We start from the raw sequence: 144,179 nt of genomic DNA on the forward strand, positions 1-144,179 counted from the left end.
GTGGAATTCTCAACAACGCCTCGATCAAAAGTTGGCAAATCAAATTAATGATTTAAGACAGTCTGTTATTTGGCTTGGAGACTGGGCAGTAAGTCTCGAGCATCACATGCAAATGCAGTTCAATTGGAATACTTCAGATTTCTGCATCACCCGGTATTCCTATAACAGTCATTCATGGGAAATGGTCAAAGGACACCTTCTGGGTAGGAAAGATAATTTATCATTGGACATAACTTTCATGCACATCCATGTAAAGAGACCACCAGACAGGCTTTGTGTGGGCAATAAAGGTTTTAATCACCTAGGTGCAGGCGGGCTGAGTCCGAAAAGAGAGTCAGCGAAGGGAGATGGGGTGGGGCCGTTTTATAGGACTTCGGTAGCTAAATGACAAAGTGAGGTTGTTCTCTGGCGGGCAGGCGTGGGGGTCACAAGGTACTCAGTGGGAGAGCTTTTGAACCAGGATGAGCCAGAAGGAATTTCACAAGGCAATGTTATCAGTTAAGGCAGGAACAGGCCATTTTCACTTCCTTTGTTGTGGAATGTCATCAGTTAAGGCAGGAACCGGCCATCTGGATGTGTATGTGCAGGTCACAGGGGATATGATTGCTTAGCTTGGGCTCAGAGGCCTGATATTCATGTCTTCTTATATTAATAAGAAAAAATAAAATGAAATAGTGGTAAGGTGTTGGGACGGTGAAAATTTTTTTGGGGTGGTATGGAGAGATAATGGGCGATGTTTCTCAGAGCTGCTTCAAGTGGGATTAGGAGCAGTGTGGGAACCTAGAGTGGGAGAGATTAATCTCAAGGAGGATTTTGTGGTAAGGGGTGATGTTGTGGGGTTGTTAGAAGAAACATTTGTCATTTAGAATTATTGGTGATGGCCTGGATACAGTTTTGTATGAATTGAAAAACTAAACGGAATAAGAGAAGGAGAAAAACGGGTATTAAGGGACTAAGAATTGGGAGGACCTAGGACATCTAATTAGAGAATGCCTAAGGAGGTTCATCATATCCTTGCCAGTAAAGATTATTTATTTACTTTAAGAGTTAAGAGTGGCAGTTTGGGGATAGCACCAGGAGATATCAGCTGTGCTGGCTTGGAGAAAGAGTGTAAACTGGCAGTGTAAACAAGAGCAGGACATGTATGAGTAGTTGAGAATGGTGAATAGGAGTATGACTAGACAGAAGATAGCAAGGATGACAAGTTTTTTGGGGCACAGTCCAAGTTGGTCTGGTGTCTGGAATGAGACTGGGGCCTAATAAAAAGGAGCTCAAATGGGCTGTACCTTGTAGCATTCCGAGGTCAGGCCTGAATTCTGAGAAGCGAAAGTGATAAAAGTATTGTCCAGTCCTTTTTAAGTTGGTGGCTGAGCTTGGTGAGGTGTGTTTTTAAAAGACTTCTAGTCCATTCTACTTTTCCTGATGATGGAGGACCTTAAGGGATATAAAGGTTTCACTGAATACTAAGAGCCAGAAAAAGTGCTTGGCTGATTTGACTAATAAAGGCTGGTCTCTTATCAGACTGTATAGAGGTGAGAAGGCTAAACTGAGGAATTATGTCTGACAGAAGGGAAGAAATGACTGTGGTGGCCTTCTCAGACCCTGTAGGAAAGGCTTGTACCTATCCAGTGAAAGTGTCTACCTAGACTAATTGGTATTTTAGTTATCTGACTTGGGGTATGTTGAGTAAAACTAATTTGCCAGTCCTGGGAGGGGGCAAATCCTCGAACTTGATATGTAGGGAAGGCAGCAGGCCTGAATAATCCCTGAGGAGTAGTAGAATAGCAGATGGAAGACTGAGAATTTATTTCCTTGAGGATAGATTTCCATGATGGAAAGAAAATGAGAGGTTCTAAAAGGCAGGCTAGTGGCTTGTACTATAGAATAGCCTGCCTTTGCTGGTGTGTGGCAATTAGGCCTGGTGGAACTGCCATCAATAAATCAAGCGTCATCAGGGTGAGGAACAGGAAAGAAGGAAATGTGGGAAATGGGGTGAATGTCAGGGGAATCAGAGAGATACAATCATGGGGGTCAGGTGGGGTATCAGGAATAATGTGGGAGGCTGGATTAAAGTCCGGGCCAGGAACAGTGGTAACGTGGGACTTAACAAAGAGTGAGTACAGCTAAAGGAGCTGAGGAGCAGAAAGTATATGTATCAGGTATGAGGAAGAAAATAGATTATGGAGTTATGAGAAATGTAGAGTGAGTTGAGCATAGTTTGTGATTTTTAGGGCCTCTAGAAGTATTAGAGCAGCAGCAGCTGCTGCACGCAGACATGAGGGCTAGGCTAAAACAGTAAGGTCAAGTTGTTTGGACAGAAAGGCTACAGAGTGCTGTCCTGTCTCTTGTGTAAGAATTCTGACAGCATGAACCATGCCTAGGAAAGACAGGAGTTGTTGTTTTGTAAGGGATTGAGGTTTGGGAGATTACTCACACACGATCAGCCGGGAAAGCACGTGTATTTTTATGAGAATTATGCCGAGATAGGTTGAAATTTTGGCTTGACTGAAGTAATGGGGTTTACCTGTGAAGACTTGTAGCAGTATATCCTAGGTAATTTGCTGGGCCTAATGGGTGTCAGGGTCAGTCTAAGTGAAAACGAAAAGTGTCTGGGATGAAGGGTGCAAAGGAATAGGAAAGAAAGCATGTTTGAGATCTAGAACAGAATAATGGGTTGTAGAGGGAGGTACTGAGGATAGAAGGGCATGTGGGTTTGGCACCATGGGGTGGATAGGCAAAACAATTTGGTTGAAAAGGCGCAGATCCTGAACTAATCTGAAAGACTTGTCTGCTTTTTGGACAGGTAAAATTGGGGAATTGTAAGGAGAGTTTATAGGTTTTAGAAGCCCATGCTGTAGCAGGCCAGTGGTAACAGGCTTTAACCCTTTTAAAGCGTGCTGTGGGATGGGATGTTGGCATTGAGTGGGGTAAGGGTGATTAGGTTTTAATGGGATGGTAACGGGTGCATGATCAGTCACTAAGGAGGGAGTAGAGGTGTCTTATACTTGGGTTAAGTTGGGGAGATACAAGGGGAGGATTTGAAGGAGGCTTTGAACTGGGGGAAAAGGTGGCAATGAGGTGTGGCTGTAGCCTAGGAATAGTCAGGAAGCAGATAATTTAGTTAAAATATCTTGGCCTAATAAGGGAACTGGGCATGTGGGGATAACTGAAAAGGAGTGCATAAAGAGTATTGTCTAAGTTGGCATCAGAGTTGGGGAGTTTTAAGAGGTTTAGAAGCCTGGCTGTTAGTATCCACAACAGTTATAGAGGCAAGGGAAACAGGTCCTTGAAAAGAAGGTAATGTGGAGTGGGTAGCCTCCGTATTGATTAAGAAGGGGGCAGACTTACCCTCTACTGTGAGAGTTTCCTAGAGCATCTGTGATGGTCCTGTAGGCTTCCGAGGCAATCAGGCAGTGTCAGTCTTCAGCTGCTAAGCTGAGAAGACCTGAGTAGGAGTCAGTCAGAGAGCCTTGTCCCACAGTTCCAGGGGCTCTGGGGGTGGTTGCCAAGTTAGTAGAACAGTTCGATTTCCAGTGGGGTCTCACACAGAAGGGACGCAGCTTACAAGGAATCCTGGACTTCAGGCATTCCTTGGTTGGGTGGTCAGATTTCTGGCACTTGTAGCAAGCTCCTGGTGGAGGAGGTTCTGGAAGAACGCCTGGCCACTGCGATTCAGGCGTTTGGAAGTTCTTGTGTGCTGGAGATGTGGCTGGGGTTTGTCACACAGTGGAGGCAAGAAATTGCAACTTTTTTCTATTATTGTACACCTTGAAGGTGAGGTTAATTAAGTCCTGTTGTGGGGTTTGAGGGCTAGAATTTAATTTTTGGAGTTTTATTTGATGTCGGGAGCAGATTGTGTAATAAAACGTATATTGAGAATAAGACAGGATTTTGACCTTTCAGGGTCTAGGGCTGTAAAGCATCTCAGGTTTGCTGCCAAATGAGCCATGAACTGGGCTGGGTTTTTATATTTGAAAATGAGCCTAAACACTATCTGATTTGGAAGAGGTCAGATAAAGAAAAAGGAGCGCTGACTTTGACTATGCCTTAGCTCCAGCCACATTTTTAAGAGGAAATTGCTGGGCAGGTGGGGGAGGGCTACTCATGGAATGAAACTGTAAACTGGACCAGGTATGAGGAGGGGAGGTGATAAAAAGATTATAGGGTGAAGGAGCAGAGTTTGAGGAATAATTAGGACCTAGCTCAGCCTGGTGAGGAGCAGAAAGATCAGATTAGTGTGTAGAAAAGGAAGATTAGAAAGAATCAGCAATGCTTGGGGTTGGGACTGAGGGGACAGGCGGGAGGGAAAGAAGGAAGATTTGGGACAAGTTGTACTGGGCATAGAGTCTAGTGAGGGAAAGATTTGTAAAAGAATGCCTGGATGCCAGACACCTCAGACCGTTTGCCCATTTTACAACAAGAATTATTTAGATCTTACAGGATGGAAAAATTCTAAGTGCCGTTTTCTGGCTATTTGGAACAACTCTAGAGTTAGTATTGGGGTCAAGCAGCATTGCAGAAGAAAATAAGATGCTTAGATTTTAGGTCAGGTGAGAGTTGAAGAGGTTTTAAGTTCTTAAGAACACAGGCTAAGGGAGAAGAAGGAGGAATGGTGGGTGGAATGTTGCCAGTGAAGGAGGCCAGCCGAGAGAAAAGAGAGAGCAGAGACATGGAGGGAAGGGGTTAGGGGGTTCTTACCATCCAGAAAAATGGGAAAGGGGTTGGGGCACAGAGATACGAGGTCAGGGTGCAGAAATAAGGGATTGGGGTGCAGAGATATAAGAGGTTGGAGCACGAAAATAACAGATCAGGGCACAGAGATATGAGGTTGGGTCATGGAAATAAGGGATCAGGTACAGAGATATAAGGGGTTGGGGCATTTGCCCCTCCTGCAGAAAAGTGGGACTTGCCCCTAAGGATGAAGGAGAAGGGGTCGGGGTTTTCTTGCCCCCCAGAAAGGTGGAGAAGTGGTAGAGACATGGAGAGAAAGGGTTGGGCTACTTGCCCCTCCCCCAGAAAAGTGGGACTGCCGCTAAGGGTGAAGCACAAAAGCAGGTATCCTTTCATGGTCTGACACCTCTGAAACCTGGGTGAATAATCAGAGAGGCATCCTTGCAAAGATTAAACACCAAGGGAAGGCTGCCTTCCCTAGTCCGTGACCGGCGCCGGAGTTTTGGGTCCACGGATAAAACATGTCTCATCTCTACCAGAAAATGAAAGGAATTGAAATTAAGAGAAAGGAGAGACTGAAGTGTGGCACTGAGATTGAAAGGAGATAGAGGTCGAGGGATACTGAGGGAGGTTGGAGAAGAGAGTAAAAAGAGGCCACTTACCAGATTTGAAATTGGTGAGATGTTTCTTGGGCTGGTCAGTCTGAGGACCTGAGGTCTTAGGTGGTTCTTTCTCATGGAGCAAAGAGCAGGAAGACAGGGGATTGATCTCCCAAGAGAGGTCCCCTGATCTGAGTCACAGCACCAAATTTCATGTGCATCCATATGAAGAGACCACCAATCAGGCTTTGTGTGAGCAATAAAGTTTTAATCACCTGGGTGCAGGTGGGCTGAGTCCGAAAAGAGAGTCAGTGAAAGGAGATGGGGTGGGGCCGTTTTATAGGATTTGGGTAGGTAAAAGTAAAAGGGGGGTTGTTCTCTGGTGGGCAGAAGTGGGGGGTCACAAAGTACTCAGTGGGGGAGATTTTCAGCCAGAATGAGCCAGGAGAAGGAATTTCACAAGACAATGTCATCAGTTAGGGCAGGAACAGGCCATTTTCACTTCTTTTGTGGTGGAATATCATCAGTTAAGGCAGGAACCAGCCAGCTGGATGTGTATGTGCAGGTCACGGGGGCTATGATGGCTTAGCTTGGGCTCAGATGCCTGACAATAACTAAATTAAAAAAAACCAAATTTTTGAAGCCTCTCAAGCTCAGTTATTCATTGTGCCTGGAGCTGAGGTGTTAGATCAGGTGGCAGAAAATATTTATGGATTAAACCCCATGACTTGGATTAATCCATAAATCCACAAATCTATTGGGGGCTGCACTGTAGCAAATTTTAGAATTATGTTTCTGTGTTTAATCTGCTTGTTTTTAGTGTGTCAGACGAGTCAAAGAATCCTGTGTCAAAATGAAGAGAATGAACAAGACTTCATTGCCATGACACATTTGTATAAAAAGAAAGGGAGAGATGCTGTGGGAAGTCAGGGACCCCAAATGGAGGGACTTGCTGAAGCCATGGCAGAAGAACACAGATTGTGAAGATTTCATGGACATTTATTAGTTCCCCAAATTAATGCTTTTGTAATTTCTTACGCCTGTCTTTACTGCAGTCTCTAAACCTAAATTGTAAAGATTTCATGGACACTTATCAATTCCCTAGTCAATACCCTTGTGAGTTCCTTGCCTGTCTTTAATCTCTTAATCCTGTCAGCTGAGGAGGATGTATATCACCTCAGGACCCTGCAATAATTGCATTAACTGCACAAATTGTACAGCATGTGTTTTTGAGCAATATGAAATTTGGGCACCTTGAAAACAAGAACAGGATAACAGCAATTTTCGGTGAGCCTGGTGGAACAGAGCCATAGTTCTCTTCTTTCAAAGGCAAATAGGAGAAGTATCGCTGAATTCTTTTCCTCAGCAAGGAATATCCCTGAGAAAGAGAATGTGAACCTGGGGGTGGGTCTCTGAACTGACCCCCAGGCATGGCCATATCTTATGGTCGAGACTGCAGGGTGAGATAGACCCCAGTCTCCCACAGCACTCCCAGGCTTATTAGGAAGAGGAAATTACCACCTAATACATTTTGTTCAGACCGGTTGATCTCCAAACCCTGTCTCCTGATAAGATGTTATCAATGACAATGGTGCCCAAAACTTCATTAGCAATTTTAATTTTGCCCCAGTTCTGTGGTCCTGTGATCTCACCCTGCCTCCAATTGCCTTGTGATATTCTTCTATTACCTTGTAAAGTAGTTGATGTCTGTGACCCACACCTATTCGCACACTCCCTCAACTTTTGATACTCCCTAATAAAAACTTACTGGTTTTTGCGGCTTGTGGGACATCCTGGAACCTACGGACATGTGATGTCTCCCCTGGAAGCCCTGATTTAAATTTTTTTTTTTGTACTCTGTCCCTTTATTTCTCAAGCTGGCTGATGCTTAAGGAAAATAGAAAAGAACCTACATGAATATCAGGGCAGATTCCTCGATATGAAGTGATCTTGAATCTCTGATATACAGGGCTGATGTTGACACATTATTCTCAAGAAAACAGTGGTTTAGGGCATGGCCTCAAGCTCTATCTAGGTTGAAATTTTGTCTGGCATGTTGGCTCACATTTGTAATCCCAGCACTTTGGGAGGCCAATGAAGGAGGATTGCTTGAGCTCAGAATTTTGAGACCAGTCTGAGCAACATAGCAAGACACCATCTCTACAAAAAATTTAAAAATTAGCTGGGCATAGCTGCATGTACGTGTAGTCCCAGCTACTGAGGAGGCTGAGGTAGAAGGATCAAATGATCCCAGGAGGTTGAGGTTGTGATGAGCTGTGATCATGCTACAGCCCTGCAGCTTGGGTAACAGAGCAAGACCATGCCTCAAAAAAAAAAAAAAAAAAAAAAAAAAAAACTTTACCAGCTCTATGATCTAGCACAATTTATTTGAGTTTTGCAGGCCTCATCCAAAGACAACAATTGGACTTACCTTATTGGTTATGAGAAGTAAATAAAAAATAAGACATGAAAAGTGCTTAAAACTGTTCCTGGCATTTAGTAAGAGCTTTGTGAGCATTAACTATAGTTAGTATCATCAGCATCTTTATTGCCACTGCTTACTTGGTGTTTAGTATGTTCCAGACATGTTTAAGCACATATAGTACGTGCATTATTAGCTCATTGAACTTCACTTTGTTTGTTTGTTTTTGAAGGGGGGTTGTTGTTTTTTGAGATGGAATCGCATTCTGTCATTCAGACAGGTGTGCAGTGGTATGATGTCAGCTCACTGCAACCCAGGTTCAAGCAATTTTCCTAGTTCAGCCTCCCAAGTAGCAGGGACTACATGTGTGTGCCACCACACCAGGCTAATTTGTATATTTTTAGTAGTGACAGGGTTTCACCATGTTGAACAGGCTGGTGTTTAACTCCTGACCTCAAGTGATCAGCCCACCTCGACCTCCCAAAGTGCTGGGATTACAGGCTTGAGCCATTGTGCCTGGCTGAACTACACTTTGAAGTCAGCGGTTAACTCTTTGCTTCAGTCGAGGAAACTAAAAATGGGAGAGTTTAGTAACCTGCACAAAGTTAACCTGCAAGTATTGGAGTCAAAATGTAGAATCAAGGGTTTTTTGTTTATTTTTTGCTTTGGAGACAGGACCTTGCCATGTTTCCCAGGCTGGAACGCAGTGGTGCAATCACAGCTCCCTTTAGCTTCAACCTTCTGGGCTCAAGCGATCCTTCTACCTCAGGCTCCTGAGTAGCTAGGACAAGAAGCATGTATAGCCACACCTGGCTATTTTTTTTTATTATTTTTTATAGAGACAGGGTTTCACTATGTTGTCCTGGCTGGTATAGAACTCTTGGATTCAAGTGATCTGCTGCCCTCTTTGGCCTCCCAAAAAGTTCTGGGATTACAGGCATGTGCCACCGTGTCTGACCTGGAATCAAGTTTTCCTAATTATGGAGTTATGTTGTTATTGCCCTCTGCTACTGTCTATAGCAACAGCCATATTAATTCCCACTTGCTGAGTAGGGTGCTGAGCACTTTACATGTCTTATTTCATTTAATGTTCACAATAATCCTATGAGGTAGATTCTCTTGTTAGTCCCATTTTACAGTGAGGTAACCAAGGTTCAGAGAAGCTAAGCAGCCTCCACAAATTTATAGAGTAAAGAAAGCTAGCATTTAAATCCAGGCCTGCGGGACCATAAAATCTGTTCTACTGAGTTTGGCTGGCAAACAGGTAAGCAGGATGCTCCTAGGAGGATGATAACAGTGATTGGTGATCCATGGCATCTGGGATCCACTGAAACTCGAGGCTACAGTTTGCCTAATCAGCCCTATTTTCTGAGCTATCGTTAAAGACAATTTTCATTTTCTCTGATGTTTCATTTCCTTGCAGCTTCTGAAAGCTGCTGATTTGCTCAGATTAAGACCAGCTTCTGTGCATTTCACATCTCAGATTGTTGTGTACGTGCTCAAGTGTATGGAGGAACCATAAACAGCCCAGAAGGGGGCCCTGGCATACTATGTAAAGTTTTTGCCACATTGCTGTGGGAGGAATCTGTCTTTCTTGAGCGAACACTTGAGGTTATGTGACTGCAAGATTCCACATGTGCATTTCAACATCAGGTCATGACTGGCAACTTGTTTTGTGATGAATAGCACTATAAGTAGAATATATTCTATAGACAAGAGATTCTTAGCCATGGTTGCATGGCAGGGCTTCAGAGGCTCTGGGAAAATTCTGTATGTGTCTGTGCATTTTCCTGGAGAAAGAGCTCCTAATTTTTATAATATTCTCAAAGGATTTCGTGACTCAAAAAAATCATTAAAAAGCCATTATTCCCTGGACGGGTGCAGTGGCTCATGCCTGTAATCCCAGCACTTTGCAAGGCCGAGTAGGTCCATTGACTTGAGACCAGACTGGCCAAAATAGTGAAACCCCATCTCTACTAAAAATACAGTTGCTGGATGTGGTGGCACCTGCATGTAATCCCAGCTACTCGCGGGCATGAGGCAGGAGAATAGCTGGAACCCGGGAGGTGGAGTTTGCAGTGAGCAAAGGTCAGGGCTCCCATCTGCTTTTGCAGAATCAGAAAATGTGATCACTGCAAGGGTTGAGGGGAGGTCACAGGGGACTGAAAGGGGAGGGCCAAAGGCCGGAGGGACAATAGCTCCCCCTGGAATGTCTCCAAATTTGGTGGAGATGACTCAGGAAACAAGTTGACTCTGAAAATGTCACAGGATTCAGTGTTATTGCTTCTTTGAAAGGTGGGTGGTTTGTGGTTTTTCCTCAACACTCATTCGTATACTTCTAGGAAGTGCCATTTAGTTTCATACAATTTACATATACCTGGTTTCACTGCATCTGGAGAGATTCAGGACAGTTCTTGTTAACGAGGAGTCACAGGGTGGAACTATAATGCACTCTCCATTGTGAACCCTAATAACTTGAAACAGGTCTCAGTGAATTTATAAAGTATATTTGACCAAGTTTGAGGACACATGCCCATGACACAGATTCAGGAGGTTCTGAGGACATGTGCTGAATGTCATCAGAACAGTTTGGTTTTATACATTCTAGGAACACAATAGACATCAATCAATGTGTGCAAGATGAACATTGGTTCGGTCTGCAAAGGCAGAACAACTTGAAGCAAAAGCGGGAATTCTCAAAGTGAGGAGGGGACTTCCAGGTCATAGGTAGTTGAGAAACAAATGGTTTCAATGACAAAAATACTTATGATTGACTGCAGAACTGGAGGCAAAATCTTCATATTTGTATTAGTTCTCCTTGTTCATACTACAATTTTTGGAGGGATTTCAAAAGCCTCAGATGCACATTGCATATGTGGAAGATTTGTATCAGAGCTGAGCAAACTCAAGTTAAGAAACCTCAATCTTTTAAAAGTAGGTTATATGCAAACCTGTCCAACATTTGCTTCACAGAGAAAAACTGTCTTTTTTATATTGGTTGAGTAATTTATCTGCCATTCAACTGAAAAGAAAAATTACTACCCTTTTCCCAGGCTATTTCTGTACAAAAATATTTGAAAAATAACCTGGAAAAGGAGAGATATGTGACATAAAAAATAACAAAACAACAAATGCTAAAAGACTTTTGGAGACTTATTTCTCAGCAGCGTGCATTCTTTCCATTAAATATTACACTAAGCAATCTTCTGATGTAAAAGATCCAATGAAGATTTTCGACTTGAAGACTAACTTTGGTGGTTTTGTGCTGTGAGATTGTTAAAGACTGTAAGAGACAGGAATAAATACAATTACCAAGGACTATAGGGACATTAGAGAAATGCAAGTTGTTGGATTTTTTTTTCCTTTTTTTTTTTTTGAGATGGAATTTCTCTGTCTTGTAGGCTGGAGTACAATGGCGTGATCTCAGCTCACTGCAACTTCTGCCTCCCAGGTTCAATTGATTCTCCTGCATCATAGCTGGGACTACAGGCTCCTGCCACCCTGCCCAGCTAATTTTTAGTAAAGACAGAGTTTTACCATATTGGCGAGCCTGGTCTCAAACTCCTGATATCAGGTGATCCACCCACATTGGCCTCCCAAAATGCTGGGATTACTGGCATAAACCACTGCACCAAGTACCAGAAATAAAAGATCTATGTGTGAACTGATGTAATTCTGGCTGGGTGAATGACAGGTGAGAGGAAATGAAAATAAAACACAATTGAACATATTTAGAACACAGTGAAATTAGTTGGCTTATTGGAAATACTTAAATGACTACCAATGTAAATAGCATATTTATTCTGAATGAATTGCTAATCTAGATTTGAGAGATAAAATCATCATTTTTGCAACAGAGAAACATAAACTGCATTTCCATATACCAACAATAAATTTGAGAGTAAATTGAGAAAACAATTATTTGCAACAACATTGAAATGATATAATGCTTAGCAATACATTTAATAAGGAAGTACAAAACTTGTACAATGAAAACTGCAAGATAAGAATATTTATGAAATAAACTAAAAAATACTTAAATAAGTGGCAAAGAATTCCATGTTCATGGACTGGAAGCCTTAATAAAGTTAAAATGACAATATTAGCCAAAGTAGTGTTACAGAGGTACTGTAATCCCAATTTTTTATTTTTCCCAACTTTTCTTCTGCCAAAACCAAATAGCCCATTCTAAAATTCATATGAAATTTGAAGGTGCTCTGAATATCCAAAATAATCTTGAAGAAAAGAACAAAGCTAGGTGGCTCACATTTTAAACCCGAACATAAAAAGCTGCTATAATTAAGTTTGATACTGGCATAAAAGCAATGATAGAGAGAAAATTAATAAAATAGAAAACTCCAAAAAAAAATACCTTGCATAAATTGTTGATTGTCTTTTGACAAGGGTGCCTAAACCATTATGTAAAGGAAATGACAGTTTGTTCAACAAGTGGTGCTGGTAAAACATGTCCAAATTTAAACCAGTAAGTTTAAATCTTCATCATATTTCATGTAAAAAATTAAATAAAAATCGATTCAAGACATAAAAATGACTGTTAAAACTTTAGTGGTTTCTGATGGCTGTTTTTATTTATGTGGGGTCAGTACTACTATGAACAACTTTATACACACAATGTACAAAACTTAGAAGAGATAAATGCATTCCTAGACACACACACCCTCCCAAGACTAAGCTAGGAAGACATTGATTTTCTAAATAGACCAATAACTTGTTCTGAAATTGAATCAGTAATACATAGCTTGTAAATCAAAAAGAGACCTCAACCTTATGAATTTACAGCCAAATTCTACCAAATGTACAAAGAACAGCTGGTACAATTCCTACAGAAACTATCCTCAAAAAGTGAGGAGAATTTCCCCCCAACTCATTCTATGAGAGCAGCATTATCTTGACATGAAAACCTGGCAGAGACACAACAAGTGTAAAAAAATTTAGGCCAATGTTCTTGATGAACATCAACACAAAAGTTCTTACAAAATATTTGTAAACTGAATCCAGCAGCACATCAAAAAGATAGTTATCATGGTCAAGTAAGCTGCCTCCTTAAGATGCAAGTTTGGCTCAGCATATGCAAATCAGTCAATGTAATTCATCACATAGACAGAATTAAAAAGAAAACATGATTATCTCAATAGATGCAGAAAATAATAGGAGCCATCTATATCAAACCCACAGCCAACATTCTGCTGAATGATCAAAAGCTGGGAACATTCCCTTTGAAAACCAGTACAAGGCAAGAATGCCCTCTCTCACCATTTCTATTCAACATGGTATTGGATGTCCTGACCAGAGCAATCAGGCAACAGAAAAAAAATAAAGAGCATCCAAATAGGAAAAGAGAAAGTCAAACTATCTCTGTTGGTAGATAACAGGATTCTATATCTAGAAAACCCTGTAGTTACAACTCTAAAACTTCTTTAGTCAATGAACAACTTCAGCAAAGTTTCAAGATACAAAATCAATGTGCAAAAATCCCTAGCATTTCTCTCCACCAAAGATAGCAACACTGACAACCAAATCAGATAGGCCATCTCATTCACAATTGCCACAAAAATCATAAAATATCAAGTAATACAACTAACCAGGGAGGTGAAAGAGCTGTACAATGAGAATTGCAAAACACTGCTTACAGAAATCAGAGAAGACACAAACAAATGGAAAGACATCCCATGCTCATGGATAGGAAGATCCAATATATCTAAAATGGCTATACTGGACAAAGTAATTTACAGATTTGATGCTATTCCTTTCAATTACCAATGAAATTATTTACAGAACTAGATAAAACTATTTTAAAGTTCATATAAAACCAAAATGCTGGGAGTGGTGGCTCATGCCTGTAATCCCAACACTTTGGGAGGCCAAGGCAGGTGGATCCTGAGGTCAGATTAAGACCATCCTGGCTAACATGGTGAAACACCGTCTCTACTAAAAATACAAAATGTTACCAGGTATAGTGGCAGGCACCTGTAGTTCCAGTGACTTGGGAGGCTGAGGCAGGAGAATGGTGTGAACCCAGGAGGTGGAGCTTGCAGTGAACTGAGATCCTGAAACTCCATTCCAGCCTTGGTGACAGAGTAAGACTCTGTGGAAAAAAAAAAAAAAAGCACAAATAGATGAGGCAATTTTAAGCAAAAAGAGCAAAGCTGGAGGTATCACATTACCTGACTTCAAACTATTCTACAAGGCCACAGTAACCAAAACAGCATGATACTGACACAAATACAGGCACATAGAGAAATGGAGCAGAATAGAGAACCCAGAAATAAGGCTGCACATCTGTGACCATATGATAATCGACAAAGCTGACAAAAACAAGCAATAAGAAAAAGATTTCTTATTCAATAAATTGTGCTTGGATAACTGCTTAGCCAAATGTGGAAAACTGAAACCAGATCGCATCTTTACACCATATACAATAAATAAATAAATAAATAAATAAATAAATAAATAAATAAATAAATTCAATATTGATTGAAGACTTAAATATAAAACCAAAAAGTATAAAACCCTAGAGGACAATCCAGACAATACAATCCTGGACATAGGAACATGCAAAGATTTCATGACAAAAACATCAAAAGCAATAGTAAGAAAAGCAAACATTGACAAGTAAGATCTAATTAAACTAAAGAGCTTTTGCATAGCAGAAAATAAAACTATCAGTGGAGTAAACAGAGAATCTAGTGAGTGGAAGAAAACATTTGCAAATTATGCATCTGAAAAAGATCTACTATCCCAGCATCTGTAAGGAACTTAAATTTACAATAAAAGAAACCTCATTAAAAATGCACAAACGACATGAATAGACACTTGTCAAAAGAAGACATACATAGCGCCAACAATTGTGTGAAAAAAATCTCAGCATCACTGATCATTAGAGAAATGAAAATTTAAATCACAATGAGACGGCCAGGTTCGGTGGCTCAAGCCTGTAATCCCAGCATTTTGGAAGACTGAGGCAGGCAGATGATGATGTCAAGAGATCGAGACCATCTTGGCCAACATGGTGAATCCCTGTTTCTACTAAAAATACACAAATTAGTTGGGTGTGGTGGCATGCACCTGTTGTCACAGCTGTTCAGAAGGCTGAGGCAAAAGAATCGCTTGAACCTAGGAAATGGAGATGGCAGTGAGCTGAGATCATGCCACTGCACTACAGCCTGGTCACAGAGTGAGACGCCATGTCAAAAAAGAGAGAAAAAAAAGAAGACAGAATGAAACCACAATGAGATGTCATCTCACACTAGTCAGAATGGCTATAGTTAAAGAGTCAAACAATAAATGTGGGTGAGATTGTAGAGAAAAGGGAACTTATACACTGTTGGTGCAAGTGTAAATTAGTTCAACCATTATGGAAAGCAGTTTGGCAATTCCTCAAAGAGCTAACAGCAGAACTACCATTCAATAGTTCTGCTTGCAATTCCACTACTGCGTGTAATCCCAGAGAAATAGAAATTATTCTAACATAAAAACACATACATGCAAATGTTCATTGCAGCCCTATTCACAATAGCAAAGACATGGAATCAATCTAAATACTATCAGTAACAGATTAGATTAAGACAAGGTGCCACATACACATTATGGAATACTATGCAGCCATAAAATAAACAGATTATGTCTTTTGTGGCAACATGTATGTAGCTGGGGAGTATTATCCTTAGCAAACTAACACAGGAACAGAAAACCAAATACCGCATGTTCACTTAGGAACTAAATAAGAATTTAGGAACTCAAAGAGGAAAACAACAGACATTGGGGTCCATTTGAAATTAGAGGGTGGGAGGAGGGACAGAAGCAGAAAAGATAGCTATCAGGTACTGTTCTTAAAATCTGGTTGATGAAATCATATGTACAGTGAACCCCTGTGACATATGTTTACTATGTAACAAACCTTCACATGTACCCCCAAATCTACTGTAAAAGTTTTAAAAAGTTAAACTTTAAAAACTCTTAGGAAAAAGCATATAGAAAAATCTTATAACATTAAATTTGCTGATTGTTTCTTGACTGTTATGCCAAAAGCACAGGCTACAAAATGAAAAACAGATAAATTGGACTTGACTAAAATGTGAATCTTTTTTTCATATGAAAAACACACTGTTGTTCATGTTTTTTGATACCAAAAAAAAAAAAAAAAAAAACTCACTTCTACTAAAATTTGGGACAAAAAGCCTGAACAACAGAGTGAAAAGACAACCAGCAAATGGGAGAAAAGATTTGCAAATCATGTATCTGACTAGGTACATAAGGTGTAATATAATAAGCAGAATATATAAAGAACTTCTCAGACTGAAAAACAAAACAACAGTATTTATAAAAAGGAAGAGGACTTGAATCTATATTGGGTCAATAAGCCTACAGAAAAATGCTCAGCATCATCAGTCACGAGGGACATGCACATCAAAACCACAATAAAGTACCATGTTACATCTATTAGGGTGGCTATATAAAAACCAAAACAACAAAAATGAAAAAGACAGGTACTGGTTAGGATGTGGGTGAAGTGGAACCCTGGTGAATGGCTGGTGAGAATGGTTTATCAAGTGTGAACAATGGTTTATCAACTGTGATCAATAATTTGGCAGTATATCAGAAAGTTCTACATAGAATTACTGTATGTTTCAGCAACAGGTGGAACACTTCCATATGTTTCAACTTCAGGTGTATACAAAATAAATAAATGCAAGGACTTAATCTGCAACCTCTGCCTCTGGGGCTTAAGTGATTCTCGTCCCTCGGTTTCCCGAATAGCTGGGACTACAAGGATGTACCACCATGTCCAGCTAATTTTTCAATTTTTAGTAGAGACAAGGTTTTGCCATGTTGCCCAGGCTGGTCTTGAACTCCTGAGCTTAAGTGATGTGCCCATCTCAGCCTCCCAAACTTTCGGGATTACAGGTGTGAGCCACCATGCCTGGCTTCTGTTATTCAATTTAAGAACGCATGCACAGGTGTGTTCGGGTTTTTACATTACATTCACTTATGCACCGATACTTTCACACCTATATTTATAGCAGCATCATTTACAGTACAAAATGTAAAAACAAACCCAGATATCTTCTAACAGATAAACAGATGAAGAAAATGTGGTATAGATACACAATGGAATATTATTTAGCCTAAACATGAATGCAATGCTGCTGGGCATGGTGGCTCATGCTTATAATCTCAGGACTTTGGGAGGCAAAGATGAGAGGATGTCTTGAGCCTGGGAATTTGGGAACAGCCTGAGCAACATAGAAAAATTCCATCTCTACAAATAGTACAAAAATTTGTTGGCCTTGGTGGTGTGTACCTACATTCCCAGCCACAGGGGAGGTCCATGTGAGTCAGAAGGATCACTTGAGGCCAGGGAGGTTGAGGCAGCAGTGAGTCATGATTTCATTGCTGTGCACTCCAGTCTGGGTGAAAAAAGAGACTCCATCTCAAAAAAAAAAAAAAAAATGCAATGCTCATATATGCTACAACATGGATGAAACTTGAAAACATTACACTATGTAAAACAAGCCAAATACAAAAGGATAAATATTTAATGTCAAATTTTGTGTGTAGGGGAATGTCATATGAGGCTGGCCCATTCTGAGGAGGAGCAGATTGTTGGGATGTTAGAATACTGATGGCTCATGTTTACAAACCAGGTCATGGTTGACAAAGCAGGAAGGCAAATGCTGCTGTGGTGCCCATCCACCTGAATTGATTGTTCTAAGCTCTGGAGCTCTTATCTGGTGCCTTCCAAGGCTGAAGGTCTGTGCAGACATAATTCTATGCCTCATCTGGGGAGCAGAAAGTTGCATGGGGTATAAGAAGCAGCAGTGATGGCCAGAAATAGCTCTTAGTCTTCCAATTCTGGCTGCCAGTTACTGTTTTTGCAGAGCTCCACACAGGAGATTGACAAAAAGGTTTTAATCGGATCACACTCTGTTTCCTCTGGGGCAGTGCAGAAGCTTGCTGTTGCCAACAAGGGCCAGCATTGAAATGAGGTGAGTAGAAGAACAGAGGGTTCTCTAAACCCACCCAGAGATGGCTGAGAAAGGCCCCATGCACAGACACCGCCATGACAACCCAAAAGGGCTCTGTCCCATATATTAACACAGACACATATTGACATAGAGGTAGATATTTGTTCTATTGCTTCTATTTCTCTGTATAAGTCTAATACAAACTGTAACTAGCAAAAGACTGCATAAATTATCAATATCATACTAACAAGAAAAGTCAAGAATCAGATGGCTTCACTGATGAATTGTTTTAAACATTAAAAGATGTATATCCAATTTTTCTCACTCTAACAATTGCAATTAGTCAATGCAATATACCAAGTCAGTAGAACGATTTGTGGAAAAAAAAAAAAATGATCATCTCAACTGATGGAGAAAAAATTAGAAATAATCCAAAACATTTTTATAAGAGCACCTAGTAAACTAGATACAGACTAAAACCTCCTCAACATAAAAAAGGTACCTATATGTGAGGAAAAGCAAGAGAGATCAGATTGTTATTATGTCTGTGTGGAAATAAGTAGACATAAGAGACTCCATTTTGTTCTGTACTAAGAAAAATTCTTCTGCCTTGAGATGCTGTTAATCTGTGACCTTACCCCCAACCCCCGTGCTCTCTGAAACATGTGCTGTCTCAAACTCAGGGTTAAGTGGATTAAGGGTTGTGCAAGATGTGCTTTGTTAAACAAACGCTTGAAGGCAGCATGCTCCTTAAGAGTCATCACCACTCCCTAATCTCAAGTGCCCAGGGACACAAAAACTGCGGAAGGCCACAGGGACTTCTGCCTAGGAAAGCCAGGTATTGTCCAAGGTTTCTCCCCATGTGACAGTCTGAAATATAGCCTCATGGGAAGGGAAAGAACTGACCGTCCCCCAGCCTGACACTCGTAAAGGGTCTGTGCTGAGGAGGATTAGTATAAGAGGAAAGCATGCCTCTTGCAGTTGAGACAAGAGGAAGGCATCTGTCTCCTTCCCGTCCCTGGGCAATGGAATGTCTCGGTATAAAACCCAATTGTACACTCCATCTACTGAGTTAAGGAAAAACTGCCTTAGGGCTAGAGGTAAGACATGTGGGCAGCAATACTGCTTAGCAAAGCATTGAGTTGTTTATGTGTATGCATATCTAAAGCACAGCACTTGATTCTTTACCTTGTCTATGATGCAAAGACCTTTGTTCACGTGCTTGTCTGCTGACCCTCTCCCCACTATTATCTTGTGACCATGACACATCCCCCTCTCTGAAAAACACGGACAAATAATCCATAAATACTAAGAGAACTCAGAAGCCAAGGGAATCCTCCATATGCTGAACGTTGGTACCCTGGATCCCCTTATTTCTTTCTCTATACTTTGTCTCTGTGTCTTTTTCTTTTCCAAGTCTCTCCTTCCACCTAACGAGAAACACCCATAGGTGTGGAGGGGCGACCCACCCATTCACCTATAAAAACTCAAAACTACCGTTACATGCAATGGGGAAAGACTAAAAACTTCCTCCTTAAGATCACGAACAGGACAAGGATAGTTGCGTTCATCACTTCTGATCAAAATTGCAATACAAATCAGGTCAGAATAATTGAGCGATACAAGAAAAGAAACATTCCAATTGGAAAAGAAATAGGCTTATTTCTACATATAGATGTTATAATTATATATATATAATTAAAATCCTAAGTAATAATAAAACTGTTAACACTCATAATCATATTCTGGAACATTGTAGAAGAAGAGGTCAATATATACAAATTAATGGAATAGAATTAAGGGTCAGGAAATATATCCATACACACACACACACAGACACACACACACACACACACATATATATATAGATATACATATATATTTTTGTTGTTGTTGTTTTTTTTTTTTTTTTGAGATGGAGTCTCGCTCTGTCTCCCACGCTGGAGTGCTGTGGTGCGATCTCGGCTTATTGCAAACTCTGCATCCTGGGTTCACATCATTCTTCTGCCTCAGTCTCCCTAGTAGCTGTGGCTACAGGTGCCTGACACCATGCCTGGCTAATTTTTTGTGTTTTTAGTGGAGACGGGGTTTCACCATGTTAGCCAGGATGGGCTCGATCTCCTGACCTTGTTATACGCCTGCCTCAGCCCTCCAAAGTGCCGAGGTTACAGGCGTGAGCCACCGTGACAGGCCCCATACATGTAATTTTTTTAACATGGACTTAGCAAAACTGCAGGAACTATTGGAAGCCATTTAGTTCATGTATTTTAGCCCTGTGGTTTTTTTTGTTTGTTTGTGTTTTTTTCAGATGGAGTTTTGCTTTTGTCCGGGCTGGAGTGCAATGGCGAAATATCGGCTAACCGCAACCTCTACCTTCTGGGCTCAAGTGATTCTCTCGCCTCAGCCTCCCGGGTAGCTGGGATTACAGACATGCACCACCATGCACGGTTAATTTTCTATTTTTAGTAGAGACAGTATTTCACAATGTTGGTCAGGCTGGTCTGAACTCCCGACCTCAGGTGGTCTGGAAGCCTCTGCCTCCCAAAGTGCTGGGATTACAGGTATGAGCCACCGTGCCCAGCCAACTCTAACCAATTCTTCAACTTGACTTGCTTTCTTATGTACCTTATAAAAGCCTTTCCTGCATGCTCCTTCTGTGGACTACAAATCATGTCTGGGTGCTTTCCATTTCACTAATCACTGTTTGCTCAAATAAACTGGTTAACGTTTTAACATGGACTCCCTTTATTTTTATTTATTATTATTATTTTGAGACGGAGTCTTGCTCTGTTGCCCAGGCTGGAGTGCAGTAGCTTGATCTCGGCTCACTGCAAGCTTCGCCTCCCGGGTTCACGTCATTCTCATGACTCAGCTTCCGGAGTAGCTGGGACTACAGGCTCACGCCCGGGTAACTGTCTTCTATTTTTACTAGAGAAGGGGTTTCACCGTGTTACCCAGCATGGTCTAGATCTCCTGACCTCGTGATCCGCCGGCCTCATTCCCCCAAAGTGCTGGGATTACAGGCTTGACCCACCACGCCCTGCTGGACTCCCTTTAATTTTTAACAAGAGAATGGGGACCCCTGGGGCCGTAGCTTCTACCACGCACACTCCGAGTCGCGTTTCTGCCCTGATGACCCACTGGCATCCCTGAACAATCTGGAAAGTACTCGGGGCTGTGGGCGCACAGCAGAACGCCGCACAGGGAGAGGATAGGACTGCACGAGGTGGGACACGAGGTGGGACGCGGGGATCCCCGCTGCTGGCCCAGCCACCATCTTGCGGCCTCAGGGGACTGAACGCCAAGCTGCACAGGAGACTCGGAGATGACCATGGAGAGGCGGGTCCTGCCGGTTTCACAGACTGCTCTGTTCTCTCGGGATGCCGAACCCCGTACTCACCATTTCCCAGCTTGCAGGATGTCCTGGTGTCTTAGCTATGTATCGGCAAGTACCTGCAGATTACAGGGCTATTAACAGAAGCTGTGAGGAAGTCTCCTGGAGCTCCCAACATGGAAAAGGCGGAAGAGGAGAGACCGTTCCCAAGTTCCGGCGCAAGGGAGAGAAAAAGTTCCCGCCAAACTCTGGAAGCCACGCCCTCCGTTCCTCTACAACTGCGTGCCTGATTGGGCGGTTCCCAGGCCACTGCCACTGATTGGATAAAGTTCCAGGGCCCACCCACTCCCGCCCCTACCCCCACTCTTTCCCCTACCCCTACTCCCCCTCAGCCTTAGTGCCTTTTTTTTTTTTAAATTAAGTTCCGGGATACATGTGCAAAACGTGCAGGTTTATTCCATAAGTTTACATGTGCCATGGTGGTTTGCTGCACCTATCTCAAACTCCCTACCTCAGGCGATCCACCCACCTCCGCCTCCCAAATTGCTGGGATTGCAGGCATAAGCCACCATGCCCCTCTGCTGCACCTATCAATCCGCCATCTATGTTTTAAGCCCCACATGTTTTAGCTGTTTCTCCTAATGCTGTCCCTCTTCTTGACCATTCTCAGACAGGCCCCAGTGTGTGATGTTTCCCTCCTTGTGTCCATGTGTTTTCATTGTTCAGCTTCCACTTATGAATGAGAACATGTACTATTGGATTTCCTGTTCCTGTGTTAGTTTGCTAAGGATGATGATTTCCAGTTTCATCCATGACCCAGCAAAGGACATGAACTCATCTTTTTATGGCCACATAATATTCTATGGTGTACATGTGCCTAATTGTCTTTCTCCAGTCTATCATTGATGGGCATTTGGGTTGGTTCCAAGTCTTTGCTAGTTGTAAACAATTCTGCAGTAAACACACTTGTGCATCTGTCTTTATAGTAGAACGATTTATAATGCTTTGGGTATATACCCAGTAATGGGATTGCTGGGTCAAACGATATTTCTGTTTTTAGATCCTTGAGGAATTGTCGCAATGTCTTCCACAATGGTTGAACTAATTTATACTCCCATCAACAGTGTAAAAGTTTGTCTATTTCTCCACAGCCTCACCAGCATCTGTTGGTTCCTGACGTTTTAATAATTGCCATTCTAACTGGCATGAGATGGTATCTCATTGTGGTTTTGATTTGAATTTCTCTAAGGACCAGTGAAAATAACGTTTATGTTTTTGGTCACATAAATGTCTTTCTTATTATATTTATTTATTGAGATGAAGTCTTGCTCTGTTACCCAGGCTGCAGGGCAGGGGCAGGATCTCAGCTCACTGGAATGTACGCTTCCCAGCTTCAAGTGATTCCCCTGCCTCATCCTCCTGAGAAACTGGGATTACAGGGGCCCACCCAAATGCCCAGCTAATTTTTTGTATTTCTAGTAGAGACAAGGTTTCTCCACGTTGGCCAGGCTGGTCTCATGATCCTCCTGCTTCAGCCTCCCGGAGTGCTGGGACTGCATGTCAGAGACACCTCGCCCAGCCAAACGTCTTGCTTTGAGAAGAGTCTGTTAATATCCCTTGCCCACTTTCTCATGGTGTTGTTTGTTTGTTTTTTTCTTGTGAATTTGTTTATGTTCTTTCTAGATTCTGGATATTAGACCATTGTCAGATTGACAGATTGCAAAAAGTTTCTCCCATTCTGTAGGCTGCCTGTTCACTCTGATGACAGCTTCTTTTGCAGTGCAGAAGCTCTTTAGTTTAATTAGATCGAATATGTCAATTTTTCTTTGTTGCAATTGCTTTCAGTGTTTTAGTCATGAAGTCATTGTCCATGCCTATGTCCTCAATGGTATTACCTAGGTTTTCTTCTAGGGTTTTTATGGTTTGGGTTTTTACATTTAAGACTTTAATCCAGGCAGGTACAGTGGTTCATGCCTGTAACCTGAGCTCTTTAGGAGGCTGAGGCAAGCTAATCACAAGGTCAGGAGTTCGAGACCAGCCTGGCCAACATGTGAAACTCCGTTTCTACTAAAAATACAAAAAATTACCTGGATGTAGTGGTGGGTGCCTGTAATCTGAGCTAATTAGGAGGCTGAGGCAGGAGAATTGCTAGAAAGGTGTTTGCCTTTCTATTTGAAAACGGAGGTTGCAGTGAGCCCAGATCAATCCACTGTACTCCAGCCTGGACAACAAAGTGAGACTTCATCTCAGAAAGAAAAAACCACAAAACAAAACAAACTTTAATCCATTTTGAGTTAATGTTTGTATACGATGTAAGGAAGGGGTCCAGTTTCTGTTTTCTGCATATGGCTAGCCAGTTTTTTCAGCAACATTTGTTAAATAGGGATTTTTTTTCCCCTTTGCTTGTTTTGGTCAGGATTAATAAAGATCAGATGGTGGTAGATGTGTGGTGTTATTTCTGAGGTGTGTGTTCTGTTCCATTGGTCTGTATATTTATTTTGTATTGGCACCAAGTTGTTTTGGCTGCTATAGCTTTGTAATGTAGTTTGAAATTGAGTAGCATGATGACTCAAGCTTTGTTATTTTTCCTTAGGATAATCTTGGGTGAACAGGCAAACAGGCTCAAATATTTGGAGTCATATGCCCAGAGTATCACAGCTAATAAAGAAGTGAGCTGAGACTTGAAATGCACTTGTTCTTTCCCTTTCCTGAGTCTGTTGTATAATGCATCTTAACAGCTATTTAAAGGTAGGAAGTAGAACATTTGAACACCGTTTTCACAACTTTTATGCATTTTGATAATGCAGGAAAGACTCTCATGCCATCCCTGAGCCCCTCTCTCACCACACTACACCCCACTGCTGACCACATCGTGAGGTGGCCATTAGGAATCAGGCGGGAAGCAAGGGCTGGGAATAAATAAGCATGAATTATATTGCCCAAATTTGCTCATCTAAGAAAGTCTCCTCAACCATTCTGTGTGAGAAGGTTATTCCAGGGTAGTTGTGCCCTGACTGTGCTGCATCTCAGTCTGACTTCTGCTTTTGAAAATCACTGTATTAGTCTTATTAACGGGGGTAATTCTCTTTCTATTTGAAAACGACCAACTATCCTCTGCAGGTGCCCTGATTTGATTTGCTAGTTTAGATTCTGAAAGTAGTGGTGGGAAAATACTTGGGTCACATTTAGAAAACCTCGTTCTTAGTTGAAGGACATACGGAAATTTCTTGGCTGGGCGCAGTGGCTCATGCCTGTAATACCAGCACTTTGGGAGGCCGAGGTGGGTGGATCATGAGGTCAGGAGATCGAGACCACCCTGGCTAACACAGTGAAACCCCGTCTCTACTAAAAAGTATAAAGAATTAGCCTGGCATGCTGGTGGGCGCCTGTAGTCCCAGCTACGGGGGGAGGCTGAGGCAGGAGAATGGTGTGAACCTGGGGGGCGGAGCTTGCAGTGAGCGGAGATCGCGCCACTGCACTCCTGCCTGGGCGACAGAGCGAGACTCCATTTAAAAAAAAAAAAAATTTTCTTAATAATATCTAACCATTTTCTCAGTAACCATTATATTTAACTGTGATAGCTTGGAGGGCAGGGATGGACACAGATGACACAATCTTCAAAGTTTAATTTGGTTTTAAGTATTTTTTTGTTTCACTTTGCTTTGTTTTTGGATACAAGGTCTTGCTCTGGTGCCCAAGCTGGAGAGCAGTGGTGCAATCATAACTCATAATTTGGTTGTAACGGTTCTTTAAAAAACATATTTTTGGCTAAGTTTGGTAGCTCACACCTGCAATCTAAACACTGGGAGGTCAAGGTGGAATGATTGCTTGATCCCAGAAGTTCAAGACCAGTCTGGGCAACATAAGTAGGCTCAGTCTCTAGAAAAAGGTTTACAAATTGTCTGGGTGTAGCGTTGCTTGCCTATAGTCCTAGCTACTTGAGAGGCTGAGGTGGAAGCATCACTTGAGCCAAAGAGTTTGAGGCTGCAGTGTCCCATGATTCAGCCACTGCACTGCAGCCTGGGTGACAGTGAGACCTGTATATGTATGTATGTGTGTGTATATATATATATACACACATATATGTATATATATATACACACATATATGTATATATATATATACACACATATATGTATATATATATATACACACATATATGTATATATATATACACACATATATGTATATATATATATACACACATATATGTATATATATATATACACACATATATGTATATATATATATAAATGTATGTTAAAAAATTCAAGCACGGGAGCTAAGTGAAAGCCTATGGTGTGGGATGTGGAGAAAGGCGAGTATGGCTTCAGCAACTCAGTGAGACTTGGTTTTCCATCTTGAAGAATTGCCCATCCACACTGAAACCATAGCCTAACACAACCCAGTTCTCATACTACACCTGCTGGGATACCACTATGTACCCTTTTAAAAAAAATTAAATCTTCCACCTATGAGAAGGAGAGGAGAAAAGGAGGGTTTCACATTCAAAGCCTTCTTTTTTTCTTTTTTTTTTTTTTTTTATGAAACAACAGCCACTTGTCATTTGGGTTGTCAAAAGGTGACTGACAGCACTAATACACTTAAGGAATGAACCTAAGAAAATAGGCCTCTCAGGTGAGGAGGAGGCACAATGGTAACTAAACCCAATCCATTTTCATCTTTGCATGGTGAAGGCATCTCAAAAAGTGGTGTTAGCTGTGTGAACAGTGTTCACTGGACAAGGACAGGGGAAATGCATTTCTAAGACATAGAGCACTCTCTAAACCCTTCAAAAGACATTCAGCTATACATGCGGTTGATGACCTGCCTGCTCTGCAGAGGGATTGCTGGGCAGCAGCCACCAGCTGTAAAAGCTGTAAGCTCTTCCTCTCATAGGGACAGGCCACCCCCACAACCACCCTCCGCCCCAAGCACCATAGACTCCGGTCGTCAGGTGCACCTGGCGGACTGCCTTCCTCTCATCTCATTAGCTCTCCAAGAGTGTCCAGATAACTCTGAAACCTACCCTAGGATGGCGAGTTGTACATTCCCCTCCATTCTCCCAGCACAATGTGACTTCCGAAGAGTGCTGCTCAATCCTCTTATGTCAACTCATGTGTCAAGGGCCGGTGTCCAGGCAGTTAGATGTCCAGTGACCTAACAGTCTCAGCATGCCCAGGGACAAGCCCCAGAGCCTGGCACCCTCCCCCACTTAGACTTCACACTGGCCTTTTCTCTTCTGTCACCAATGTCTGGTGATGTTCACCAGAGCTACACCCATGAGCCTGGTAAGTGACAGGTGGGAATACTCCAACTGAGTGCCTGTTACTCCACCCTCTTATCTCCCACACAAATGACATTATAAGCATAATTTTAGATTTGATCTAATTTATACATACTCTTCTTTTCATAACATTTCTGACAACAGCCCTCAGATCCAAATGAATCTGGGTCACAGAACACATGGGCGAGGCTGGTGTAGCAGGTTTCATTTACTTTATTCCAATGTGAAATGAAAATGTGATGGTTTAAAGACAAGAAAAAGTTATTGATCAAGTGTGGGGTTGCTGCACTTGCTAGTTCATGCTCACTTCCTTTGAAACAAGGTATCTGGGCAGACCATACACATAAGTAGCATTTGCAAAACCCCAGACAGAAGCCCCAGTCAGACACAGCTCCCTCAGGCTCAGAGGATGGCAACCTCCTCCATGTTGAGCTCTGCCAGCAGGAAAGGTAAGGAGCACAGACAGGGGGTGACAGGGAACAGCTCAGGGCCTTAGGGATCCCCAAACTTGCCAGAGCTGGTCTTTGTAGACAGGGCTGTGTGACAAGGATCTGGTAGGGAGCTGGGCTCCACAGAGAGGTGACAACCACTCCTGTATCTAAATTTCCACCGGGATCCATGACCCAGCCCTGCTTTCCACCAGGCCTTTCACCCACCCACCCCCAGTGTGTGTTAGCTAGCTCAGGTCAAAATGGGAGAATAATACATTCAGACTGTAGGTTCCAGGCGCTCCCATCTGGCATGCAGGGAGTAGGGAGGAAAGTCGGGCCTGTGGTGGGGCCTCTTGATATGTCTGAGGGCAGGCAGGCCAGGATTGGGCACGTGGATGTCTACATGACCACCACTGCTGTCTCCCTCCCCATCACTCAGAGCTAAAACCAGGCCAGGCCTATCATGATTAAAAAAACCACTGCAACTCTCATCCTGTCGCAAAACTAATGTGCACCCAGTGCCAGCCCTACACAGATCTCTGGCTTCCTATTCCAGGGCACAGAAAAGCCTCTTATCTTTTCTATTTAAAATCCAGATTTTAAGCAAGATTGAGCCTGGGGATAGTGGCAGCAAAAGCAGCAGCCAGATGTATACACTCTAGGTGTATACACTCATGGCTTGGGCATGTTCCACAGTTGCTGAAGGATGAGGCCTGGGAGGCACCTGTTTCCCAGCTGCTAACTGATGTCCACACACTCCATTCATGTGTCTTCATTTAGGCCTCTGCATCAAATATTCATTGAGCCATTGCAAACACATCTTTTGGGAGGCATTGCTAATTGCAGCACCAGCCCCCACTTGTTGTAGAGGCAGTCAGGAGGTATCTGGCCAGCTCCTAATCCCCCAGGACAAAGGTGCTGTCCTCTTGCCAACACTCACGTCCAGCAGCACCATCTCAGGATGTTTTTTTCAGATGAAAGCAGTGTGAGGTAGCAGGCGTGGCATGACAGGCTCAGGACCATGGGCAGCTGACTGCTGGAGAAGCAGCACAGGGCAGATGCATCTGTGGGTGGTGCCATAACAAGCTAAGGCAGCCACAGCCCCTGCCCCCCACAGCCCTATCCCAGATGGCATTCAAACACTCCCAGATGGTATTGGGGTACCCGATGCCCATCACTCACCTGCTAATTAGCACTGCCTTCTGTTGGTTACTCAGGAGAGGGGGTGGGGGGTGTAGATCCAGGGTAGGCACTGCCTCACAGCCAGAGTCCTCCTGACTGCAAACCAGTAAGCAAGCCCAGGAGGCTCTGCTCTAGACACTTGGCCTCATCACCTGTGGCTTGACTTTCTGTGTATACTTTCAGTGCACTTTCTGTGTGCACAAATGTAGCAAAAAGAGGTCAACAGCACCTGTTGTCACATGAAAGTCTATGCCCACTTAAGACCTTCTAAAATATTGTTGTCTTAAGCCCTCTTTCTTCTAATAAAATTTTTACAAATACAAGCCTTAAACTACTATAAATGAAATATTAGGGTATTTTAAACCCATAAATAAACAGACAAACATGAAAACAGTCACTGTTTGGTTGCAGAGCACACCCTCAGGAAGCAATGGCCAGATGAGCAGACAGTCCCCAGATCCCCCACCCCATGATGTTCCATCCCACTTTAAAGAGCTTCTGCATTGGCCAGTCTCCACTGCTTTCTGGTGAGATGTCCAAGGTGAAGTGAGTATTGAAGGCTGTACAGCTGATAGAGCTGACTGCCTTGCACACACTGAAAATCACTCTCTGGCTCCAAGGGTCAGCTGTGGTGACACCTCTTGATGGGAGGTAGTGCCAAGCCACAATCAGTGTGCCTGGGATGCCCTGATCTATACACTCCAGCTCTTTGCTGGGATGTCTGCCTGCTTCTCTCAGGGGCTGGGTCATGAACCACCTCTGGCAAGGACCAGCTGGCTGGACAGGCTGGGTACTCTCCCCCAGCATCCTCAGCAGCCCTGCCTATGCTGTCACCTGTGCTGATGATCTCCAAGGTAAGAATAGAGGAAATTTTTTAAGGCAACACTTTCCCCCTAATTTCTCTATCTTAATAAAAGCACTGATAACTTTTAAGTCCTACCAAGCTGAACCTGTAAGACAAATGATCTCCTGCCTTAGAAGGGCCAAGGTTGGGCAATGTGTGCCCAGGTGAGAGCCCATAGGTTGTTACCGAAGGGGGAGAGCTGGATGGCCCTGGCCTCTTAGCCTAGTGAAAAGTAGGACCTTCTCCTTCCAGATAATCAAAGTCTCAAAGGCCAGAAAAAGATGCTTGGGTAGTCTGTCAAGAAGCAGAAGGCTAGAAGGCCTTGCAGGGAACCCCAGACAGCCTTCAGGGTGACTGAGAGGGCTGGGCTCCTTCCTGCTTTCCTTGCTTTCACTCTGTCATCAAGAAAACCTGCCTGCAGATTGTAAGTGGGCCTGAGGCTGCCAGTCAGTCACTACGGGCTGTAGGCACTTTGACTGTGGTTCTTTCCTGAAGAAGCCACTTGCGCCAGTTCTTGCAGAGCAGTTCCCTCATTGTATTCAGCCCCTTGTTTCAGTCCTGGGACCATAGAGGGACCAGGGAGGGAGGCAAGGTCTCAGCCTGTGCCCCACAATGTGCTCTGAGAAGTCTCCTTTTTCTTTCGTTCTTCTTCTTTTTTTTTTTTTTTTTTTTTTTCCAGATGGAGGAGAAATCTCTTTTGTTACCTCCCTATGGACAGCCTCAAACTTCCAAATGAACAGACCCAGCATGGAGCCTTCAGGAAAGTGCACAAAATTCTGTCTAGTACCCAGAAGGAAGGGGGTTCCCACTGAGGGCAGGACCAATCTGCATGACCCTGTTCAGGAATGTTCTCCTCATAGTACAGCCTCAAGGTGTAGGCATTCTCTGTATGCATACAGTCCATGGCATCCTCTGCCAGGGGAGCCATCCAGCTGCACACCTGGAATGCAGCAGTGACCTGGGTGAGTGTGTGGTGCTGGACCTCATGACAAGTAGGGGAGAGGGAGATACAGAGACCACTGAGCACAGAACCCTGCCATAGGTTTCTTCTCTGAGACTTCCATCTGCTCTAGGATCTTCTTGCCCTGAGAAACTGCCCTGAGGTCAGATAGAAGCAAATGGCCACCACTCCCAGGGATGCCCCCTGTCACACTGTCAGCTCCCTAGAGGGGACTCAAGCAGTGGGGGCAGATTGTTTGGGCGGAAGCTCTGGAGATTTGGCCGGCTGGTTCATTCCATAAGCTCCTGTAATATGACACAAGTCAGGGGGAGATGCAACAGTGACATTACATTTTATTGTATTGTATTGTATTGTATTGTATTGTATTGTATTGTATTGTATTGTATTGTATTGTATTGTGTTTGTATTGTATTATTTTATTTTATTTTACTACTTTTTGAGAAGAAGTCTCATTCTGTCACCTGGACTAGAGTGAATCAACATGATCTCAGCTCACTGCAATCTTCCCCTCCCGGGTTCAAGGAATTCTCCTGCCTCAGCCTCCAAGCAGCTGGGACTACAGCCATGCATCACCACGACCAGATAATTTTTGCATTTTTAGTAGAGATAGAGTTTCACCATATTGGCCAGACTGGTCTCAAACTCCTGACCTCGTGATCTGCCCGTCTTGGCCTTCCAAAGTGTTGGGATTACAGGCATGAGCCACCATGCACGGCAGCCCTACCTTTTCTTTCATGGTATGACAAAGAGTTTTGTGAAGTTCAGACTGTGGTACTTGAGCAGCTCCAGTGAGGAATGGCTTAGGAAGCAAGGGCTGGTGGGCTTGGGGTTGAGCAATAGGCTGCAGGCCTACAAGGAGGAAGTGGGCACTGAGGAAGTGCCCTAGTTGTCTGTTCACAGACCCAGAAGAAGTGACATCCCAGGAGTCTTTGGGGAGCCAGCAGAGACTTACTGGATCCAGTAAAAGCTCCATGAGGATGCAGTGATGGGGCCCTTCTTGTCCTTGTCTGTAATTACAAAGAGGTAAATGAAGTCCACTTGCATCTTGCAGTTTCCAGGAAGTGGATTCCAGCTGTTCATGCTAGGCACTTTTAGGCACTGAAAGCACTTCAGGAATGGTCAAGTAAAAATAAGCTCTTCATCTCACTGAGGACCCTCTTCTTTACTCCCTTTGGGAGTTCCACCTTCCAATCATGGCTCTGGAGACACCATGGTCCCTCCTGGGTCCCTGGCAAGATGTACTCAGGTGGCACACAGTCAGTGAGGCTCATCTCCAAGTCATTCTTTCACTTTCTACTGTTTAAGGGACTCGAGGCTTGTCGTCAGCACAAGGCCACCCAAGGTCAGTTGTCTCCACCTAAATTTGACCCTGGTTTGAGTGCCTCTAGGCCAGACCCCTCCAGGTGAGAAAACCTGGTCCTCAGACTCTGGTCTCCATGCACCCCTTCCCTCTTTTCAATCCTGGCCCCAATGTCTCTTCCACCTCTCAGGTCATTGGAGAAGATGTTCGAGAAGAACAAGCAGCTTCAGTCAGCCCTGCTGAAGGCAGCAGATGGGTCCAGGCTCTTAAGCTGCTCTTGGATGTGGTTCATGTGGAAGCAGGCCTTGAATAGTGTGTGTAGCTCTTTCAGGGAGAGGGATGTAGGATGTTACCAGGGACCTGTACCCTAAAACATCGCATATAGAACAGAAAATAGTTTGCAAGATGCTTTCATGGGTGATTTTAATTTTCAACTTTAGGTTTCCATTTTCAAATTCCATAATGAACACAGAGGTTTATAATTTCAACACACACACACTCACACAAACACACATGGGCAGAGATCCTTTCTTATGAAAAATTTTCTGCGAAATGCCTCTGAAGCACACAGTGGTCTTGAGGAGCCGACAAGTCTAACTGCTTTTTTTGCACTAGTGTCTTGGGTAGATGGAGCACTTACAGCTGCCTTTTTGGGCAGCCCTCATGCAGGGGTGTGCTGAAGACTCCCCAGGGCCTCCAACTTCAGGACCATCTTCCAGTGTGTGTTTCATTGAATGTTAATGGTGGCTGTTTTGGGAAAGAGGAAAGGTTCTGTGATCAACTATGGGCACCATTGAGCTACAAATCTTTTCCATAATTGCTCTTAGCAAGCAGGTAGACCCTGGGAACATGAGTGGCTTTTTCCCAGGGAACATGAGTACATGAGAGATTTTGCTTTACAACCAGGTGAATCTCACCACAGCAGTTGGTGCTGCACAGGGCAGATTTCCCCACTCAAATACTGTGAATCTTTTTAAGTTTTTTTTTTTTTTCCAAGACATCATTTAGCTTTATAGAGTTTGATTGGGGTGATATCAAGCCTGGCTTTGTACTGCCTGATATTTTAGAATCAAAACTCTGTTCTTTAACTTGTGGGCTGTGAAGTTATAAAGTGTTGGTGTGACAGGCTAGAGAAGGAAGCCTGTGGTCCAATCCTACATGCACATTCTTATCTGTGACACAAAGATCTCCGAGGAGTAGGGAAGTGCTGCCTGGCCCTTCTTTTGGGGTCCCTCCCCAAGACAGTCAACCCAACTTCCAAATCAGCATTCCCTCATACATAGCCCTGAGCCCCCTGCAGCTCCTTACTGTTTTGCAGCCCAGGGAAGTTGTTTGGCATGTTGCTGTCCAGGTGCAGTGAGACGCAGGCACAGTAACACATTTCTTCATGGACCATCAGCACCGGCTAAATCTCCTGCAACATCTCCTTAAGGGACACCTGCAGGGAGAAGGCCCCAACAACTCTGATGAGAAACCTCATGGCTGGAAGCAAGGACTTACCGTTTCCCCAGCCCAGAGCCCTGAAAATAATGCCAAGAATTCTCAATTTTCCACTTTTTGAATATTTAGTACTTTTTAGAATCCCAGGCCCCCTCTATATTTGTCATGCCTACCTACACCTGTCTGTGTGTGTAGAACAGAGCCTGGTCACACTGACTATCCCTGCAGACCAAGAAAAATCCCTATACAGAGTAGGGGGAGATGGAAGAACTAAGGGAAACAAAATGGCAACTTTGCCTCATCCCTTGCCCAGTGCTGAGGTCCCCAGGGCAAACAGCTTTTGCCTTCAACTTCAAGTTAACAGCCTACAAAATATATTCATTTTTACTTCCCCCACTCTCTTACTAATGTTACAAATTATATCTCTATATATTGTGTGTATTTTCACAGACATTTAAGAATTTTATGCAGAATTATTACAATAGCAAATTTTATATCTTTGTATGTATTTATATTTAACAGAGAGCTTTATATTTTCATATGGTTTTATGATGCTGTCCACCATCATTTAATGTTTCAGCAGAATTGACTCTCATTTGCATTTTTTCCTAGGGTTATTCTAGTTGTAAGCAACCTTAGATTTTTTATTTTAAAGTTACAAAGGCTTTATTTTTCTAATTTTTGAAGTACAGTTTTTTCCAGATCAATTATTCTTGGTTATTAGTATTTTTTGTTTCATCAATGCAATGTATAAGTTTCTCAGCATCCCCTCTTTTTCTCCCAAATAACATTTATGTCATTTTCTTCCTATGTTCTTTTTATAAGACTCTTTCTCTAATTATATTGGTCTACTTGATGATGTCCAGTAAGTCTCATATTTCACATTTACTTTTTCTATTTTTTTTCAAAAATTGATTTCCAGGCCTAAATATTGGTGAATAATATATGTTTAATTTTCTGATTCATTTTCTGCTCCATTGTTTGCTGTTGTGTCTCTGTAGTGAATTTGTAAATGCCAGTTATTGGATCCCTCAATGCCACAATTTCTGTTGAGTTTTTAGAAAAAGGTTTAATCTCTTTATTGATATCACATTTTATTCATTTATTATTTTTAAATGTTATTCAATTGTTTATTTTTGTTTTATCTTTGTTCACTGAGAGCTTTTAATTATTTTCAATTCATTATCAGGTATGCAAAAATCTTTATTTCTTAAGATTCAACTTCTAGATATTTATTCTGTTTCTTCCAGTGAAGTGTATTTTACACCTTCTCCATATGCCTTGTAATTTTTTATAAGATCTGGAAAATTATACAACATCCATCAAATCTAGCATTTAAAGCCTGGCATGACAGGGCACGGTAGCTCGTGCCTGTAATCCCAGCACTTTGGGAGGCCAAGATGGGCAGATTACTGGAGGCCAGGAGTTTGAGACCAGCCTGGCTAACATAGCAAAACCTGTCTCTACTGAAAATACAAAAAAATTAGCTGGCCATTGTGGTGTGCACCTCTCGTCCCAGCCACTCAGGAGACTGAGAAAAGAGAATCGCTTGAACATGGGAGACGGAGGTTGCAGTGAGCTGAGATTGCCTCACTGCACTCCAGCCTAGGGGACAAAGCAAAACTATTTCTCAAAAAAAAAAAAAAACTGGCTTAGTAAAGGGTGATATTGACAGAAATCAAACAGGCTATGCATCTGCTTCACAGATGCATTCTCAGATATGTCTTCTCTGGATCTGTGTGTATTTCTCAGTTAAAGAGAAATTTTTCCATTGTTTTTAGATTGATTACCTATTTTATTCCCCAGCTGACTGTCTGTGGTATTGCAGTTTCTCTAGTGCTGCAATTTTCTTTCTTCTCATCAGACACAACTCTCATCTGTATGACTCCATCATGTCCTTCAGCATTCCATGTCAGGAAATAATCTATTCATTAGGCAACTTCTCAAAAGGACAAACATTTCAACACATACACTACAGCTTTAATTCTGTCCTGAGGAAGATGCTGGGAGTTAGGCTTTTTATGGTGAGCCCAATTACTATTGTGGGGAAGGAAAAAAAAATCTCTGGTGGATAGTCTGTAGCAAAATTCCTGCAGTGTGGAAAGAGAGGAAGCAATAGCCATGTACAAAGCAAGGTGAAAATAAATGAGCATGTAACACATGGGAGAGGTCCAAAGGTCATAGAGAAAGCCAGAGTTTAAATATGGTTTGGTCACCTCTGTTACAATGGAAATTGTTTTAAAAAAGTCTAATTTTATTTTTCTTGCTGTCACAGATAAACATGTTCTTGTCGCATGCTTACTACGCTCTTCAATCTTCTATGGCTTCTTTTCTCCCTCCCAGAATCTTCCAGTGCATTCTCACTGAAAACCAAAGTCCTCTCAGAATCTGTAAGAACCTACATGATCTGACTAGTTTTCATTAGTTTTGTTAATCTGGGGAAATCTGTGCGCATTTCTGGAGACCTCTACTTTATGCAATTTTTAAATAAATATGTGGTGTCTCAAGTCAAAAGTATGTGAAGGGAGTAGTGGAGGCATTGGGATTTGGTTTAGAAATTCCAAGAACAGTATTGCAAAGTACATGTGAGCAAGGCACTCAGAGACGTCGCGGCAAGCTGTCATTGCTTCTGAACTTCCTACTCACCGGTACACCAGGGGTTGGAAGAACCGCACTAGGCAAAGAACTTGCATCAGTGTCAGGACTGAAATACATTGATGTGGGTGATTTACCTTGAGAAGAGCAATTGTATGATGTCTATGATGAAGAGTATGACTGTCCCATTTTAGATGAAGACAGAGTAGTTGATGAGTTAGATAACCAAATGAGAGAAGGTGGAGTTATTTTTGATTACCACGGTTTTGATTTCTTCCTTAAACTCTGGATTCACATAATTTTTGTGCTGAGGACAGATACCAATGTATTGTACGAAAGACTTGAAACAAGAGGTTATAATGAGAAGACTCTAACAGACAATACTCAGTGTGAGATTATTCAAGTTCTTTATAAAGAAGCCACAACATCCCACAAGGAAGAAATCGTGCATCAGTTGCCCAGCAATATACGGGAAGAACTAGAAAAAAATGTAGATCAGATTGGCTGGGTGCAGTGGTTCACGCCTGTAATCCTGACAGTTTGGGAGGCCAAGGTGGGTGGATCACGAGGTCAAGAGATCAAGACTATCCTGGCTAACACAATGTAACCCCATCTCTATTAAAAATACAAAAAAAAAAAAAAAAAAAAATTAGCCGGGGCGTGTTGGTGTGTGCCTGTATTCTTATCTTCTCAGGAGGCTGAGGCAGGAGAATGGCATGAACCTGGGATGCATAGCTTACAGTGAGCTGAGATCGCACCACTGCACTCCAGCCTGGGCGACAGAGCGAGACTCCGACTCAAAATAAACAAAAATAAATAAATAAATATATACATACATACATAAATACATAAATAAATAAGAAAATAATATAGATCAGATCTAGAAATGGATTGAACAGTGGATCAAATATCATAACTCTTGACTTATAGGGCCAGCTACCTTACAATCATTCTTGTTGATATTACTCTTCTGACATCATAGAAATTGTTCAAGTATCAGTAACACTTTATTAAAATCATGTTGCAGGACTAGCAGGTGGATAGTATAGAGGTTTATGCCTGTGTATCTTTTTCTCCATGAGAAACCTAAACATCTGAAATATAATGAATATAGTATAATTAAGGATTGAGACAAAAACTGTAATTTTAAAACAAATTGCTAAGGAATAAATAAATCTGACAAAATGGGTGGATATGTTTTAAGTTTATTACAGAAAAAAATGTAGATGATCTCTTAAAATAAACTAAAGACTAAAGAGAAAGTATCAAAGTATTCCTTTTTTCTTTCTAGAAATTAGAAAATAAGGGAAGTGTTGTACTCTATAGAAAATTTAAAAGGTACAAAACAGCATGTTGAAAAGTTAGGTTTCCCTTCCAGAACACAATATCCACAGGCAATCCAGGATCCTTCACTTTAGGAAATAATGTTACTGGTTTCCAGTATATCTTTTAAGAGGTTTTATGCCTGCACAGTGTATATATATGGGTGTACAATTTTTTTAGAACATAATAGTATATTGCACACACTATTCTGTACCTCTCTTTTTTTACTTAATATATTTGGAGTTTATATCATATCAGTACAGAACTGCCCCCCCTTTTTTTTTTAGCTGAGATATACATATCATACAATCCAATTTACAATTTTGAAGTGTATAATCAGAACTGGATATGGTGGCTTATGCTTGTAATCCCAGCAGCTGGGGTGGCTGAGGTGGAGAATTGCTTGAGGCAGGAGTTCAAGAACAGCCTAGGAAACACAGTGAGACCTTAGACTATAAAAACAAACATAAATGAATTATACATTCCATTGGTTTTTAGCTTATTAACAAGGTTATGACTGTCACCACTGTGGGGGAAGCAGTGATGATAAAGGAAAATCCTATACCCTTTAGCAGTCACTCTCTATTCTTTCCTCCTCATCACTTTGCAGTTGCTAGTCTGCTTTCTGTCTCTATGGATTTGCATATTCTGGATATTTCATATAAATGGGATTACACAATAAAAAAAGAAATTCCAGGAGTACCACAGAGAGAGATGGCACATGTTTCCTGCTTTATGATTTCTCATCTTATGAAGGTTTAAGACATAATTCTACAAAAAAATTTGATGGAAAATCTTTATGTGCAAAAGTATCTTGTTAAATATAAAAAATTATTTTATGGAGAATTCTTTTTCCTTATCAGGACCTAATCTTAAAAATTTAAATGCTATATGCCAAGAGTATCTACTATAGGGTGGCTTATTGTATGTACTCATTTTATGGATTCCTTACAAAAAGTTTTCCCATAGGGGAAATTAAAACATTGCTCTACATACATTGAATTTCCAATTATTACCTTATTTCTCACTTATTATTTTGTGATTCTGTCTTCTTTAACATGAAGATTATCATGACTGTGTTTTCACTTTCTGAATGTCATATGTCTGTAATTTGCCTGCAATGTTGGTTTCAGAAGTTCTACAACAGCGTGCTCAAGGCCTGGCATGGTGGCTCACACGTGTAATCCCAGCACTTTGGGAGGCAGAGGTGGGCAGATAATGAGGCCAGGAATTTGAGACCAGCCTGGCCAACATAGTGAAACCCCAATTCTACTAAAAGTACCAAAATTAGCCCGGTGTAGTGGCATGCACCTATAATCATAGTTACTCGAGAGGCTGAGGAACGAGAATCACTTGAAACTGGGAGGCGGAATTGGCAGTGAGCCAAGATCCTTCCACTGCACACCAGCCTGGGCAGCAGAGTGAGACTCTGCCTCAAAAAATAAATACATAAATAAAATAATACAACATCCTCAAATGTATATGTTACATATAAATTATAAAATTTATTAAAATATTTGTCTTGTATATTCCATCAACTTTAGGCACAATCTTATTATTAGCATTTTCTACCAGTTTCCTCAACTTTTACCTGAATAATAGCACAACTTATTCCCAATTTTATTTTATATATCAATTTATTATACTGTATGTAAAATATATATACTTATTGTATTTAGAAATGTAAGACTTTTCTTCTAAAGGCTAAATTACAGCCTTACTATTTTGTAAGAAAAGCAGCAATGGGCTGGGCATGGTGGCTTATACCTATAATCCAAGCACTTTGGGAGGCCAAGCCAGGTGGATCACCTGAGGTCAGAAGTTTGAGACAAGCAGCCTGAACAACATGGAGAAACTCCATCTCTACTAAAAATACAAAATTAGCTGAGCATGGTGGCACATGTCTGTAGTTCCAGCTGCTCAGGTGGCTGAGGCAGGAGAATAGCTTGAACCTGGGAGGTGGAGGTTATGGTAAACCAAGATCATTGCCCTCCAGCCTGGGAAACAAGAGTAAAACTCCGTCTGAAAAAAAAAAGAAAAAGGGAAACAAAGCAGCAATATATCAAAATATCAGTAGCATAATTTAAAAGTTTCTCTAGTATTACTTAAAAGTTTATTTTTTAAAACTTTCTCATCAAAGTTCTTTATGAATAATTATAATGTGTTTTCTTTGAAATGTTATTGCCCTAACTGTATCAAACATTTCAAAATTCATGTTTTTCATGGATGCACAGTTAGAGTTGAAAATTGTAGTTATCTAGAATTTTATCTCGTTTATTGAGGATTTTATGGGTTAAAGTTGCTCTTCATTAAGTTTTATATTTTATATTTCTGTATTTTTCAGAGAAGGCTGTTTCACATAAGTTGTGTTTCTAGTTTCTACCTATTTATTACAGTTTTGATTTGCAGTATTCAAATCAGAATTTGGGGGGTTAATGTTAATTTTAACTTTGTTTGCAATTTTGTATCTGTTTGTTTCATTTTTTAGGGCAGGCCACCTTAAATCAGTTTACTGTTTTTAGTTTTAATATATATATATTATAATTTTGTTTGACAATTGTCAGCTCTGTACATCTTAATACAGTGTGAGGCAAAAGTCAACTATGAATCAGCCCTACTTCCTTTGTGAATATAATTATCTAAATTTTTTTTGCTTGTATAAACATTACCCCTATTTTGTTTATGATTTGTATATTTTTCTTCTTGGCTGGTGGCCAATAATTGATTCTATCTAGGTGAGTATTCATGGAAATTGTCTTAATTTCAACATGTTTATCTTATAATATCTTAGTGTGAAAGAAACTTTTTTGTAGTTTGAAGGTAACTTTTTAGAAAGTTTGTAACTCTATTTCTGTTAGCTGTCTTATTTATTTTTAAGACAGACTCTTGCTCTGTCACTGAAAGTGCAGTGGCACAGTCTTAGCTCACTGCAACCTCTACCTCCCAGTTTAAAGCAATTCTTCTGCTTCAGCCTCGTGAATAGCCGGGAATAAAGGCATGCACCACCATGCCTGGCTAAGTTTTGTATTTTTAGTAGAAATGGGGCCAGGTTGGTCTTGAATTCTTAATCTCAAGTGATCTGAACACCTTGGCCTCCTAGAGTGTTGGGATTACAGGCCTGAGCCACCTGCCCTCAGCTGTCACTGTTAATTTTAATTGTAGCAAAAATACATAACATAAAATTGAAAATCTTATTTTTTCTTATACAGTTTAGCCATGTTAAGTGTATTTACATTGCTATGCAACATATCTGTAAAACTTTTTTCTTTTGCAAAACTAAAACTCAATATAAACTAATAATACCCATGTTTTTTTTACCACCTGACTCCTGATGAAAACCATTCCATTTTCTATTCCTTTTAAAGGCTGAGTAGTTTTCCATTACTTTTATATCACAGATTGTATTTATTCATTTATTCGATGAGGAAAGTTTGTTTTGCTTTCAAATATTGGCCTTTGTGAATAATGCTTCAATGAGTACCAATGTGCCAATAGATATATTGGAATGGTATAGATGTTCCAATAACCGTTTGCCCATATGTGCAAGGTTTTCATCTGTGCTACATTGTGTTTTATTGGAAACCTTGTCTGTTTTTATGCCAGAACCAAACTGTCTTTATTACTGTAGCTTTGTAATGTGCTTTGAAATCAGAAAAGGTGACATCAGTAACATTATTTCTTTTTTTAAACATTTTTGGGCCCTTTTTTGTCCCTTGAGATTCCATATAATTTGTTGGTTAGTTTTTCTATTTCTAAAAAAAAAAAAAGTTAATTTAAAGGGATTGCATTGAATCTGTAGTTCACTAGGAACTAAGAACACTTTTACAATATTAAGCCTTACAACCTTTGAACACAAGCATGCTCACAAGTGAGTAGTTTAATTTCCATATGGGATAATATTTTTGTTTTCTTCTGTTATTGATTTCTAGTTTTATTCCATTTTGATCAGAAATAATAGTCTTTAAGATTTCTATTCTTAAGAAATTGTTAAGTCTTGTATTGTGGCCTAATAGGTGGTGCATTTAGGAGAATGTTTTATGAACTATTGAGAAAATTGTGTTCTTCTGTTGTTGTGTGTTCTGTATATTCTCATTAGATCTAATTTTTGTCTAGTGTTTTCAAAATTTCTGTTTCCTTATTAATATTTAGGCTGGCTTTACTATTTATTATTAAAAGTTTGAATTAAACTATTCTATTATTTTTTTTTCTGTCTATTGTAATAATTATTTCAATGTTTGCTTTGTTCATTTGGAAACACTGGTGTGAAAAATGTATGTATACATATATACACACACATATATAATAACATTTCATAAGTTCTAAGTGAATGAGACCTTTTATTATTACTTAATGGCCTTCTTTCTCTCCTGTGACAGTTTAGACTAAAAGTTTATTTTTATTTTTGAGAAGGAGTCTCACTCTCACCCAGGCTGGAGTGCAGTGGCACGATCTCAGCTCACTGCAAGCTCCACCTCCTGGGTTCATGCCATTCTCCTGCCTCGCCTCTCAAGTAGCTATGACTACAGGCACCCGCCACCACTCCTAGCTACATTTTTGTATTTTTAGTACAGATGAGGTTTCACCGTGTTAGCCACGATGGTTTCCATCTCCCGACCTCATGATCTGCCCACCTGGGCCTTTCAAAATGTTGGGATTACATGGGGATTTCATAAAACCTTTTTTTTTTTTTGAGTTGGAGTCTGATACTGTTTGTTGCTCAGGTTGGAGTGCAATGGTGCAATCTCAGCTCACAGCAACCTCTGATTCCTGAGTTCAAATGATTCTCCTGCCTTAGCCTCCTCAGTGGCTGGGATTACAGGGGACCACCACCATCCCTGGCTAATTTTTTGTATTTTTCATAGAGATGGGGTGTTTCACCATGTTGACCAGGCTGGTGTCAATCTCCTGACTTCGTGATTCACCCATCTCAGCCTACTAAATTGCTGTGATTACAGGCATGAGCCACCATGCCCGGCCAGTAACAAATTAATTTTAATTGCATGCAAACATTCTTTCTCTTTCCATCTGCCTCAACTTAATATTACTGATGTCATTAATATATTTTTATATTATATAACATTAACAAATGTTTTTGCATATTTTTAGGCTTCTGTTTTTTAATTATATTACATAATTACATATGTTTTATGAACCATCATTTGAATTCATCACAATTTTATTTTTGTGCCTGCATATTTCTTTTCCAGAGAGTTATGGATTTTCATCTAATTTTGTGATGCTATTTATCATCACTTTATTTTTATAATGAGAAAATCTCTCTTTAGCATTTCTTGTAGTGCAGTCCTAGTGGTGATATGCTATTGCAGTATGTGGTCATCATGAAAAGACTTTACTTTTTCTTCATTTTGATAAATAGTATATCTGGATATAGTATTATTGCTTAAAATTTTTTCTTCTTTCAGCACATTGACAATATTACCCATGTCCTTTCTGACCAGCAAGATTCCTGCAGCTAGATTCACTGATTATCTCATAGAAGCATCCATATAAATGACACATAGTTTTTACTTTTTGGCTTTCAAGATTATCTGCTACTCTGTGACTTTCAAAATTTTGCTTATAATTTTTCTCATTAGGAATCTTTTTGTGTTTATCCTAGTCAAAATTTGTTGAACATTTTAATTTTTATCTTTTTTACTTAGGCTTGATAATTTCTCAGGCATTTTTTTCTTTTTATATTCTTCAACTCCATAATTTGCTCTTTAAATTTTTTCTTATTATATTCTCATTTTCCTGATTTTATTTCATTGTCTGTGATCATATTTTGGTCACTGAGCACCATTTAGATAATTCTTTTAAAATTTTTTAGGTAATTTATACCTATTTCTTTAGGGTAGATTTCTGGGTATTTATCTTTTTTTTTTAATTATTATTTTGTTGTATTACCCTAATACTTTGCACATGTTGTAATTTTTGGCTGATTATATTATATTATATTATATATGTCCATTAAACTTGTCCATTTAAAATAATCACTGGTCACAGGTTTTACATAGAGGCTTTTTTCTGAGAGAGTCTGACACAAACTGTTTGGCTTAGAAATTCTGAAGTTCTCTCAAACCTTTTCTCAAGAGTCATTTTCTTTCATTACACTTGTTCTCAGCCAAACCAATCTGTCATTCAAAGTACACCACCATGTCTTTGAGCATTCTGAAGCCAGGAGTTGGGAGTCCACTCCTAGATGCACCATGTTGTACTGGGAAGGAGAAAGAACCGTCGTGTGTAAATGTAACAAACTTTCCTTTTTTTGGGGAGGGATGTGGTTTCACTCTCGTTGCCCAGGCTGTAGTGCAATGGCATGATCTCGGCTCATGGCAACCTCTGCCTCCTAGTTTCAAGTGATTCTCTTGCCTTAGCCTCCCTAGTAGCTTGGATTACAGGCATGTGCCTCTGTGCCTAACTAATTTTGCATTTTTAGTAGAAATGGGGTATCTCCACGTAGTTCAGACTGCGCTTGAACTCCTGACCTCAAGTGCTCTGCCTGACTTGAGCCCCCACAATGCTGGGATGACAGGCATAAGCCACTGCACCTGGCCACAAACATTCATTCTCATGAATGTGGAGGACATGCATGTCCTTGACAAAAAAAGTTTTAGACTTTTAAAAAAATTTGATATGGGTTTGGGGGTAATCTAACCACTACTAGCTCCAAGAAATCCTCATGTAATTTGGTCAACTGTGAAGCAACAGCATCCATCAGCATTAATAGCCTGTATGCAGTGCATTTTCCCACTGAGTTCCCCAAAAACGTCCTCAGTGTAGAGATGAGAAAACACAGGCTACACAATTTCAAATGGCTGCTGAACAGCACATGGGTCAGACCTAAGAACCTTCCAGAGAGGGCTGCATGAAATTTCCTCTAAATTACCTGAAACACAGAAGCTTCTGACATTGAGTGAAAGAACCTGGAGAAGCCATATTTCCTCTCCATTTTGGAGACAGTGAACAGGGCAAGACATCTTAGAAAGAATTAAATCAACATTTTTTTCTTCCTATTTTTTTTTTTTTTGAGACAGAGTCTCATACTGTCACCAAGGCTGGAGTTCAGTGGCAGGATCTTTGCTTACTGTAACCTCAGCCTCCTGGGTTCATGCAATTTTTCTCCCTCAGCTTCCTGAGTAGCTGGGACTGCAGGAGCCGGCCACCGCTCCCGGGTAAATTTTTTGTATTTTTATTAGAGATGGGGTTTCACCGTGTTAGGAAGGATGGTCTTGATCTCCTGACCTCGTTATTCACCTGCTTCAGCCTCCCAAAGTGCTGGGATTACAGGTGTGAGCCACTGTGCCTTGCCCTTCTTTTTTTAATATTAAAGAAAGTCTTAAGAAAGAGACACAACATTTTTAGTCCTGGTAAGAAGATAAATGCTGGGAGACTCCAGGATTAATGGCAGAGTCAAAGATCTGAGGAGATAAATAGAGGTACAGAAAATCCATATCTATATTTAAAGTAACAACTAGCAAGTGACTTAAACATATATATGTTGGAAAAATGGAAATAAAAGAACAATGTGTTTTTCTTGTCCCCGCAGACATAAGATTGTCAGAAAATTTTTTTAAAAAAAGTCAATATCCAGGGGAGGCTGGGTTCAGAGAAGCAGCTTTATTCAGGGACTCTTGTTGACAATGCACTTGCCACAGACCTTGTGGAAAGTCATCTGGCTGTAGCTTTCAAAGTTTTACACATGTACATCCTTTTACCCAGTAATCACTTTCCTGGCAATCTACCATTAATATATATCATGTTCTTAATTGTGTCCCTTCTCCCACATTTATATGTTGATATTCTAATATTTATATGTTGACATTCTAAGGCATATATAATGTAATTAGCCTCAAATTGCGAGTAAGTGTGTGTTTGGACATACCATTTTCAAAGAGGTAACTATGATTAAGTAAGTTCAGTAAAATGGACCCTGATCTAACATGACTGGAGTCTTTTTAAAAAGAATAAAGACACGGAGGCTCAAGAGAAGACCCTGTGAAAACAGAAATAGAATGTGTTCAATTAATCTCAAATAGAAAGAGGCATTAGAGAAACTACTTCAGCCAATAGATTGTTGTTCAATTTCTAGCCTCCAGAATTATGAGAAACTCAGTTTCCATTAAGACCTTCAGTATATGTTACTGGATTGTGGCATTACAGCTAAAATGGAAATAGAATGTTATCATGGCAGGATCCACCAGTATTGAAAGGCTAAGCCTCTCTGGTAAATGACTTTCTTTTATAGAACATTACAAAGACATGTGAGGTCACAGCTTGTACCCTGGTGGGTTACAGGGATGAGTTCTCTGAGGTGACACATTGCAGGCAAATGCCAGAAACAACATAACCTTTTTTTCATGTAACCTCTTCCCTATTTTTATGTAAAAACCTCCCTAGTAATAGTGGTGGCTTTTAAGTCTCAGAGAAAGTCTGGCAATACAGTGAAGCTGCCTGCTACAGAAGATACAGAAGATACAGGAGATATCTGGGGTAAATACAGAAGATACCTGGGGTAAATACAATACAAACTCTAGCAACATGAACAAATACAACCTAGTGTAAAGTAAAAACAACACAAAGGCCTCCTCTGGTATTTCTACAAGTATGTGAACAGGGAATTTACGCCTAACCAAGTTGCCATTGGGACTAACGAAGGCTAGAGTTTTTGGCGGCAGAACTTTGGGTCACTCTGAGAAAAAAGCTTTAAGACAGAGTCCAGAGAGAGTCCACATTTGGGTCTGGGTTTTGGACCCATCACGGCCTTGTGAGACCCCTGTCTGTAGAGACTCCCATGTGCCTGCTTTCACCATAGCTCACTGTGGGACATGCTTGGTGGTATGGAAAACCTGCCCCTTATCCAAGGAGATGGGGACTTGAACTTATCAAACAGCTGCTCATTGATTTTAATACAGCTCTGTAAAGAGAATGTCCAGCAGCCAAGCCAACTCCTCCCCCAAAAAATGTTAATGGTCTCCCTTGTATTTACTACAAGGTGATATTCCCATTAGAAATTCTGCTCCCGGCTGGGCATGGTAATTCACACCTGTAATTCCAGCAGTTTGGGAGGCTGAGGAGGGTGGATCACGGGGTCAGGAGATCGAGATCATCCTGGCTAACAAGGCGAAACCCAATCTCTACTAAAAATACAAAAAAAAAAAAAAAATAGCTGGATATGGTTGCAAAAGCCTGTACTCCCAGCTGCTCAGGAGACTGAGGCAGGAGAATGGTGTGAATCCAGTCGGCGGAGCTTGCAGTGAGTGGAGATTGAGCCACTGACCTCCAGCCTGGGTGACAGTGCGAGATTCTGTCTGAAAAAAAAAAAATTTCTGCTCCCCATATCTGGCACACAGGAGCATCTGCATAGACCCACAGCCTATGAGGAAACCATAGGACAGATTAAGGCCTTGGGATTCACATATGAGTAGACACAGTTAGTCCCCAACACTCAACTTTTTATTCAACCAGCCATGACATGGGTGTGAACATGACAGACTCACCAGAGTTCCAATACCTGACAACCTACACCTGTCAGGAAAAGCGCCCACCTTTCCTGTTCCCCCTGCAACACATAGTTATGGTGGGCCAGATGGGGCTTCCCAGATTAGAAGACAAGAGGGGCCTGGAATGGACAGGCCTGCCCTGGGCTGCAGTGCATTATCTGTGGGTGCCTTTTGCCAAATGGACACAGGTATCAAGGATGTGGGCTCAGCCAATGTCTGTATTATTCAAAAAGGCTCTCACTTTGGACCCTTCTAAAGCAACAGTTTAGGAATGTCACCATACAATAAGAACATAATGTTCTCTTAAGCATCTCCCATGAAATGAGCTAGGTACAGGACTGTCTCTAGAACATGTCTCTAGAAAATGTCTAGTTTTCAAACTTGTAAATCCTGTCAGGTTCTGTCACAAGAGGAGTGTGTTAATTCTTCAAGTTTCCATCATCTTCTGAGCCCTTTTCTTCTATAAATGTATGCAAAGTCCCTGTGCAGTTGCTGATTACTCACCTTCCTCTCCCATGTCAATTCTTCACCTGTACACAATTATGCAAACCCAAGCCCCTTATTGCGTGAAAACATCGAATGCAGCCAGGGCCCCAGGTTTGAGGGAACAGAGCTGGATTAGAACATTCTTTTTCTTCTCATTTCTGTGACTATAAAAAAATCACTGTGTTTCAGGTCTCCAAAGTCCTGAAATATATGCACAATGGGGATTATCCTAGCATCAACTTCCAAGCAATTTATTTGAATATATATGAGATAGAGTGAATAAAATTCAGTTAGGTGCAGTGACTCATGCCTGTAATCCCAGCACATTAGAAGGCCAAGGCAGGTGGATCAAATTAAGGCCAAGAGTTCGAGACCAGCTTTGACCAACATGGCAAAAAATCAGGAGGCTGCAGTCAGTGAGTCACTTGAACCAGGCAGGCAGAGGCTGCAGTAAACTGAGATTGTGCCTCGGCACTCCAGCCTTGGTGACAGACCGAGATCCTGTCTCAAAATAATAACAATAATAAAAATGATAAAAAGATATGATAGGCGTGGTGGTGCATGCCAGTATTCCCAGATACTCAGGAGTCTGAGACAAGGAGAAGATCACTTGAGGCCTGAAAGGTTGAGGCTGTAGTCAGTCATGACCCACTCTAAACTGGGCAATCCTTTGAGAAAGAAAGAAAAGAAAGAAGGAAAGATGAAAGTTAGAAAGAAAGAAAGAGAGAGACAAAGAGAAAGAGAGAAAGAAAGAAAGAATAAAGTGTGGACAGATCACGAGGTCAGGAGATCAAGATCATCCTGGCCAACATGGTGAAACCCTGTCTCTAATGAAAATCCAAAATTAGCCAGGCTTGGTGGCACGTGTCTGTAATTTCAGCTACTCAGGGGGCTGAAGTGGGAGAATCGCTTGAACCAGGGAGCCAAAGATTGCAGTGACCTGAGATCACACCACAGCACTCCAGCTTTGTGACAGAGCTAAAAAAAAAAATAAACAAATAAAAATACAAATAAAAAAAGAAAACTGCAAATCAAACTTTGCCACCATTGCACATGCATCTCATACTGGATCTACCCATTTGTCAATTCTGAGATCTATATTTTCCATCTTTTTTTTTTTTTTTGAGATGGAGTCTCCCTCTGTCACCTAGGCTGGAGTGCATTGGTGCAAGCTCAGCTCACTGCAACCTCTGCCTCCTGGGTTCAAGTGATTCTCCTGCCTCAGCCACCCAAACAGGTGGGACTACATGAGTGTACCACCAAGCCTGCTAATTTTGTATTTTTGGCAGAGATGGGGTTTCACCATATTGGCCAGGCTAGTCTCAAAATCCTCACCTTATGATCCACCTGCCTCAGCCTCTGAAGGTGCTGGGATTACAAGCATGAGCCACCGTGCCCGGCCTTTTTTTTTTTTTTTTTTTTGACATGGTATCACTGTGTCATCGAGGCCAGAGTGCTGTGGCTCGAATTAGGCTCTCTGCTACCTCTGCCGGCCAGGCTCAAGTGATTCTTCTGCCTCAGGTTCCCTGAGTGTCTGGGATCGCAGGTGTGTGCCACCACACCTGGCTGACATTTTCATTTTTTGTAGAGACGAACGGGGTTTTGCCATGTTGGTCAGGCTGGTCCACTCATCCTTTTTTTTTTTTTTTTTAAATATATATATATATTTTTGAGACAGAGTCTTGCTCTGTCACCCGGAACAAGAGTGCAGTGTCCTGATCTTGGCACACTGCAATCTCTGCCTCCCAGGTTCAACTGATTCTCCTGCCTCAGCCTGCCCAGTAGGAGGGATTACAGGCTCCAACCACTGCACCCTGCTAATTTTTATATTTTTAGTAAAAACAAGGTTTCACTGTATAGGCCAGGCTGGTCTTGAACTCCTGGCCTCATGATCCACCCACTTTGGCCTCCCAAAGTTCTGGGATCACAGGCATGAGACACCACCATCCCTGGCCCCACTCATCTTTAAGATGACAACACTGTACACTAGTCTAAGGAAACAGGATGCGTTTATCAAATCCTACACACATTCCTACCTTGTTGGGTTTGTGTAATTTTGGTCACCAGTCAAGGAGATACACCTCCCCCCACCTGTTTCTTTTTTTTCCTTTCTTTATTTTAATCCTCCCGCCTTGGCCTCCCAAAGTGCTGGGATTACTGGGGTGAGCCATCATGCCTATCTGATCTAAAGAGATATCCATTGAAAGTAAGAAATAGAGAGGTCCTTTCAGTGATTTGATTGATTGATTCTGAGACAGCGTCTCACTCTGTCACCCTGACGGAGTGCAGTGGTGCCATCATAGCTCATGCATTGCAGCCTGGACACACATTAGCTCAAGCGATCCTTCCTCCTCAGCCTCCAGGGTAGAGTAAATGGGAACACAGGCATGAGCCACTGTGCCCAGATTATTTTTAAATTTTTTCTACAGACAGAGTCTTATCACTTCACTGCAATCCTCCTGACCCAGCATCTCAGAGTGCTGGAATGACGGGCTGGAGCCACTTCTCCTGGCCTCCCAGTAATGACTCACAACCACGATGAGTGTACTAATTTTTTTTTTCTTTTTCTTTTTTTTTAATCCCTTTCTTTCTTTCTTTTTTTTTTTTTTTTTTTTTTTTTTTTGACAGAGTCTTGCTCTGTGCGAGGCGAGGAGCATCACCTTGGAAGCCACAGCACTTCATTCCAAAGTTCCGTTCAAACGCGCAAAGCTTTATTCCCTTCCTGGAGTCCTAGCTGGTGACTTCTATAGCCTCAGGCTTCTCTCCATTCAGACGCTTTTGCAGGAGCCACCCAACCCGAAGGCTGGGGGGTAGGGCTTGAAAGTCAGTCTCCTGTTCAGTCTCCTACCTTTTCTAGCTTGGCCACGACATCCCCAGCCTCCCACCTCTTGCTCACCCTTTGAGATCTCCCACCTCCACTACCTTGGATGCTGACCTCTTACTTTACTTTCTGTCTTTCTTCCTTTCTTGGTCTTGAGTAGGGGGTGCAGGGATGAGAGCTTGTGTGGGGAGGGATCTGTGTGGTGAGGATGGAGGGGAGTGTCGTAAAGGTCGATTTACTCTCATGCCTCTTTTATCACCGTCACCGTGGATGAAACCAAAAATAAACTAAATACCGCGTGTTCTCATCTGTAAGTGGGAACTACGTATTAAGAACACATGGGCAGAAAGAGAGGGAAGACAGACACTGGGCCTTACTTGACGGAGGAGGAGTGGTAAGAGGGATAGGTTCAGATTAAAACACAAAAACTGTCAGGTATTGCACTGAGTACCCAGCTGATGAAATAATCTGCACTCTGAATCCCTCAGTCAGAAGTTACCTATATAACAGTCTTGCACATGTATGCTTGAACAAGAAATAAAAGTTGAGAAAGAGAGAGAGAGAAATAAAACCAAACACCACCTCCTCCACCTGAGGCAGGGGGTATCCGGCCTTATGGGGGATGTTCAGTGGCAATGCAAGAAAGCCACGGTTAGCCTCATGGAATATATTCTGCCACTTAAGGGATAAGAAACTGCAAATAACCGTAGGTTCTAAAGGGGAAAAGGGAAGGAAGGCAGGGGAGTATTTCAGTCTTTTTTTTTTTTTTTTTTTGATACTGAGTCTCTTACTCTGCTGCCCAGTCTGGGGTGCAGTGGCACTATCTCAGCTCACTGCAACCTCTGCCTCCCGGGTTCTAGTGATTCTCCTGCTTCAGCCTTCAGTAGCTGGGATTACAGATGCACACAGCCACACCTGGCTAATTTTTGTATTTTTAGTAGAGACGGGGTTTTGCCATGGTGGCTAGGCTGGTCTCGAACTCTGGACTTCAAGTCTCCTGGCCCTCCCAAAGTGCTGACATGACATGCATGAGCCTCCGAGATTTCAGCCTTTAAAAGCACGTGTTCTGCTGCCTTTCACTGCGGCCCTTATATTCTGAATGGTGAGTCATTTCTGCCATAGGTTGACTCCTTTAGTTCCCTCTCCCCATTAGTTACTCAGTTAAGTAAGCTAGTTTTGTTTTCTATCTTCTTGGCTTTTAGACGGTGCGGTCGACGCGGCTGTTGTCGGTGGCTAGAAGCCTGTGTTTCACCCCCAGTCGGACACACGAAATCCCACTGGGAGGGCACAAAGGGATCAGAGTATCTGGAGACTTTTGCATGGGGAGACTGTCACTTTTCACTGCTCACAAAAAACTTCACGTGGGGGCAGGGGGAGCGCTTTGCCTTGCGCCCTCCAAAGGTTCATCAGAAACCTCAACTAGTCAGAGGCAGATAAATAAAAGAATAGGCAGACATGTTTCTGGGACCTGTCTTCACGCGAGTCTACAGAACAAAGGCCACAAGAGGATGGGGAAATTGTCCGTGTATGTGCTTGAGTTCCAAAGGGTGTGTCTTGTTTGACTGTAGGTCCTGAGACCACCGGTGGGCGGATCACCTGAGGTCGAGAGTTTGAGACCAGCCAGACACACATGGAGAAAGCCTGCTTGTACTAAAAGTACAAAATTAACCGCGCGTGGTGGTGCATGCGTATAATCCCAGGTATCAGGAGGCTGAGGCAGGAAAATCGCTTAAACCTGGGAGGCAGAGGTTGCAGTGAGCCGAGTTTGTGCCACCACACTCTGGCCTGGGCAACAAGAGCAAAACTCTTGAGTGATTTCTAGTAAATGGCACTGTATCGCTACCAGGCTAATACGGCGGTGATGTTCTCGTGGCCAGACACTGCTCTTGCGCCACCCCTCCACAACCTCCACCCTGACCCAGAACTATGCATCCTTCACTTCTTTTCTGTGCTGGCTGACACTTGCAAGCATCGGTTGTCTTCGGGCATCACGTAGCGGCCACTGTTATTGAAAGTCGAGGTGGCACAGAGGGAGGTCTGGCCGACTTCACAGAGCCTGGGGCACCTGGTTTCTCTTCCTCCCTTCTGGAGGCCCCTCCCTCTCTCCATCGTTCCTAGGGAAACTCCGCCCTGGCGGGGCCCCTGTTGGTCTTTTATCAGCACTTTATTTTTTTTCGTGTGTTGGTTTATTTAATGCTCATAGGCTCTTCTACTTTGGCTTTATGTGGAGTCACTTTAATTTTTAAGTCGCCCGCTGGCCCCCCTAGCCCTTTTGCCGTAATTTAGTGTTAGTTAGCTGGGTTTCCCCCAACCCCTCCACCTCCCACCACCGTGCTTGGAAACGTTCGATTGCCACCCGGGTGTGCCTCCGTCTTCCTTTCCCTTCCTCCACTCCTCGCCGGTGATCTTATTCTCACCAGGCTAACGTTTACATTGGTGTTCATCAAGCCTCACTCATTGGCCACAGTTTTTGAATATAGCGGAGGCACGGTCCCACTTCCCCAGAGGCAGCTTGGGCCGATGGCATAGACCTTCACCCGCGTGGACAAGCGGACGGGCAGGCAGGCCAGACTGCAGTTGTGAGTTGTTTTCCCCTTTGCTCCTCAGGCCTCTCCCCCTAGGAAGGCTTCATCCTGGCTTGGTCTGAATCACCTTTCATCAAGATGTATTTTTTTTTTTTTTATTTTCTCCTCCCACAGGCCAGCATATTTTCAAAATGGGAAGGGGTCACCTGCCCTGGGCCTTATTAGTATTTGCCCAAAATAGAAACGCTTTCTACAAAGCATTTTGCTCGTTTAAGGTTTCCAGAGACAATGTTTTGGCCCGTGTTTGTATGCTTGTTTTGTTACTGTTTTTTCTTTTTCTTATTTATTTATTTTCAGCTGAAGTAGAATTCACCAATTTTTGGGAAGATGTATATTTTCACCGGGACATATTAGCCGCTGTTTCATTCTGTTGTTAACTAGCACGTTTGCGAATCTCTCAACGTGTAGTGAGTAACAGTTGATGTAAACTATAATTCATAACATCTTACTTTCTAAAAATCTGTAAGTGAGTGTTGCTGCTGCCACTGTTGTTTTTGATGTTCTTGTTTTCAAAGCATACTCCGGCCACTGTTTATGGCATCAGAGCATTATACAATATACGTAATTATTTCTTGAGTACCCCCTTCCTCTTCCTCTCTCTCTCTCTCTGCCCCTCTCTCTCCCTCTGTCTCTGTCTGTATCTCTCTCTGTCTGTCTCTCTCTGTCTTTTTCCTTGTCTGTCTATCTCTCTATCTCTCTCTCTGTTTCTCTCTGTGTCTGTCTTCCTGTCTCTCTTTCTCTCAGTCTGCTTCTCTGTCCTCTGTCATTTGTTCTTTATCCATGTCTCTCTCTCTGTGTTTCTCTCTGTCAGTCTCTTTCTCTGTCCATCTCTCTCTCTCTTTCTTTCTCTCTGTCTCTCTCTCTTTTTATCTGTCTTTCTTTTTTGTGACTCTGTCTCTCTCTGCCTCTCTCTATCTCTCTCTCTCTCTTTGTATTTTTCTTTCTCTGTCCTATTCTTCCCTCCCTGTCTTTTTTCTAGTATAGGCTCAGGTAGATCTAATCTAATCTGTTACCAAGGCCGAATTCTTAACTTTAGAAATCCCAGATTTGATCTCCATACAGAATCCTGTACAGAGCTAGAGAGTTCATTTCTGGGCTTGGATATCTCATAGATATGACATAGTAATAAAAATCCAACCCTAAAATCTGGGTTTGCTTTTCCCTCCCCTTGGCTGTGGCCCTGACTTACTGTCTCAATAAATCGTACCTCTGTTCACCTAGGATGCTAGGAGGGTTTTCCCAATCTGTATCCCCTGTGTCCTGAACAACTCATGACAAAGTTCTGTCCATTCTGTCAAATTATATATCTCCAAACACTTTTCTGAATTTCCAGAACTCCCATGGCCCCTTGTGGAACAACTGGCTCTTTGAAAAACCTCCCAGAAGTGGTTTCAGCTTCTCAGATAGAAGGCCTAAGCCTGCTGAGAGCTTTCCTTCTGAGGATTCTGTGTGAACAAAAATGTCTCTGCTGGGAGCTGTGATCCTGGAGACGATGCTTGCTAGCACTGAATGACTCTCTGGAAGGATGCACGGGACTCCACAAATCTGACCACCTGCAAAGAGGTCAAATGCATACCTCTACATTGGCCTGCTCCCTCCACCATACATCCCTCTCACTGTCACCATCAGCATCTTTGTGAGCCTGCCCAAGGCACCCACTCCAGGGAAACCCCTGGGAGGGCGGCCTTCCTTTGCTTAAGTCCAACGTGACGGCAACCTCCACCTACATCATCTCCACTGCACTGTGAAGATGTGGAGAGTAGGGCAGAGAGGAGAGCAGAAGGTGAGATGTCCTGACAGATTATGAGTTCCCTAGACGCTGATCAACCCAACCACGTCCCATGTCTCCAGCACATGACAGACACCGCCGCTCTCTCCCCTCCTCTGTCCACAGCACCCCTGACCAGCACACACACTGGAGGTAACGAAACCACATGGTGTGAGTTGAGCCTGACATTCTTCTTACGCGAGTGTCCAGATCATCATTCATCTGCAGCTGCATGCTAGGAAACAGATTCTCCCGTTTTCATTCAATGGAGTGAGAGCCCATTTCACAAGGAGTTCTGCAGAGATCCTAATTATCCCGCATGGGTGGCTACAGGCTAGAAGTGAATATCGCTTCTTGAGCACAGGTGATTCCTTAGGCTATCAGGTTTGTGGGACTACCCTCCAACCCTTCCTTTAAGGCCACAAAATAATTTCCACCCCACTCCCCGACATTTCTCCGGGTGCTCGATGTATCCTGTCAATAGAACCGAGCATGACACTTTGTGTTAAACACAGTCATCGGCATTGTTTGTTTGTTTGTTTCTGAGACGAGTATCACTCTGTCCCTCAGGCTGGAATTGCAGTGGCTTCGCCTTTCGGGTTCCAGCGATTCTCCTGACTCAGCCTCCTGAGAAGCTAGGATTACAGGCATGCACAACCACACCCAGCTATTTTTTGTAATTTTAGTAGAAATGGGGATTCACCACGTTGGCCAGGCTGGTCTCACAATCCTCACCTTTTCATCTGCCTGCATTAGCCTCCCAAAGTGCTGGAATGACAGGCATGAGCCACAGCACCTGGCCACCTTCGTTGGTTTTAAATGGAGATTCAAGATTCGAGCCACACCTCGTTCTATGCCACAGAATAATTTCTTTATCCTACTGACTCAGGGAAGGCCAGCCCCTTGTCATCCATTTCCAGCCAAGAGTCACCTCATGTTTGCAAAATCGATCTGCTTTCAAGTTCAGTGGAGGGATGTGGCATGTAGGATGAGGGATTGTTCCTTCTGACGTGGTCTGCACAGTGTGGCCTAGGGCTAGAACTCGGTGAGGACCAATGGCTCCTTCTACCCTGGATTCCATAGACCCCCCAGCCCCTGGAACATGGGCCTTTGCAGATCCTGGACTTTCCTGGACCTTAAGACACTGTCAGAAACCCCTTCCTTTGCTCCAAATGACTGTGGTTTGTGCCTCTACTGAAACATTTGAAATCTATCCTCTACCTGTGGCCTCTCTTGTTGATTCTCCCTTGATTAGAGTTCTTCATGGGCATGTGGTCAAGGTGTAATGAGACCAGATGTATTAAGTCATGCCGGGTGCAGTGGCTAACCCCTGCAACCTTAAAATTTTGGGAGGCTGAGGTGGTAGGAATTCTTTAGCCCAGGAGCCTGAGTCAAGTCTTTGAAAACATAGCCAAAACCTGTAATGCATGCCTGTGTGGTCCCAGCTACTCAAGAGGCCAAAGTGGAAGACTCACCTAATACTGGGGAGGTTGATGCTGCAGTCAGCCATAACGGTGTCACTGCACTGCAGCCTGGGTGACAGACAGAGTGAGACTTTCTCACAAACAGATGGACAGTCAGACAGACAACAGCTATATTATGTTCTTCTCAGGGTAGGAACAAAAAGTAAGAGAAAACAGCATTTAAGATTTTTTATTTTAAATTTTAATCTATTTATTAATTTTGAGTCAAAGTTATGAAACCAGTTAATTTTTGTACTTTTGTAGAGAGATTTCACCATATTGCCAAGGCTGTTCCGGATTCTCTGGGATCGAGGGATCTACATGCCCTCAGGCTCCCAAAATGCAGCCATGACAGGCGTGAAACAGTTCCCCTGACAGCATTGTTGTTTTTTTTTTTTTTTGTTTTTTTTTTTTGCTTTCCCTTTTTCAATCGCGTGTCTTTATGAAAGTTTCAGCGCAGAGTGTTTGGCTGGCTTGTTTAAATTCAATCTAAATAGAAATTGAAGATGTCAGCATCGGTCTTATGGACTCAGAGGTGATGAGTCCCCTGGTCTGTCTATCACAGGACCATACACATAATGAGTAAAAAAAAGTAACGTTTACAATAAGTAATTTTGTTTTACAGAAATACACGGTTGAACCCAAAACACAGAAATTATTCTTTTAGAAATTGTCATAGTCCTGGTGGGTGTGCCAGTGATTCTCTCAGTTAGGACCTTGACTTAGAATTTCCACTCGGTCTCTTGTCTCTGATTAGAAATTCCAGATTATCTGATGGTTGGGGACTTAGACTACATCTTCCAGGGACCCTGGTTGATTAGTTGTGGTGACCACCTAGGAGAGTACAGCTATTGGGCATCACCTAGTGGACACTGTTATTCTGAAAACTGAGGCCTCAAGGGGGACAGCAGCTCAGGCTGCCAGTGCACAGTCTGGGGCAACTGTGTCTCCTTCACTGCCTTTGCCCCAACTTCCAAGTTCCTCTCTCCCTTGTTGCATAGAAATTTGCCACACTGATGGCTGGGTCCGAATGTTCTTTGATCATATATTAAAAAAATAGGCCAGGCATTGTGGTCCACACCTGTGATTCCAGCACTGTGGGAGGCTGATGTGGGTGGAAAACGAGGTCAGGTCCTTCAAGACCAGCCTGGCCAGCATGGTGAAACCCTGTTTCTACTAAAAATATAATAAATTCCCCAGGCATGGTTGTGTACACATGTAACCCCAGCTACTTGGGAAGCTGAGATAGGAGAATTGCTTGAACCCAAGCAGCAGAGGTTGCAGTGAGCTGAGATCACACCACTGCACTTCAGCCTGTGTGACGCAGTGAGACTCCATTTCAGGGAAAAAAAAATCATAACTCACTAGAAAGGGAACAAAACTGGACAAAGAATGATTCTGATGAATTGACAGAAGTAGGCTTCAGAAGGTGGGTAATGAGAAACTCCTCTGAAATAAAAAAGTTTGTTGTAACCCAATGTAAGGAATCTAAGAACCTTGAAAAAACTTTAGACAAATTGATAAATAGAATAACCAGTTTAGAGAAGAACATAAGAGCTGATGGATCTGAAAAAGAGGGCATGAGTATTTTGTGAGGCATACACAAGTATCAATAGCTGAACAAATCATGTGGAAAAAAATCAGAGGTTGAAAATCAACTTAATGAAATAAAGGGAGAAGACAAGATTATAGAAAAAAGACAAAAAAGGAAAGAACAAAGCCTCCAGGAAATATGGGGCTATGCGAAAACACCAAATATACATTTGATTGACAATCTAAAAGTGACAAGGGCAATGGAACCAAGCTGGAAAACACTGTTCAGGGTATTATCCAGGAGAGCTTCCCCACCCAGCAAGACAGGCCAACCTTCAAATTCAGGAAATACAGAGAACACCACAGAGATACTCCTCAAGAAGAGGAATCCCGAGAAATATACATAATCGTCAGAGTCACCAAAGTTAAAATGAAGAAAAAAAGTTATAGACAACCAGAGAGAAAAGTCAGTCACCCAGTAAGGGAAGCCATCAGACTATTATCATGGGATATTCGGTTTTTCACTACAGGCTGCAATGGGCTCCGAACTGTCTTCTCATGGATTCTACAAAAAGAGTGTTTCCAACCTGCTGAATCAAAAGAAAGGTTTAGTTCTGTGATATGAATCCACACATCCCAAAGCAGTTTCACAGATACTTTGTTTATATTTTTTATCAGGGGAAATTCTGTTTTTCTCTATAGGCCTTAATGGGCTCTGAAATGTCCCATTGTAGATACTACAAAAAGAATTTTTCAAACCTACTGAATCAAAGGAAAGCTTACTTCTGTGAGATGAATCCACACATCAGTAAGCAGTTTCACAGATAGCTTGTTTCTTGTTTTTATTGTGGGATACTCAGTTTTTCCCTGTAGGTTTTAATAGGCTCAAAACTGTCCCTTCATGGATTCTATGAAGTAATGGTGTTTCCAACCTGCTGAATCAAAAGAAAGGTTTACCTCTGTGAGATGAATGGACACATCACAAAGCAATTTCACAGATAGCTTGTTTCTAGTTACTGTCATGGAATATTTGATTTTTCATGATAGGCCTCAATGGGTTCCAAAATATCCCCATCATTGATTCTGAAAAAAAGTGTGTTTCCAACCTGCTGTATCAAAAGAAAAGCTCAACTCTGTGAAATAAATCCACACATCCCAAAGTGTCTTCACAGATAGCTTGTTTCTGTTTTTTATCTCCAGATATTCGGTTTTTCACAATAGGCCTTAATGGGCTGTGAAATGTCCCTTTATATATTCTACAAAAAGAGTGTTTCCAACGTGCTAAATCTAAAGAAAGGTTTATCTCTGTGAGATAAATCCACACATCACAATGAGGTTTCACAGGTAGATTGTTTCTCATTTTTATCATGGGATATTTATTTTTTTCAATAAACTTCATGGGCTCTAAAATGTCCCTTCTTAGGCTCTACTAAAAGAGGTTTCCAACTTGCTGAATCGAAAGAAAGGTCTACCTCTGTGAGATTAACCCACATGTCACACAAAGGTTTCACAGAGAACTTGTTTCTAGATTTATTTATCTATTTTTTTTGAGATGGAATTTTGCTCTTCTTGACTAGGTTAATGTGTAATGGTACGATCTCTGCTCACTGAAACCTCCACCTCCTGGGTTTAAGCAATTCTCTTGCCTCAGCCTCCTAAAGAGCTGGGATTAGAAACATGCACCACAATGCCCAGAGCAATTTGTATCTTTAGTAGAGGAAAGGTTTCTTCATGTTGGTCAGGCTGGTATCAAACTCCTAACCTCAGGTGACTTAGCCTCATAATGTGCTGGGATTGCAGGTTTTAGCCACAGTGCCTGCCCTTGTTTCTAATTTTTATTGTGTGATATTCGGTTTTTCAAAATAGGCCTCAATGGGTTTTGATATGTCCCTTCAGATACTCTACTTCAAGAGTGTTTCCAACCCGCTGCATCAAAAGACAAGTTTAACTCTGTGAAATCAATCCAAATATGGCCTAGGTGTTTCACAGATAGCTTGTTCTAGTTTTCATAGCAGGATATTCAGTTTTTCACTATAGGTCTGAAATGTCTCTTTGCAGCTTCTACAAAAAGAGTGTTTCTGACCAGCTGAATCAAAAGAAAGGCTTAACCCTGTGAGATGAATCCATACATCATTAAGTAGTTTCACAGATATCTGCTTGCTAGTCTTTATTGCAGGACATTCAATTTTTCACTGTAGGCTTCAATGGGCCCAAAATGTCCCTTAGTAGGTTTTTTTTTTTTTTTTTTTTTTGAGATGGAGTCTCGCTCTGTCACCCAGGTTGGAGTGCAGAGTGCAGAGGCATGATCTAGGCTCACAGCATGCTCAGCCTCCCAGGTTCACACCATTCTCCTGCTTCATCCTCCCAAGTAGCTGGGACTGCAGACGCCCACCACCACATCTGGCTACTTTTGTTATTTTTGTATTTTTAGTAAAGATGGGTTTTCACCATGTTAGCCAGGATGGTCTCAAGCTCCTGACCTGGTTATCCACTCTTCTCTGCATCCCAAAGTGCTGGAACTATAGGTGAGAGCTACCATGCCTGGCTGTCCCTTAATAGATTCTAAAAAAAGAGGGTTTCCAACCTGCTGAATCAAAGAAAGGCTTACCTCTGTTAGATGAACTCACACATTGCCAAGTGGTTTCCCACATAAGTTGTTTCTAGTTTTTACCATGTGATATTCTGTTTTTCACTATAGTCCTTGATGAGCTCAGAAATGTCCTTTGTGCATTCCACAAGAGGAGTGTTTGCAGAATCAAAATAATTTTTTAACTCTGTAACATAAATCCACACATAACAAAGAAGTTTTACAGATATCTCGTTTCTAGTTTTTATAATGGGATATTCAGTTTTTCACTGTATGCCTTAATGGTCTCCAAAATATCCAATTGTAGATTATAGAAAGAGAGTGTTTCCAATATGTTGAATCAAAAGTAAGTTTTAACTCTGTGCAATACTAGCATACATCATAAAATAATTCAACAGAAAGCTTGTTTCTATTTTTTGTCACAGAATATTTGGTTTTTCACTATAGGCCTCATTGGGAATTGAAATGTCCCTTTGCAGATTCTACACAATGAGGGTTTCCAACCAGCTGAATCAAAGGAAAGGTTTAACTCTGTGAGCTGAATCCACACACCACAAAGTGGTTTCACAGATAGCTTCTTTCTATTTTTTATAGCGGGATATTCCATTTTTCACTATAGGCCTTATGGGCTCCAATATATTCTTTCACAGATTCTACAAAAAGAGTGTTTCCACCCAGTTGAATCAGAGGAAAGTTCAACTCTGTGAGCTAAATCCAGACAAACAAAGCAGTTTCACAAATAGCTTCTTTATAGTTTTTATCACAGGATATTTGGTATTTCACTATAGCCTCATAAAGCTCTTGAAATGTCCGTTCATAAATTTTATACATAGACTGGTTTCAACCTGCTGAAACAAAATATGTTTATCGTGGTGAAATGAATCTTCACATCACAGTTGGATTCTTTCTAGTTTTTTTTTTTGAAGGATATTCCATTTTTCTCTACAGGACTCAATGGGAACCAAAATGTCCCTTTGTAGATTCTTCAAAAAGAGGGTTTCCAATATGCTGAATCAAAGGAAAGGTTTAGTTTTTTAAGATGAATTCACACATCACAAAGTGGAGAGCTTCTTCCTAGTTTTTATCGTGGGATATTCGGGATTTCAATACAGGCATCAGTGGGCTCTGAAATGTTCCTTTGAAGATTCTAGAATGAGTGTTTTCAACATGCTGAATCAAAAGAAATGTTCAACTTTTTGAATCTACACTTTTCAAAGTGGTTTAACAGATAACAAAATTCTAGTTTTCATGGCAACATATTTCGTTTTTCTTAAATTAATTAATTAATTCATTCATTATTATTATACTTTAGGTTTTAGGGTACATGTGCGCAATGTGCAGGTTAGTTACATATGTATACATATGCCATGCTGGTGTGCTGCACCCACTAACTCGTCATCTAGCATTAGGTATATCTCCCAATGTTATCCCTCCTCCCTCCCCCTTCCGCACAACAGTCCCCAGAGTGTGATGTTCCCCTTCCTGTGTCCAAGTGTTCTCATTGTTCAATTCCCACCTATCAGTAAGAATATGCGGTGTTTGGTTTTTTGTTCTTGCGATAGTTTACTGAGAATGATGATTTCCAATTTCATCCATGTCCCTATAAAGTACATGAAGTCATCTTTTTTTATGGCTGCATAGTATTCCATGGTGTATATGTGCCACATTTTCTTAATCCAGTCTATCATTGTTGGACATTTGGGTTGGTTCCAAGTATGTGCTATTGTGAATAATGCCACAATAAACATACATGTGCATGTGTCTTTATAGCAGCATGATTTATAGTCCTTTGGGTATATACCCAGTAATGGGATGGCTGGATCAAACGGAATTTATAGTTCCAGATCCCTGAGGAATCGCCACACTGACTTCCACAAGGCTTGAACTAGTTTACAGTCCCAACAACAGTGGAAAAGTGTTCCTAATTCTCCACATCCTCTCCAGCACCTGTTGTTTCCTGACTTTTTAATGATTTCCATTCTAACTGGTGTGAGATGGTATCTCATTGTGGTTTTGATTTGCATTTCTCCGATGGCAACTGACGGTGAGCATTTTTTCATGTGTTTTTTGGCTGCATAAATGTCTTCTTTTGAGAAGTGTCTGTTCATGTCCTTTGCCCACTTTTTGATGGGATTGTTTGTTTTTTCTGGTAAATTTGTTGGAGTTCATTGTAGATTCTGGATATTAGCCTTTTGTCAGATGAGTAGGTTGCAAAAATATTCTCCCATTCTGTAGGTTGCCTGTTCACTCTGATGGTAATTTCTTTTACTGTGCAGAAGCTCTTTAGTTTAATTAGATCCCATTTGTCAATTTTGGCTTTTGTTGCCATTGCTTTTGATGTTTTAGATATGAAGCCCTTGCCAATGCCTATGTCCTGAATGGTAATGCCTAGGTTTTCTTCTAGGGTTTTGATGGTTTTAGGTCTAATGTTTAAGTCTTTAATCCATCTTGAATTGATTTTTGTATAAGGTGTAAGGAAGGGATCCAGTTTCAGCTTTCTACATAGGGCTAGCCAGTTTTTCCAGAACCATTTATTAAATAGGGGATCCTTCCCCCATTGCTTTTTTTCCCTCAGGTTTGTCAAAGACCAGATAGCTGTAGTTATGTGGTGTTATTTCTGAGGACTCTGTTCTGTTCCATTGATCTACATCTCTGTTTTGGTACCAGTACCATGCTGTTTTGGTTACTGTAGCCTTGTACTATAGTTTGAAGTCAGGTAGTGTGATGCCTCCAGCTTTGTTCTTTTGGCTTAGGATTGACTTGGCAATGCAGGCTGTTTTTTGGTTCCATATGAACTTTAAAGTACTTTTTCCAATTCTGTGAAGAAAGTCATTGGTAGCTGGATGCGGATGGCATTGAATCTATAAATTAAATTGGGCAGTATGGCCATTTTCACGACATTGATTCTTCCTACCCATGAACATGGAATGTTCTTCCATTTGTTTTCACCCTCTTTTATTTCCTTGAGCAGTGGTTTGTAGTTCTCCTCGAAGAGGTCCTTCACGTCTCTTTTTAATTGGATTCCTAAGTATTTTATTCTCTTTGAAGCAATTCTGAATGGGAGTTCACTCCTGATTTGGCTCTTTGTTTGTCTGTTGTTTGTGTATAAGAATGCTTGTGATTTTTGTACATTGTTTTTGTATCCTGAGAATTTGCTGAACTTGCTTATCAGCTTAAGGAGATTTTGGGCTGAGACAATGAAATTTTCTAGATATACATCATGTCATCTGCAAAGAGGGACAATTTGACTTCCTCTTTTCCTAATTGAATACCCTTTATTTCCTTTTCCTGCCTAATTGCCCTGGCCAGAACTTCCAACACTATGTTGAATAGGAGTGGTGAGAGAGGGCATCCCTGTCTTGTGCCAGTTTTCAAAGGGAATGCTTCCAGCTTTTGCCCATTCACTATGATTTTGATTGTGGGTTTGTCATAGAGGGCTCTTAATAGTTTGAGATAATTCCCATCTATACCTAATTTATTGAAAATTTTTGGCCTGAAGGGTTATTGAATTTTGTCAAAGGACTTTTCTGCATCTATTGAGATAATCATGTCGTTTTTGCCTTTGGTTCTGTTTATATGCTGGATTACATTTATTGATTTGCATATATTGAACCATCCTTGCATCCCAGGGATGAAGCCCATTTGATCATGATGGATAAGCTTTTTGATGTGCTGCTGGATTCAGTTTGCCAGTATTTTATTGAGGATTTTTTTATCAGTGTTCATCAAAGATATTGGTCTAAAATTCTATTTTTTTTTGTTGTGTTTCTGCCCGGCTTTGCTATCAGGATGATGCTGGCCTCATAAAATGAGTTAGGGAGGATTCCTTCTTTTTCTATTGATTGGAATATTTTCAGAAGGAATGGTACCTGTTCTCTTTGTACCTCTGGTAGAATTCGGCTGTGAATCCATCTGGTCCTGGACTCTTTTTGATTGGTATGTTATTGATGATTGCCACAATTTCAGCTGCTGTTATTGGTCTATTCAGAGATTCAACTTCTTCCCAGTTTAATCTTGGGAGAGTGTACCTGTCAAGGAATTTTTCCATTTCTTCTATATTTTCTAGTTTATTTGCGTAGAGGTGTTTTTAGTATTCTCTGACGGTAGTCTGTATTTCTGTGGGATCGGTGGTGAAATCCCCTTTATTATTTTTTATTGCATCTATTTGATTCTTCTCTCTTTTTTTCTTTATTAATCTTGCTAGCAGTCTATCAATTTTGTTGATCCTTTCAAAAAACCAGCTCCTGGATTCATTAATTTTTTGAAGGATTTTTTTGTGTCTCACTTCCTTCAGTTCTGCTCTGATTTTAGTTATTTCTTGCCTTCTGCTAGCTTTTGAATGTGTTTGCTTTTGTTTTTCTAGTTCTTTTAATTGTGGTGTTAGGGTGTCTATGTTGGATCTTTCCTGCTTTCTCTAGTGGGCATTTAGTGCTATAAATTTCCCTCCACACACTGCTTTGAATGCATCTCAGAGATTCTGGTATGTTGTGTCTTGGTTCTCATTGGTTTCAAAGAACATCTTTATTTCTGCCTTCATTTCGTTATGTACCCAGTAGTCTTTCAGGAGCAGGTTGTTCAGTTTCCATGTAGTTGAGCGGTTTTGAGTGAGATTCTTAATCCTGAGTTCTAGCTTGATTTCACTAGAACTTGATCTAAGATACAGTTTGTTACAATTTGTTATATCTTGATCTGAGAGACAGTTTGTTATAATTTCTGTTCTTTTACATTTACTGAGAAGAGCTTTACTTCAAACTATGTGGTCAATTTTGGAATAGGTGTGGTGTAGTGCTGAAAAAGATGTATATTCTCTTGATTTGTGTCGGAGAGTTCTGTCGATGTCTATTAGGTCCGCTTGGTGCAGAGCTGAGTTCAATTCCTGGGTATCCTTGTTAACTTTCTGTCTCGTTGATCTGTCTAATGTTGACAGTGGGTTGTTAAAGTCTCCCACTATTATTTTGTGGGAGTCTAAGTCTCTTTGTAGGTCACTCAGGACTTGCTTTATGAATCTGGTTGCTGCTGTATTGGGTGCATATATATTTAGGATAGTTAGCTCTTCCTGTTGAATTGACCCCTTTACCATTATGTAATGGCCTTCTTTGTCTCTTTTGATCTTTGTTGGTTTAAAGTCTGTTTTATCAGAGACTAGGTTTGCAACCCCTGCCTTTTTTTGTTTTCCATTTGCTTGGTAGGTCCTCCTCCATCCTTTTATTTTGAGCCTATGTGTGTCTCTGAATGTGAGATGGGTTTCTTGAATACAGCACACTGATGGGTCTTGACTCTTTATCCAATTTGTCAGTCTGTGTCTTTTAATTGGAGCATTTAGTCCATTTACATTTAAAGTTAATATAGTTATGTGTGAATTTGTTCCTGTCATTATGATGTTAGCTGGTTGTTTTGCTCATTAGTTGATGCAGTCTCTTCCTAGTCTCGATGGTCTTTACATTTTGGCATGATTTTTCAGTGGTTGTTAAAGGTTGTGCCTTTCTATGTTTAGTGCTTCCTTCAGGAGCTCTTTTAGGTCAGTCCTGGTGGTGACAAAATCTCTCAGCATTTGCTTGTCTGTAAAGTATTTTATTTCTCCTTCACTTATGAAGCTTAGTTTCGCTGGATATGAAATTCTGGGTTGAAAATTATTTTCTTTAAACTGTTGAATATTGGCCCACTCTCTCTTCTGGCTTGTAGAGTTTCTGCCAAGAGATCCTCTGTTAGTCTGATGGGCCTCATTTTGAGGGTAACCAGACCATTCTCTCTGGCTGCCCTTAACATTTTTTCCTTCATTTCATCTTTGGTGAGTCTGACAATTATGTGTCTTGGAATTGCTCTTCTCGAGGAGTATCTTTGTGGTATTCTCTGTATTTCCTGAATCTGAATGTTGGCCTGCCTTGCTAGATTGGGGAATTTCTCCTGGAGAATATCCTGCAGAGTGGTTTCCAACTGGGTTCCATTCTCCCTGTCACTTTCAGGTACACCAATCAGAAGTAGATTTCATCTTTTCACATAGTCCCATATTTCTTGGAGGCTTTGGTCGTTTCTTTTTATTCTCTTTTCTCTAAACTTCCCTTCTCCCTTCATTTCATTCATTTCATCTTTCATCACTGATACCCTTTCTTCCGTTTGATCACATCGGCTCCTGAGGCTTCTGCATTCTTCATGTAGTTCTCGAGCCTTAGTTTTCAGCTCCATCAGCTCCTTTAAGAACTTCTCTGTATTGGTTATTCTAGTTATACATTCTTCTAAATTTTTTTTAGAACTTTCAACTTCTTTGCCTTTGGTTTGAATATCCTCCTGTAGCTCAGAGTAATTTGATCATCTGAAGCCTTCTTCTCTCATCTCGTCAAGGTCATTCTCCATCCAGCTTTGTTCCATTGCCGGTGAGGAACTGCGTTCCTTTGGAGGGGGAGAGGCACTCTGCTTTTTAGAATTTCCAGTTTTTCTGCTCTGTTTTTACCCATCTTTTTGGTTGTATCTACTTTTGATCTTTGATGACGGTGATGTACAGTGGGTTTTTGGTTTGGATGTCCTTTCTGTTTGTTAGTTTTCCTTCTAACAGACAGGACCCTCAGTTGCAGGTCTGTTGGAGTACCTGGCTGTGTGAGGTGTCAGGCTACCGCTACTGGGGGGTGCCTCCCAGTTAGGCTGCTCAGTGGTCTGGGGTCAGAAACCCACTTGAGGAGGCAGTCTGCCTGTTCTAAGATCTCCAGCTGCATGCTGGGAGAACCACTGCTCTCTTCAAAGCAGTCAGACAGACATTTAAGTCTGCAGAGGTTACTGCTGTCTTTTTGTTTGCCTGTGCCCTGCCCCCAGAGCTGGAACTTACAGAGGCATGCATCCTTGGGCTGTGGTGTGCTCCACCCAGTTCGAGCTTCCTGGCCGCTTTGTTTACCTAAGCAAACCTGGGCAATGGCTGGCGCCCCTCCCCCAGTGTCGCTGCCGCCTTTCAGTTTTATCTCAGACGGCTGTGCAGGCAATCAGTGAGACTCTATGGGTGTAGGACCCTCTTAGCCAGGTGTGGGATATAATCTCCTGGTGCACCGCTATTTAAGCCCATCAGAAAAGTGCAATATTCGGAGGGGAGTGACCCAATTTTCCAGGTGCCATCTGTCACCCCTTTCTTTGACTAGGAAAGGGAACTCCCTGTCCCCTTGGGCTTCCTGAGTCGGGCAATGCCTTGCCCTTCTTCAGCTCACACACAGTCCATGCACCCACTGACTTGCACCCACTGTCTGGCACTCCCTAGTGAGATGAACCCAGTACCTCAGATGGAAATGCAGAAATAACCCATCTTCTGCATAGCTCATGCTGGGAGCTGTAGACCAGAACTGTTCCTGTTCAGCCATCTTGGCTCCTCCCCCCTGGTTTTTTAATATAGGCCTCAGTGGGCTGCAAAATGGCTCTCATAGACTCTATAAAAAGAATGTTATAGAGCTCCTGAACCAAAAGCAGGATTTCACTCTTGGAGATGAACTCACACATTGCATAGCAGTATCACAGATAGCTTCTTTCTAGTTTGTATCACAAGATAATCAATTTTTCATTATAGGCCTTACTGCACTTTGAAATATCTTTGCAAATACTATAAAAATAGTGTTTACAAACTGCTGATTCAAAAGAAAGGTTTAACTCCCTGAGCTGAAACCACACATTACAAAGCAGTTTCACAGATAGTTTTTTTCTAGATTTATTGCAAGATATTCGGTTTTTCACTATAAGTCTCAAGGCCCTCCGAAGTGTCCCTTTGCAGATTCTACAAAACAAGTGTTTCAAAACTGCTGAATGAAAAGTAAGGTGTAATTCTGTGAGCAGAATACACACTTCACAAAGCATTATCACAGATAACTTCTTTCTAGGTTTTATGGTGGGATATTCGAGTTTTTACTATAGGCCTCAATGTGGTGTGAAATGCCACTTCACAGATTCTACAATAAAAGTATTTCTACCCTGCTGAATCAAAAGATAAGTTTAACTTTGTCAGCTGATTCCACATCTCCCAAAGTGGATTCACAGATAGTATCTTTCCCATCATTATGGCTGGACATTTGATGTTTTACTATAAGTCTCAGTGGGTTGAGAAATGTCCCTTCACAGATTCTACAAAAATAATGTTTCAACCTGGTGACTCAAAAGAAAGGTTTAATTATGTGAGCTGAATCCAGAAATCACAAAACAATTTCACAAATAATTCTTTCTAGTTTTTGTGACTGAATATTGGGTTTTGCACTATAAGCCTCACTGTGCTCAAAATGTCCCTTCATATATTCTACAAAAAGAGTATTTGCAAACTGCTGATTCAAAAGTAAAGTTTAACTCTGTGAGCTGTTTGCACATATGACAAAGCGTTTTCACAGATAGCCTCTTTCTAGTTTTTATCTAGAAAATTTCAGTGTTTCACCACAGGCCTTACTGCACTGGGAAATGTCCCTTTGCTGATTCTACATAAACAGTGTTTCCAAACTGCTGAATCAAAAGAAACGTTCAAATCTGTGAGGTGAACCCACACATCACAAAGCAGTTTCACATATCGCTTCTTTCTAGTTTTTAACCAAGAAATATTCAGTTTTTCACTATAGGTCAAAATGACCTTTGAAATGCAGCTTTGTGGATCCTACAAAAGAGTGTTTTCAAACTCCTGAAGCAAAAGAAAGATGTAAGCCTATGAGCTGAATGCCCACATCACAAGGCAATTTCACAGATCAGATGTTTCTTGCTAGTTTTTATCAAGGGATATTCTATTTTTCACCATGGGTCTTAATGACCTACAAAATGCCACTTCACAAATTCTACAAAAACAGTATTTCCAATCTGCTTAATGAAAAGAAAGATTTCATCCTGTGAGATGAATCCACACATCACAAGGCAGTTCTACAGATACATTTTTTCCAGTTTTTCATGTGAGATATTCAGATTTTCACTGTAGGCCTCAATGTGTTCCGAAATGTCCCTTTGTATATTTTTCAAACAGACTGTTTCCAAACAGGTGAATCAAAAGTAAGGTTAGCACTATGAGCTGAATACACACAGAGCAAAGAAGCTTCAAGATAGCTTCTTTCTAATTTTTACTATGTGATATTTAGTTTTTCCCTGTAGACCTCAGTTAGCTTTGTAATGTCCCTCTACAGATTCTATGAAAAGAGTTTCCAACCTGCAGAAGCAAAAGAAAGATGAATGGACCCATCACAAAGCAGTTTCATGATAGATTTTTCTAGTTTTTATCATGGGATATTCATTTTTTCACCATAGGCCTCACTGCACTGTGACATCTCCCTTTGCTGATTGTACAAAACGAGTGTTTCTAAACTGCTTAATCAAAAGAAAAGTTTAAATCTGTGAGATGAATGTACACTTCATAAAGCAGTTTCCCAGATAGCTTTTTTCTATTTTTTATCACAGGATATTAGGTTATTCATTAAAGGCCTCAGGGACTTCTGAAATGTTTCTTCACAGATTCTACATAAAGAGTGCTTCAAAACTACTGAATCAAATAAAAAGTTTTACTGCGTGAGGTGAATCCACACATCACAAAGCTGTTTCACAGATAGCTTCTTTCTAAATTGTATTGTGAGATATTCAACATTTCACTATAGGTCTCAGTGAGGTGTGAAATATCCCTTGGTTGATTCCTGAAAAAATTGTTTCTAACCTGCTGAATCAAAGATAGGTTTAATTTTATCAGCTGAATTCACACCTCAGAAAGTGGATTCACAGACATCTTTCCCACTGTTATGGCTTGATATTCTGTGTTTTACTATAGGCCTCAGTGGTTTAAGAAAAGTTCCTTAGCAGATTCTACAAAAATAGTTGTTTACAACCTGCCTAATCAAAAGAAAGGTTTCACTCTGTGAGCTGAATCCACCCATCACAAAGCAGTTTCCTATATAGATTCTTTTTATTCTTTATCAAAGGATATTCTGTTTTTTACTATAGGCCTCAATGCCCTTTGAAGTGTTCTGATGCACAATCTACAAAAAGAATGTTTCCAAACTGCTGACTCAAAAGTAAGGTTTACCTCTGTATGCTGAATGCACACATCACAAAACAGTTTCACAAGCAGTTTCTTTCTAGTTTTTATTTCAAGATATTCAGTTTTTCACTATAGGTCTCTGTGGGCTCAGAAATCTCCCTTTGCAGATTCTACAAAAAGAGAGTTTCCAAACTGTTAAATCCAAAGTAAGGTTTAACTGTGAAGTGCATGCACACATCACAAAATGGGTTCACAAATAGCTCCTTTCTTGTTTTTATTTCGGAATATTCTGTTTTTCACTTAATCCCTCAATGGGTCTTAAATTCTCCCTTTGGAGATTCTGCAAAAAGAGTGTTTTTAAACTGCTGAATCAAAAGAAAGGATTAACTCTGTAAGCTGAATGCAGACATTACAATGCAGCTTCACAGATAGCTTCTTTCTAGCATTTATCATGGGATATGTCCAAACTGATGAATCAAAAGAAAAGTTTCACTTTGTGAGCTGAATCCATACATTACAAAGCAGTTTCACATATAGCTTCTTTCTAGTTTTTATCATGAGATATTTGGTTTTTTACTATATGCCTCCATGCCCTCCAAATTTCCATTTTGCATATTCTACAAAAAGAGCCTTTCCAATATTCACTATATGTTTCAGTGGACTGAAATTTTCCCTGGCTGATTCCACAAAAAGAATGTTTCCAAATTGCTTAATCAAAAGAAAGGTTCAACCCTGAAAGCTGAATCCACACATGAGAAAGCCATTTCACAGATAGACTGTCATTTTTATTTTAGGACATACATTTTTTCACTATAGGCCTCAGTGCACACACAAATGTTTCTTTGCAGATACTATAAGAGGAATATTTTCAAACTGTTGAATCAAATGTTACATTGAACAATGTGAGCTGAATGTATATGTCACAAAGCAGTTTCACCAATAGCTTCTTTCTAGATTTTATTTCGGAATATTCAGTTTTTCACTGCAGGCCTCACTGGTGTCTGCAATGTCACTTTGCAGATTCTACAAAAAGAGTGTTTCCAAAATTCTGAATCAAAATAAGGTTGAAATCTTTGACATTAATGTACATATCACAAAGCAGTTTCACAAACAGCTTCTTGCTAGTTTTTCTTTTGTGATCTGTGTTTCACTGTAGGCCTTATGGTACCCCAAAATGTCCCTTTGTAGATTCTAGAAAGTGTTTCCAATCTGCTGAATCAAAAGAAAGGTTTCACTCTGTGAACTGAATGCACACTTCACAAAGCAGTTTGGCAGGTAGATTCTTTCTAGGATGTTTTATTTTGGGATGTTTGGTTTTTCACTTTTAGGTCTCAGAGGGCTCAGAAATGTTCCTTTGCATATTCTACAAAAAGAGTGTTTTGAAACTGCTGAATCAAAAGTAAGATTTAACTCTGTGAAGTGCATGCACACATCACAAAATAGGTTCACAAATAGCTTCTTTCTTGTTTTTATTTCAGGATATTTGGTTTTTCACTACAGGGCTCTGTGGTCTCTAATCTCTTTGCAGACTCCATAAAGAAACCATTTAAAAACATCTGATTCAAAAGTAAGATTCAACTTTGTGAACTGAATGCACACATCAGGAGCAGTTTCACAAATATCTTCTTTCTAGGTTTTATCTAGAGATATTCAGGTTTTCACTATATGCCTCAAAGAGCTCCGAAACGCCCTTTGCAGATTCTGCAAAAAGTGTGTTTCCAATCTGCTAAATCAAACAAAACCTTTCACTCTATGAGCTGAATGCATGCATCACAACGCAGTTTCAGAGATACTTTCTTCTAGGTTTTTATCGTGCTATATTCAGTTTTTCATGATAGGCCTCAATGCCCTCCAAAATGTCCTTCTGCAAATACTATGAAAAGAATGTTTCCAACTTGCTGAATCAAAGGACAGGTTTAGCTCTGTGAGCTCAATCACACATCACAAAGTAGTTTGATAGATAGCTTTTTTGTAGTTTTTTGTCTTGGGATATTCAGTTTTTCACTATATGCCTCAGTGCATTCTCAAATGTCCCCTTGCAGATTCTACATAATAAGGGTTTCCAAACTGCTGAATTAAAAGAAAGGTTTAACTCTGTGAGCTGAATCCACACATCACAAAGCAGTTTCACAAATAGTTGCTTTCTACTTCTTATCAGAAGATTTTTCATTTTTCACTGTAGGCCTCAATACCCTCATAAATGTACCTTCTCAGATTCTACAAAAAGAGTGTTTCCAAACAGCTGAATTTAAAAAAAGAAAGGTTTAACTCTATGAATTTAATGCACACATCACAAAGAAGTTTCATTGAAAGCTTCTTTCCAGTTTTTATCATGGGATATAGTGTTTTTCAGTACACGCCTTCTGGGTCTTATAATATCCTTTCACAGATCCTACAAAAAATGTGTTTTAAAATTGTTGAACCAAATGTAATGCTGTACAACAAGAATTGAAAGCACACAACACAAAGCAGTTTCACAGATAGCTTCTTTCTAGTTTTTATTTCAGGATATTTGGTTTTTCACTATTTGCCTCAGTGGACTCCTAAATACTGCTTCACAGATTCTACCAAAAGAGTGTTTCCAAACTGCTGAATCAGAAGTAAGCTTTAACTCTCTGAGCTGAATGTATGCATCAGAAGCAGTTTCACAAATTGCTTCTTACTAGCTATTTTGGGATATTCTGTTTTTCACTATAGGCCTCACTATTCCCCAAAATGTCACTTTATAGTTAGTGTAAACAGAGTTTTTCCAATCTGCTGAATCAAAATAAAGGTTTCACTCTGTGAGCTGAATGCACACATCACAAAGCAGTTTCACAGATAGATTCTTTCTAGATTTTTTTTTTTGAGATGGAGTCTCACACTGTCACCCATGCTGGGGTTGCAGAGGATTGATCTTGGCACACAGCAACCTCTGCCACCCTAGTTCATTGATTCTCTGACCTCAACCTACCAAGTAGCTGAGATTTAGGCTCCTGTCACTGTGCCTGGCTAATTTTTGTTTTTATACAAGCAACAGGGATTCACCATCTTGGCCAGGCTAGTCCTGAACTCTTGACCTCATGATCCACCCACTCAGGCATCCCAGAATGCTAGGACTACAGGCAAAAGCCACCATGTCCAGCCGATTATTTTTCTAGTTTTAATAGTGGCATATTCATTTTTTCAGTATAGACCTCAATGCCTTTTGAAATATCCATTCACAGATTCTAGAAAAAGAGTGTTCCCAAAGTGTTGAATCAAAAGTTAAATTTAATTCTTTGAGCTGGATGCACACATCACAAAGCAGTTTCACAAAGAACTTCTTCGTAGTTTGTATTTTGAGATATTCTGTTTTTCACTGCAGGCCTTACTGTGCCCCAAAATATCACTTTGTAGATTCTACAAAAAAGAATGTTTCCAATGTGCTGAATCAAAACAAAGTCTTAACTCTGTGAGCTAAATGCACACATCACAAAGCAGTTTCACAGATAGCTTCTTACTAGTTTTTAACCTGGGCTTTTCAGTTTTTCACTGCAGACCTCAATACACTCCGAAATATCTCTTGGTAGAGTCTAAAAAAACAATGTTTCCCAACTGCTGAATGAAAACAATTGTTTAGCTCTGTGAGCTGAATGCACATATCACAAATCAGATTCAGAAATAACTTCTTTATACTTTTTATTGTGGGATAATCAGTTTTTCACTATAGGCTTTACTGCATTCTGAAATGTCTCCCACAGATTCTACAAAAAGGGTGTTTCTAAACTGCTGAATGAAAACAAAAGTTTAAATCTGTAAACTGAATCCAAACCTCACGAAGCAGTTTTACAGGGAGTTTCTTTCAATTGTTTATCAAGGAATATTCAATGTTTCACTATAGGCTTCAATGCCCTCCCAAATATCCCTTTGCTAAATCCACAGAAGGAGTGTTTCCAAACTGCTGAATCAACAGTAAGGTTTAACTCTGTAAGCTAAATGCACACACCAGAAATAAGTTCTATGATAATTTCTTTCTACTTTTTTTTTCAGGGATATTCGTTTTTTCACTATAGGCCTTAATGCACTTTGAAATGTACCTTTGCAGATTCTACAGAAAGAGTGTTTCCAAATAGCTGAATCAAAAGAAAGGTTTAACTCTGAGCTGAATGCATGCATCAAAAAGCAGTTTCACAGAAAACTTCTTTTTAGTTTTCTATCTAGGGATATTTGGTTTTTCAATATGGGTCTTTCTGCTCTCTGAAATATCACTCAGATCCCACAAAAACAGTGTTTCCAACCTGCTGAATCAAAAGATAGATTTAACTCTGTGAGTTGAATACACACATCACAAAACGATTACACAGATTTCTTCTTTCTAGCTTTTATCATGGAATAATTGGCTTTTCACTGTAGGCATTACTGTGCACTGAAATGTCCCTTCACTGATTCTACAAAAAGAGTGTTTCAAAACTGCTGAATCAGAAAAAACAGTTTAATTTTGTGAGCTGAATCCACACTTCATAATTCAGTTTTGCAGACAGCTACTTTCTAGATTTTATCACTAGATATTCATTTTTTTCCTATTGGCATGGTGGGCTTTGAAATGTCTCTTCTAGATCCTTCAAAAAGAGTGTTTCCCAACTGTGGAATAAAAAGAAAGGTTTAATTCTGTGAGCTGAATGTAGACACCACAAAGCAGTTTCCCAGTTAGCTTCTTTCTGTTTTCATTTTGGGATATTCAGTTTTTGACTATAGGCCTAATGGCCTCTGAAATATGCCTTCACAGATTCTACAAAAAGAGTACTTCCAAGTGTTGAGTCAAAAGAAAGGCTTACACCTGTGATCTGAATGCAGACATCACAAAGCAGTTTCACAGATAGATTCTTCCTAATTTTTATCATGGGATATTGGGCTTTTCATTATATGCCTTAACGTGCTCTGAAATGTCCCTTAGCAGATTCTACAAATAGAGTGTTTCCAGGCTGGTGAATTAAAAGACAGGTTTAACTCTGGAAGCAGAATCCACACATTTCAAGGAAGTTTCACAGATAGTTTCTTGTTAGTTTTTATCACAGGCTATTTGCTTTTTCACTATAGGACTCTGTGTCCTATGAAATATGCCTTTGTAGATTGTACAAGAGATGAATCCACACACCATGAAGCAGTTTCACAGATAGCTTCTTTCTAGAATTTATCATGGGACATTCGATTTTTCAAGATAAGCCTGATTGCCCTCTAAAATGTCCCTTCACAGATTCTATAAAAAGAGTGTTTCCAAATGGCTGAATCAAAAGTAAGTTTTAATTCTGTGAGCTGAATGCACATATCACAAAGCAGTTTCACAGAGAGCTTCTTTCTAGTTTTTATCTAGGGATATTCGATTTTTCACTATAGGCCTTACTGCACTCCAAAATGCCCTTTTGCAGATTTTACAAAAGAGTGTTTCCAAACTGCTGAATGAAAGGAACAATTTAACTTTGTAAGCTGAATCCACACATCACAAAGCAGTTTCTCAGCTAGCTTCTTTCAATATTTTATCACAAGATATTTGATTTTTCACTATAGGCTTAGTGGCCTCAGAAATGCCCCTCACAGATTCTACAAAAAGAGTATTTCCAAAATTCTGAATCAAAGGAAAGTTTTAACACTGACCTGAATGCACACAACAAAAAGTATTTTAACAGATTGCTTCTTTCTTGTTTTTATCACAGTATATTCAGTTTTACACTATAGGCCTTAGTGTGCTCAGAAAAGTCCCTTAGCTGATTCTACAAAAATCATACATAGCATCTTTTTAATTTTTCAAACGTAGCATCTTTTTAATTTTTATCTCAAGTTATTTGGTTTTGCACTATCAGCTATACTATGCTTTGAAATATCCATTTGTGTATTCTACAAAGAGTGTTTCTAAACTTTTGAATCAAAAGACAGGTTTAATTCTGGGAGCAGAATCCACACATCACAAAGCAGTTTCACAGATACCTTGTTTCTAGATTTTAATGGCAAGATATTCGGTTTTTCAATATAGGCCTTTGTGCACTCTGAAATGTCCCTTAGGCGATGCAACAAAAGGGGTTTTTCCAAACTCCTGTGTCAAAACAAAAATACAACTCTGTGATCTGATTCCACACATCACAAAGCAGTTTCACAGATAGCTTCTTTGTAGTTTTTTTGTGAGATATTATGTTTTTCACTATATACCTCACTGTGCTCTGTAATATTTTCTTGCATATTCCACAAAAATAGTGTTTCCAATCTGCTAAACCAGAAGAAAGATTTAACTCTGCAAGCTGAGTCCTTTCATAACTAAGCAGTTTCACACAGTGCTTCTTTCTAGTTTCTAATCACAAGATACTCAGTTTTTCACTACAAACCTCAATGTGCTCTAAAACATCTCTTCCACAAAAAAAGTATCTCCAAAGGAAGGTGCAGTGGCTCATGCATGTAACTCCAGCTCTTTGGGAGGCCGAGGCAGGCAGATCACCTGAGGGCAGGAGTTCAAAACCAGCCTGACCAACATGGAGAAATGCCATCTCTACTAAAATTACAAAATTAGCCAAGCATGGTGGCATATGCTTGTAATCCCAGCTACTAGGGAGGCTGAGGCAGGAGAATCACTTGAGTCTGGGAGACAGAAGTTGCAGTGAGCCGAGATCACACCATAGCAGTCCAGCCTGGGTGACACAGTGAAACTCCATCTAAAAAAAAAAAAAATGTGTTTCCAATCTGCTAAATCAAAATATTTACTTTGTGAGGTAAATGCAGATGCCACATAGTAGTTTCACATAAATTCTTTCTGGTTTTTATCTAGGGATATTCAGTATTTTATCACAGGCCTTATTGCCCTCTGAAATGTCCTTTCACAGTTTCTACAAATACAGTGTTTTCAACCTGCTGAATCAAAAGAAAAGTTTAACTCATCCAAATACACATATCATAAAGCAGTTTCACAGATAACGACTTTCTAGTTTTTATCACAGGATATTTCGATTTTCTTTTTTTTTTTTTTTTTTAATTTTTAAGTCATAATTTTTTTTTATTATTATTATTATTATTATTATTATTATTATTATTATTATTATACTTTAGGTTTTATGGTACATGTGCGCAATGTGCAGGTAAGTTACATATGTATACATGTGCCATGCTGGTGCGCTGCACCCACCAACCTGTCATCTAGCATTAGGTATATCTCCCAATGCTATCCCTCCCCCCTCCCCCCACCCCACAACAGTCCCCAGAGTGTGATGTTCCCCTTCCTGTGTCCATGTGTTCTCAATGTTCAATTCCCACCTATGAGTGAGAATATGCGGTGTTTGGTTTTTTGTTCTTGTGATAGTTTACTGAGAATGATGATTTCCAATTTCTTCCATGTCCCTACAAAGGACGTGAACTCATCATTTTTTATGGCTGCATAGTATTCCATGGTGTATATGTGCCACATTTTCTTAATCCAGTCTATCATTGTTGGACATTTGGGTTGGTTCCAAGTCTTTGCTATTGTGAATAATGCGGCAATAAACATATGTGTGCATGTGTCTTTATAGCAGCATGATTTATAGTCCTTTGGGTATATACCCAGTAATGGAATGGCTGGGTCGAATGGAATTTCTACTTCTAGATCCCTGAGGAATCGCCACACTGACTTCCACAAGGGTTGAACTAGTTTACAGTCCCACCAACAGTGTAAAAGTGTTCCTATTTCTCCACATCCTCTCCAGCACCTGTTGTTTCCTGACTTTTTAATGATTGCCATTCTAACTGGTGTGAGATGGTATCTCATTGTGGTTTTGATTTGCATTTCTCTGATGGCCAGTGACGGTGAGCATTTTTTCATGTGTTTTTTGGCTGCATAAATGTCTTCTTTTGAGAAGTGTCTGTTCATGTCCTTCACCCACTTTTTGATGGGGTTGTTTGTTTTTTTCTTGTAAATTTGTTGGAGTTCATTGTAGATTCTGGATATTAGCCCTTTGTCAGATGAGTAGGTTGTGAAAATTTTCTCCCATTTTGTAGGTTGCCTGCTCACTCTGATGGTAGTTTCTTTTGCTGTGCAGAAGCTCTTGAGTTTAATTAGATCCCATTTGTCAATTTTGTCTTTTGTGGTCATTGCTTTTGGTGTTTTAGACATGAAGTCCTTGCCCATGCCTATGTCCTGAATGGTAATGCCTAGGTTTTCTTCTAGGGTTTTGATGGTTTTAGGTCTAACATTTAAGTCTTTAATCCATCTTGAATTGATCTTTGTATAAGGTGTAAGGAAGGATCCAGTTTCAGCTTTCTACATATGGCTAGCCAGTTTTCCCAGCACCATTTATTAAATAGGGAATCCTTTCCCCATTTCTTGTTTTTGTCAGGTTTGTCAAAGATCAGATACTTGTAGATATGTGGCATTATTTCTGACGGCTCTGTTCTGTTCCATTGATCTATATCTCTGTTTTGGTACCAGTACCATGCTGTTTTGGTTACTGTAGCCTTGTAGTATAGTTTGAAGTCAGGTAGTGTGATGCCTCCAGCTTTGTTCTTTTGGCTTAGGATTGACTTGGCGATGCGGGCTCTTTTTTGGTTCCATATGAACTTTAAAGTAGTTTTTTCCAATTCTGTGAAGAAAGTCATTGGCAGCTTGATGGGGATGGCATTGAATCTGTAAATTACCTTGGGAAGGATGGCCATTTTCATGATATTGATTCTTCCTACCCATGAGCATGGAATGTTCTTCCATTTGTTTGTATCCTCTTTTATTTCCTTGAGCAGTGGTTTGTAGTTCTCCTTGAAGAGGTCTTTCACATCCCTTGTAAGTTGGATTCCTACGTATTTTATTCTCTTTGAAGCAATTGTGAATGGGAGTTCACTCATGATTTGGCTCTCTGTTTGTCTGTTATTGATGTATAAGAATGCTTGTGATTTTTGCACATTGATTTTGTATCCTGAGACTTTGCTGAAGTTGCTTATCAGCTTAAGGAGATTTTGGGCTGAGACAATGGGGTTTTCTAGATATACTATCATGTCATCTGCAAACAGGGACAATTTGACTTCCTCTTTTTCTAATTGAATACCCTTGATTTCCTTCTCCTGCCTAATTGCCCTGGCCAGAACTTCCAACACTATGTTGAATAGAAGTGGTGAGAGAGGGCATCCCTGTCTTGTGCCAGTTTTCAAAGGGAATGCTTCCAGTTTTTGCCCATTCAGTATGATATTGGCTGTGGGTTTGTCATAAATAGCTCTTATTATTTTGAGATACGTCCCATCAATTCCTAATTTATTGAGAGTTTTTAGCATGAAGGGTTGTTGAATTTTGTCAAAGGCCTTTTCTGCATCTATGGAGATAATCATGTGGTTTTTGTCTTTCGTTCTGTTTATATGCTGGATTACATTTATTGATTTGCGTATATTGAACCAGCCTTGCATCCCAGGGATGAAGCCCACTTGATCATGGTGGATAAGCTTTTTGATGTGCTGCTGGATTCTGTTTGCCAGTATTTTATTGAGGATTTTTGCATCAATGTTCATCAAGGATATTGGTCTAAAATTCTCTTTTTTTGTTGTGTCTCTGCCAGGCTTTGGTATCAGGATGATGTTGGCCCCATAAAATGAGTTAGGGAGGATTCCCTCTTTTTCTATTGATTGGAATAGTTTCAGAAGGAATGGTACCAGCTCCTCCTTGTACCTCTGGTAGAATTCAGCTGTGAATCCATCTGGACCTGGACTTTTTTTGGTTGGTAAGCTATTGATTATTGCCACAATTTCAGCTCCTGTTATTGGTCTATTCAGAGATTCAACTTCTTCCTGGTTTAGTCTTGGGAGGGTGTATGTGTCGAGGAATTTATCCATTTCTTCTAGATTTTCTAGTTTATTTGCATAGAGGTGTTTGTAATATTCTCTGATGGTAGTTTGTATTTCTGTGGGATCGGTGGTGATATCCCCTTTATCATTTTTTATTGCATCTATTTGATTCTTCTCTCTTTTTTTCTTTATTAATCTTGCTAGCGGTCTATCAATTTTGTTGATCCTTTCAAAAAACCAGCTCCTGGATTCATTTATTTTTTGAAGGGTTTTTTGTGTCTCTATTTCCTTCAGTTCTGCTCTGATTTTAGTTATTTCTTGCCTTCTGCTAGCTTTTGAATGTGTTTGCTCTTGCTTTTCTAGTTCTTTTAATTGTGATGTTAGGGTGTCAATTTTGGATCTTTCCTGCTTTCTCTTGTGGGCATTTAGTGCTATAAATTTCCCTCTACACACTGCTTTGAATGCATCCCAGAGATTCTGGTATGTTGTGTCTTGGTTCTCGTTGGTTTCAAAGAACATCTTTATTTCTGCCTTCATTTCGTTATGTACCCAGTAGTCATTCAGGAGCAGGTTGTTCAGTTTCCACGTAGTTGAGCGGTTTTGAGTGAGATTCTTAATCCTGAGTTCTAGCTTGATTGCACTGTGATCTGAGAGACAGTTTGTTACAATTTCTGTTCTTTTACATTTATTGAGGAGAGCTTTACTTCCAAGTATATGGTCAATTTTGGAATAGGTGTGGTGTGGTGCTGAAAAAAATGTATATTCTGTTGATTTGGGGTGGAGGGTTCTGTAGATGTCTATTAGGTCCGCTTGGTGCAGAGCTGAGTTCAATTCCTGGGTATCCTTGTTGACTTTCTGTCTCGTTGATCTGTCTAATGTTGATAGTGGGGTGTTAAAGTCTCCCATTATTAATGTGTGGGAGTCTAAGTCTCTTTGTAGGTCACTCAGGACTTGCTTTATGAATCTGGGTGCTCCTGTATTGGGTGCATATATATTTAGGATAGTTAGCTCTTCTTGTTGAATTAATCCCTTTACCATTATGTAATGGCCTTCTTTGTCTCTTTTGATCTTTGTTGGTTTAAAGTCTGTTTTATCAGAGACTAGGATTGCAACCCCTGCCTTTTTTTGTTTTCCATTTGCTTGGTAGATCTTCCTCCATCCTTTTATTTTGAGCCTATGTGTGTCTCTGCACGTGAGATGGGTTTCCTGAATACAGCACACTGATGGGTCTTGAGTCTTTATCCAGTTTGCCAGTCTGTGTCTTTTAATTGGAGCATTTAGTCCATTTACATTTAAAGTTAATATTGTTATGTGTGAATTTGATCCTGTCATTATGATGTTAGCTGGATATTTTGCTCGTTAGTTGATGCAGTCTCTTCCTAGTCTCGATGTTCTTTACATTTCGGTATGATTTTGCAGTGGCTGGTACCGGTTGTGCCTTTCCATGTTTAGCGCTTCCTTCAGGAGCTCTTTTAGGGCAGGCCTGGTGGTGACAAAATCTCTCAGCATTTGCTTGTCTGTAAAGTATTTTATTTCTCCTTCACTTATGAAGCTTAGTTTGGCAGGATATGAAATTCTGGGTTGAAAATTCTTTTCTTTAAGAATGTTGAATATTGGCCCCCACTCTCTTCTGGCTTGTAGGGTTTCTGCCGAGAGATCCGCTGTTAGTCTGATGGGCTTCCCTTTGATGGTAACCCGACCTTTCTCTCTGGCTGCCCTTAACATTTTTTCCTTCATTTCAACTTTGGTGAATCTGACAATTATGTGTCTTGGAGTTGCTCTTCTCGAGGAGTATCTTTGTGGCATTCTCTGTATTTCCTGAATCTGAATGTTGGCCTGCCTTGCTAGATTGGGGAAGTTCTCCTGGATAATATCCTGCAGAGTGTTTTCCAACTTGTTTCCATTCTCCCCGTCACTTTCAGGTACACCAATCAGACGTAGATTTGGTCTTTTCACATAGTCCCACATTTCTTGGAGGATTTGCTCATTTCTTTTTATTCTTTTTTCTCTAAACTTCCCTTCTCGCTTTATTTCATTCATTTCATCTTCCAGGGCTGATACCCTTTCTTCCATTTGATCGCATCGGCTCCTGAGGCTTCTGCATTCTTCACGTAGTTCTCGAGCCTTGGTTTTCAGCTCCATCAGCTCCTTTAAGCACTTCTCTGTATTGGTTATTCTAGTTATACATTCTTCTAAATTTTTTTCAAAGTTTTCAACTTCTTTGCCTTTGGTTTGAATATCCTCCCGTAGCTCGGAGTAATTTGATCGTCTGAAGCCTTCTTCTCTCAGCTCGTCAAAGTCATTCTCCATCCAGCTTTGTTCCGTTGCTGGTGAGGAACTGCATTCGTTTGGAGGAGGAGAGGTACTCTGGTTTTTAGAGTTTCCAGTTTTTCTGCTCTGTTTTTTCCCCATCTTTGTGGTTTTATCTACTTTTGGTCTTTGATGATGGTGATGTACAGATGGGTTTTTGGTGTGGATGTCCTTTCTGTTAATTTTCCTTCTAACAGACAGAACCCTCAGCCGCAGGTCTGTTGGAGTACCTGGCCGGCCGTGTGAGGTGTCAGTCTGCCCCTGCTGGGGGGTGCCTCCCAGTTAGGCTGCTCGGGGGTCAGGGGTCAGGGACCCACTTGAGGAGGCAGTCAGCCCGTTCTCAGATCTCCAGCTGCGTGCTGGGAGAACCACTGCTCTCCTCACAGCTGTCAGACAGGGACATTTAAGTCTGCAGAGGTTCCTGCTGTCTTTTTGTTTGTCTGTGTCCTGCCCCCAGAGGTGGAGCCTACAGAGGCAGGCAGGCCTCCTTGAGCTGTGGTGGGCTCCACCCAGTTCAAGCTTCCAGGCTGCTTTGTTTACCTAAGTGAGCCTGGGCAATGGCGGGAGCCCCTCCCCCAGCCTCGCTGCCGACTTGCTGTTTGATCTCAGACTGCTGTGCTAGCAATCAGCGAGACTCCGTGGGCGTAGGACCCTCTGAGCCAGGTGCAGGCTATACTCTCCTGGGGCACCGTTTCCTAAGCCCGTCGGAAAAGCACAGTATTCGGGTGGGAGTGGCCCGATTTTCCAGGTGCCGTCTGTCACCCCTGGAAGGGGAACTCCCTGACCCCTTGCGCTTCCCGAGTGAGGCAATGCCTCGCCCCTGCTTCGGCTGGCGCACGGTGCACTCACCGACTGACCTGCGCCCACTGTCTGGCACTCCCTAGTGAGATGAACACGGTACCTCAGATGGAAATGCAGAAATCACCCGTCTTCTGCGTCGCTCGCGCTGGGAGCTGTAGACCGGAGCTGTTCCTATTCGGCCATCTTGGCTCCTCCCAATATTTCGATTTTCACTATAGACTTATTAGGCTCCAAATTGTCGCTTGTAGATTCTCCAAAAAAAAAAAAAAAAAAAAAAAAAAAAATCCAATTCCAAACTACTGAATCAAAAGAAAACTTTAACTTTCTGACATAAATGCAGACATTACAAAGAAGTTTCACAGAGAGCTTCTTTCTAGTTTTCAACACGAGATGATGGTTTTTTCACAATATGCCTCAAAAAACTCTGAAATGTCTCTGCAGCTTCTACAAAAAGTGTGTTTCAAAACTGGTGAGTCAAAAGAAGGGGTTGGCTGTATAAGGTGAATGCAGACATCACAAAGCAGTTTCTCAGAAAACTTTTTTTTTTTTCAGTTTTTACAAGCAATATTCAGTTTTTCACAAAAGACCTTAATGTGTTCTGAAATGTCTCTTCTCAGATTCTCCAAAGAAGTGTTTCAAGCCTGCTGAATCAAAAGAAAAATTTAACACTGTGAGCTGAATCCAACATCACAAAGCAGTTTCACAGATACCTTCTTTCTAGATATTAATGTAAGATGTTAGGTTTTCCACTATAGGCCAAGTTGTCTCTGAAATATCCCTTTGTAGATTTTAGAAAAAGAGTGTTCCCAAACTGCTGAATCAAAAGAAAGGTTTAATTTTGTGAGTTGAATGCAGATATCACAAAGCAGTTTCACAGATAATATCTTTTTAGATTCTGTCGTGGGATATTCTGCTGTTCACGGTACATTTTACTGTACTCTGAAATATCTTTTAGCGTATTTCACAAAAGGGGTGCTTCCAATATCTGAATCAAAAGAAAGATTTAACACTGTGAGCTGAATTGAGATATTCCAAAAGAAGTTTCACAGATAGTTTCTTTAAGATTTTATGATGAAATACTCTGTTTTACACTATCAGCCTGGTTGTCTCTGAAATATCCCTTTGCAGATTTTTCAAAAAGTGTGTTTCCAAACTGCTGAATCAACAGAAAGGTTTAATTCTGTCAGCTGAATGACATCACAAAGCAGTTGCACAGATAGCTTCTTTTTGTTTTTATTGCAAGATCTTCTGTTTTTTACTATTGGCCTTCCTGTGCTCTGAAGTGTCCCTTCACATATTCTAGAAAAAGAGTGTTTCCACTGAACTGAATCAAATGAAAGGCTTAACATTGTGAGCTGAATACACACATCACAAAGCATTTTCACAGACAGCTTTTTACTAGTTTTTATTGTGGGCTACTAGGTTTTTTACTGTAGGCCTCAATGTCCACCAAAATGTCCCTTTGCATGTTCTAAAAAAAGTGTTTCCAGACTGCTGAATGAAAAGAAAGGTTTACTTCTGAGAGCTGAATCCAGACATCATGAAGCAGTTTCACAGGTAACTTCTTTTAGTTTTTATCATGGGATGTTCAATTTTTTACCACAGGCCTCAATACCTTCCAAATTATACAAAATCAAAACCAAAAGAAAAATTTCACTGTGTGAGCTGAAAGCACACATCAGAAAGCAATTTCACAGATAACTTTTTCCCGTTTTTGTCTAGAGATACTTGTTTTTTCATTGTAGGCCTTATTATGCTCCAAAATTTCCCTTCTCTGGTTCTACAAAAAGAGTGTTTAAAACTGCTAAATCAAACGAGTGGTTTAACATTGTGTGATGAATCCACATTTCACAAAGCAGGTTAACAGATAGATTATTTCTGGATTTTATCATGGGATATTCTGTATTTCACTATAGGCCTACTGTATTCCAAAATGTCCCTTTACAGATTCTACAAAAAGAGTGTTTCCAAACACTGAATCAAATGAAAATTTTAACACTGTGAGCTGAATGGAGACTTCACAAAGCAGTTTCACAGATAGCTTCTTTCTAGTTTTTAAATAGGCTATTCAGTTTCTTTCTTACTGCATTCTGAAATGTCCCTTAGCAGATGCTACAAAAATAGTGTTTTGAAACCACCAAATCAAAGGTAATTTTAACTTTGAGAACTGAATGCACACATCACAAAGCAGTTTTGTAGATGGCTGCTTTTTAGTTTCTATCGTGGGACTTTCTGTTTTTCACTACAGGTTTTACTTTTCTCTGAAATATCTCTTTGTTTATTCTACAAGAAGGGAGTTACCAACCTACTGAATCAAAAGAGAGGCTAAACTCTATGAGCTGAATTGACACATGACAAAGAAGTTTCACAGATTGCTTCTTACTAATTTTTATCATGGGCTATTCACTTTTTCACTATAGGCCTCAATGTCCTCAGAAATATCCATTCACAGATTCTGCAAAAAGAGATTTTCCAAACTGCTGAATGAAAAGAAAGGTTTAACTTTGTGAGCTGAGTGCACACATCACAAAGCAGACTGACAACTATTCTTCCTTCTAATTTTTATTGTGGGATAATTTGTTTTTCACTACAGTCTTTACTGTGCTCAGAAATGTCTCTACATATCCTACAAAAATGGTGTTTCCAAACTGCTGAATCAAAAGACCAGTTTAATTCTGTGAACTGAATGCACACTTCACAAAGCAGTTTCAAAGATTGCTTCTTTCTGGTTTTTAATCATGGAATATTCACTTTATCATTATGGGGCTCACTGTGCTCCAAAATTTCTCTTTGCAGATTCTACAAAAAGAGTGTTTTCTAACTGATGAATTAAAATAAGGTTTAAATCTGTGAGCTGAATACACAGGAAGCAGTTTCACAGACAATCTCTTTCTAGTTTTTATCTAGGAATATTCTGTTTCTCACTGTAGGCCTGATGGTACCCTGAAATGTCCCTTCACAGATTCTACAAAAAAAAGTGTTTCCAAACTGCAGAGCCAAAAAAACAGTTTAACTTTTTGAACTGAATCCTCAAATAGCAAAATAGTTTCTCTCTAGCTTCTTTCTAGATTTCATCATGAGATGTTCACTTTTTCACTGTAGGCCTAGTGGTCTCAAAATGTGGCTTCACAGATCCTACACAAAGAGCTTTTGCAAACTGCTGAATAAAAAGAATGGTTTAACCTTGTGAGCTGAATGGAGACTTGACAAACGTTTTCACAGATAGCTTCTTTCTAGATTTTATCATGGGATTTTTGATTTTTCACTATAGGCCTTATTGTGCTCTGAAATATTCCTTCACAGATTCTGCAAAAAGACTTTCCGAACCACTGAATTAAAAAACGGTTAAACTTTGTGAGCTGAATCCACACATCACAGTTTTAGTTTTTATTGTGGGATATTCGGTTTTTCACTATGGGCCTTACTATGCTCTGAAATGTCCCTTTGCAGATTCTACAAAAGCACTTTTTCCAAACTTCTGAATCAGAATAAAGTTTAAATTCTGTTAGCTGTATTCACATATCACTAGGCAGTTTCACAGATACCTTCTTTCTAGATATTATTGTGGGATATTCTGCTTTTCTCTATAAGCAAAATGGGATTTGAAATGCTCTTTTGCAGATTCTCCAAACAAGAGTGTTTCCAAGCAGGTGAATGAAAATAAAGGTTTAAGTGTATGAGCTGAGTCCACACATAACAAAGCAGCTTCACAGATAGATTCTTTCTAGTTTTTTAGTGGGATATACAATTTTCAATTTAGGACTTACTGCACTCTGAAATGTCCCTTCACAGATTTTACATAAACAGTGTTTCTATCCTGCTGAAAAAAAGGAAAATTTTAACTCTAGGAGCCTAAGCCATACAGCATAAAGCCATTTCACAGATAGCTTCCTTCTGGTTTTTATCACAGGGCATTCAGATTTCCACTATAGGCCTCAATGTCCCTTCATAGATTCTACAAAAAGAGTTTCCAAACTGTTGATTCAAAAGTATGGTTTAACTCTTTGAGCTGAATTCACACATCATAGAGCAGTTTTCACAGATAACTTTCTAGTTTTTATCATGGCATATTCAGTTTTTTTAATATTGGCCTTACTCCACTCCAAAATGTACCTTCGCAAAGACAGTGTTTCCAAACTGCTGAATCAAAAGAGAAAAATTTAACCCTGTGAGCTGAATCCACACAAAACAAAACAGTTTCACAGATAGATTCTAGTTTTTAATATAGGATGTTAGCTTTTTCACTGTAGGTCTTAGTGTGTTCCAAATTTTTCATTAGCAAATTCTACAAAAAGAGTATTTCCAAACTGCTGAATCCAAAGAAAGGTTTAACTCTGTGAGCTAAATCTGTATATCACAGAGCAGTTTCACAGATAGCTTCTTTCTAAATTTCATCATGGATGCTTCTGTTTTTGCTATATGCCTGGTAGGCTCTGAAATGTCCCTTCACAGATTCTACAAAAAAGGGTTTCCAAACTACTGAATGAAAAAGAAAAGTTAAATCTGTGAGCTGAATGCAGACCTAAGAATAATGTTTCAGATTTAGTTTCTTTTTAGTTATTCTCATGGAATATTGATTTTTCACTATAGGCCTTATGTGCTCCAAAATCTTCCTTAGCAAATTGTACAAAAAGTGTGTCTCCAACATGCTGGAAGGAAAGAGATGTTTAATTCTGTGAGCTGAATCTACACATCATCAATCAGTTTCACAAATAACTTCTTTCTAATTTTTACAAAGGGCCATGTGATTTTCCACTATAGACCTTACTGTCCTCTGAACTGTCCCTTCACAGATTCTACAAAAGAGTGTTTCCAAACTACCAAATGAAAAGAATGGTTTAACTTGTGAGCTGAATCCACATATCACAAGGCAGTTTCTCATACAGCTTCTTTCAAGATTTTATCATGGGATATTCAACTTTTCTCTATAGGTCTCACTATTCTCCAAAATGTTCCTCAGCAGATTGTACAAAAAGGGTGTTTCCAACATGCTGAATCAAAAGAAAAGTTTAACTCTGTGAGGTGAATCAACACATCACAGAGCAGTTTCACAGTTTCTCTTTAGTTTTTATCATGGAATATTCAGTTTTTTACGTATGCATTACTGTGATCTGAAATGTCCCTTCGCATATTCTACAAAAAGTGTTTCACACCTGCTGAATCAAAATAAAAATTTAACTCTGTGAGCTGAAAGCATTAATTGCAAAGAAATTTCACAGATAGATTATTTTGAAATTTTATCATGAGATATTCTGTTTTTCTCTATAGGCATAATGGGCTCCAAGACGTCCCTTTGCAGATTCTACAAAAAGAGGGTCTCCAACCTGCTGAATTAAAACAATGGTTTAACTCTGTGAATTGTATCCACATATGACAAAGCAGTTCCACAGATAGCTTCTTTACACATTTTATCACAAGATATTCAGTTTTTCACTGTAGGTCTCAAGGTCCTTCTAAGTGTCCCTTTACAGAATCTACAATATGAGTTTTTCCAAACTGCTGAATCAAAAAAAAAGTTTAACTCTGTGAGCTGAATGGAGACAAAGCACTTTCACAGAAAACATGTTTCTTTGCTTCTAGGTATATTTGGTTTTTCACTATTGGCCTTACTGCACTCCAAAATGACTCTTTGTATAGTCTAAATGACCCTTTGTAGATTCTAAAATAGGAGTTTCTGATCTGTGGAATCAAAACACAGGTTTACTCTGTGCTGAAATCAAACGTCACAAAGCAGTTTCACAGAAAGCTTCTTACAAATTTTTATTGCGGGATATTTGGTTTTTCATCATAGGCCTTAATGCGCTCCAAAATGTCCCTTCACAGATTCTACAAAGGAAGCATTTCCAAACTGCTGAATTAAAAGAATGGTATAACCCTGTGAACTGAATCCACACATCACAAAGCTGTTTCACAGATAACTTCTTTCTCGTTTTTATCTGAGGATAGACTGTTTTGTACCATCAGCCTCAATGGGCTCCTAAATGCCAGTTTGTAGATTCTCCAAAAAGAGTGTTTCCAACATTCTAAATGAATAGAAAGGTTTAAATCTATAAGGTGAATTTTCACATTACAAAGCAGTTTCACCAATGGCTTCTTTCTAATTTTTATCTGGGAATGTTCAGTTTTTCCCCATAGGCCAGAAAGGGCTCAAAAATGTCCCATCGCAGATTCTCCAAAAAAAAGTATCCAACCTGCTGAATCAATAGAAAAGTTTAACTCTGTGAGGTGAATCCACACATCACAAAGCAATTTCACAAATAGTTTCTTTCTAGTTTTTATATGGGGATATTCTGGTTTTCTTCATAGGCCCTAATGGACACCCGCATGTGAGATTTTCCAAAAGGTGTTTCCAATCTCCTCAATAAGAAGAAAGTTTTAACTCTATGGGATGAATCCACACATCACATAGCAGTTTCAAAGATAGCTTCTCTCTAGTTTTTGTCTTGGGGTATTCAGTTTTTCCCCATGGGCCACAGTGGGCTTCCAAATTCCCCATTGCACTTTCTTCAAAAAGAGTGTTTCCAACCTGCTGAAACAAAAGAAACATTTACGACTGAGAGATAAATTCACACATCACAAAGCAGTTTCACAGAGAGATTCTTTCCAGTTTTTATCTCAGGATATTTGACTTCTCCCTGTAGGCCTGAATGGGATACTAAATGTCCCTTAGCGGATTCCTGAAAATGTGCATTTTCTAACTGCTGAATCAAAAGAAATTTTTATCCCTGTGAGATTAATTCAAACATCACACAGCAGTTTCACAGATAGCTACTTTCTACTTTTTCTGGGGATATTCTGATTTTCCCCTTAGGTCTCAATGGACTGCCAAATGTCCAATTGTAGATTCTCCACAAAGAGCGTTTCCAACCTGCTGAATCCACATAAAGTTTTAAATTTGTGAGTTGAATACACACATCACAAAGTTGTTACACAGGTAGCTTCTTTCTTGTTTTTATCTAGGGATATTCAGTTTTCCCAAAAGGCCTAAGTGGGCTTACAAAAGTCCCTTTGCAGATTCTCCAAGGAGATTGTTTCCAACTTGCTGAACCATGAGCATGAAATGTTCTTCCATTTGTTTGTGTCCTCTTTCATTTTGTTGAGCAGTACTTTGTTGTTCTCCTTGAAGAGGTCATTCACATCCCTTTTAAGTTGGATTCCTAGGTATTTTATCCTCTTTGAAGCAATTGTGAATGGGAGTTCACTCATGATTTGGCTCTCTGTTTGTCTGTTATTGGTGTATAGGTATGCTTGTGATTTTTGCCCATTGATCTTGTATTCTGAGACTTTGCTGAAGTTGTTTATCAGCTTAAGGAGATTTTGGGCTGAGACAATGGAGTTTTCTAAGTGTACAATCATGTGATCTGCAAACAGGGACAATTTGACTTCCTCATTTCCTAATTGAATAACCTTTATTTCTTTCTCCTGCCTGATTACACTGGACAGAACTTCCAACAATATGTTGAATAGGAGTGGTAAGAGGGCATCCCTGTGCCAGTTTTCAAAGTGAATGCTTCCAGGTTTTGCCATTCAATATGATATTAGCTGTGGGTTTGTCACAAGTAGCTCTTATTATTTTGAGATATATCCCATCCATACCTAGTTGATTGATAATTTTTAGCATGCAGGGCTGTTGAAATTTGTCAACGGTCTGTTCTGCATATGAGACAATCATGTGGATTTTGTCTTTTGTTCTGCTTATATGATGGATTACGTTTATTGATTTGCATATGTTGAACCAGGCTTGCATCCCAGGGATGAAGCCAACTGGATTGTGCAGGATAAGCTTTTTGATGTGCTGCTGGATTCGGTTTGCCCGTATTTTATTGAGGATTGTTGCTTCAAAGTTCATCAGGGATATTCGTCCAAAATTTTATTTTTTTGTTGTGTCTGTGCCAGGTTTTAGTATCAGGATGATGCTGGCCTCATAAAATGAGTTCGGGAGGATTCCCTCTTTTTCTGTTGATTGAAATAGTTTCAGAAGGAATGGTGTCAGCTCCTCTTTGTACCTTTGGTAGAATTCAGCTGTGAATCTGGTCTGGACCTGCATTTTCTTTGGTTCATAGGCTACTAATTATTACCTCCATTTCTGAGCCTGTTAATCATCTATTCAGGGATTCAACATCTCCCTGGTTTAGTCTTGTGAAGGTGTATTGCATCTATTCAATTCTTCTCTCTTTTCTCCTTTATTAGTCTTGCTAGTGGTCTATCAATTTTGTTGATCTTTCCAAAAAACCAGATCCTGGATTCATTTATTTTTTGAAGGAGTTTTTTTTTTAATATCTCTATCTCCTTCAGTTCTGCTCTGGTCTTAGTTATTTCTTGCCTTCTTCTAGCTTTTGAATGTATTTGTTCTTGATTCTCTAGCTCTATTAATTGTGATGTTAGCCTGTCAATTTTACATCTTTCCTGCTTTCTCTTGTGGGCATTTGGTGCTATCCGTTTCCCTCTGCACACTGCTTTAAATGTGTCCCAGAGATTCTGGTATGTCTAGTCTTTGTTCTCCTTGGTGTCAAAGAACATCTTTATCTCTGCCTTCATTTCGTTATTTACCCAGTAGTCATTCAGGAGCAGGTTGTTCAATTTCTATGTAGTTGTGCGGTTTTGAGTGCATTTCTTAACCGTGAGTTCTAATTTGATTGCACTTTCATCACAAAGACAGTTTGTTATAATTTCTATTGTTTTAAATTTGCTGAGGAGTGCTTTACTTCCAAATCTGTGGTCAACTTTGGAATAAGTGTGATGTGGTGCTGAGAAGAATGTATACTCTGTTGATTTCTGGTGGAGAGTTCTGTAGATATCTGCTAGGTCCACTTGGTCCACAGCTGAGTTCAAGTCCTGGTTATCCTTGTTAACATTCTGTCTTGTTGCTCTGTCTGATGATGACAGTGGGGTGTTACAGTCTCCCATTATTATTGTGTGTGATTCTAAGTCTCTTTGTAGGTCTGTAAGAACTTGCCTCATGAATCTAGGTGCTTCTGTATTGGGTGCATATATATTTAGGATAGTTAGCTCTTCTTGTTGAATTGATCTCTTTACCATTATGTAATGGCCTTCTTTGTCTCTTTTGATCTTTCATGGTTTAAAGTCTGTTTTATCAGAGACTAGGATTGCAAAACCTGCTTTTCATTTCTTTGTTTGTCTGTTTTCCATTTGGTCTGTAGGTCTTCCTCCATCCCTTTATTTTGAGCCAATGTGTGTCTCTGCATATGAAATGGGTCTCCTGAATACAGCACAGTTGGGTCCTGACACTATCCAGTTTGCCAGTCTGTCTTTTAATGGGGACATTTAGCCCATTTACATTGAAAGTTAATATCATTATGTCTGAATTTGATCCTGTCATTAATATGTTAGCTGGTTATTTTCCCTGTTAGTTGATGCAGTTTCTTCCTAGCAGTTATGGTGTTTGCAGTTTGGCATGCTTTTGCAGTGGCTGGTACCAGTTGTTCCTTTCCATTTTTAGTGCTTCCTTAAGGAGCTCTTGTAGGGCAGGCCTGCTGGTGACAAAATCTTTGAGCATTTTCTTGTCGGTAAGGTATTTTATTTCTCCTTCACTTATGAAGCTTAGTTTGGCTGGATATGAAATTCTGGGTTGAAAATTCTTTTGTTTAAGAATGTTGAATATAGGCTTCCACTCTCTTTGGCTTGTAGAATTTCTGCCAAGAGATCAGCTGTTAGTTTGCTGGACTTCCCTTTTTAGGATACCCAACTTTTCTCTCTGGCTTCCCTTAACATTTTTTCCTTCATTTCAACCTTGGTGAATCTGACAGTTATGTGTCTCGGGTTTGATTTTCTTGAGGAATATCTTTGAGGCATTCTCCGTATTTCCTGAATTTGAATGTTGGCCTGCACTGCTAGGTTGGGGAAGTTTTTGTGGATAATATCATGAAGAGTCTTTTCCAGCTTGGTTCCATTCTCCCTGTCACTTTAAGGTACACCAATCAGACGTAGATTTCTTTTTTTTTCATAGTCCCATATTCCTTGTAGGCTTTGTTTGTTTGTTTTTACTCTATTTTTCTGTAAACTTCTCTTCCTGCACCATTTCATTCATTTTATCTTCTTTCACTGATACCTTTTCTTCCACTTGATCGAATCAGCTACTGAAGCTTGTGCATGCATCACATACTTCTCGTGCCATGGTTTTCAGCTCCATCAGGTCATTTAAGGTCTTCTCTATGCTGTTTATTCTAGTTAGCCAATTGGCTAATCTTTATTCAAGGTTTTTAACTTCTTTTCAATGGGTTCAAACATCCTTCTTTAGCTTGGAGAAATTTGTTATTACCAATTTTCTGAAGCCCACTTCTGTCAACTCATCAAAGTCTTTCTCCCTCCAACTTTCTTCTGTTGCTGGGGAGGAGCTTGCATTCCTTTGGAGGAGGAAAGATGGTCTGAGTTTTAGAATTTTCAGCTTTTCTGCTCTAGTTTCTCCCCATCTTTGTGGTTTTATCTACTTTGGTTTTTGATAATGGTGACCTTCAGAAGGGGGTTTGGTATGGATGTTCTTTTTGTTGATGTCGATGCTATTCCTTTCTGTTTTTTAGTTTTCCTTCTAAAATCCAGGGCCCTCAGCTTCAGCTCTGTTGGCCTTTGCTGGAAGTCCACTTCAGGCCCTGTTTGCCTGGGTATCACCAGCAGCTGCTGTAGAAGAGCAAATACTGCACAACAGGAAACATTGCTGCCTGATCCTTCATCTGGAAGCTTTGTCTCGGAGATGGACCCAGCTGTACGAGACTTCAGTTGCTCCCTACTTGAAGGTGTCTCCCAGTTAGGCTACTCAGGGGTCAGGAACCCACTTGAGGAGATAGTCTGTCCATTCTCAGATCTCAAACTCCATGATGGGAGAATGACTACTCTCTTCAGAGCTGTCACACAGGGACTTTTATGTCTGCAGAAGTTTCTGCCTCCTGTTATTCAGCTATACCATGCCCCCAGAGGTGGAGTCTACAGTAGCAGGGAGGCCTCATTGAGCTGCAAAGGGCTCCACACAGTTTGAAGTTCCCAGGTGCTTTGTTTACCTACTTAAGCCTCAGCAATGGTGGACGCCCTTCTCCCAGCCTTGCAATTGCCTGGCAGCTTGATCTTGGACTGCTGCTCTAGCAGTGAGCAAGGCTCTGTGGGTGTTGGACCCCCTGAGCCAGGCACAGAATGTAATCTCCTGGTGTGCCATTTGCTAAGACTGTTGGAAAAGTGCAGTACTAGGATGGGAGTGTCCTGATTTTCCAGGTACCATCTGTCATGTCTTCCCTTGGCTAGGAAAGGGAATTTCCTGACCCCCTATGCTTCCCAGGTGAGGCAATGTCCCTCCCTACTTTGGCTCACACTCCATGGTCTGCACCCACTGTCCAACAAGTCCCAAAGAGATAAACCCAGTTCCTCAGGTGGAGATGCAAATATCACCTGTCTTCTGTGTCCCTCTGGGAACTGTAGACTGAACCAGTTCTTATTCGGCCATCTTGGATCAGTCCCTCACTTCTTTCTAGTTTTTAAATGGAGATATTTGGTTTTTCACCATAGGCCTCAATGGGCTCTCAAAGGTTTTATTGCAGATTCTCCTAAAATAATGTTTTCAACCTGCTGAATCAACAGAAAGCTTTAACTCTGTGGAATAAATCTGCAACTCACAAAGCAGTTTCACAAATAGCTTCTTTCTATTTTTTATCTCTTGAAATTTTGGTTTTCTGCATAAAGCTCAAAGGGCTCCCAAATATGACTTCACAGATTCGCCAAAAAGAATATTTCCAACCTGCTGAATAAAAAGAAAATTTTAATTCTGTGACATGAATCCACATATCACAAAGCAGTTTCACAGATAGCTTCTTTGTGGTTTTCACCTGAGGATATTCAGTTTGTCTCCAAGGACTCAATGGGCTCGAAAATTCCCTTTGGAGATTCTTTAAAAAGAGTTTTCCCAACTTACTGAATTAAAAGAAAGGTTTAACTCTTTGAGGTGAATCCAAATATTACAAAAGAGTTTCACAGATAGCTTCTTTCTAGTTTCTATCTGGGGATAGTTTGTTTTTCAGCATATGTTTCAGTGAGCTCCAATATGTGACTTTGCAGATTCCACAAAAACAGTGTTTACAAACTGCTGAATGAAAAGAAAGGTTTAACTCTGTTAGATGAATCTACACATCAAAAGTAATTTCACAGAGAGATTCTAGTTTTTTCTGAAGATACTTGTTTTTTTCCCAGAGGCCTCAATGGCCTTCCAAATGACTTTATGTGGATTCTCCAAAAATACTGTTTGTAACTTCTGAATCAAAAGACAGTTTTAACCCTGTGAGATGATCCCCCATATCACAAAGTAGTTTTTCAGATAGCTACTTTCTAGTTTTTATCTGAAGATATTCAGTTTTTCCTCGTACACCTCAATGCACACTCAAATGTTTCATGACAGATTCACCAAAAAGAGTGTTTCTAACCTGCTGAATCAAAAGAAAGTTTTATCTCTGTGAGATGAATCCACACGTCAGCAAACAGTTCCACAGATAGCTTGTTCCTAGTTTTTACCTGTGAATATAAGGTTTTTCCCCATAGATTTCAATGGGCTCCAAAATGTTCCTTCATGAATCACTTTCCTTGCATGATAATCCAAAATGGCTTTTGGAGCCGTGTCTTGCAAATGGGTGACAAAATCTGGATAAGGCTCCCTTGGAACCTGTGGAACTGAGTAAAAAGAAGGGTAAGTAGTACCAGGGTTATGAATTTTTTCCCAGGCTCTTAGGTATATAGTTCTTAGCTGATCAACACGTTCAACACCCATTACCATCAGTTGATTTCCAGTACCTCATGCCTCTCCAAATCCAAGCAACAGATCAGATGTGATATTAATGGGAGGTTGTGCTTGAGCATTTCTGCATGCCTAATTTGTTGTTTCATCCATCCACCAAGTTTCATATTAGAGAAATTGAGAGGGAGACAGGGTGGATCAGGCTAATAACTGATAATAATCCATAGATATTAAATGTTGGTTATAAGCCACAGATTGTAATAAGGAATGAACATAAGGAGAATTTGGCCCATATTGTCCAATTGCTTGCCTTAAGTCTTTTAATATTTTAAAATAAAATAGCTCCCACTGTGCTTGAGTATGTTCTCTGACCTTTTCAGCTGGCAAAATAATTAGTAAAAACTGCCAAGCATCCAAATCCCCCATTTCTTGTGTCGGGAGAATGGATGCCTGGATTACCCCTGAGTCATAATTAGTATCTGGGCTAGCTCACACAATTCCTTTACCATAATTAACAGGTGTACAAGCCTGGATCATTCCCTACTGTAATTGGCTGTTGGGCAAGCGTGCAGCTTCCTTTCACCATAGTCAATAGTGGAGCATGCAACATTCGGAGTGGCAAGACGCATCTCAGGCTTCCTTTCTAGAAATTCATAAGGCTGAGGAAGGGGTGACCATTCCAGGCCTTCCCCTAAAGGCACAGTAGGTGGCAATATTTCTGCAGTAGGTGGAACTGTTCCTTTCATAAGTTTTTGGAGATTAGTATGTATAGCTTCCCATTTCTCCCCCTTTTTAAACCTAGACTGTGATGGTTCCCTTTGCTCATCATCAGACTTCTGATTATTAAAATTTTCTGTGTCATCCTGAAACTCCTGTTCCTTCCTCCTCAGTGTGGAAGCACTTCAGTGCTGTTTTAATTACCAACCACAATGACCAAGTTGAGAAAGGAATATTGAGGCTCTCTCATGCTAATTTTAAGTCTGATCCAACCTTATACCAAACTTTTACATGCCTGGTTCCATATTCCATGAACCAAGGAGAATACTCTTCTATGAGATGGAACAAAGATGTGAGATTTCAGGTACTCACAATTGCCCCACTGTAGCAAAATAACTGTGTCACCAGGCATAAGGAATTAGCCAACTTACTTTCAGCCTGACCCAGATTTTCCTGAGGTTACCATGGAATTCTTCACAGAGCCTGAAGTGAAAACGTACGTGGGTGTCCTTTGTCAGTCATGCTCCACTTTCCATGCTCTGGCATTTCTTCACTGTATTATTGTAGAGATTACAGGGAGACCTGTGTTGGGTGCCAGATGTTGGGGAAACAAGCCACCCCACCCAGTGGGTACCCTGACTCTGGTGGAGAAAAAAAGAGTTAGGCAGAGTAAGTGTTTAAAAAGTGGGTCTAGGGGACTGGAGCATTGAAGGATTCCTCATAGCCTGGAGCCCTCAGGCTCCACCCAATTTATTGGTATACGGACAGTTTGTTCTTACAGCAGATGGGAGGGGGAGGAAGGAATGAGGAAAAGGATTAATCAGTGAAGGAGATCTTGTGAGTCATTCGATAAGATGTATAGCAGTGGTGATTTCTGTGAATTTCCTTGAGAGGTGTGTGTCTAAACTACTTAAGATCTTTAACTTATTGGGACTGAAAGAGGTGGGAGCAGGTTTTAGGAGAAGCCAAGATGTTTGGCTATACTCCACTGCTTCAAGGGAGCATTATCTCCCTGAGAAAACTGTGGAATGCTGCTGAGTGGTTATGCTCTTTGGGCATAAAAACCTGAAGGCAATAAGGAGAATTTTCTCCTCAGAGACCAGCCATGGCTTTCCATGGGTGTCTCACACAGGGGAGACCAACACAACTGGCACCCCAGAAACCCTCCTTCTCACATTTCCAACCACATAAATCAAAAGAAAGGTTTAACTTTGTGAGATGAATCCACACATCACAAAGCATTTTCACATTTTCTTTCTAATTTTTTGCTGGGGATATTGGGTTTTTCCACAGAAGCCTGAATGGACTCCTAAATATCCCTATGCAGATTCTCCAAAAAGAATGTTTTTAACCTGCTGAATCCAAAGAAAGGTTTAACTCTGTGAGATGAATCCACACATGACAAAAGCAGTTCACGGATAGCTTCTTACTAGTTTTTACCTGAGGATATTCATTTTTTTCCCAGTAGGTTTTAATGGGCTGCCAAAAATTCCTTCATAGATCCTTCAAAAGGCTGTTTTTAACCTGCTGAATACAAAGAAATATTTAACTCCGTGAGATGAATCCACACATCACAAAGCTGTTACGCAGATTCTTTCTAGTTTTTACCTGTGGAAATTCAGTTTCTCCTCATGGGCCTTAATGGGCTCCCAAAAATCCCTTTGCAGATTCTCCAAAAAGAGTGTTTCCAACCTGTTAAATCAAAACAAACTTTTAATTCAGTAAGATGAATCCACACATCATAAAGCAGTTTCATAGAAAGATTTTTCTAGTTTTTACCTGGGGATATTGGGTTTTTCCCCATATGCCTCATTGGGCACTCAAATGTCCCTTTGCAAATTTTCTAGAAAGATTGTTTCCAACCCGTTGAATCAAAGAAAACGTCTAACTCTGGGAGAAGAATCAGTAAACCACAAAGTAGTTTTACAAATAGCTTCTTTCTAGTTTTTATGTGGTGATATTTTATTTTTCTCATTGGCCACAAAGGGCTTCAAAACGTCCCTTTGCAGATCCTCCATAAAGAGTATTTCAATCTGCTGGGCCAAAAAAGAGGTTTTTCTCTATGAGATGAATCCTCACATCACAAAGCAGTTTCACAGATACCTCTTCCTAGTTTTTACCTGGGAATATTTGGATTTTCCCCATAGGCTTCAATGGGCTGACAAATATCCCTTAGCAAAACCTCTAAAAAAGAGTGTTTCCAATCTGCTGAATCAAAAGAAACTTTTAACTCTATGAAATGAATCTACACATCACAAAGGAGTTTCACAGAGAGCATTTTTCTTGTCTTTACCTGGAGATATTCAGTTTTTCCACATGGGCCTCAGTGGTCTCCCAAATATACCTTTGCATATACTCCAAAAAGAGATTTTCTTTTTCTTTTTTTTTTTTTTTTTTTGGAGATGGAGTCTTTCTCTGTCACCCAGGCTGGAGTGCAGTGTTGCAATTTCCCACTCACTGCAAGCTCCACCTCCCAGGTACATGCCATTCTCCTGCCTCAGCCTACCAAGTAGCTGGGACTAAGGCACCCACCACCATGCCTGGCTAATTTTTTTTTTTGTATTTTTAATAGAATGGTGTTTCACCATGTTAGCCAGGACCGTCTTGAACTCCTGACCTTGTGATCCACCCAGCTTCGCCTCCCAAAGTCCTGGGATTAGAAGCATGAGCCACCCCACCCAGCCGAGATTTTCCAACTTGCTGAATCAGAAGAAAGGTTTAATTCTGAGATGAATCCACAAATCACAAAGAAGTTTCACACATAGCATCTTTCTAGTTTTTACTTGAGAACATTCTGACTTTCCCCATGATCTTTTATGGGATCTAAAATGTCCCTTCACAGATTCTCCAAAAAAAAAAAAAAAGTGTTTTCAATCTGTCCAATCAAAAGAAAGTATTAACTCTGTGAGATGAATCTGCAAATCACAAAGCACTTTCACAGATAGATTCTTTCTAGTTTTTAATCATGGGATATTCCATTTTACCCCATTGGCCTCAATGGACTTCCAAATATCCCTTCACAGATCCTCCAAAAAGTGTGTTTCCAACCTGCTGAATCAAAAGAAAGTTTTAACTCTGTAAGATGAATCCACACATCACCAGGCTGTTTGACAGACAGCTTGTTATTGGTTTCTACCTGGGTACATTCTATTTTTCCACGTGGTCTCCTAGGCTCCTAAATTTACCTCTGCAGACTCCCCAAAAAGAGTGTTTCCATCCTACTGAATCAAAAGAAAGTTTTAACTCTGTTAGATGAATCCACACATCACAAAGCAGTTTCACAGACATCTTCCTTCGAGTTATTCCTTGGGATATTTGGTTTTTCCCCATGGGCCTCAATGAGCTCCCAAATATCCCGTCATAGATTCTCCAAAAGATTCTTTCCAACCTGCTGAGTCAAAAGAAAAGTTTAACTCTGTGAGACGAATCCAGACATCATGAAGCCATTTCTCATACATTTTCTTTCTAATTTTTATCTGTGATATTCTGTTTTTCCTCTAGGCCTCAATGGGGGTCCAAAATGTCCCTAGGCAGATATTCCAAAAAGAGTGTTTCCAACCTGCTGAACAGAAAGGATGCTTTACTTCTGTTAGATGAATCCACACATCACAAAGTAGTTTTACACATAACTTCTCCCTAGTATTTACCTCGGGATATTCAGTTTTTCCCCATATGATTCAATGGGCTCCCAAATGTTCCATTGTAGATTCTCCAGAAAGTGTTTTTTATCTGCTGAATCAAAAGAAAGGTTTATCTCTGTGAGATGAATCCACACATCATGAAGTGGGTTCTTTGGTAGCTTTTTTCTATTTTTTACCTGGGGATATTGCACTTTTCCACATAATCTTCAACATGTTCCCAAGTGTGTCTTCTGAGATTCTGAAAAAGAGTATTTTGAACTTGCTGAATAAAAAGAAAAGTTTAACACTGTGAAATGAAGCACACTTCACAAATCAGTTATACCAATAGCTTCTGTATAGTTTTTACCTGGGTATATTTTGTTTTTCCCTATGGGCCTCAATGGACTCCCAAATGTCTTTTTGCAGATTCTCCAGAAACAGTGTTTCCAACCTGCTGAATCAAAAGAAATGCTTAACTCCATGAAATGAATCCACACAAAACAAAGCAGTTTCACGGATACTTTATTTCTAGTTTTTACCTAAGGATACGTGGTTTTTTCTGCATGGGCCTCAAAAGTCTCTTAAATGTCCCTTATCAGAATCTCCAAAAAGAGCATTTCTAACCTGCTGCATCAAAAGAAACGTTTAAACTCTGTGAGATATAGCCACACATCACAAAGCAGTTTTACAGATAGCTTCTTTCTAGTTTCTAACTGAGAATATTCAATTTTTTCCCTTAAGCCTCAAAACTGTCCCAAATGCCCCTTTGTAGATTCTCCAAAGAGAGTGTTTCCATACTGCTGTATCAAAAGAAATGTTTCACTCTGAGAGATGAATCCACATATCACAAAACAGTACCACAGAGAGCTTCTTTCTAGTTTTTACCTGGAGATATTCCATTTTTCCTCATAGGTCTCAATGGCCTCCAAAATGTCCCTTCACAGATTCTTCAAAAAGAGGGTATCCAATCTGCTGAATCAAAAGAAATGTTTCACTTTGTGAGATGAACCCACATATCATAAAGCCATTTCACAGATAACCTCTTTCTAATTTTTACCTTGGCTATTCAGTTTTTTCCTGATTGTCCTCAATGGGCTTTCAAATGTCCCTTTGGAAATTTTCCAAAAAGAGTGTGTCCAACCTGCTGAATCAAAAGAAATGTTTAACCCTGTGAGGTGAATCCAGACATCACAAAGCAGTTTCATGGATAGCTTCTTTCTAGTTTTTTCCTGGGGATATTCTGTTTTTCCCCACTGGCCTCAAAAAGCTCCAAAATGTTCCTTTGCAGATTCCCCAAAAAGAATGTTTCCCACCTATTGAATCAAAGCAAAATTTAACACTGTGAGATGAATCCACACATAACAAAGCAATTTCACAGGTAGACTCTTTCTAGTTTATACCGGTGGATTTTCAGTTATTTCCCTTAAGCTTCAAAGGGTTCCGAAATGTACCCTCACAGATCTCCTGAAGGAGTGTTTTCAACCTGCTGAATTAAAAGGAAGGCTTACCTCTGTGAGGTGAATGCATACATCACAACACAGTTTGATACATAGCTTCCTTCCAATTTTGATATGGGGATATTTTGTTTTTACTCTAGGCCTCAATGGGCTCCCAAATGTCCCATCACAGGTTCTCCAAATACAGTGTTTTTTAACTGCTGAGTCAAAAGAAAGTTTTAACTCTGTGAGATCATTCCACACATCAAAAAGCAGTTTCACATACAGTTTTTTCCAATTTTTATCTGGGGCTACACAGTTTTTCTCAATAGGCCTCGATGAGCTTCTCTATGTTCCATCACAGATTTTCCAAAAAGAGTATTTCCTACACGCTGAATCAAAAGAAAGATATAACTTTGCAAGATGAATCCACACATCACAAAATTTCACAAATATCTTATTTCTAGTTTTTATCCAGCATGTTTTTTTTTTTCATAACCCACAATGGACCCCCAATGTCCCTTTACAGATTGTCTAACAAGAGTGTTTCCAACCTCCTGAACAATAATAATAATAAAGTCTGTAAGATGAATCTGCACATCACAAGGCAATTTCACAAAGAACTTCTTTATAGTTTTTATTTTGTGATATTCCATTTTCCCCCAAAGGCTGCAATGGGCTCCCAAATGTCCCTTTGCAGATTCTCCAGAAAGAGTGTTTCCAACCTGGTGAATCTAAAGAAAGATTTAACTCTGTGAGATGAATCTTCACATCACAAAGTAGTTTCACAGAAAGCTTCTATCTTTTATCTGGGGATAGTTGATTTTTCCCCATAGGTTTAAAAGGACTCCCAATGGTCTCTTCACAGATTATCCAAAAAGAGTGTTTCCAAGCTGTTTAATAAAAAGAAAGGTTTAACTCTGTGAGATGAACCCACACATCACAAAACAGTTTCATAGATAGTTTCTTTCTAGTTTTAATCTTGGAATATCCAATTTTCCTCCATAGGTTTCCATGGAATCCCAAATGTCCCTTCACAGATTCTTCAAAAAGAGTGTTTTCAACTTGCTGAATCAAAGAAATGTTTAGCTCTGTGAGATGAATCCACACATCACAAAATAGTTTCACAGATACCTTCTTTCTAACTTTTATCTGGGAATATTCAGTTTTTCTTCATAGGCCTCAAAGGACTCCCAAATGTTGCTTCACAGATTCTACAAAAAGAGTATTTCCAACCTGCTAGATTGAAATAAAAGTTTAACTCTATGAGATTAATCCACACATCACCAAGTAGTTCCACAGGTAGCTTCTTTCTAGTTTTCATCTGGGGATATTCTTTTCTTTTCAAAAGACCCCCAATGACCTCTGAAATGTCCCTTTGCAGATTCCCCAAAAAGAGTGTTTACAATCTGCTGAATCAACAGGAAGGTTTAGTTCTGTGAGATGAATTTACACATCCCAAATCAGTTTCACAGATAGCTTCTTTCCAGTTTTCATCTGGGGATATGTAGTTTTTCATCATAGACTTCATGGGCTATAAAATGTCCCTTCACAGATACTGTTAAAAGAATGTTTCCCACCTGCTGAAAGAAAAGAAAGTTTTACCTCTGTGAGATGAATCCACACATCACAAAGACGTTTCACAGATAGTTTCTTTCTAGTTTTTATTTGCGGATATTTGGTAGTTCACTATAGGCCTCAAAGGACTCCCAAATGTCTCTTCATAGATTCTCCAAAAGTTTTCCTAACTGTTGGATCAAAGAAAAGGTTTAACTCCGTGAGATGAATTCACACATCACAAAGCAGTTTCAGAGATAATTTCTTTCCAGTTTTTGTGTGGGGATAGTAGGTTTTTCCCCATAGGCTTTTATGGGCTCCCAAATGTCCCTTTGCAGATTCTACAATTAGAGGGTTTCCAACCTGCTGAATCAAAAGAAAGGTTGAACTCTATCAAATGAATCCACACATCAAAAGTCAGTTTCACAAAGAGCTTCTTTAGGTTTTTATTTTAGGATATTTTGTTTTATTCCATAGGCCACAAAGGGCTCCCAAATATCCCTTTGCCACTGGGAATTGTTACTGCAAATAAAGGAAGAAGTGGTAAGGAGACAGCTAATTCTTTCAGGCAAGGACCTGCCAGTCAAAACAGAAGATGAAAAAGAACTTTTAGAAGCATGGAAAAATTATAAGTAGACCTAAAAAAGAGCATCATAGTTGAAATGATAACCAGTGATGCTAATCTCAGTAAGTCAAAATTATTGCATCTCTACTGAACAATACTGTGACCTACCCTTTTAGGAAAAGTTGTGGTGAGGAAAAAAGAATAAAAATTAATGCCACAACACCAAGAATGTTTATTTTGACAATGAAAATAAGTGCTATATTTGTAAGTCCCAGTCAACATTGACCAATTCACATACATAAGTGTATATATATACACACACATTCATATATGTATTAAGTACTGTGTTACATCAGTGCTGGTTGTCTAAGACAGACAGACAGACAGGAAAATTAATGTGCTAGACAAGAAGCACTATCCTGGAAGGAGTGATGTCTGTGTTGTAGTAGTCTTAAGTAGGCAAACTGGGGAGAGACTTTTGTCTCCAAGAAAATAATGGGACTCAAGTTACCAGATGGAAAAGGGCATGTCTGAAAGTGGAACGGTCTGAATGTCTCACTGTGGTGAAACAGAAGGACATAAAGCTGAAAGGAAAACAAATGTCAGGTCTGGAAGGGATTTATTTAGCCATGCTGAGGATCGGGACTCAGAATCTAAAAGGTGTTAATCCTGACAAAAAGCAATTAAATCTGACTTTGTATGGAGCACGAAACCAATGTGATGAAATTCTGCAGTAGAGGTGGGGTATGGTGGCTCAAACTTGTAATCTCAGCACTTTTGGGGGCCATGGTGGGTGGATCAAATGCAGCCAGGAGTTCAAGACCATCCTGGCCAACATGGTGAAACCCTATTTCTACTAATAATATAAAAATTAGCCCAGTGTGGTGGGCATGTGTTTATGTGAGCCTCTATTCCCTTTGTGTCATGCAAATTTTTGCCCTCATTTGATTTATGCCAGACTACTTTAGAAGTCACTTATTACTTTTTCCTAGCTCCAGTTGTTTCCTTTCCTTTGCCTGCTGTCATTGTTTGATATGTCCCCTCCAAATTTCACATTGAAATTCTGTGTCCATTGAGATAGTGTTGGGAGGTAGGATGTTTGAGAGGTGATTAGCCATGTATGCTCAACCCCATGACTGAATTGATGGTGTTATCTGGAGAAGAAGTTAGTTATTCTGTGAGTGGTCTTTGATGAAGGATGAGTTTGGTCTCGATTTTCTGTTCATCTCATGCCCTTCGCCATATGAGGTCAACCTGCCATGTTGTAACATAGAAAGAAGATCTCATGAGATGCAGCCCCTCGGACTTCCCCACCTCCAGAACCATGAGCAAAATAAGTCTTTTTACAAATTAGCCAGGCAGTGGTGCTGTGTTGTTTCAGCAGCAAATGGACCCAAAGACTTTATTATTTTTTCCTCTTTAGAGAACTAAATTAGTTAACTTACATAGGAGCACATCAAATTTCCTTACAAATGATCAAAACACCCATATATACTTTTACAAAAAGTAGTAAAATAGCCTGACACTGAAAGAAAACACCATTCTACTTTTAACTGTACTTTGAGAAATAGAGAAAAAAGGAAACATAAAAGTCGACATGCAGTTTTATTGTTCAGTAAGATAATTGCAGAAATTTTTGGATTTTTTCGGTCAATGTAAATGTTAGTCTCTGTTGTCCCACATAACCTGGTACACTTTTAATGGAAGATCATTTGTAATTAGGGTGATATTTGTCCAGTTGTGATGGTTGAAGATCTGGCCTGGAATGAGGGACCGCTGATGTATCAGGTATCATAGGCATTTGCAACCACGAGTTGCCTGCTGGTAGCAGGTTAAGACGTGTAGCCTCGTTGACTGATATCACAGGATATCTTGTTGGAAGAGCAGATTGTTCCACTATCAGCCCCAGATAATGGTTTTACTAGGGAGATGTGTTAGGGTATTGAGAAATTGTGGTTGTAATGAAATTCACAATGTGGCCACTTGCTTGGATGCAGGTGCTATGAGAGTGCACATGAATAGTGGTCAACTGATTCAAAATAGCATGTTGATCTTTTGTAATTTGTTGAGACAAGTGGCAATAACAAACAACACTTAAAATATCAGATTTCTGCTTCATCACACAAACTTAATGTCATCAAATAATTCATGAACATGGTTTACTATCTTCAGAAATGTGCTTTTGGGAAAAAAGCACTCAAGTTGTTAAGCCCTCAAGTGAAAACATGTTATATATTAATAGTAACATTGCATTAAGTGGCTTTGGTACATTTATTTTGATAAATGAGCTTCAAAGTTGTTAGCAAAATTTCTTAAAACCCTGAAAGGTTAATGCTCAAGCTGAACTCAATAATTTCAAAAAAATGAATAATTTTTACATTAGTGTTTTACATAATTTTCAAAATGTGATCTTACTGCATGTATTAATATATTTACTGGTATACAAAGTAAAATTACATATATACTCTATGTAAAGTGTTAACTGAAATATGCTAAATACCTTGCTTAAGACAATGGATTCATTCTCTTCTGCCAGAAAGGTGGCTAGAAAGGCAGATCTTTGAAAATTCTGTAAATTTTACTAAATCCATAAAGGCTGAGCTGTCAAACAAAACTTTTGATACTGTCAGCTTGAAATATTCTGTAAGGAGCCTTTCTATGCAAAATTTCTTTCTTGAAGAGTTCTTCATTAGTCACTATGCAAGTTCCATTCTCATCCCATAGAATAGACTTGAATTGGTCACTCTCAAATATTTTCCAACGTTTCCTGGGAAAGGTCAGAGAAAAACAATCATTATCTTTATCTGGCTCAGAGACACACATTCGGTAACATGGCCATTTTAACAAGGATTCTTGTGACAAAACCTGAACAGCATTTTCTTCAATGATTGACCTTAAGTCTGAGTCCGCAGGGAATGTGTGTTTACACAGTGGAGACCTAGTGGAGGCTTCTGAATCATTTAATTCATCTCTGGGAGAAACAACTTGAGTTTCTGAAGAAACACGTGCCATCTCAAATAAATATTTCTTTAGATATTCTTCCAGCCTGTATGGTTTTCAAGACTGCAAATTGAAACACTGCCTCAGAAGGCCTACGAAGGTAAAACAATCTAAAGCATCACTCTAGTATATGTCAAGCTGAGTAGCAAACACATCACAAGAGGAATTTGGTCTCCTAGCAACCAACAAAAATCTGGCTAAAAGAATTTCCTTCCCAGTCTGAGAAATGTATCCAGTGAAAATAAAATATAGATTGCTCACTTACATACTGTAGGCTGCAAAATCTCATCCCTGTAGCAGCATTTAAATAAATAAGAAAATAATGTCCTCAATCCCTGAAATAAATGTAATAATTCTCTCCCTGACACACACACTCTTACTAAATTGGTGAGAGGAGCACAGGGCCTGGTAATTGCAAAATGAAAAAAAAAAAAAGGAAAAGGAAAAGAAAAATGAACAATTTTAAAACCTCTATGACTTTGGCATGTTGGATTGAAAACTGTTGCAGTGCAAAACCCATGTGGTAAAAAGGCATAGCCATAGAGATAAAAGGTAGGTTACTGGTTATCAGGGACTGAGAAATAAAAAGAAGTCTTTAGTAGATATGGAGTCTCCTGTTGGACAATATAAATATTTAGGAACTAAAGATAGATGATGATTGTACCACATTATAAGCATATTAAATTTCATTGAATTGCATAATCAAATGTAATTTCACATTATGTGAAACTTACCTTGATAAATTAAGGAGAAAACAAATGTGAATAAAACTAACTGATTACTTTTAAGAATAAAAAGTTATTTATATGCATGTCTCTTCAAAACATTTTTCAATCATATCAGAAAAATAAATAATGATTTTATTTGGTATGTCTGTAAATATCTGACAAATATTAATGATGAAAGATTTTAAAAGCTGGTGATTTACTTGTAAGGAATTCCCAAAGAGTAGGAGATGTAAATAAATAATAACAAGAAAATGTTTTAAGAAAAGAACATATGTATGTGTGTCTAAGCAGCAAAATTTTTATTTGGCTCCAAGAACATAATCTCTATTAAAAAAAGATTTGTAAGGAATGATCTTTGGGTCCTGCCAATAATGTTATCATTATTAAGCAGGACTTGAATTCATAAACTAATATTGAATGAAAAAACAATGCTGCATTTACAGTAAGAATTTTTATATCTTCATGGTTGAAATTTGACATATTAAAATTTGAACTCTTTGGCATTGATAAGTGTTGAATATGTGTAGAAGAAAGAAATAAAATATTGATATTTCTCATATCATAGGAGGTAGTTCTCTCATACTGGAAAGAGGTGTCATTGTTAGAAGATTGTCCTGGTTTAATATCCTGTAGTTTTTTTTTTTTTTTTTTTTTTTTTTGGAAAACGTAGACTTTAAATAACTGCTTTTATCAACAGGTTAAGCCATGCAGTTACAAAGTAGTGAGAAATTTCTGAAGGGTGTTATAGTTTAAAAAAAAAAAAAAGAAGTTCATTCTTACACATATATTATCTACCACTTCATGGGGACACTACTGTTCAAAAGGCCCTGGCCAAATAACTCCCAAATGAAACACTCAACCCAAGGTTGTTTTGAGCCCACTGTTAGTGAAGCTGGGTGCAGAATGCAAAGCCTCTAAATGGAGAGGATAAAAATTCAGGTGAGTAGGGGCCATTGGCAATGCTCAGAGCCAGCCAGACTCCAAAGAGGGAGCCGAAGTGGTTTCTTTCTGGGACACTCTACTTGAATTATAGTTTAATTAGTCAACCATAGGTCTTAAAAAGAGAACAATTGGTTAACATGATAAAAAGTTTCCGGCATTCTTTGTACTATGTGTCATAATTATAGTAAGCAAATTCTGACAGTTTTAGTGAAAATAGCCTCCAACATTTTGCAGGTATGAAGAAAACTTAATTATCCACATGTCTTTTAATATTTGCTGGACAACAATACATGAATGATAAGCTATAAATGATACTGTTTTATGATATAAAAATACTAGTTTTTTTCATTTATTATTTTTATAGGCATTCACTGTTTGAGTCAAGGTTAGGCTTGTTAAGTGATTAAAGACAGCATGTACTTATTCTATTCTAAAATAATAAAATTCATAAACAGAAACAGCTTTTATATTTGTCTGTAACCTGCAAAATTGAGTTATTTTGCTGATATAAAATACTAAGAACTCACTTGAGGACCATGCAACCTTCTGAAAAGGCCACACAACTACTTCTTAAATGTGTTAAAGTTATAGCATGTCCCAGACTCATCCAGAGCAAAATAAGTAAGCAACTGACTGCTCTTGACTATCCCTTCCCCAGCACTAGCACTAATTGTGTTGGGAAAAGCCACAGAGCAAGGCTGCACAGCCAGATGGAGGAGGATTTTTATTTAAAGGCAAAATACCAAAATGGCTCTCTGATGTAGGTGATTTCTACTTTCACACTCAGCTCGTACATGATCCTCTAACCTTAATTTATTACTCCTTAACAGGCTGATTTGGATTGACTTGTTGAAAAAAGTATCCATTATTAATGAGTCAGGAGAGAAAGGGATTTATGTGGTTACATGTAATATGTGATAGGTCTGCAGAAGTTACACGTGAAGAGGATAGTGAGGAAGTCAGCCATGATCCATCTATGTGAAGGTCACGCCAGCTTGATTGCACACTTTGAAGATTTTCTCAATGGTATTGACATAGGCAGCTGTTCTCAGGTCCAATCCCAGGTTATACTTCCTGGCTGTGCACATGATTTTCCTGGCAGAACACTCCATTGTGTACACAAAGCCAGAGTGCCTGATGTCTTTCTCAGTTGCACCTGACATCCTGTCTTGGAACTCTGCCATGGGTACAATGGGAATAGTTTCACCGTGCTTTCCAAATTGTCTTTCTAAACTCTCTTGAACAGACATGAGCATGTGGTAGTTAGAATCCCTTTCATATTTGAAGGTCAAATGGCCATAGCTCACATGATTTAGATTCTTCAGCCACTCAAAATAAGATGCTGTCACTCCTCCAGCATTCAAGAAGAGATCTGGAATAACAATAATGTTTCTCTCCAGGAAGATCTTGTCAGCTTCTGGAGTTGTGAGCCCCTTGGCAACTTCAGCAATGATCTTGGTTTTGACTCTGGGTTCATTGGATTTGGTCAACTGCTTCTCATGGGCAGCTGGGATCAGTATGTCACAGTAGGCCTCCAAGATGCTTCCTTCATAGGGCTTTGCCTTGGGGAAACCCAGAATGGACCTATGTTGCAAAGTGAAGTCTTCCAGCTCCTTTGGGTCAATACCATCTGGATTCCATATACTCCCATCAGACTTATCAACAGCAATACATTTAGCAACAAAATGATGTAATTATCTCATAGAGTGTAGGCCCACATTACCAAATCCCTGAACGACAAATGTTTTATCTCCAAACCCTGGTGTCATTCTTAAAATGCTCATGTAAGAAGCTTCATTGATGAAGTTTTCAATCCCATGGAAGACACCACGGCCAGTAGCAAAGATGCGTCCATGGATTCCCCCTTGGCTGATGGGTTTACCAGTAACAGAGGAGAGCGCATTAATATCATCGTGACCTATGGTGCTGGCATAGGCATCCGCGATCCAGGACATCTCCCTCTCACCTGTGCTCATGTCTGGAGCAGGCACATCAATGCCAGGACCAATAAAGCCCTTCTTTGCTAGCTCCATGGTGAACCTCCTTGTGATCTCTTCCAATTCATTATTAGTATAGTTCTTTGGATTGACCTTAACACCAGTTTAACACCCCCGAATGGCACATCAACCACTGCACACTTGTATGTCATCAGAGAAGACAAAGCTTTTACTTCATCTACACTCACATCAGTGCTGTAACGGACACCTCCCTTGCAGGGCGTGCGGTGCTGGCTGTGCTGGGCTGGGTAGCCTTAGATGACCTCCAAGGAGCCGTCGTCCTTCCGGATGCAGAAGGAGAGACTCAGCACATGGTTGCAGGGCTTGATGATCGACAGGGTGCCCTGCAGCCGGTTCTGCTTCTGCTCCTCACTCTCCCGGGTCCTCAGGTCATCCACCAGCTTGTCCCCCACGATGCTGGCGCCGCGATTGAAGAAGCCCTCCACCGTCCTGAAGAAGTTAGGGTCGTCCTCGCTATCGGCCACCGCCTAGCTGTAGCGGCGCCAGGCGGCCAGTGAGAGCCCCGGCTGTGAGGCAGCGGCGGACTGTCTCCGGGCCCCGCCCAACAAGGCGGCCGAGTGGGAGGCCGCCGAGCCCATGGCAGAGGGCCCGGCCCGGGACCGCAGCAGGGCTTCACCTCAGGTTTTAGGGTTTTTTTTGTTCTTGTTTAATTCAGAATTTTTTCTGCTAATATTATGTAACAAAAATGTTCATATCAGTAAATTCTTTGTGAAGATAAAACTCGTCTCCTACCAGATGCATGTGGTTCCTCAATCTCGAACGTTTTTTTAAAATTAAAAAAGTGCAAAATTAAAGTATGTATTTTTTTAATTTTTGGTTTTTCTGGGGAATCTTCATGTTGCTGTATCTGAAGGGAGTACAGGCTTCTTTTGTGATGGGAGGGGATAAATGATTATTGACAGTAGCAAAAGATGGGACATGAGTGTGGAGAAAAGAGAGCGTTAATGGAAGGATCAGAAGACAAAAATCACATTAAATTTAGGACAATCTAAGTCAAATTCTGCCTGAGAGTTTTGGGGCACTAAGATGAGTGACTGTGTAGGAAGGAAGAATGCCTTGTGTTTTCAGGGGGAGATGGCTCAGCTGAAGCTGTCCTCTGACTGCAAACTAAAACCCTACCTATAGTCATACAAAGTCAAGAAAATAAGCAATTTTACATGAAAAAGACAAATGTAAAGTAGGCTGTATCCACTTAGCTATGTGAAAGAATCAGGCATCTGTCTCATCTCCTTAGTGGCAGCCTGTGATACCCATGTTCTTGAAGCTTCAGCTTCCCAGTTAGCTGGTTCTCCAGGAAAAGGCCAGTAGGCTCAGATAATTATTCAATTTCGTTAATTATTTTAATATTTTTTATAGACAGAATCCTGCTATATTGTTCAGGCTGGCCTCAATTTATATGCTGAACTGATCCACCCACCACGGACTTATAGATTGCTAAGGTTACCGGTGTGAGCTACCATATCTTCTTGATTTGTGAACACTTTTGTAGAGATTGTGTTTCACTGTTTTGCCAAACCGGGTTCAAAATTCTTGGCCTCAAGCGATCTTTTGCCTTGGCCTTCCAAATTATTGGAATTATGAATATCACCAAGAAAACAGCATCTAAAATATGTTATATCTTTTTAATTATCACTTAATATTTTATTTAGTAAAGGTAAAACTTCATACTTAATGATAAAGTGGAAAAAGGTGCAATACGAAGGTATTGGAATAGGAACCAATTTTGAAATAATAAACACGCATTTAGATTAGACAATTTTAAGTTTATGAAGAATTCTCTCACGATTACTGCAAAAATGATTATTGTGTATTTAAAATTTGAAATAATGTTTTTATGGTTAGGAAAATGTAAAGCAGTATAATAGACAAACAAACCAATTATAAGTTCCCTATGAATAAAATCCAAAGCCGTATACCAGTCACTGGCAGGAACACAAATTACTTTTTTAAAATGTAAAATACAATGATAATGAGGAATATAGCAGCAATCTGTATACAAATCACAGTAATTTATTTTGATTCAGGCAGAAAAATAATTCTGCTCTTTAAATAAAAATTACCTATACAGTCAAAAACAGTTGTATTTTCAAGCTCTTTCTTAACATAATTTTTGTTAGTTAAGACTACTTTTACTGATGATCTTACCACTTCACTAACCCACATTTTAAACAAATGCTTGAGTAAAAAATAATCACTGGTTTAATAAATAAATGCTTTTCACATATCCATACATTAAGGTCCACTATTCTAAGGTACAGATATCTTAAATTTTTTTACTTTAGAATAACTAAACCAGAAAGGCAACATGTTCACATAAATTGAGGCTAATGATTCTATGAAAAAAGCAAAAAGAAGACTGAAGAAAAATATGAAAAACATGTTGATGTGTTGTAAAGAATCATAGAAGCCAAGCACACATTATTTTTATTACAAAGAAGCTAATCTAAAAGCTTAGCATGAGCAGGGTTTAAATAAACACCATTACATGTAAGCAGTTCTTTCACAAACTGCAAATACTCTCATCTTTATTGCTTTCATTTAGGAGTAAATGTCATTGTTTTTTTTTTTTACCATACACTTTTATTGAAGGCTGGTGACATGATGATGTGATGTGTTCTTGCAAGAGTTAGCCATAATATATGTCTTATCATCTCATCTCCTTCATCAATCATGTCCATTTGTTTATTGTTTCAAAACTATATAAGCATTTTATCACCTCTTCTGCTGTCTATATGACATGCACTTCAGCATATGATCAAATACATTCATGTACTCTCCATCAAAACACTAATTTTTAAAATTTCTTTTTTTTATCGTTATACTTAAAGTTCTAGAGTACATGTGCACAATGTGCAGGTTTGTTACATATGTATATAAGTGCCATGCTGGTGTGCTGCCATTAACTCATCATTTACATTAGGTATATCTCCTAATGCTATCCTTCCCTCCTCCCCACTCTCACCATCCCACAACAGGCCCAAGTGTGTGATGTTCCCCATCCTGTGACCAAGTGTTCTCATTGTTCAATTCCCACCTATGAGTGAGAACATATGTTGTTTGGTTTTCTGTCCTTGGTGATAGTTTGCTCAGAATGATGGTTTCCAGCTTCATCCATGTCCCTACAAAGGATATGAACTCATCATTTTTTATGGCTGCATAGTATTCCATAGTATATATGTGCCACATGTTCTTAATCCAGTCTCTCATTGATGAACATTTGGGTTGGTTCCAACTCTTCGCTATTGTGAATACTACCACAATAAACATACGTGTGCATGTGTCTTTATAGCAGCATGATTTATAATCCTTTGTGCATATATCCAGTAATGGGAGGGCTGGGTCAAACGATATTTCCAGTTCTAGACCCTTGAGGAGTCACCACACTGTGTTCCACAATGGTTGAACTAGTATACAGTCCCACCAACAGTGTAAAAGTTTTTCTATTTCTCCACATCCACTCCAACACCTGTTGTTTCCTGACTTTTTAATGATCGCCATTCTAACTGGTGTGAGATGGTCTCTCATTGTGGTTTTGATTTGCATTTCTCTGATGGCCAGTGATAATGAACCTTTTTCAATGTGGCTTTCTGCTGCATAAATTTCTGCTTTTGAGAAGTGCCTGTTTATATCCTTTGCCGACTTTTTGATGGGGTTGTATGATTTTTTCTTGTAAATTTGTTTAATTTCTTTGTATTTTCTGGATATTAGCCCTTTGTCAGATGGGTAGATTGCAAAAATTTTCTTCCATTTTGTAGGTTGCCTGTTCACTCTGGTGGTAGTTTCTTTGTCTGTGCAGAAGCTCTTTAGTTTAATCAGATCCCATTTGTCAATTTTGGCATTTGTTGCCTTGCCTTTGGTGTTTTAGACATGAAATTCTTGTCCATGCCTATGTCCTGTATTGCCCAGGTTTTCTTCTAGGATTTTTATGGTTTTAGGTCTTACATTTAAGTATTTTCAGAGAATACTATAAACACCTCTACACAAACAAACTAGAAAATCTAGAAGAAATGAACAAATTTCCTGGACACATAAACACTCCCAAAACTAAACCAGGAAGAAGTTGAATTCCTTAATAGACCAATAACAGGCTTTGAAATTGAGGCAGTAATTAATAGCCTATGAACCAAGAAAAGTCCAAGACCAGGTGGATTCATAGCTGAATTCTACCAGAGGTACAAACAGGAGCTAGTACCATTCCTTCTGAAACTATTCCAATCAAAAGAAAAAGAGAATCCTCCCTAACTCATTTTATGAAGCCAGCATCAACCTGATACCAAAGCCTAGCAGAGACACACACACAAAAAAGAGAGTTTTAGGCCAATATCCCTGATGAATATTGATGCAAAAATCCTGAATAAAATACTGGCAAACTGAATCCAGTAGCACATCAAAAAGCTTATCCACCATGATCAAGTGGGCTTCATCCCTGGGATGCAAGGCTGGTTCAACATACACAAATAAATAAATGCAAACCATCATATAAACAGAAGCAAAGACAAAAACCACATGATTATCTCAATAGATGCCGAAAAGGCCTTTGATAAAATTTCTTTATCATCATCCATTTAAGTCCTGTTAAATCTTCATCATCAAATTTATACCAGGAATCTCAGTCATCATCCTACCATTTTTTGAATAATATGAGAATAATAATGCCCACGGCTTTGCTTGACCACAGTATACAAGCACACCTAAAAGTCTGCATTTTGTGATCTTTGTAGTTTTATTTTCAGGTTACTCTTTCTGTGGAATCCATTGATTTTCTGATTTCACATTATTCTCTTCCAGCTTTGCAATGCCTGCTTCTGTGTAAGGTCCCATATCCAACTCCCAAGGAAATTCAAAATAATCACTGAATGTAAATGCACATTTTTTTAGTCATACCCAAATCATTTCTATTGGCCAAAAAAAAAAAAAAACAAAATTATTTAAATAGCAAGTGCTTAATTGTGTTACACACCATAAACAGAGAACAGGTACAAATGTTCACATTCACTGAGCAAACATTAAAACAATTTAATGATAATTTTAAGGTTTATAATCTTTTTATAAAAAGATAAATAAATAAAAATTAACATCATTAGGGTGATTATGCCATAACTAACTTAAGCAATACTTTCTTACCAAAGCTTAAAATATTTCCATATAGTAATCGTTTGATATTTGTAGGGGTTTGGCTCAAGGATCCTCTTTAATACTATAATTTGTGTCTGCTCAAGCTTCTGGTTTACAATGATGGAGTATGTAAATATAATTCACACTCTTCCTCCTGTGTAGTTTACTTTATCTCTACATAAATATTTAATAAAATGTAAATGATCTGTAGACAGATAATATACTCTAATGGCTTTAAATTTGTTACATTTTACTGTAGTATTGATTTGTTTTTGTTTTCAAACATCTTAATATATGTTTGGAGAAAGCTGTTTGCAGAACCTGTGTATGTAGAAGTCTCTTATTTGTTGCAAATCAGAAAACATTACCGACACGGACACTGATGGCTATGTGCCCTGTGATAAATAACTTACGAGGAATAAGATAGTTTGTTCTCCTAGAATTCAGAGTCCCCTTGTGAGTATAATGTATTTTTACAGATTTCTGGATATAATTTATGTGATGTATTTGGAATTATTACCACGCAATAAATATGGCTGTTAAGAATAGTTGTGGAAGGTAAGAGAACATACATAGGTGCTCCAAAGGTCATAATTTCCTTGTAGCTACAGAGCAAAATACAGTTATTTTACACATATCATGTTTCTATATGTTTTTCTCTACACCTGAGGTTTTTGATACAAAAATAAACAATATCCAGTTTGTGCCCTGATGAAGTTCATCATGTAGAAAAATTAGTTAGGCAGATATGCATGCCACAGTGAATCCTAAGAAAACATAAAGCACAAGCAACCAAGAACACAGGTGGGGACTTTATTTGAATTTTATATTCTGTCTGCCTCATTCACTTTTTGTCTGTATAATTAACCATCTCTATCTGTTATTTTTAATTTTATTATTATTATAATTTAAGTTTTAGGGTACATGTGCACAATGTGCAGGTTAGTTACATATGTATACGTGTGCTATGCTGGTGTGCTGCACCCATTAACTCATCATTTAGCATTAGGTATATCTCCTAAAGTTATCCCTTCCCCCTACCCCCCTCTATCTGTTTTAAATTCAAAACCCTAGGGGTAAAACCGACTACAATACCAGGACTTAAATTTTAGTTTTTTGTTGTTGTTTTCTGTTAGTGGCTGTTAATCAAGTGTTAGTGAACATCCCATGTGGAGATTCTAATAAAAAGAAATACTACCAAGGTTGTAATAACTGTATGGTGTGATCTATCAGATCTAGAAAGGCAGAGGCAAGTTTGTGTTTCAATCTCCATTGATGATAAGTGCTGAGATGCTATTTGAAAACCAAACTATTTCTGATCACAGAGGAAGATAAACAGAAATTTAAGAATTATTTACTAGAGTTAAAATATTCTAATTTCTTTATTTAGTTTCTGTCAATATCTATGCAAAAAAGTATAGGAATGATAAATTACTTGAGTACAAATGTTTCCAAAATTAAAGTTTTCTGGGTTCACTACTTAATAGCTATATCTTAAATATGTAAACTGCCACTAAAACCTAACGTTTTTTCTGCTTTATTTTCAACCAGATACTTTGTATTTTCAATCAGATGTTTTTATACACTTAGCAGCCTGATTGTAATCATTATTTCATGTTGCTAACAGGTCCATGTAGCATTATCTCAAAAATAATTTTTTTCCTTAGCAGAAAAAACCCTAATTTGAGAAAAATATTCAGAAAGTCCTAAAAATAAGCACAGCTTATATGACACAGACAGAACAACAGTAAAAAAAAAAAAAAAATGCCTTCTTTAAAAGACAATATAATTATTAAAAATAAAAGGCCTGGCACGTTGGCTCATGCTTGTAATCCCAGCACTTTGGGAAGCTGAGATGGGCAGATCACGAGGTCAGGAGACCACCCTGGCTATCAGTGAAACCCCATCCCTACTAAAAATACAAAAACAATATAGCCGGAAGTGATGCTGGGCTCCTGTAGTCCCAGCTTCTTGGGAAGGTGAGGCAGTAGAATGGTGTGAACCCAGGAGGCAGAGCTTGCAGTGAGCTGAGATTGCATCACTGCACTCCAGCCTCGGTGACAGAATGAAACTCCATCTCAAAAAAAAAAAAAAAAAAAACTCATTATTCAAAGGCTGAATTTCATTTACCAGGTCATACAAATGTGATTATATCTACCACGGTTTCAAAACAAACAAACAAAAAGTGATACATATTATTAACCAAAATTTAAAGTTACTAGATAGTGAGCACAATAAATATGTCAGTCACAGTATCTCACATTTTCTAGCCTTATCATCAAAACGCAGTCTGGATAAAAATCTCACGAAAGTACACTAATCTCAGGAAGAACAACAGTATCTACTATCAGAATATTTAAAAATATATAATTAAAACTTACCTCACAATTTTGTTTCTCATCTTTGAACAATCATCATCTTTATCACTAACTGTTTTTTCAACTGTAGAAAAACTATTTCTGATGACTAGGATTATGTATAGTTGATGGATCACATAATTTAGGTGAAAAGTAGCAGCAGTTTCTCTGAGTCCCACCAATCTTTTTGGTGGGCAGGATCCAACAGGGGACAGTTATTCCTATTCACTGAGTGCTTCACAAGCTAAGAAAATATAATGATTTTGCAACAAATATAATGATTTTACCCATTGTTCTCTTAATTGGGCTGTGAAATTTATTCTATCAGGCTAACACAACCATTTTGAAAGAGTACTTTAAACTTTTACATCAGCAATGTGAGCCACTATAAAGACTATTAAATACAGAATTTTTAAGTGCACATTTTTAATGTCATTGCTTTTGTAACAATTCTCTTAGAACGAGTCATACACGACGATATAATATTAAATTCTCATGTGTTAAACAGAGACTTAGCATTAATCATTATGACTTTACATATTAAAAAACTTTTGCACTTAAAATAATTATATCCAATACACTTTCATCAGAACTGTATATAAATAGAACATTAGGGTTTTCTCAGTTTTAATTGATCATTTCATTTAAATTATTGTTCCAACTCATAAAAACTATAACCTCCACATAAATATCACTTTCTTCCTCAGCTAACAGTGATAATTGCTTTATATATGTTCATAGTTTTATTGTAAGAAGAAGTCAATTAGATGGTGTCTTTAAAATAGCTGTGAAAATTGTAAATGCTACTTTTTGTAAAACTGAATACAACTTACACATCAATTCAACTTAGGGGTGGACTGCATAAATTAGAGCACATTGAAATGCAATTTAAGTAGCTACAAAAGAGAATTAAACAGATCTTCATGTATTGACAGGTGTGTGACTAAGTACAAAACAAAGTTAACCATATTGTATATTGCATATTTCTGATAAAAAAAAATAGGTAAGTGTTTGAAGATGTGCATATACCTAAAAGAAAATCTCTGCCCAAGAAATATATATTGGTGACAAGTTCATAGTTTTTACTGCATGTCCTCTTATATATTTGAAAATATATATTAATCACAAGAAAACATTGGCTAAATAGTTTAACAAAAACAGGGTTGGTTAAAAAAATCTCTTTTGAAAATATATATTTACTATTCCAATACAATAGTTAAACAAATAAACACAAAAAAGTTTTCAAAAACGAAATTCTTCTCTCTATGTAGATCCTACAGAGCACATAAAGATCTGAACTTTTGAATACTGAGTTTAGCTAGAAACTCCTACAATGTACTAAAAAATATACTCAAACCGAGAAAAAACATAAACAAATATAATTTCAAATTTCCAATTAAATATCTGTACAGAATTCTGTTGTTAATTATATTCTTAACCCTCAGATTTCTCTTGAAATCAACTAAATTTCAAGTTATTACTTGTTAACTTACTTACATTGGCTCCCACTCTGAGTTTCAGTTTTGTGTAAAATTTCAACATTGCTATTCATTTTGCTTAACTAATATGGACATTTAAAATTAATAAAATGCACTCAAATGTTCTCTTCTCACATTATGATTTTTTTAAAAAAGTACCTCTCAGAATATAATTAAAATACATTGAGCAACTTTAACATTTGGGTTATGAAAATCTTTTTAATGAATCCATTTTAAATATAAATTTTTGTAGCATTAAATTAGGTTTCTTGTTACTGTAATGGGTTGTCTTTTTTTTTTCACATATGACTAAATAAAACCCACTGTGGTAAAGTACTAAAACCAACAATAGGAGAGAAGTTAAGAAATACATGCTTATTAAAAAATTGATGTTCTCTTAGTTAAATGGTTTTAATTATATACCTGTTGACTACAAAATGGTAAACTAGCTGACCAAAAACACAGAAAACCATGAGTTAATTTTTCTAAATGAAATAATAGAATTTCAAACAAAAGTATGATTAATGAACAAAACTGTTTTATAATTTAAAATACTCACAGTTTTTACTTTGTCTATGTAATATGTTTCTGTCAGACAGTCTAGCATCACTGTGAGATTTTTTACACAGACAATAGCTGGTGTTGCAAGTAGCTCAAAACCAGGGTTGATGGTAATAGGTGACTTACAGACTACAACAGCCTTCTCTGATAGCAGTTCTTTGCTTGTCATATATTACAAGGGAACTTTAGGTGCAGGGAAGATGAAAAAAATTAATTTCTAGCATGTTAGAAAAAATAATCACATATTATTAGTAGAAAAGGTAGGGTATAAAAACTTTCTTTTCAAAGAAAATACCTTTAAGTTTATTTCACATAGTTGAACATCTCAATGTATCTTGAAGCAATTTTGAATTTTCTTACAAAAGAAAATCCTGAGGAAAATAACCCAAGTACAATCAACTAATGTAATTAATTATCCAAATTAGTTTTTTAAAGAAATTTCTAAAACCTCATAACTTTACACACAGCAAAAAAATTCTTAATATACTTACTGTTTTAATTACATATTAATACAAATAAACTCATTTTCAATTACAAAAAAATACATTAAAATTATACCATTTTCTTTAATTATGAGACATATAAAGAAACACATCAAAAATATAATATAGAAAATAAGGTTTTGTAAGATGGATTTTTTTTGAATTAGAAATTCAGTCAGGGGCCAGGCATGGTGATTCACACATGTAATTCCAGTACTTTTGGAGGCCAAGACAGGCAGAGTACTTGAGGTCTGGAGCTTGAGACAAGTGTGGCCAATATGGTAAAAACCCATCAGAGGTGGTGATGCACACATGTATTCTCAGCTATTCAAGAAGCTGAGGAAGAATAAACACTTGAAATTGGGAGGCAGGGGGTTGCAGTCTGCTAAGATTGCACCACTGCACTCCAGCCAAAGAGAGTGTGAGATTTCATTCTAAAAATAAAAGAAAAGAAATTCAATCAACTAAAAATTAAGATATGCTACTTATTTGCTTTTCAATGAAGTTTGTGACAACGCTGATTTGTAATTACAAAATGTTTTAAAGTGTGGCACATTTTTCAAAGCTACTATAACCTCACATCCAGAAAAAACTTTTTATTTGTGTTAATTAATATTGTTTTATATTAAGTTCCATGGTACATGCAGGACACCCTGGTATATTTCACCAATGACAGAATGTTATAATAGCAGCAAGTTAGAGAAAATATCAGGATGTTAGAATAGCCAAAAATTAGAGAAAAATGAGATCTCATATAAAATTACTGCAAATTTTTTTTAAGACAGAGGTTTTCTTTTGTCATACAGGCTGGAGTGCAATGGTGTGATCTCAGCTCACTGCAACCTCCACCTCCCAGATTTAAGAGATTTTCCTGCCTCAGCCTCCCAAATAGCTGGGATTACAGTTGTCCACCACCCTGACAAGCTGATTTTACTTCATGTCTGTGTGTGTAATTTTAGTGAAGATCAGGTTTCACCCTATTGACCAGGCTGGTCTACAACTCCTAAACTCAGGTGATCCTCCTGCCTCAGTCTCCAAAGTTGCTTGGATTACAGGTGTGAACCACTCCTCCTAGCCTCTGCAAAATTTTAAAAAGTGGTTTTTAATTTCTTCTTCAGAACTCTCTAGAATAGTAAATGTCAACGATTCAGATTTCTTGAGACACAAACATATTAGGGTATTTCAACCACAGAAAATGTATGTCACCATTGCATTTAGCAGAAAATGCCAGAAATGCTGCTCATCATATTACAACCCTGAGCAAAAGTGTCTCTCAAACAGAAATTACATGAGTACAAAACATCAAAGTCCAGGAATTAGAAATACTCTTTCATAAGTAAGCTTCATAATCTACTAGGAGAAAGCTAATCTGAACTCCAATGCCATGCTGCACACCATGGTGGGTGCCTGTAATTCCAGCTCCATGGGAGGCAGAGGCAGGAGGTACACTGAGCTGAGAAAATGCCACTGCACTCCAGCTTGGATGACAAAACTGAAACTCTGTCTTAAAAAAATGCAGTGTACATAAGATGGATCAGGTGGTTCAACGCAAATAATAATCTTTCAAATTTGATTTTGTAAAAATTTTGAAATATAATAATTTGCAAATGAGGTTAAAAAATACCAAAATGTAGGACACTGAATAGTCATTATTTCAAGAACCAAAAGAAGTAAGTCATTTAAACATAACCAGCTATGCTTCTACTGCTATGGGAGTTTAGGGGTGTCACTTTGCAGATGAAAACCTCTGTGGCCTGTGGTTCCTTTCCCTAAGCTTTAATCAGGGCTGCTAAGTTGTTCTACCCACACTACTTGACATGCTGCACTCATCTGGTGTTAACAGCCGGGATTTATCACCTGCCAAGGGCAAGCATGGATGAGTGGTGAGTGGTGTATGATTAAGTGTGGGCTTCAGCAGCTAAACAAGGTCAGTCATGCCAGCTGTATCAGGCCAGGAAGATTTAGTTGCCAACAGAACTGCCAGATCATTGAAAAGCTGCAGCTGGACCAGGCCTACCGCAAGCAGCTTCCACAGCTGATACTGGGGAATGTAGTGATACCCGGAAGCTTGGAGATGCCGGAAAATGCAAAGCTGCAAAGGGTGTGACAGCCCTCCCTGGCTTTGATAGCTCCTAGGTCTGTGCACACTGAAGGGCCACAGCTCTTGTTTTATTTTTGTCTTACCACAATGTGGTAAGCCAGGGGAAACTTTTATCCCTGTTTGTGTTCCAGGTCATTCAGCCCTGTCATTCAGATAATCTCAAATTATGTTTCTGCATCCAGGAATAATGAGATTCATGCTGCCATCAGCCCTTTCACCTGTTTCTGTAGAGATAATCCCCACGCTGGTTATGGCAAGAGTGATGGACTCTCCTAGAAGATGCTCGAGTTTTCATTGTACTTAACAGCCAGAATTCTCTAACCCTGGCTGTAATCCTTGAAATCTTGGTTTCCATTTGTCTTAGTTATTGTAAAATCTTAGCAAATTTTATGTCATAAGAAACATTTAATATTTGTCTTATGACAATCACTATGCCCAGTCTGTATGCATAATATATTGCACTAATGCACATATATGCATCTGTATTCTGTATGACTTCCAGTTGTATTCAAGATTAGTTATATCCCAAAAGCCTTGGAGTGTTCTCCATGTTATCCCAAAAATAGAATGTGCCTAGGGTTTTATTTTGCTATATTAGTGCTTTACAGAGATATTTTAAAGTAATGGAAAAGAAAGGGGGAGAAAAAAGGAAATAGTTTCTTTTCTTTTTTTTTTTTTTGGAGATGGAGTCTTGCTCTGTCACCCAGGCTGGACAGTGCAGTGGCACCACCTCGGCTTACGACAAACTCCACCTCCTGGGTTCACACCATTCTTCTGCCTCGGCCTCGTGAGTAGCTTGTACTACTGGTGCCCGCCACCATGCCCAGCTAATTTTTTTTTTTTTTTTTTTTGGTAGAGACAAGGTCTCACCATGTTAGTCAGGATGGTCTTGATCTCCTGACCTTGTGATTGGCCCACCTTGGCCTCCCAAAGTACTGGGATTATAGCCACCACACCTGGCCTACAGTTTACTTTCTAATTATTGATTAACTGAACTGACTTCACTTTACTAACACTTACCCTAACTTCAATCAACTGAACTTTAAAAGAGCTTCTTAAAATCCTTCTGATTTACAGAAACCAAAGATTGAGTTAAGTAACCTTGAAAATATAAAATCAATGTTTTCTAAAAGTGTGCTTCTTTTTTTCTTTTTACAATTTTCTGGAGAGATGGTTCAATACTGTTAATTGCTCAAAGTTGCCTGAGACTAGATTTTAAGATATTCAGCAGCATTTCTAGCCTCTTGGCTTTAGATGCTAGCAACAACCTTACCAATTCCACTTCCAGTCATGAGCTTGGCTTAAAGTGAAACTAAAGTAAAATCTACTGACCTATGGAAACCCTAGACAATCACATCAACTGTGTGTTACACCTATAATCTCATTGTCTACAATCATTTTCCTTCCACAGTCTGCTCCATCCACAGTGACCTGGTTGTTTTTCAAACAATTTATGCAAGCTTCTGCCAGAGATCATCACACTTGTAGATCTTGCTGCATGCCTACATAATTATTCCCTTATTATTTTATTTTGGTATGTACTTGAAAGTCACTTTGGAAACAAAAAATTGTATACATGTTTTACATAAAACCAAGATGTGATTCATAATAGAGAATATTGCCCTTGCCTTTTATATGAAATTGATAACATCAATTAATAAAAAGCAAACAACAAACTTCATACCATAACCACTAAAACAAAAACCTAACAATTAGAAACACAAATTAAACATGTAAAATTCAATTTTAGTATTTTAAACCATATTTTCAAGGGACAAATCATAGATCCCCTAAATAAAATTAATCTCTGAGATTCTAAAACAATCAGTGCTTCCCAAATAAAAATGAGGGCAAAACTGCAGGGCTGGCAGCTTCAAACCATTCAAAGAAACATCAAACCAATTAAAAACTGTCTGATTACTGTAAATCAGTAGTTTGTATAAACCAAGCAAACCATCAAGAGAGACAGTTTTAAAGTAGTAAATATTTTTTTGGATTGTCATACTGCCTCCCAGGCACAGATGAAGCCTTCAAAATTGAAATCCGCATTTTCCATTTCAGGCCCTGACTCCTAATTCTGGGAGGAGTGAAGAAGCACTTGGTGTTAATTTATTGTGTTTGTTGCAGTCTTTCTAGAAGATAAATAAAGAATCGATGAAACATATTTATTTCTGTTTTGCAAACTCAGAACTCATTCTTGGTTGAAAATGCCAGGAATTGGTCACAAACAAAGTTTTCAATTGTTGAAAGCAAGAATACAGTTATTTCATACAATAGACAATACAAAAGATTTGTTAACACAGATCCAGTTTTTTAAAAAAATAATAGTTTTTATATTGCTCATATTCATAGTGTTAATGGAATGCATTCTAAGGTATCAATAACTGAGAAAAACACGTTGGAGAAATGAAGAAAATCAATATCTTATGAAAACGATACTCAAGCAAAAAATGTCTACATATAGAAAAGCTAAAATAATGTGTGATTAACACTTGCCTAAAAAAAATTCTATTACTATTGCAATCCTGGCAAAGTTAGCTATTACTATTACAGATCTCATAGGCAGCTATTACATAAAAAGTTACAAATTTACTTTAATGGACACTCAGTGTGTACAGATATAATCTGAGACAATTTATATTGAGATAGAGAAAAGTACAAGAGCAGCATATATTTATATTATTGAAATTAAAATTTTGAATATTCAAACAAGTTAATATTATTCAAAGAAGCTGTATTATGTTTAAAATATAATTAAAGTCCCAAATATAACTAATAATTACATGAAAATACAGAAAAAATTTTCAAAATGTTAACTTTTTTTAATGGACGAAGGAGAAATTGAGGATCAAATAAGACAAAGAACATATAAAAAATGTAAGTAAATGTCACAGTAAGTAATTTTTTTTACTTGTAGTAACTGTAAATGTGAGCTCTTATATTAAAACACACAGACTGGTACAAATGCATCTTTGAAAAAAAATTCACAAATGTGATGTCTATGCATGTCTTACTTTAGGTTCAAGAAACAGAGATTGAAAGTAAAATAATACAGGATCTTAGGAAAGCATGGAAACTTATTTTCAAACTTAGAAAAAAATTCTGGGCCAGGTTCAGTGGCTCTCAGTAAAAAAAAAAAAGTCTGGAGATGAAAGTAAAACAACTGACATTAAAATTCTTGGCTGGGCATGGTGGCTTACACCTCTAATCACAGCACATTGGGAGACTGAGTCGGGTGAATCAAGGGGTCAGGAGATCAAAACCATCCTGGCTAACATGGTGAAACCCCATCTCTACTAAAAATACATATTAAAAAAAAAATTCACTAGAGGACTGCAATCCCAGCACTTCGGGAGACCTAGGTGGCAGATCATAAGGTCAAGAAGTTTTGACTTTGCTGGGGAACATGATGAAACCCTAACTGTACTAAAAATACACAAATTAGCTGGATGTGGTGACAAATATCTGTAGTCCCAGCTACTCAAGAGGCTGAAGCAGGAGAATCAATTGAACCCAGTATGCAGAGGTTGGAGTGAGCCAAGATTGTGCCACTGCACTCCAGCCTGGTGACAGAGCAAGATTACATCTCAAATAAAAAAATAAATAATTACTACAGACATTTAAAAGGAGACTTGCACATATAGAACATGTCAGCAAATTGAATAAAAGAGGCAATTGAAATTATTAAGTTAAGAAGAGAAAAAAATAAAGAAATGTGAAAACAGTCTAGAAACCAGTGTGACACCATCAAGCAGACCTACTTAGGCATTTTGGAAATTCAAGAGGAGATAAAGAAATAGGGAGACTAAAAAAAAGTGGTTAAACATGTCACAAATTTGAGATAATAAATACCTAAGAAACTCAACAAACTCCAAGTAAAATAAACTCAAAGAAACACACCCAAACATACATGATAGTTAAACTGTCTAAAACAAAGACAAAGAGAATCTTGAAAGCAGAAAGAGAAATTTTGACTGGTAATGCACAACATACCCTCACAAATAACAGGGGAACTTCTTATCTGAAAACTCAGAGGACTCATATATTCCAAGTGCAGTAAGAAAAAACTTTCAAAGAGAAAAGTTATGTTTTAACAAATTGTCCATCAAAAGAGAGGAGAAGTTATGAAATTCCCAAATAAAAGCCACATTCTTTTGCCAGTAGACAACCATTTAACAAATACTTTATGGATTATTCCAGGGTAAAATGAAAGGGCATTGAACAGCAGTATTAATAAACAAAGAATAAAGTAAAGATAAGTACACAAAAAATTCCAAAAGATAAAAAAATTAACAATGTGCACCTTCACTATCTGTTCTTCACATAATTTAATACACTATTATATTAAAAAAAACTCACTAGCTTGTGTTTTGGAGATAGAATGCATATTGTTATAATTTTGAGAACTCAATAACTGAAATAAAGCCGGCCATGCTATAAAGGAGTAAGGGTTTTGTATATTAAGTGAGAATAAACTAATGTGATTTTAGAAGTGTTTTACTTTTAGAATATTCAATATAAACACTGGAGCAACTACAAAGCAAAGAGTTATAGCCAGGAAGAAAGATCTCTTTACCACACCAGAAAGTAGGAATACCTGAGGCTACCCAGCCAGACACCTTGGCATGATAAACAGAAGCCTGAGCTGTCCCACCATGGACTAAGTTAGGTGATACAAAGGTACATAGCATAGCTGCTTCTTCACACAACTTTTACTACACCAGTGGCCACAAAGTGGAACAGGCTCATCCATACCCAGGGCTGGTGCAGCAATGAGGCTGAAAGCAGTGACAATGTGGAGACTCATCAGAAAGAAAAATGACAAGCCAGGCACAGTGGCTTATGCCTGTAATCCCAGGACTTTGGGAGGCCGAGGCAGGCGGATCACGAGGTCAGGAGATTGAGACCGTCCTGGCTAACACGGTGAAACCCTGTCTCTACTAAAAGTACAAAAAATTAGCTGGGCATGGTGGCACGTGCCTGTAGTCCCAGCTACTCGGGAGGCTGAGGCAGGAGAATGGCGTGATCCAGGGAGGGGAAGGTTGCAGTGAGCTGAGACTGTGCCAATGCACTGGAGCCTGGGTGAGAGAGTGAGAGTCTGTCTCAAAAAAAAAAAAAAAAAAAAGAAAGAAAAATAAACATGACACAGTAATTGCTCCAATCCTATCTCTTCCTTCATGGCATCCTGGGATTTTGAGGTTGAAACTGTTGTTGACAAAAGATAATACAAAAATAGGAAGGCAGAGTATTTCATTCATTGGAAAAACTATGACAAACAGAATGACACTAGGGAAGCAGAGCAGCAATTCATAAACTGTGAAAAATGTATTTATGACTTTAACAGATGACAGATTAAAAAACAGAAAAAGAAGTACATGGACAGGAAACAATTAGAATATTTTGAACATTTTCAAGCAAGGCCAGAAAAGGAACTTCTGCATCTACCAACTCCCAACATTTTTTTTTTTTTTATACTTTAAATTTTAGGGTAAATGTGCGCAATGTGCACGTTTTTTACATATGTATACATATGCTATGTTTGTTTGCTGCACCCATTAACTCGTCATTTAGCATTAGGTATATCTCCTAATGCTATCCCTCCCCACTCCCCCCACCCCACAACAGTCCCCAGAGTGTGATGTTCCCCTTCCTGTGTCCATGTGTTCTCATTGTTCAATTCCCACCTATGAGTGAGAACATGCGATATTTGGTTTTTTGTCCTTGCGATAGTTTACTGAGAATGATGATTTCCAATTTCATCCGTGTCCCTACAAAGGACATGAACTCATCATGTTTTATGGCTGCATAGTATTCCATGGTGTATATGTGCCACATTTTCTTAATCCAGTCTAACATTGTTGGACTTTTGGGTTGGTTCCAAGTCTTTGCTATTGTGAATAGTGCCACAATAAACATACGTGTGCTTGTGTTTTTATAGCAGCATGATTTATAGTCCTTTGGGTGTATACCCAGTAATAGGATGGTTGGGTCAAATGCTATTTCTAGTTGTAGATCCCCGAGGAATCACCACACTGACTTCCACAATGGTTGAACTAGTTTCCAGTCCCACCAACAGTGTCAAAGTGTTCCTATTTCTCCACATCCTCTCCAGCACCTGTTGTTTCCTGACTTTTTAATGATTGCCATTCTAACTGGTGTGACATAGTATCTCATTGTGGTTTTGATTTGTATTTCTCTGATGGCTAGTGATGGTGAGCATTTTTTCATGTGTTGTTTGGTTGCATAAATGTCTTCTTTTGAGAAGTGTCTGTTCATGTCCTTCACCCACTTTTTGATGGGATTTTTTTTTTTTTCTTGTAAATTTGTTTGAGTTCATTGTAGATTCTGGATATTAGCCCTTTGTCAGATGAGTAGGTTGTGAACATTTTCTCCCATTTTGTAGATTGCCTGTTCACTCTGATGGTAATTTCTTTTGCTGTGCATAAGCTCTTTAGTTTAATTAGATCCCATTTGTCAATTTTGGCTTTTGTTGCCATTGCTTTTGGTGTTTTAGACATGAAGTTCTTGCCCATGCCTATGTCCTGAATGATAATGCCTAGGTTTTCTTCTAAGGTTTCTATGGTTTTAGGTTTAACATTTAAGTCTTTAGTCCATCTTGAATTAATTTTTGTATAAGGTGTAAGGAAGGGATCCAGTTTCAGCTTTCTACATATGGCTAGCCAGTTTTCAAGATTGGTTTTTATCTAACCCTAACATAAACATTTTATTAATGTTTATAATCTCAGCGCTTTTTGAGGCCAAGGCAGGCAGATCACTCGAGTCCAGACATTTGAGACATGTCCAGGCAACATGACAAACCTTTGTCTCTACCAAAAAATACAAAAAGTTAGCCAGAGATGATAGCTGAGTCTAAGGTGTAGGATCAGTTGATCTTGGCAGCTAGAGGCTGCAGTGAGCCATGATGGCAATTCTGCCCTCCAGGCTGGGAAAAAGAATGAGACCCTGTCTCAAAAAAAAAAAAAAAAAAAAAAAGAAGAAGAAAAGGAATAAGAGTTGAAATTTTTATGTCCTGTGATAAACCTTAGTATTGTTTAACATTATCTTTTCATTTTGTTTACTGCTACAATTTAAGAAATTTACTTAAAAACAATTGTGGAAGGTTACTAGGTACAGTATTTGAAGAAGCAAAAGAACTATACCCAGATGGTCAACAAGTCAACTATATGACTTACAAGAAAAGCATCCCTGACAACTTTAAAAACAGAAACAATAAAAAATCTGGCAAGGTGTGGTGGCTTAGGTTTTTTAGTGTTTTTTTTTTTTTTTCTTTAAGAAATCCCTTTTTTCTCTTAGACTAATTATAATGTATAGCAATTTAATAGGTTATACTTTTGTAAATAGAAGTGAAACTTTATAGAAAAAATTAACTCTCAAGTACCCCCACCCACCACAGTCATCTGAATGGACCCCTCATTTTGACCAAGGGCATTCCAAAAGTGGTCCAGTTCCCAACAGGAAAGAGGGACACACATGATTCATTACACACTCCTCCCTTTTTCAATTTAGAAAAAGTTGACCATCATTAACAGCAACACATACCTTAAGTCTGATAAGGAATATTTACCTTCTATTCTCTCAAGCCTACTACATAGAGTCTTCATCATCATGATAAAACTTTGGTCTCTACAGCCCTTACTATTTATTGTAACCCAGTCATTCCTATCTGTTGATTTTAGGTTTTTAGGTAATAACTTAATTCTTTCAGACAACTGCCAATGAAAACATATTTAAATCTACCTGTAAGTTGAAAGTCCAGCCCCGCACCATCGCTATTTCCAAGTTGCCCATCCTTTCTCGACCAAACCAATGTACTTACATATGTTTGATTGATGTCTCCTGTCTCCCTAAAATGCATAAATATAGGCTGTGTACACATCACCTGGGGCACATGTTCTCAGGATCTCCTGAGTAGGGCTGTGTCATGGACCATTTGTTACTCATATTTGGCTCAGAATTCTTCAATTGACTTTATGATATAATATTAAAATTTGATACTGTTAGTACATCTCAGCTAATGTAGGATGTCAGTGTTCATAAAGTGGACATTTTCTTCAACATTAGAAATCCACTCTCAATTACACTGTGACTGTCACAGGAAAAGAAAAAATGTTGCTAACCAGTCACATATCATATACTTAAACTTAAATAATAATTCAAGTTCTCATATACCTACTTAAAAATTTTTCTATGTTGTTTGAACTACTTTAGTTCTCTAAGAAAAATGAGTCATTAAAGCATGAAAAAAGTGTTGTTGGAGGTTGTGATTTCTCCCCTTGCCTCAGCCAGTCATAGTGGTTCCACTCAGTGCCTCTCCTTTCCCTGTACCAGAATCTCCCCCAGAAACAAGCTCAGATCATCTGCAAACCACACTTTGGTAGCTGTGACAATGCGTGGTCACTGACTCACTCAAGGGACACTTTCGTATAGTCAGAATTGGAGGCTAGGGCTGGGAATTAAGGCTCAGGGCAGTGCCCCTCCTCAGTTCTGGGTGCTGCAGACAGGGTGTATTTTCCTTACCTGGCCACCAGATGCCTGAATGCCATGTCTTTCCTGGGAGGGTCCTGAGGAGACGTTTTTATTCTCACCCGGTCGTAGCACTAGATCTCTTGTAGCAACGGCCACTCCTGGACATGTCCGGAAGAGAAAGAGGCTTCATCTTCATTGTGGATGCGATCCCGGGTGTGCCAAAGCCGCGACCACTCTTGGGCGGGTCCTGAGATGAAGGAGGCTTAGTCTTCACCATGAACGTGCCACTGGTGTCCCCAGGTACCCTGAAACAACGGCCTTTCTCCGGTGTGTCCTGAGGAGAAGGAAGCGCTGTCCAAGGCTCTGTGAGGACACCCTGCTCCTCAGAGAGTTAGTTTGCGGGCTCTGCGGGCTCATTGCATAGGCTCCGTGCACCCTCTGGTGGTAGCCCGGGAAAATCTCTGAAATTAAGGGTGGGTTAATCCAGGCGGTAAGAAGTGGAAGTTAAGTAGAGCCAACATTCCCATACCTGAATGGAGATAAAAAGAAGCAAAGAAGACTGGCAATAGATAAAACATAATTGAGTTTTTGTATATCAGCAATAGTGAATAGAAATCATTGGAATTTCAATATTAAAACACCACTTACAACACTACCCACAAAATTGAATACATTAAGTATAAATGTAACAAAATATGCAAGATTCATTCAGTAAACAACAAGTCACCTTTGAGAGAAATCAAAAGAAATATTAGTAAATGCAGAGAGGCCTGGCATGTTGGCAGATGCCTGTAATCCCAGCACTTTGGGAGGCTGCCACAGGCAGATCACTTGAGCCTAAGAGTTGGAGACCAGCCTGGGGAACAGGGTGAAATCCATCTCTACCAAAAATACAACGCCTGTAGTCCCAGCTACTTGAGTCATTGAAGTGGGAGAATCTCAGTGAGTTGAGATAGCAGCACTGCACTCCAACATGGGTGACACAACTCTTTCAATAAATCAATCAATCAATAAACAGATGTTTCTCGTTCTGGAGAAGTACATTTTTGATTATTTCAGCCATATCCCAATCAAACTCCAGGTAAATATATCAACAAACTCCTCCTAAACCTAGAATAGATGAAATAAGACTGAAGAAGAACAAAGCTAAGGGACTTGCACATCTGGATATGAATACTTACACTAAAGCTAACGTAATAAAGAAGAGTGTGGCATTCATAATTTAATACACAAGCAGATAAGTGGAAGAGAATAGATAGCCCCAAAACCGTCCCAAGTCAACTGATTTTGTCAAAAATGCAAAGCATAATTTTGGAAGAGATAAAGCTATTTCACAAGTGGCAAGAAAACTACTGGAAACTATATGGAAACGAACATAGACAAAAATTTTGCAGTTAAAAAATTAGTCAAAAATACACATACATTAAATTTATTCAATGCAAAGTTGTAATTAGAAAATATCTTCATGGGTCTGGGTTTGGTAATGAGTTATTAGCAAGTCCATGAAAGAAAAAGAATGGATAATATGAACTTTATTGGAAGTTGAAATGTCTACTCTGTAAAACACCCTGTTACCATTGGACATGGGAGTTCAAGCCCATAATCTTAGCAGTTTCGAAGGTCAAAGCAGATAGATCACCTGAGAACAGGAGTTCCAGATCAGCATCGTATACATGGTGAAATCACGTCTGTACTAAAAATACAAAAAATTAACTGGGATTTCTGGTGTGCCCCGGTAATCCTAGCTGCTCAGGAGTCTGAGCAAGGAGAATCCTTTGAACTTGGGAGGTATGGATTGCAGTGAGGCTAGATTGGGTCATTGCACTCCAGCCTTGGTGACAAAATGAGACTCCACTTCAAAAAAATAAAAATCCGATAAAGGGAACCAAAAAGCCAGCCACAGGTAGAAAAATTTCGCGAACTCATCTGAAAAGTGACTTGTATGGACAATATATGAGGAAACTGTCAAACTCAAAAAGATAAGCAACCCAATTCCAAGGTAAAAACCTGAGTAGATACGTCACTAAGGAAGACACAGAGATGGAAATCAGGCAGGCACACCAAACACTGCTTGAGGAAATCCTGCTCTTTCTGCTGAAGGCTGAGACTCCAAGCTATCTATGGGGAGCAGAAGTGCTTGCCAGAGTGGCAGTGGCTCCAAAGGCTGCCCCCACCTACCCCACTTCCACCCTTCCTCCAGGGTCCAAGGGTCCCCAAGGCACTGGGCATCCTCTCCCAGAAAGAGCCTGAAGTTGGATATTTTGTTTCTTCGCTTTCCTTAAAGTTCTGGAGGCTGCCAAGTATCCTTAGGTTGGAAGTTTTATATTTATCTTAAGTACCTTGCAGCACTGACAAGCATTAGGAGAGTTGGTTTTTAATCCACACTTGTCTTCATAAAGAGATAAAACAATTGACTCCAACTGCTTTTTAGTAAATTCTTTTAAAATGTTCGGTACAATATATTTTTATTTTGTTTTCCTGGAGACACAAAACACAGACAAATTATAAAGTAAAAACCAAATAGGGAGTGATCATGAATTCATGGATACTATTTAGTCTGTCATTTACCCTGACTTTTTTTTTTTATAATTTAACTTCTAGGATACATGTGCAGATCAGGCAGATTTGTTACATTGGTGTACATGTGACACAGTGGTTTGCAGCACCCATCAACCCATCATCTAAGTTTTAAGTCCTACATGCATTAGGTTTTGTCCTAATGATCTCCTTCTACTTACCCCATACTACCTGACAGGCTCCATTGTGTCTTCATTGTTCCATTCCCGCTTATGAGTGAGAACAGGTAGTGTTTGCGTTTCTGTTCCTATGTTAGCTTGCTGAGAATGATTGTTTCCAGCTTCATTCATGTCCCTGAAAAGGACATGAACTTATTCTTTTTTATGGCTGCATAGTATCCCATGGTATATATGTTCCACATTTTCTTTATGCAGTCCATAATTTATGGGCATTTGGGTTTGTTCCATGTCTTTTTTGTGTCTGAATCGTGCTGCAATAAACATACGTGTGCATGTTCCTTATGTAGAATGATTTATAATCTTCTGGCAGTATACAACATGGTATTTCTGGTTATAGATCATTGAAGAATCACCACACTGTCTTCCCCAATGATTGAACTAATTTACACTCCCACCAGCAGTATGGAGCATTCCTTTTTCTCCACATCTTCACCAGCATCTGTTGTTTCCTGACTTTTTAATGGTCACCATTCTGACCGGTGTGAGATGGTATCTCATTGTGGTTTTGATGTGCATTTCTCTAATGACCAGTGATGCTGAGCTTTTTTTATACACGTTTGTTGGCTGATTAAATGTCTTCTTCTGAGAATTGTCTGTTCATATCCTTTGCCTTCTTTTTGATGGGGTCTTTTTATTTTGTTGTATATTTTCAAAAATTTCTTGTAGATTTTGAATCATAGACCTTTTTCAGATAGATAGGTTGAAAAAATGTTCTCACATTTTGTATGTCACCTGTTCACTCTGATGATATTTTATTTTGCTGTGGAGAAGCTCTTTAGATTAGTTAGGTCCCATTTGTCAATTTCGGATTGTGTTGCAATTGTTTTTTGGTCTTTGTCATGAAGGCTTTTCCCATGCCTATATCCTGAATGGTATTGTCTTGATTTACTTCTAGGGCATTTAGGGTTTTAGGTTTTATGTTTAAGTCTGTTAATTCATCTTGAATTAATTATGTGGTGTGAGAAACCGATCTAGTTTCAGGTTTCTGCACATGGTGAGCCAGTTTTCCCATATCAGGGAATTCTTCCCCAGTTGCTTGTTTTTGTCAGTCTTGTCAAAGTTCAGATCACTGTAGATGTGTGAATTACTGCAAGCAGCATGGTCATTTTCATGATATTTATTCTTCTTACCTGTGAACATGATATTTTTTTTTCCAAATTTTGTTGTCCTCTCTTATTTCGTTGAATGGTGGTTTGTACTTCTCCATAAAGAAGTCCTTCAGGTTCCCTGTAATTTTTATTCTTAGTTATTTTATTTTCTTTGGAGCAATTGTGAATTTGAGTTCATTCATGATTTGACTCTCTGTTTGTCTATTATTGGTGTATAGAAATTCTTGTGATTTTTGCACATTGATTTGGTAGTCTGAGATTGCTGTTGTTGCTTATAAGCTTAAGCAAACTCATACAAAAGACAAGTTTCTTGTTTATTGTTGAAGAGTTTTAGATGTGAGATAATGGGGTATTCTAAATATGCGACTATGTCCTCTAAAAAAAGGGAAAACTTGATTTCCTTTATTTTTATCTGAATATCCTTTATTTGTTTCTCTTGCCCGATTGCCCTGGGCAGAACTTTCAATTCAATGTTGAATAGGAGCGGTGAGAGAAGCCATCCTTGTCTTGTGCCTTGTGTTTTGTGTTTTCGAAGGAAATATTTCCAGCTGTTGCCCATTCAGTATAATATTGCCTATAGGTTTGTCACAAATAGTTCTCTTTAGTTTTTGATACATTTCATCAATACCTGGTATACTGAGTGTTTTCTGTAGGATGGGATATTGAATTTTATCTAAGGCCTTTTCTGCATCGATAGAGAAAATTATGTGGTTTTTTGTCATTGGTTCTCTTCACGTGTTGAATTATGTTTTTTGATTTGTGTAGGCTGAAACCAGCCTTGCTGTTTGGAGCTGCTCTGATCGTGATGGATAAGCTTTTTGAAGTGTTGCTGGATTCAGTTTGCAAATATTTTATTGTGAATATTCACATTGATGTTCATCGGGGATATTGGCCTATTTTTTTTTTTTTTTTTTGTCTCTGACAGGTTTTGGTATTAAGAAGATGCTGGCCTCATAAAATAATTTCAGTGGGAGTCCCTCTTTTTCTATTGTTTGGTATAGTTTCAGAAGGAAATGACACCAGCTTTTCTTTGTACGTCTGGTAGAAGTCGACTGTGAATCTGTCTGGTCTGGCCATTTTATGGTTGGTAGGCTACTAATTACTGCCTCAACTTTTGAATCTGTTGGTCTCTTCAGGGATTCTACTTTTTCCTGGTTTAGTCTTGAAAAAGTGTATGTGTCCAGGAGTTTATTTATTTCTTCTAGATTTTTTGCTTTATTTACATAGAGGTGTTTAGAGTATTCTATGATGGTAGTTTGTATTTATCTGGGATCAGTGGTTACATCCCCATTATCTTTGTTTACTATGTCTAATTGATTCTTCTCTTCTTTTTTCTTTATTAGTCTGGCTAGCAGTGTATCTATTTTGTTAATTTTTACAAAATAAAAAAAAACACTCCTGGATTCATGAATTTTTTGAAATATTTTCCTGTCTCTATCACCTTCAGTTATGTTCTGAACTCAGTTATTTCTTTTTTTGTCTCAGCTTTTGGATTTGTTTGTCCTTGCTTCTCCAGCTCTTTTTCTTTCTTTCTTCTTGTTTTTTTGTTTTTTTTTTTTTTTTGAGAGGGTGTCTTGTTTTGCCATGCACACTGGAGTGGAGTGGTGCTACCTCAGCTCACTGTGGCTTTTAACTTTTTGATTCAAGAAATTATCACAACTCAGCTTCCCAAGTATCTTAGAATACAGGTGTGTGCCCCTATGTCAGGCTACATTTTTTTTTTTTTTTTTTGTATTTTCTGTGGAGATGGAGTTTCAGCATGTTGGTTGACTAGGCTGGTCTTGAAATCTTGAACTCAGGTGACCTGTCTGGCACAACTTCCCAACGTGCTGAAATATCAGGCATGAGCCACTATGTCTATCCCTCTAGTTTTTTCATTGTGATTTTGGGGTGTTGATTTTAGATCCTTTCCACTTTTGATGTGGGCATTTAGTGCTATAAGTTTCTCTCTTAACGCTGTTTTAACTGTGTTCTAGAGATTGTAGTAGGTTGTGTCTTTGTTCTCATTGATTTCAAACAACTTCTTTCTTTCTTTCTTAATTTTGTTATTTACCCAGTGGTCAATCAGGAGCAGGTTTTACAGTTACCATGTAATTGTGCAGTTTTGAAAAAGTTTCTTAATCTGAGTTCTAATTTTATTCCACTCTGGTGTGAGAGACAGTTTGTTTTATTTCCGTTCTTTTGCATTTGCTGAGAAGTGTTTTACCTCCAATTATGTGGTTAATTTTACAATAAGTGCTATGTGGTGATGAGAAGAAGGTGTACTATGTTGATTTGGAGTGGGGACTTCTGTAGATGTCTGTTTTCTCTGCTTGGTCAAGGCTGAGTTCCCTTCCTGTGTATTCTTGTTAAAATTCTGTCTCATTTATCTGTGTAATATTGATAGTGGGGTGTTGAAGTCTCCTGTTATAATTGTGTGTGAATCTAAGTCTGCGTAAGTCTCTAAGAACTTGCTTTTTAATCTAAGTGCTCTTGTATTAGGTTCATATATATTTAGGATCGTTAGCTCTGCTTTTTGCATTGATTCCTTTACCATTATGCAATTCCCTTCTTTGTCTTTTATGATCTATGTTGGCTTGAAGTTTGTCTTAGGATAGACTACAATTTCAACCCCTGTATTTTCTTTTTTTTTTTTTTTTTTACTTTCCATTTGCTTGGTAAATATTCCTCCATCCCTTTATTTTGAGCCTATGTGTGTCTTCACCAATGAGATGAGTGTGCTCCTGAATATAGCACACTGAAGAGTCTTGATTCTTTATCCAATTTGCCAGTCTTTGTACTTTAATTGGCAAATTTATTTCATTTACATTTAAGGTTAATATTCTTATGTGTCAATTTGATCATAGTGTTGTTGTTCTTTATATTTTGCTATTTTTTTCAATGGTGAGTACCAGTTTTCTTCTGTTTTGTTTTTTTTGTTTTGTTTTGTTTTTTGAGACAGAGTCTCACTCTGTTGGCCAGACTGGAGTGCAGTGGCTTGATCTCAGCTCAGTGCAAGCTCCACCTCCTGTGTTCCTAACATTCTGCCTCAGCCTCCTGGGTCTGAGTAGCTGGGACTACAGGTACCCACCAACATGGCCAGCAAATTTTTTTGTATTTTTAGTAGTGACGGGGTTTCACTGTGTTAGCCAGGATGGTCTCCATCTCCTGACCTCATGATCTGCCCACCTCTGCCTCCCAAAGTGCTGGGATTACAGGCGTGAGCCACTACACTAGGTAAGTACCAGTATTTTCTTTCAATATTTAGTGCTTTCTTCAGGAGCTCTTCTAAGGCAGACATTGTGGTGACAAAACCATCTATATTCTGGTGTTTGTAACAATTTTATTTTTCTTTTCTTATAAAGCTTAGTTTCCCTCAAAATATAAAATTCTAGTTGAAATTGCCTTTTTTTTAGGGTTGTTTTATATTGTACTCCACTCTCTTTTGGCTTGTAGGGTTTCTGCAGAGAGATCCTCTGTTAGTCTGATGGATTTCCCTTTGTAGGTAACCTGACCTGTCTCTCTGGCTGTCCTTAACATTTTTTCTTTTGTTCAAACTTGCAGAATCTGACAGTTATTTGTCTATTGTTCTTCTTGAGGAGTATGTTAGTGGTGTTATCCATGTTTCCTGGATTTGAATGTTGGCCTGTCTTGTTCCATTTGTGAAGTTCTCCTGGATAATGCCTTGAAGTGTGTTTTCAAACTTGGTTCCATTTTTCCCCATCACGTTCAGGTACACCAATCAATTATAGGTTTGGTCTGTTGACACAGTCCCATATTTCTTGGAGGCTTTGTTTGTTGCTTTTCTTTCATTTTTCTCTAATCTGGTCTTCATGCTTTATTTCATCAAGTTGATCTTGAATCTCTGACACTCTTTCTTTCTCTTCATTGATTCAGCTATTAATACTTGTTTTTGCTTCACAATGTTTCTTTCACTGTGTTTTTCAGCACTATGAGGTCACATATATTCTTGTCTAAACTGGTTATTTTAGTTAGCAGCTCCTGTAACGTTTTACCAGGGTTCTTACCTTCCTTGCATTGGTTTAGAACATACTCCTTTAGCTCAGAGAATTTTATTCTTACTGACTTTCTGAAGCCTACTTCTGCCAACTCATCAACCTCATTCTCCATCCACATTTGTGCCCTTGCTGGAGAGGAGTTGCAATCATTTGGAGGAGAAGAGTCATTCTAGTTTTTTGAATTTTCAGCTCTTTTCTGCTGGCTATTCCTCATTTTTCATGGATTTATCTACCTATGATCCTTGATCCTGAATGTCTTTGGATTGGGATTTTGTGTGAGTGTCCTTTTGTTGATGTTGATGTTGATATTACTGTTTCCTGTCTGTTAGTTTTTCTTCTAACAGTCAGGCATCTCTTCTGCAGGTCTGCTGCAGTTTGCTGGTCTACTTTAGATGCTGTTTGTCTGGGTATCACCATATGAAGTTGCACAACAGCAATGATTGGAAGATTTGTCCCAAAGTGATACTTGGCTGGTACCAGCCACAGCTCTTCTGTATGAAGTGTCTGTTGACCCCTGCTGGAAGGGGTCTCCTAGTCAGGAAGCACATTGGTCAGTGACACGCTTGAAAAGCCAGTCTGTCTCTGAGCAGAGCTTGAGCACTGTCCTGGGAGATACACTGCTCTCCTCAGTGCAAGAAGGCAAAAATGTTTAAGTCTGCTAAAGTTGCACTCACAGCCATCCCTTTTTCCAGGTGTTCTGTCTCAGGGAGATGGGAGTTTTATATATAAGCTCCTGACTCAGGCTGCTGCATTTCTTTCAGAGATGCACTATCCAGTTAGGAGAAATCTAGACAGCCAATGTGGCCACAGCTGCTTTGCATGCTTCTGTGAGTTCCATGCAGTCCAAACTTCCTGGCAGTTTTCTTAACACTGAGGGGAAATCCTTATGCTCAAGTCTCAGTAATGGTGGTCGACCCTCTCCCAACCAAGCTTGATCATTCTAGGTTGACTTCAAGCTTCTATGTGGGTAGTGAGAATTTGAAGTCAGTGGATCTCATCTTGCTGTTTTCCATGGGAGTGGGGCCTGCACAGTGAGACCACTTAGCTCCCTGGCTTCAGCCGCTTTCCAGGGGGGTGAATGGTTCTGTGTCACTGGTGTTCCAGGTGCCACTGGGGTACAAAAATTATTTTGCAACTAGTTCAGCATCTGTGAAATCAGTCACCCAGTTGTGTGCTTGAAATCCAGGTCTCTGGTTATGCAGGCACACTAGGGAATCTCCTGTTCTGTGCATTGTTAAAACCATTCAAAACTGCAGGTTATGGTCTTGATAGCTCAGCCCCTGATGGCTTTCCTTGGTTAATGGAGTAAGTTTTCAGCCCCTTGCACTTCCTGAGTGAGGTAACACTCACCCTACTTCTGCTTGCCTTTTGTGGCTGGAACTCAATGTCTAACCACTTCCAGTGAGAGGAACCAGGTAACTTAGGTAGAAATGCAGAAATCACCTGTCTTTTGTGTTCATCTCACTGGGAGCTGCAGAACAGAGTTGTTACTTTTCAACCAAATTGCCAGATGCCCACAAGCTTTTCCTCTTATTTATAGTGTGCACTGTTGAAATTACCAGAAGTTTCACTTGTAATGTCTAAAAGCAAGAGGGAAAAGAACAGTGAAAAATGTTTTAATTAATTAATCTCTGTATTTCAATGTCAATCAAAAGCAGTGCCATGTTGCAAAAGGTGAAGAAAAATGAACAGACCAGAAACATTTGATTTCACATGTTGCTTCACTTTTGAAAAAGCAGATTTAAGAAGGTAAGCCTCCAGATTTCTAATCTGTATCAAGTATTAAGCATTGCAAAGTATGTACAGAAATTGAAATCAATTACTTCTTCAATTTTCACAGAAATTAATTTGTACTCTAGAAACTCCTGTTGTTGCTTTGATATCTGTGGGGATTCAGTCAAGATGTTGGGGAAAATTAGCAGATGCAAACCTTCTTGCAAGGCTAGGGGGTTGGCATAAGCTCCAGGAATAAACTTGGCTGAAAATGGCCTTTTCCCTTTCGTTAAGTAAGTTAGAGTAGAAACAAATGAATGTGGGGTGTTTATCTAACTAGCTTGCTTACTCATGTGGTCCTAAGGTTAATCTTTGACTTAGTACAGTGCTAAATTGCTTTTTAATTGGGAAGTCCACACTGTCAATTACCCTTTAGTGGTGTCAACTTGAGCCTTGGTCAATTAGTCTTTACTGAATTAATGCGAGTCTCACTAGCTGGTTGGGGCCACAGTCAAAGCTCTGCAGTGAGCAGAGACCACACCACTGCACTCCAGCCTGGGCCACAGAGCAAGACTCTGTTTCAGAAAAATAAAAAGCTCCTACTCACTCTAGGAAAGAAGTGTCTTCTTTTGTTCCACATGGACCTATTTCAGGACCAGGTCTCAGGAAGCCTTTATTGTATGTGTTAAAGGAAACATGACATAAAATTTAACAATCTAAATATATTTACATGTACAGGTAAGTGGCATTAAGTATGTTTATGTTATTGGTCAACCATCACCACCATTGCACATTCCCACCATCAACGCACAAGGGTTCCATTTTCTTCACAAACTCTCCAACTCTCCCTTTTTCAAAAAAAAAAAAAAAAAAAAGACATTCTAGTGGGTATAAGGTAGTATTCCCTCTCCTGTCCCACTCATGCATGTTTAAATATCTGTAACACACCCACTGGCCATTTCCAGCTACAGGTCACTTTTTCTATGCTGCCTATCCAGACACCCAGTGATCAGTGATGTCTCCTCAGAGTTTACAAGGTCTTCTGCATCTTGCTCTATTGTAATTCAGACCTCAGCATATAATATGCATGCATTGTTCCACGTAAATAAAGGGAAATTAACATTTTCTGAGCACCACCACGTGCAGGTGACTTACTCAGGTGAACTCAAAGTAACTCTGCCAGGTATGGGTAGTCCCACATGTGGAGAAAAAGGCCAGGATCAGGTGATTGAGTGACCCACTTTCAATCACACAGCTTCCAAGTAACTTCAGGTTCCAGCTCCTGGCCAGGTCTCCAGTTGTCATTTAGAAAAAGTTTGTGAGTCACTTGAACATATGTCCAGGCCACACCCAGTCTTCTTTCTATCAACCAAGGTGAGCTCCAGGGACAATGGGTGACAAGACACAGCCAGTCATCTTTCTTCCATTCAGAGGCACTGCAGGTACTTGAAACTCATCAGGAACAGTCTCTTATCCCAAAACCCTCTCATACATAGGATATTTCGAGGGCAATGTGTTACACATGGGAGATGGCAAACTTTAGTGAGGGAATCAAAACCAGCACATGGAAAAGGAGCTTGTGATTCCAAGTGTAAAGGAAATGCGGTATGCTAAGAAGTTATTGCCCTAGAGGCTGAAAGAGACAAGAGGTTAGTATGACTAAATCAGATGGAGCAAGAAGGAAAGCAGGGAATGGACCAAACACTTAGCACAAGGGCCAGTGGTTCCTTAGCAAGGTCGATGCAGATCTACCGTGACATGATGTGGCCACTGCCCTCCTAGGAATGAACGATGAGAAATGAAGGCAAGTTTACAGGCTACATACATAAATAAATATTCACAACATCCTTATACGCAATGTTCCCAAAGCAGGGGCCCCCCAAATGCCCACACACAGAATAAGGGTGAACAGGCTGTGGCACATCCACACCATGGCATGTGGCTCAGCATGAAAACGAATGGACTGTTGATGCAATCATAACAGAGTGACTCTGAAAGTGGTTCTGCTGAATAAAAGGCCGGATCAGAACGAAGCACAAAGACACAAGTACATACTGTATTTATATGTAATTCTATAAAATACCCGCGAAATTTTAGTGAAAGAAGCAGATCTGTGGTCCCAGATTAGCCAGGGAGAGATCGTTATTGCCGGGAAGAAGGTACTTTTCATGACCTTCATCGCACTTCTGGTCTTACAGTGAATGAAATACTCACATGGAGAAAATCATCGGTTCTTCTGTCTGCACATGTGCAGTTTATCATATGCCAATCACACTTCAACAAAGCTGTTTTTAAATAAGGAATCACTATCTGAAGCTTAGAATATGGATGGGTAGGAGGCCTGAGAAGGAAAGACTCTTTTCTTTTCTTAATCTATGAGGTTGTACAATGAGAATTAAGTTGGTCCTGAGCTCAGACACAGAACAGGCCTGAGGGAAAGCCTCACACAGTCCTTCCTTCTGCACAGAAGAGTGACCACCTAACACAGTACCAAGCTGTCCCTGAGGACCTTTATAGGTCAAAGTGACCTCCTGTCCTCATGTCTACTTTCTGGTATTTCCTCTTTCCTGCAGAAGCTTGCCTGCCCTCTAATGTAGAGGAAATAATGTTCAAGTTCTAATACGAACATTCTGGTTCCATCACAGTAGAGAAATGGGTTGCATTGTCCTCTTCAAGACGAAGAAAAGGGAAAAGCCATGAGCACAATGTCCACAGTTGTGCAGTCAGGTTGCAAGTGGAGGAAGAGCATCGCCCTGCCAAGGCAGCAGCAGGACAACGGAAGGTGAAGATTTCTGCAGAGGAAACAAGGAAGCTTAGGGATTCCCAGAGGAAATCATCCTTCCCATGTGTAGACCCCTGGTTTGAAGCCCAGTTCCTCTTGTCCCAATGTGAAATGAGCCTGTGATCATTCCCATTTCAGCCTTATTACTAATTGCACAGGCAAACATAAGTGTTCAACAGTTTTAAGAAATGCAAAAAAAAAAAAAAAAAAGACAAATATGATCAAACAGACAACTCACCTCGAGAGAAATGAGTTTTTAAGTTCCTTTTTCCTTCTGGCCCCATGACTTCTGTTCAAGGAAAGTTCAGAATTAATGCTCCCTATAGTCTCAAAGAAGTATAAAATATTGCATCCATAGAAAGTAACAAAATTTAGGAAGATAATAGGAAAATTCAGAGATCAGGAAAGACAGCTTGAAATTCTCTTAAAATGTGTAACTCTCAAAAAAATGGAAGACAGAATCTAAAAAATATGTCAAAACCACATACAATTAAAAAAAACACACATAAGAAATGTGGTTAGCTCTCTGGCAGATGAGTCCCTGAGTTGCAGTAGTGAAATAGCATTTGACATGTAAAAACCGAGGGAGGCAGTTATGAAAGCCCTTGGAATAACAGCTCAATTCCAGGCATAGAGAGATGTTGGTTGGGTGGGAACAGGAAAAAGGAAAGCATCCAGCAGTGACTTTTCAGATGGGAGGTTAGAAATGAGGGAAGATGTTAAGGATGTGATAAAAGGAGACAATTTAATTTTAAATAGAAAGAGAAAAGTAAAGGCAATAGAAACTCCAGGAAAATAGAAAGCTAAAGAAAAAAGTTGTATATACCCATAGAATACGAAGACATATATGCAAATTGACAGTGCTAATATACTTCCTACAAGAGGAAAGTCACAAGATTCTATTGTATTTGATCAACAAAATATATATATATAAATATTTATACACTACAGTTACGTACAAATTCAATGATAAGTAAGAAAGGAACTGAAATCATTATACTCCTATCATTGTCTAAGGGTGGAGAAAAGTTGGGAGTCTAAGAAACTCAGTCTTCTTCTGTGGTACCTGGTTGTTAATGGGTAGTTCAGGGGACTAGGGTGAAGTGTACATGGTAGGAGCTCCTTCTGTGTAACTCTTGCTTCACCTCTGTATTTTTCATTCACACGTACATATTTTTATTTTCAAAATAAAATATATGAGAAATAATATGTGGTGTCAGAGACTCTAGGAAGAGTCTCTGTTCCAGCTGTACTGGTTCCAAGTCTAATTAGACACCACAGATTCCAGCAGAAAATCCTGTCTCTACCCACACTTCCACTCCCTGAAACAGGACCCAAGTAATCACCAGATGCAGCTCAAAAACTCAATATCTGTCCAAAGCAGACCCCCATGTAGGCATCACCAAGGGTATCAGTAGACACAACCACAGAGGTGTCTGCAGTATGCATCATGAAGTGCAGCCCCTAAGTGTAGACCAACTTCCCATTCTGGAAGGAAATTTCCTTAGAGGATGCCCGTGTTAGTAGCATCAGCCTCCACTTAGGTACAGCCATAGAGTGGTCCAGCATGTTACTGTAAGCAGCCAGAAGGCAGAGGAAAGGAGCAGGAAAAATGAGAGGGAGGGTGGCAACATCATGGTTGGGCCCCTACTGGTATATCTCACTACCTTGCAGTGGCCTGGGAGACACAAAGAACACCATATTTTGGTGGGAAGAGGCTCTCTCAGGTCAGAGCAGTAGGACTTGGAAAGAAACTGAAGCCAAGCTGAGGAATATGGTTTCCTGTTTCAATTTGGCCACCTGTGGCTGTGGATCCCAGGATATCACAAATGGCAATGCCTTTCCCATTTTCTCTGTGGCTGCAAAGACTTGGATCAGGCTCTGATTGACCTGGCACTCTTGAGGCACTTAAAGCCTATTACTTGAAACTGTTAACACGTTAGCACTTTATTTACAATGACTTCAATGATGTATTGTTCTCCAGTATTGAAAATATGAAAAT

General features: G+C 39.4%; 3 pseudogenes; 1 reads left to right on the forward strand and 2 right to left on the reverse strand.

Moving 5' to 3' along the window:
- The first annotated feature begins 29,658 nt into the window (after window positions 1-29,658).
- LOC129053331 (adenylate kinase isoenzyme 6-like) lies at window positions 29,659-35,975 on the forward strand (annotated as a pseudogene).
- A 14,408-nt stretch (window positions 35,976-50,383) lies between these two features.
- On the reverse strand, window positions 50,384-105,562 carry LOC129053332 (heat shock transcription factor, Y-linked-like; annotated as a pseudogene).
- Window positions 105,563-108,151: 2,589 nt separating this feature from the next.
- Window positions 108,152-118,262, reverse strand: LOC129053333 (glutamate dehydrogenase 1, mitochondrial-like; annotated as a pseudogene).
- Between the last annotated feature and the right edge of the window lie 25,917 nt (window positions 118,263-144,179).

Source organism: Pongo abelii, chromosome Y (genome assembly GCF_028885655.2).
Source record: "Pongo abelii isolate AG06213 chromosome Y, NHGRI_mPonAbe1-v2.0_pri, whole genome shotgun sequence".
NCBI lineage: Eukaryota > Metazoa > Chordata > Mammalia > Primates > Hominidae > Pongo > Pongo abelii.